The 144,179-nt window shown below is 37.5% G+C and overlaps 1 protein-coding gene across 4 annotated transcripts; it reads right to left on the bottom strand.

Annotated features, from left to right (window-relative positions):
* Nucleotides 1–47,533: 47,533 nt before the first annotated feature.
* Nucleotides 47,534–103,609, bottom strand: MAP3K7 (mitogen-activated protein kinase kinase kinase 7; the record flags this gene model as incomplete). 4 transcript variants are annotated; one of them, XM_084227903.1, is made up of 17 exons in its annotated part: nt 47,534–47,714; nt 49,680–49,795; nt 50,688–50,749; nt 55,952–56,057; nt 65,309–65,373; nt 75,010–75,090; nt 77,723–77,852; nt 78,478–78,608; nt 80,612–80,693; nt 81,970–82,100; nt 84,127–84,255; nt 85,684–85,808; nt 87,895–88,033; nt 89,023–89,068; nt 89,576–89,641; nt 91,767–91,877; nt 103,490–103,609. In XM_084227903.1, 17 exons carry the CDS (start codon nt 103,607–103,609, stop codon nt 47,534–47,536), a joined length of 1,821 nt encoding a protein of 606 aa, XP_084084029.1. The 4 variants fall into 4 exon arrangements, with proteins under 4 accessions (XP_084084029.1, XP_084084030.1, XP_084084031.1 ...); XM_084227904.1 differs by lacking the exon at nt 75,010–75,090; XM_084227905.1 differs by lacking the exon at nt 49,680–49,795 and having other exon boundaries at nt 47,682–47,714.
* Between the last annotated feature and the right edge of the window lie 40,570 nt (nt 103,610–144,179).

The following is a 144,179-nucleotide window of genomic DNA, read 5'->3' as shown; positions in this document are numbered from 1 at the left end:
GGCTGGATTAGGTCCCTATTAGAGACAGCTCTAGTATAGTATTTGCCCTTTCCTCACCTGCAGGGTTGGGTGCCAGAATCTCCAGGGTGGAACCCAGATCTGAAGTATTTCCAGGGTTCTACTGTGATGGTGCTATACAAGTGTACTCTGAGGCTTGAGAAAGGCATCTAAAGCAAACCTCTCAAGTTTTATAACATACTAAATAAGTATATGTGTGTATGTCATACATGTGAAAAGAAATACTCATTTTAATTAAAGTAGTTAGAATTATTTAATGCCGTCAAAGCTTCGGCTCATGAGAGCCTGATTAGGAAGTCAAAGTGAATGTGGATTTTTCTGATAGGTCAGCAAGGTATTCAGAAGCTTATCACAATTTTTTTTTATCAGATAAGGATATATCTGATACTGCAGTAAGTAACAGAAAATCCATGAGTCACTTAAACAAACAGAAGGGTAGTTTTCTTATAAAAGTAAGAAATTTGAAAGTAGGTAACATAGGGCTGGTGCAAGAGTTCAATGATGTCAGAAGAACTAAGATCTTTTTCTGTTCTCTTCTGACATCCTTATCACAGCTTATAAGATAATTGCTCTGGGTGTCATGTCAACATTTCAGGCAGAAGAGGACAGGATGCATGTCACTAACCATGTCTTTATGAGGAAAGACCACTGCTCATCTCTCTTTAGCCAGAGCTATGTATGTCCCCTGGCAATCTTTTGCTGCAGGGAAGTTGGGAAAGTGGCTATTTTGCTTTTCTGGTCTTCACAGTGGAGGGACAAGGAGAAAAGAGGGTTAGGAATGGCTAGTCAACACCAACTGCCATATTTTATACGTCCCTATGCCTAATCTATTAACTGCCCTGGCATCAGGGAAAGTGTCCTACATACCTCTCCAAACCAGTTTTTCTTATTAACTTTAATGTTATTATCTTTATTTAAAAAGGGACAGCAACTGCCATTTATTGACTGCTTACTGTGTGCTGGGCATTTTGTTGGCTGGCTTTTCTACCTTGCCTCCTATTCAGTCCCAAGAGCCTCTTTTCACCAGGTGAAAACACTTTGCCTATTTCATAGATAAGGAAATAGCCTCCCTCAGGCTCAGAAAGGTAAATGGCTTGCCCAGGTCTACACACAAAGTGATGGAGTTAGGGTTTGAACTTAAGTCTTAAGTTTTAATGCTCATGCTCTTCCCAGTGCAGGCACTGCCTCTCTACCTGGATAAAAAATAGCCCAGCGTGATCCACACAGGTGAAGGAGTATAGATTTTTCATGATCATTACACATTCTTTTCATAGCAGGTTCCATCTATTACCCACTTGCTGCCCCCTTACAAATCCTTGAAGTCATTCCCAAGAAAAAAACCCATCCTGATGCTGAAGACATCTCCTGAGTGATGTTTGGAACCAGGTCTTCGCAGCCAGCTCACCTGGGACCCTCCACTGGCCTGGCAGGTGGACCCCCTCCTCTGGCCTCTGGCCCCCACAGCAGGGTGCACTTGTTGGTAGCCTCTTGTTGCCATCTTTCCAGGAATTCAGCAAGGTTGCTGGGAAGCAATCTGCAGAAAGAAAGCACAATGATTGTGTTAAATCTCATGTAGAAATTGATTTTTACAGTGGCAAGGTCAAGTTTTGATTCTAGGGGAGACCAAGACTGGCTGGTGTTGTCCTGTGAAAATGAGCAGAGGGCTCCCATGGCATTTGGCATCCTTTGGGTCCAAGCCTGTGGGAGGCTGGCATGGGCAGTGGGCCCTCCTCAGGCAGATCAGGCCTTTCTTGTTGAAGTCTGTCTCCCAGGAGACGTGCCAGGGTGCAGCAGAGAAACTGACCTCTGGCAGCTCCTTAGGTGGAACTTTCTATAAAGAGAGGAGCCAGCTGGGTTTGTGAGGATTTCCTTCTGCTTCAGAAACCCCCTGAAGACATTTCCCTACTCAGTTTATAAAGCCAAGATTCTGAAGCTTTAGAGACCAACCTCTAAAGGCCTTAGGATTCTCAGAAAAAAAAAAAAAGTTTTTGAGGTTCTTGTGTGGTCCCTTGAACAGTCAGGCAAGGTGGAGGTGGAGGAAGTCTCTGAGGGATTGATTTCAAGCCACAGAAGCCCAGGTAAGCATAATAAGAACCTGTGTCTACAAGCCAGTCAGTGCTTACAATTCTCTTGAGACTCAAAGGCAAATCAGAAAACATTTTCTTGATTCTGATTCTTGCAAATACTCAGTCTTGCTTGTGACACTCAGAGCTGCTTGCTCTGAGGAGTCAGGCAATCAAAGGCCACCGAGGGACAAAGCCTCTTCTGTCTGATTAGCAGCTCCTGGTAGCCGCTGGCTCTTTGGATTGGTATAAGCCTGAATCATGACTTTCTCTCAGGTAATCCACTGGCTTATTTGTCAGGTTTGGATACCTTAGACAGTCAGGTGCCCAAAGGGGCCAGGGGATTGAGAGCCATAGGTGCACACTTACTCATTTTTGGTCGCATCAAGCGAAGGAAATTCTTTGGTTCTGTCTCTTTCTGCCTTGCCTGTGGCATATCCATCTACCAAAGAGTCCCACATATGACAGCCTCACTGTCCACTGTCTACAACACTGTGGCGAGGGGCGCGGGGTCAGAGACCTTTATACTCAAAGGTCAGCCTACAGCTTTTCGTGACCTCAAGCCAGAGATAAACTTTTGAACTCCAGAAGAGAACTTCATGATTTGGGCTAACTCTGGGGGCCTAAAGTTTCTAAATTCCTAAGTGTATTAATCATTGTGTTAATATTACTTGTCTCCTCTTCAAAGACTAATGATTCAGATAAGATTATAATCACCTGAGGAGGGTCCTGTCAGCTAGCCCTCCAGGCTCAAAATTCTCTCCAGCTCTTACAAAGCAGCAGATGACTTGGGGCTAATCAAATTTTCCATTTCTATTTCTGTCTCCCTCAGAAGGATATAACCTGAATCTCATGGCTTCTGCCTCTGTATCATCCAATATGTCGCATGTCATATTCCTTCTTCCTCTCTTAATTCTCTGTGACTTTTTTGCTCTTTCAAGGAGAAAATCCTCAGGGTAAAGATGAGAAATAGGCCCACTTGTCCTGAAAATGGGCAACCCTTCCCCAGGAGACAGGAGCAATCCTGACAGTTGGGGAGGTGATGTGTTATTTCTGAGTCAGTGTGTATTCAGCGTGTTTCTTTGTGATAACACCATCTTTGGCCTCGTATTTTGGGCAATTCAGCAGGAAATTAACAGTACAACACCTTCCCATGAACGTGGCAGGATGGGGGCACTGGTTTACCACATACCATCAATAGGTTGAGGTCACCTGCTCAACTCAGTTGGATTGGGGCTTAAAATAAAACAACAATAACAACAACAAAAATCTATACATTTATCACAGGCACTCCAGTGGCACAAACAGTTTCCTAGGGCAGATACTTTTGGAGATGTCCTTACAGCTCAAGATGATTCCCCTTTCTCTGGGAATGCCTCTCCCATCTCACCCAGAGGACCTCCAAAAGCCAAGCTTTTTTTTTATGACCTAGCTTCCTCTAGGAAGAGTTGACTGGAGCACATAGACACTTGGGCTAAGCTGGAAAAGTTAGATTTCTCTGCAGTGACTGGAAATCATTCCTCAACTCTTACTTTCTCTTTGGGGTCCACTCAGATTCATATTTAAAATTGTGTCCTGCTTGTCCCCCACCCCATGTCCCATATCTCCCAACCCCCTTAGTCTGCTCTGCTTTTCTTCACTTATGTCTCATCTAACATGCTCAATTTGATTATGCCTATAATCTCTCTCCTCCACTGGAGTGTAAGCTCCGTGAAGGCAGGCCTCTGCTTTGTTCACTGACACAGTATGAGCACCCAAACCAGTGCCTGGAACATACTGTCACCAAAAAATAGTGTTGACTAAATGAATCAGTCTGTACAGAGAAGTCAGTAAGTACAGAGAGAAGTAGAAGCAGACTGACAGAGGTAAATAGGAGAGCAAGAACTTTCTCCCTGGGTCCCAATCTCTCCTTGAGTCCAGGGTTTCTTGCCTTTGGCTTACTTAAAACCTTGTAATAAATCGCCACCTTTCCCCTTAAGCTAGTTACAAGTGGTTTCTATTACTTGCAGCAAAAGGACCTTGACGAGTTATACAAACAGACCAAAATCCTTGGCTTCCTATAGCTTGCATTCAGGTAGAAGGAGACAATTAAAAATAAGTGGAATATATGGTATATAATAAGGACTAGAGAAACTTAAATTAGGGAAGATGGAGCAAGGATTTACAGGAGGAAAGTATTAAAAGTCTGAGCAGGGCCCCCAACTTAAAATTCTCAGGAAGGTCCCCTTGAGAATGTGATGTTTAAGCCAAAGTCAGAAAAAGATGAGAAAGCAAACCAGGGCTGTCTGTGGGGAAAAGCATTCCAGGTATAGGGAACAGCAAATTGCAATGGCCCTGCGATGACCTTGAGAAAGATCTAGGAGGCAAGTCTGGTAGCAGATAAAAAAACACAGAGGAAAGGAGGAGGAGGACAGAGGGCAAATGGGCAGTAGGGAGGGGCCCTGTGGATCTTATAAGAACTTTGACTTTTACCCAGAGTAAGATGGAAAGCCACCATGGGTTTTCAGTAGTTTTGCATTTAATAACAATGCCACTGGTGTTGTAGGACATCAGTGCGGGGGTTGTGGTGGGAAGGATGGAAGCAGGAATCCCAGTGAAGAGCTGCTACAATAACCCAAAGAGTCAGTGGCTCTGGAGGGAATACAGTAAAGGTGGTGGAAAGAAGTGGCTTGACTCTGCGTTTAGAAGGCAGAGCCCTGTTTCCAACACCTAAGGCCCCAGCCCCACAACAGTGAGATGTTATCTTCTCTGGCTGTGTGAGAGCAACCGCTCATCTACTGTATCTTGATTGGCTCCCAGGCACCACAGCTAGGGCCATCCCTGTTGTGCGAACCCCACTAACCATCCCAGGTGAGGAGGCAGCCCTTCCCCACCTGGAGTCGGCTTGTGGGCTGTTTGCTGAAAGGGAAGCTTTTTACATGCTTGTGGATGTGGCCTGGGGGAAAGCGGAGTAGATATGTTAGCTCTGACTCTCCTGAGTTTTCTCGTCTGTGAAATGAGGGGTTTCACTTCTCCGATTGCTCATGCCCCTTCTATAATTCTGCAGGGTTGAGGACTGAGTGAGTCTAACACAGAACTCAGATTCAAACCAAATTCCAAACCATCGAAAGTCACAAAATAAGTAACTTGGGTGGTTCCTGGAGTGATTTATGATCTCAGCCCTTCCTCGAGCCCTCAGCTACTAGTCATGAAAATGGTCTGAGATACATTATTAACTGGAAAGAAAACAGGTCACAAAAGTAAAAGCTTAAATGTCATTTGTGTAACAAACAAAGAAATATATGATATATACCATAGTGATAGCAAGAGTTCTCTCTGGAAAATGAAGTTCGAGGTTATTTTTTTCCTGGAACTATGCTATGTTTTCCAAATCTTTTTTGGTGATTTAACACATGCATGTATACGTAAATTTATATACATTTACAATGTGTGATCTTACATTTCTTTTTCTATTTTTTTAATTAATTAATTAATTTATTTATTTTTATTTATACAAGCACTGGGTGCAGTCAGAAGCGTGGGAGGGTGAGAGAATTCACCAGAGCCAGAGCAGGGGGCAGAGCAGGCAGAAGGACCGAAGTACACTGCTGAGGGGAGCAGCGGGTGGCAGGAGAGGTCTGCGCGCCATGTGGGACCCTCCTCTGGTGGCCGGGGAGCAGCTGGGGATCCACCGGAGCTGCAAAGGCTGTGGGCAGCTTCGCAACCCAGCGCTCAACCGCTGCGCCACCGGGGAGGCCCTCTTTTTCTATTTTGATTGCTCTCTCCATCCCTCCACTATTCCCCACCCTGGCTGTCTTAGCACCTCTTCAAAGTCCAGAAACCCATTTTCTACAAAGAGCACCAGTCTTGCCTTAATACTCATACAGCAATCATCCATTCATTCCTTAAAAAATGACTCCAAGGCACCAATCTGAAGCTTCCTACTCCATGGAAATCATCTTGGCCCTGATCTGTTTGTGATACACCAGGGAACGTGTAGGTGACAAAAGGAAAGACAAGAATATTGGGAGATTTCTGTTACTTGTTTCCTGAATGAGTATCAAAAATCTTACGACAAATAAGACCTTTTGTAAAATGATGGGCCAGCTACAATTATAGAGTAGTGTTAGACCTTCTTTCCAGACTGGAAATCAGGACAAATTTCCACTGAATATACGGGTTGCCAACCTGTAACTGTTATTAAGGTATAGGGAGGCTGCATGTGTGCATGCCAGTTTCCGAGGTACTCTGCCCTTTAACTTGATACAGAAAATGCAATTAAGAGATCCTCAACTGGCCACCCAGCCTAGACAGCAAGGCTGTGGCAGGCAAGCCTCACCAGCCAAGAACAGGATGTGTGATGGGCCCCACGAGGCTGAGCAGGATGTTGACGGGGTCACTTCCTGCCCAGGAGTCAAGTCGTGAGACTCACAAGGAGTGCTAAGCTCTAGGCTGCCTCAGTCCTTTGACTCCTTCCCACAACACATTTTTTTAACATGTGCATATATTTACATGTGATGTGTCTGTGTATATTTTTTTCTTCTCCTGAATACCTCTGACTTGGACTAATGAGGTGAGAGGAAAGGCTGATGTGAACCAGAGTGTGTGAACAGTGTATTGTGAGCTGCTGGGCTCCCAGAGAAAGAAAAGGGAGCTGTGGATGACAGGCTAAAAACCAAGGAATTCTACAGTTCACTTTGGGAAAGAGATCTTAGCCATAGATGATAACCAAGGTGGACACTCATCCTGCTCCTGCTCTTTCTGCAGGCAAGGAAATTGATACCCAGAGACCTTCAAAAGGAGACCCCCCACTTTCAGACAACTGATTAGAAGGCACATTTGCCTTCGTAAGTCTGGGAGTGACAGTTCTTACTAAGAACAAACATTATTTTTCTTCTTTTGTCATAATAAGACAAAATGGTATTGAGTCCTCTGAGGCAAACTCAAATTGTTATGACTCCTTATACCTTTTCTGAACTGAAAAGTAGAGAGATCTTTTTTCTGGGGTGGGGAAAATGTGGTGGTATTGACCCTTAGGCTATGTGTGATAACTCACCTGTGGATTTTCTCCTCAAGGCCTTCTCAGTGGGCAACTCTTCTGTGCGGGGTTGTCCTCAGGTGTGTCTCTCAAACACCTTGAAGGACTGGTTTGTGGACATCATGCCGCAGAACTGAGCTTCTCAGGAGCACAGATTTACACACCTTAAACACTTGAAGATTTTCTCTATTTTTTTTTTTATGAGCTCAAGGGGTCAATAGTTCCTGTGTTAACAGCATTTAAGGGCCTCCCCGGTGGTGCAGCGGTCAAGCGCTGGGTTGTGAGGCTGCCCACAGCCTCTGTAGCATCGGTTCGATCCCTGGCTGCTCCCCGGCCACCGGGTGAGGGTCCCACATGGCGGGCAGACCTCTCCTGCCGCCCGCTGCTCCCCTCAGCAGTGTACCTTGGTCCTTCTGCCTGCTCTGCTCCCCGCTCTGGCTCTGGTGAATTCTCTCACCCTCCCACGCTTCTGACTGTACCCAGTGCTTGTATAAATAATAAAAATAAATCTTTAAAAAAAAACAGTGTTTAAAAATTAATTCATATTCAGGGAAATCTCCTTAATTTGGACTAATAACAAGGACAATCTGCCTAATTAGAAACAGAGCTGATTTAAAGGAAAAGATGAAATAAAAGTCTAAAAATCAAAACCCTAAATATGTGACAAATATAAAAATATGTTACAAAATCATGTAATCAATGTACCCAACTTCTAGTGCACATAATATTCAGCAGAATTTCATCAAAGGTACTCAACACCAATTGTTTGAAATATAAATATTCGTCTAAAATGCTCATAAAATATTGATAAAATATCTCTTTACTTTTATTAATTCAAAAGAAACCCTCAAGTTGTTACTGAGTGGTCTTTCCCTTAGATGGACCTATGAAATAGAAATATTACAAATGCCAAATCCTTCCCAAGGTGTCTGGGAAGTATTTTCTTGAGAGAACATTTGTATGATGGCCACCCGAGATGCCCTTTCTTCTCACACATGGGAAATGTGTCTTGTGTTAAAGAGAACAAAATGACAGATCCTCCTGGAAAATAAACAATAGGTGGAATTATAAAGGAAACCACACTTTTGAGCTAGCCCTTGGTGTTCATTCTCCCCTGGATGGAGAAACACCGCGGGCAATATTCTCCCGTGAGGGGTCAGATGGAACAATGGTAAATTGAAACACTTCTAATGCAAAAATAGTGCCTCCATCCTTCCATGGGCAAAGGAAGGAGCTTTGCCCTTCCTAGCCAGCTTCCCACCCCCTACCCCATGATTCTTCCTCCTCTCCACCTGCTTTCCCTTGTGACCCCTGACACCCGCTGGCTGGGAAGGAAGCAGTGAGTCTGCCTGTACACTCTCTTGATGTGAGCCAAGTACCCCTAAGAAGCCTCATCTCAGAGCTGTCCCCGTTCTCACCTTTGTCTAAAAGCGGTATGTTTTATTTGAATATTGTTTTAAAAATAGTTTGCGCTAGAAGAGATACTGGCCTTTTTAGAAAACCGCTTCAGGCATGAACCAATATATTCTGTGACTCTAAGTTCTTTGAGAAGGCAGTGTGTATCGGAAAGCCGGCAGTCAAAGCGATGGTTGCTAAGGGAACAATTGAATTGCTGACACAGAGACATATGATGTGACTGAAAACTCTTTTTTCTTCTCCTGCCACATGGAAAAGAAAGCAGATGAGTCAGAGGGAATGGTGGACAATCCTTTCTCCCTGTTAAAGCTAAAAGGCCAGAATAGCCTATTAGTTAGCCTAATGGGAACAAGCCTCTTGGTGGTGAAGGGAGAGAAAAGCTGAGAGCAGCTGGAAAGTTGGGGATAAGACCGCGAAGGCTGAGGCTGAAGCTGTGAGTCCACGAAAACTGCGAAGAAAAAAGCCACCTTCTGTGGAGACTGGTATTAGATTGTAGGTCATGACAAAGTGCAGAAGGCACTGAATCATATGTATGATTCATATGTATATATCCTTGCACACCACCTCTTATATACTTTGAATGGACTGATTCATTTAAAATATTTAAAAATGGACTGATTCATTCACTCATGTATCTCTCAAAAGCCATTTTTGAGTACCTGTTTGTTTAACACCTTCTTGGAGTTAAAATTTACATACATTAAAATTCATGCATTGTAACTACTGTTTAATGATTTTTTAAAGTAACTTTGTAGAGTTCTGCAGTCATCCTTCAATCCAGCTACAGAATATTTCTATCCTGATAAAAAAAATTCTCCTTTGTTCATAGTCAATCCTGCTCCCAGCCCCAGACAACTACTGATCTGTTTTCTATCTCTATAAGTGTGTCATTTCCAGAAATTTTATTTAAATGGAATCATATGATCTGTAGTCTTTTGTGTCTGGGTTATTTCATTTTATATGATGTTTTTGAGGTTCATCCATGTTGCACCACATATCAATAGCTCAATTTTTTAAAATATTGAATAATGTTCCATTATACAGATATGTCACATTTTGTTTATCATTCACCAGTAGATAGATGTTCGGTTTGTTTTGAGTTTAAGGTGCTTATAAATAATGAGGCTATAAACATTAATGTACAAGACTTTGTATGGACACCTAGGACCAGAATTTCTAGATTATGCAGTATGTATATGTTTAACTTTGTAAGGTACTGCCAAACTGTTTCCAAAGTGGTTTTATCATTTGACATTCCCATCAGCAACAAACGGAATCCCATTTCTCACAGCCTCTGCCTACATTTGGCAAGGTCGGTCTTGATTATGGCCATCCTACTGGGTGTATAATAATATCTCCTTGTATTTTCCAATATTATTTCCCCAGTGACTGATAGCATTGAATATCTTTTCATGGCTTAAATTCTTTTTAATTAGGATTTTTCGGGACATAATAGAATTTTGTGTGGAAAATCTGAAAACCAAAAAACTATGAATTAAGACGAATGCTTAAATATTCTCATTAGAGTTTATGGACAGTATTTCTCTTTGCAACCTATTTGCATCAGAATCACCCTGAGTATTGTTAAAAATGCAAATCCTGCTAACCTGCAGAATCCAAACTTTTAAAGGCCCCAGGGTGGTGGTTGGTTCTTTTTTGCACAGTGGAGTTTGAGACCACTGCCTCTAAGCCCAAGACATTTTGTTCTCCTGGTAACCATCTCAGAGACTGCAGGCTCAAGCCTCCCCACTCCCCTAAGGCACTAAAAAACAAGTAGTCCCCTAAGAGATCTACCTTTGCCCCCCATATCATGAATTAGATGTGAAAACCTTCAGGAAAACCATCTTTCTGACTCTAGACTTCTTAGGAAGTGGAAAAATTAGAATTGATCAGACACTACTTAACTCTTGTTTGCTGTTACTAAATAAACAATTGCAAACACCTGCTTGGGGGGGGCGGAGTGAGAATAAACTGGGAGGAGCACAATCGACAGTGGGGATGGACTGTGGGTGATTTGGTGGTGATTGTGGTGTAGCAAGAACACCTGAAGGGGGAGATACTTGAACTCTAAACACAAACAACCATGTAAACCACCAATGCTACCTAAAAAAAGAAACAACAACAAAAAGCCCCTGCTTCCGTCCTTCTTTTATAAGGTTGGCTAGAGAATGTATGTGGTGGGTTAAGAGCACTGAGTTAAAATATGAAAACAGTCTTAATTAAGCTCATGAAAACATTGGTCATTTTAGACATGAGCAACTCTGCTGTCCTATCATTCCCAGAAAGAAGATTTTAACTTTATCTTCCAGTCAAATAAAAAAGCTCATGTGTAGATGGCTTCAGCCCCTCCTTCAGGAAACAGTCTAGAGGTCCAGGGTGGATTCAAGTGTCTTAATGAAAGTCAACAGTTCTACTTCCTTGTTAATTGTGACTGACCTAAATAATTCAAAGCTCTCTTAGACTCAGAGTTCCTTATTATCACTAGTCCGTGCTTTAAGCTTTAAGTTTGTAAGCACCACTGCTATTACCCCCCAAATAAGAACAAAAATCCAAAATGCCATAAGCAGGCCAGGCTTTGGGAAGATACTTTACTTAAAGAGGAAGGTCTAGGACTCAGAGGGACAGATTCTTTGTCTAGCACGATGATGGCTGGAGAAGAAAACATTAATAAAACGAGTAAAAAGGGTTCAAGAGCTAAAAGTGGAGGTGGGGCTGCCAGCCTGGAATCTTACCACAAAACTGCTTTTCTGTTCATAAAGGAAAGGCTAAAAAGGGATCTTCCCATTTGTACTTCAAAGTAGTTTAAAATACATTAGGAAAAAATACATACCCACAACAAACCTCCCACCCAGCCCCGCTCCCACTGGCTGGTAATTCTGTCTGAATGGTCTGTGGGTGGCACCCGGGCAGCCGGTACCTCACTGAGCAGCTCTGCCTCTCCTGGGAAGGGCAGAATACGCATGTGTGACGGCAGGACCGAGCTCAGCCGCTCCCCAGGGTCTTTGTGGGATCCTCTCCCTAGACATGGCTGCTTAGAGGCATTGTGAAGGAGAATTGCTTTGTAGGAACCCAGAAGTGCAAACATTTATGGAATTACTAGGCACAAATTACTTGGCACTGCAAATTGGAACAATTAGCAAACCTTTGTGACGGAGGAATCTGAACGTGAAACAACTTGAGAATGGAATAAAAATGAACCTATTATTCTTTGACTCAATTAAGTGCGCATAATATATTCAATATGCTTTTGCCAAGCCATATATTTATCTATGCTGTTTGAGAGGGAGGGTGGGGCTATTCCTAAGCAAGACCCATTCACAGCAGCCAGCCCTGCCCCTCACCCGCCTTGGAATGAAAGGAACAAGCAGTTCCTTCAAATGGACGAGAACTATCTCAGTTGCACAATATCATGTACACAACTAAAGTGATGTCAACAACATTGAACTATTTTTTGTATTTGTATTTTTTTTTGTCAAAGATTTTTATAAAATATAGAGAAATGAACCATCTGAAATAATGCCTTGAGTAATGTGACTTTTTTCCCCCCTTTAGATAAGTCCAAATTATGGACATGCTTTCTCTGGGACTGCCCAGATGGTAAACTAGATCATTGGTTGGAAGTGAGCTTTAAAATTGGCACGCAATTAGAATTTCTGTCCTACTGAAATAAAAATATCAAGTGGCCTGTTAATAGTTTTACATTTTCAAAAGACCATGAAACCTTTTCTTGTCTTGTCTATACATATTACTTTTAAAATGTAATCTGTTTAGTTATCTTTAACTCTGGGGAGGGTGACTGCTGAGCCAGTGACTCAAAGAGCCTGAAGGGCCTGTAAAGATGACCTGGGCCTCATTCCTTCCCTGTAGGTCAGAAGACCCCTCATCCATCTACCTTGTCCAGGGCTGGCCCTAAATCACTCAGTCTTGAGTATGTGCAAAAAATGGCATTTAAGGACTGAGTCAGACTTCATGGCCTGTGCCAGCCTGAGAGCAATCATTCAACAGGATATTTTTAGTGCTATTCTCTTCTCTTCTATCATCTCTTCATCTCTGCCTCTCTCTTTGTCTCTCTCTCTCCCTCTCCTGTCTCTCTTACACACACACACAAATTTCTATCTCTTTGCATTTTTCCCTTTGAGAGTCATCTTTGCTATAATACAAAAATTCACTTTCATTCCTCAAATGAACTTTTGTGATTCTTGGAATACGCTAGCAGACAGTGTCTTGACATTTATGTTTATAAAGTTGTTCTATTTCAACTTTGGATATCTTCCACATTAGGACTCTTTAGTCGGAGGAGGGGGTAACGTTTAAATTTGAAGTAATTTAAGACTTCCTGTAAGGCTTCAAGAATAGTACAAAGAATTCCCACATACCCAGTACCCGTTCTCCAAGGGCTAACATTTTCCTACACTGGCTTTATCATTCTCTTGCTCCCCCCCACCCAGTATATATGTTTGTCTGAACCGTGTGAGAGTAAGTCATAGCGTGATGCCCCTTTACTCCTACATACTTCAGCATGTCTCTTACTATGAAAAGTATTGCATTTCAATGCTGAAAAAAAGAAAAAAGCAAATAAGCAAAAATTAAAATCCATCTGGATTCTTACTACCCAAAAATAAACATTTTGCTGTATATTCTTCCAGTTCTTTTCTATGCATATATTCAGATTTTTTTTTTTTACACAAGTGTGACATTATACATACAGTGTTGAGCCCTGCTGCTAGAGGTTATCAGCAGGATGGGCACCCTCTGCTTCTGGAGTCGGCCTGGGTTCAAGTCCCTTGTGTATTCCTCACTGTCTATATTTGTTTCCTGCTGCTGTTATAACAAATTACCACAAACTGGGTCTTAAAACAACAGAAATTTATTCTCTCATAGTTCAGGAGGCCAGAAACCAAAGTGTGGGCATAGTAGCTTCCTTCTGGAGCGCCGAGGGCCAATCTGTTCCACACTGCTCTCCTGCGTCTGGTGGCTGCCAGCTACCATGTGCACCCTCCCCTCTGTGTACACTCAGCTCCAGCCTCTGTCTCCTCATGACCACCCCCTCGCAGCTCTGAGTATCTCAGATCAACCTCTTCTTTCTCATACCAGTCAGTCATGAGTCCAAAATGATTTCATCTTGAGATCCCTAATTAATTATATCTGTCAAGACCCTATTTCCAAATAACCACAATCTGAGGTTCCGGGTAGACATGAATTTGGGGAGGACAATGTTTATCTTACTATACTAGTACCACATTCATGGGTAAGGAATTTTACCCCTCCAAGTGCAGGTTCCGTGGGATGTTTTAAGGAGTAAATGTGATAACACACATAAAGCCATCAGCAAAATACTAGGCCATAGTAAGTGTTCAATAGATGCTAACTATGGGTGAAGGCAATAATGATTATAACAACTGATTCAATCAATAACCTACTGGCAATTTAGATTTTCTCCCATCTTTGTTATTATAGATAAACTTCTAATAGGCATCTTGTGACTTTATTTATATATTTTTAAATTTTACGTATTTGTGATTATTTCGTTAGCATAAAATCCCAGGCCTGCTTCGCAAAATTCTAAGGATTTTCACTAACCAATTCTTCCCTTGGGCTGCATGGTTTTACAGCTGATGTTTGTTGTCTGTGCTGTACAGGAGTTTGGACAACCAGCTTAGGTTTCCCCAAATTACCTTTCCTGGAAACACTCTGCTAAAGGCCAGAGGATGTTGGTGCCTAGTCCCTAGTGACTTTCAGCCCGATGGGAATTCGGGGTGGCCAGGAGGAGGGTTTACAGGAGGATATGTGTCTCTGAGGGCCATCACCAGGCAGGAAGGGAAAAGTATCAAATCTGAAGCAAAGACACTGGCTTCTGCAAAGCAGATTTGAACACTCAGGTAGACGGTAAACCACAACAACCGTGGCAGGAAAACAGCCCACCACAAATAAAAGCATAGAGCTCCAGCTGACTCCTCAGTATTCTCATCTTAATAAGCAATTGCTCAGCAGTTTAGACAGCCTGGTTCAGAGTCCTCACCACACGGAGAGGAACCCGAGAGGCCATCTTTCCGGGGTAACCCTCAGGCCACAGGTGATTCCGAGCTGACTCGTCTGTCCTGCCCACGCCCTCTTCCTCCTCTTCCTAAGCACAGAGGGGAGGGGAGGTAGCAGAAAAGGAAAGGGCTACTGTAGCATCCCTGCTGCAGCCAGAGTGCCTTGGTGGCCCATTTACTTATTTTTCCACTTGCATCTTTTTTTTTTCATTTTTTTTTTCCAGCAATGAATTTTGTTTTAGTGAGATTTTTAAGGTTTTGATTTACTTTTTCCATTTGCTTATTAATTTATCCCACTGCTAGCACTTATACCCTTTTGACATTGCTCCCTCCCCCATTTCTTTTTAACATCAGTAGCCTCACTTTGTTTTTTTAGTGTCTGCTCATTTTCATATGTATCTCATTTCATCTACTGTGTAAGTGTCCAGTATTTGTCGTTATCATTCTGAGTTGCTTTATTACATATAATTCCCTCCAACTCCTTCCATTTTGTTGTAAATGGCAACATTACATCTTTCTTATATCTGAGTAGTATTCCATTGTGGACGTACCATATGTTCCTGATCCAACCCTCTATCAGTGGTCACTTAGGTTGCTTCTACATCCTAGCTATTGTAAGCAATGCTGCAATGAATGTTGTAAAACATATACTTCTTGAGTTCATGGTGTCATATTCTTTGGATAGATGCCCAAAAGTAGCATTGCTGGGTCATATGATATTTCCAATTTTAGATTTTTAAGGTAAATACACTTTACTTTCCAGATTGGCTGCACTAGGAATAAGGGTTCTTTTTTTTTTTCCGGTGGGACCCTCACCAGCAGCCTCACAGCCCAGCGCTAAACCGCTGCGCCACCAGGGGAGGCCCTAGGAGTAAGGGTTCTTATTCCGCATCCTTGTCAGCACTTGTTGGGGTCTTTTTAATATGTGCATTCTTGTAAGTGTGAGATGATAGCTTATTAGAGTTTTGACCTGCCTCTCTCTTATTAAAAGTAATGTACCTATTGGCCTTCCATGTATCTATTGGCCTTCTAGAAAACCTCCTTGGTGAATTGTCTATTCAGTGGTTTCCCATTTTAATTATGTTCTATGTTATGTCAGGATACCAGGATATTCATACAGACATACCAGAGATAAGAAAACTAAAGGGTGGTACACTAAGCCACTGGCCTTTCACAGTTTCCCCCTGGAGCAAAAACAAACCTTTAGTCAGCTTCTTTTGACCACAATTAGAACATATTATCAGTGTAAGAGACCACAGATGGTATTTTAAAACATCTTGACGATTTGGAGAGGGGTGTCAAAACAGAGACATACCAAACCCCCGCGGCCCTCTCCCGGCCCATATATTCCCAACTTTACTCCACCTCCCACACAAAACTATTTTTCTTTTGATTGGCATTCTTTTAAAAAATAATGTCTGAAATAGTTCTAAAAAGTCATGAATTTGCAGGTAAGTAGATCTATCTAAAAATCTATATTTAGCTTTAAATGGGCTTGTGAAAACTTGTTTTTATTTTGATTGTTGTGGGTTCACACCCCTGAAGTTTCGTTTTGACTTTTCGGGTTAAATGAGTTTCAAAATTAAACTCATCCAATTGTCAAATTTTCCCCCAAGTTTTCATTTAAAAAGTAGAGCCTCTTTTATTCCATAATTTTTGACTATTTTTTTCTCCAGAATTCCTCTCTTTCTTTTCCTTCTTGTAAACTGCCCCTCTTGCTCCAAAATTGTATTCCTTTGTCTCTTTTTCTTTATTCCTTGGGAAACAATGAGCAGCAACCCAGGGAATGCCCTGGGTTTAGGTGTCATGGAACTGAGCTTATATTCTTGCTCCAGGGTGATGAAGCAAATTTGATCAGATCTGAGCCCCTGTTTCTCTACTGGAATAAGATCTCTTTGTTCTTAAGGGTTCCATGACCAGAAAATCAAGTTGAAAGTGACTGTCAATTAAGGAACAATGTTCCCCTTAGTAAAAGGTGTTATTATTATAGGGAAGGCATCATCACTTACAAGTTTTTAATAAATATTTGAGACTTCAGGACGTGACCCTGGAAGTCACAAGGTGAATGCTTACTACTCCAGGAAGGTACAGCCTTAAACAGGTACTCTGCCTGGCAGAGAGGAATAAATCATTAAGCCAATCTGTGAAGAGATAATAAGATGAATGAGGTAATCACCACTCCATATTTCCTCTATTACCACGATTTATTGGGATTTCCTTTTATGTTTCTTTTAAGCCTTATGCAAAATGTTTAGTAGGCTACAACTATATTCAGCCTGTGTTCATTTTCTATTGCTGCTATAACAAATTACCATAAACTGAGTGGCTTTATGCACAACACAAATTTGTAATCTTACTGTTCTGAAGGTCAGAAGTCCAAAATCAATTTTACTCATCTAAAATCAAGGTGTCAGCAGGACTGTGTCCTCCTGAGAAGTCCAGGGGAGAATCTGTATCCTGCCTCTTCTAGCCTCTAAAGGCTGCTCATGTTCCTTTCCTGGGGGTCCTGGATCATCCTGAACTCTCATTAGAATCATTGTGATTACATGGGCCTGCCTTGATAATCCAGGATAATTTCCCCATCTTAAGATTCTTCATCACATCTGCAAAAGGCTTTCATCACATAACAAATTCACAGGTCCCAAAGATTAGGATGTGGACATCTTGGATGAGCTCATTATTCAGCCTGGCACAAGCCATGAAAAGCAAATGCGATGTGATAGAAGGCACTTCATTAATATATAGAGACTGAATAGAAGAAATATATGATGCCTATACTTCAGTTCATCAGCGCTTTATTGAACACTTACTATGAGCCTCATTCAAAAGGTGCAGAACTGTCTTGGAGAATTCAGCCTGATAGGTGGATAGACAAGCAGAAAACTGACAGGTTCAAAAGTAAACTCTGGATGTCTCGAGCCCAGGAGATCAAGGAAACTTGCATCCTTGCATATCTTCTTTTAACTATGGGTTGTTGTCATCTCTAGGAATTCTGTGAACCCATTCCTTTGGAAAATGGGATGAATTTATAGTCAGATTATCACTTTACCTCCCAGCCAACTCCCCACTCCCACTGGTACTCACCTTAAGTGCTAAGAGTCTCTACTGAGAATTACTAAAAGACTCAATGATTAAGTTTCTGTAGAACTTCCAGGTGGCTCAAAGGAGGTGTACCTCAGAAACAGAATTGTTTAAGTGGGTAGCCTGAGCCAGCCTGGGAATCTATACATCGTAACTCATTGATTTCATGTGTAAATGTGTTTCAAATCTCAAATAATCCTGATACACATGTGAGTTTTCAGAATACAACCTGTTAGCAAATTACAGACTGCCTAATTGTGCACAAGTGTCCAGAATCTGAGTATCTGTGACTCAATTCAGGAGAACTCAAGTGAGTCATATACCATATGGCTTAAGGCCCTTTCACAGAGGTCGTCTGTATTTCAGGGGGCTGTCCACATGTAAGTCTGTTAAGGCGCCAACCACCAGTCTCCTGTCTACCCAGTATCATATTTCTCCTTTCCTCCCCCACCTCTTCTCTCTCCTCTCTAGCAATCAAAAATGGAGTCCACTTTATCTAGTGGATGAACAGTCAACTTGGAGGAGAAGGTCAGTGTTGATTGAGGGCAGAGTTTCAGGGACTACAGAAGCCCTAGGGATACAGTTAGAGATATTGGCTGCTGATGGACAAGTCATGTCTACACATCAATTGCTCAAAAAACAATGACTATCAGACATTTGCAAGCTCACGTTTCCCAGAAGGACACCAGTCTCATGCAGAAATATATACTTACCTATTTTTGAAAGGTTGACAGGTTCTCCCAGTTTGAGGGGATGCCTCTGGTGTTCAAAAGTTATGAGCTAAATTGTGAACACATTGGTTCAAGTTTAGACTTGAAGGTTTTTCCTCTACAACTTCTCAGTTCCTATTAGCTGATAGCACTCCTGAGCACAAACGTTTCTGTGCTGCTGCCCTTTTGGTTGGTGGTGGATGTGGAAAAAATACAGAGTGCTAATCCCACGCACCTGCTTTCAATTCTGCCCACATGGGTTTGGAGTAGGAGGTTTGTTCTCTCCAAATTTTTCTACATAGTTTTCAAAACCTGCATTTTTTTTCCATGCTAACACATCTTTGCATGTTGGTACCTAGTTGAGCTATCTCTCTCTCTTCTGTCTCTCTCTCCCCCTCCCCCCTCCCTTCATATGCCTGCCATTTACATTCTGTGGAAATCAGCAAGTGTGAGCTAGGATGACCACTAGATGGCAGCATAGGTAGCATGTCTCGTGCTCAGGAGAACCATGTTTGAAGAACCCAAGAGTTGGGGTTCCCTTGATTTTAATCTGTAACATGTTTTAAAAAGAAAAAAAAATGAAGGATGCACTGCATAGGCTTGCCAGTCTACTTTTCTAGGGAACATCATTAAGATGTCAATTAACTTCCATTTGCTTCTTAAGAGAAACATTTGACCTATAAACAAATAGGAAGGACAGACTTAGCAATTATTTTCTAAATATAATACATGTAGTTTTCTGAAAAACTCACCACACTGTTATTTTGTTCTCATTTTGACGCAGACTCATTGCATTTGTTGGGAAATTTACTCCCAACAAATCACCACTTATGAGTCTCCAATTTCCTTTTCATGGCACTTTCTTTGTAGCTGGTCACCACTCAAGAGTGAGGGGATGAAATGCAGCCTGAGGAACTGGTTCTTGCTGCCCAATGCCAGAGAGCTGGAAGTTCTCCTTCCAGGATCCAGGGATGCTCTGTTTACTCAGAGATGACACTTAGTAGTAAAGGGTGGGGAGTCCAGTTTAGCAGACTGGTGAGAGAGTCATCACGAACAAGCATTGAAAAGAAACCTAGAGGAAGATTTTTGACTCTCGGATGTGTTTCCATGTGTGAAATAAAGATCCTTAGACTTGCACTACCTTATCTACAAAATGATTCTAAGACCTAAACAGGGTTTCTGTCGAGGGGCAAAGGAGAAGCAGGGATTGCTATTGGATCAACCGAATTTGATACAATTCACTAAGAAGCATGAGTCTAGATGAGCACAAGGGAATATCTTCACATGGGCTGTGTTGTTACTGAGCCACCCGCCGCCTCATCTGGGCTACCTAGTTCCTCCTCCACTGGCAGGAACAAAACTGATCAATGCTAAGCCTCCCTGGTCTTAGGGTTGAGCCCACCCAGCTCTTCATCTGCTGAGCCAGGCCTGCGGGGATTTCATGCTATGACTGAGGGCAATGTCAGCCCAGGCCCTCCATCTTGGCATCGCGTGCTATTTTCCCTAATGAATTCTGAAATAGAACATGGGGAGTCATTTATATACCCCCTTTCTCTGGCAGAGGTGGGTGAGACATTAGGTACCATTATAGAATGTGCTAAACACTTAGGTAGTGTGACAAATTATAGGCTTTCGATCAGAGACCTGGACTCAAAATCTAGGACTTGTGAAAATCACTTCCCTTCTCTAATCCTCAGACTCTTCAGGATGTAATGTATATTTCTTATCGTCACTGTCAGATTAAATGAGGTAATTCAGAATAACACAGTGCTTACTGTGTGTTTCTTATCGTTGTTGTCAGATTAAATGAGGTAATTTAGAGTGACACGGTGTTTACTGTGTGTTCAACATGCATTAACCAACACAATAAAATAATTGCATTTTGACCCCTGATGCTCCTTTCTAGAGGCAGGCAGGTTGGTTTGCCCCCAAAAGATGCCCTCATTTGACAGGAGAATGCCACACACCACGGTTAAGAGAAATTTGCTCCCAACAAATCACCACGTGTGAATCTCCAATTTCTTTTTCACAGCACTTACTTTGTAGTAGGTCACAACTCAAGAGTGACGGGATTGAAATGCAGCCTGAGGAACTGGTTCTTGCTGCACAATGCCAGAGACCTGGAAGTTCTACTTCCACGATCCAGGGAAGCTCTGCTTAGTCAGAGATGGCACTGAGTAATAAAGGGTGGGGAGTCCAGTTTAGCTTTTCCCTCCTTCCTCCTCAACTTAGTAGTTGGTCCTGTAGCCAGTATTTCTCCCCCGCAAAACTACACAGCTTCTGGTGGGATCAGAGAGCACAGAGAAAATTCTAGGTAACAAAACACGCTGAAACTGGTACCATGATACTGGAGCTGTGGAATGACTAATCCTGGCGTGGTTAGGAGCACCTAGTTTCTGCCGGGATAGTGATGGTTATGGCGTCCCTGGAAGGCTGTGCTTGTACTGCCACCTAGTGGCTACAAAGATGCACAACTCGATCTCCGGAGGATTCTAGATGCCACAGTCAGACCCAGCTGCGGGTTACCACCAGAAGCCAACATCTTCATCACGGAAATATTACAAGATAAATGTTTTATTCACATATTTTTTTTATTATTTACTGACTTAATTTCATCATTCCTAAAATACTGAAATGCTTGTGGGAATTAGCAACTGTGTGCTGATTCCCCATACAACTAGGAAAGTGGCTTAAACTTCCCATTTTCTCTGAGAAAATACAGGTAACAATACCCAGAGATGAGGCAGCTGTGAGGTTTGAATGTAAGACCCCTTTATAAACTGTATGGTGTGGTCCTCTTGTAACATCCTGCTCCCTCTTCACCTGGATTTGGCTTCCCTTTTCCCCATGCCCACATCTTCCCTCAGTAAAACCATTCAGCCAACCAGCACTTCCTTCAGCAGTGCTGATAACAGAAATCAAATAAAATAGAAAATTCAGAAAGATTCAGCCCAGATATGTTCATGGCTGGGAAGGTGGGGCTAACAATAAAAAAGAGGTGAGGAAGACCGAAGACCACTGCCGTTCACAGTCCCCCATTTACTAGGATAAAACTTCTTCTTCTTTTTTTTTAATGGGAAGGAACTTTAATACAATTAGGAAACAATACAGGAAAGGCAAAGAATATAGTTTCTAAATCAAGCACCCAAAGTTACCCATCCCCTCATGGGTAAAACTCCATCCAAATGGGATTGGCCCAGAGGAAGGCCCCAAAGCCTGCCACAAGTTCATAGCATCTTCCAGTGGGGACCCACAGAAAAGGGTCAGAAACAACCAGACAAGCCCGGGAGGAAAAGAGCAAAATCAACATCAAGATAAAAGTTGCCATTGTTACCTCCCCACGGGTCTCACCCATATCTGTGTTACCCAGTCCACGACCAAAAGACAAGCGCAGTTTCTTCACGTGTCTCTAAGCTCCATGCGCCTCCTCCAGGTCTCCTTCTGGCTCCATCCTGCTTCCTTCCTCAGTCTCCTCTTCAGCTTCTTCTCTCCCTGCTCAGCTCTACCCTCCCTTGGGTGGGGCAGGGAACCTGGAACCTCCCCCTTTCCTGGGGACCACCCTGTTACAATCCCCCCTTTTAATTTTTATTCCACCATATGTATGGTGGCCCAATCTCAGGGTGTAGTCTTAGGAGACAGTCTTTTTTCAGGGTTACAATGTATGTAAGAGAAGCAGCAATTAGCAGCAGCATTGTCCATGATGTCCAGTATGACAGTTTTACATTATGAAAAATAGTCCATTATCCAAGACAAAAAAAGAAAAAAAAGGATAAAACTTCTTGCAGAGGACAACACTGAAGTGTGTTGACAACAGATTGTACAATGATTTCCCACGGAGTGATGGCCCTCCTAGTGGAGACTTAGGGCTCTGCTTCTCTCCCCCAGCCTCAGTCCTGGCCGGGGCCTGGGTATTTCTGCCTATTGCACACTAATTGTCTTAAAATTCTTTTCTATTTACAATCTTACTGTCTTTATGTGGTGGATGGCAGAACCCATTTAGAGCAGGCAGGTTTGGGGGTCCTGGGATGCTCCTCATTTAGCTTGCCAACAGCACAACTATAATACTAGATCATGTATATGATAGCACATTTACAAAAATGAATATTCTAAAGGAATTAAAACAATATTATGGGCCTCCCTGGTGGCGCAGGGGTTAAGACTAAACCTATGGAGCAATCCGCAGCCACTGAAGCATGAGTTCGATTCCCTACCGGCCAGGGAGAAACCCTCATGGCTGGACAGACCTCTCCTGTCTCGCCCACTGCTCCCCCCAGCAGTGTACTTCAGTCTGTCTGCCTGTTCTGTTCCCCACTCTGTTGCTGGTGAATCCTCTCACCCCCCCATCTCTGGCCTGTACCCCAATTCTTGTATAAAAAAATAAATCTTAAAAAAAAAACAATATTATATAATATATTATCTTGCCCACCCTTTGAGAGCGTGCAGCTCTTTGGGGTTACCAGTGCTCTGGGGTGAGTCTGGTGACTTTCTCTGGCTGAGAGAGCAGTGAGTTGGGCATAGGGAGTTGTCACTCATGACTGGCATTAGATAAGAGAACTGGACAAACAAGGTGGAGCCTCTTCTCACCCCAAGTCAGCTCAGAAGAGACAGCTGAGGCTGAAGGGAGTCAAGGGTGAAGAGGAACTTGGATTCTCCTCTCCAGTCACAACTTCCTTAGGGGAGTCTCAAAATGGAGTGGCCATTCTTGATGGAGAACCCAAGGCCCAGAGGCCATGAGCTTTCTTGCCTTGTTTTACAGGATCTTCTGATTCTCCACAGAGGACTCTTGCCATGATTTGCTGATGTAGAGATAACATATCTGAGGCATCTACTTTGTGTTATTCCTGGTTCATTTATACACCTTGTATCATTGAATCCCCAAAGCAATCATTTAGGTGAACACCCCACTCTACAACAAAGCTAAGAATACAAGAGGTTGAGTAATGCCCTCAAGGCCATGTATCTAATCAGAATTAGAGCACATATATTTCATATGTCCCAAACTAATCACACAAGTTCAGAACAGTCAAGTTTTAAAGTAACAGCTACTTTTTATAGTAATGTTAATATAAAATAGCATGTATAAAATAGCATGTTTGATCTGAACAGTGCTAAAGGCTGGATGAAGATGTAACTGTTGGATTTGTTCTTCATAAAAGCACTATGAGTTGATTCCATTATTAAAAAAAGGAAACTAAAGTTCTCAGAGTTAAATAATTTATCCAGAGTTGATGATTCTTGAAAAGTGTGAAAATGTGATAAAATTGCAATCTCTACTTCCTCCAAGTGAGTTCAGCTCTGCCAATTGTGAAATGAGGATGCAGGACCATTAATGGCAGCATTCAAAGCTCATGGGAAGGTTTCTCCCACACCTGAATGTTGTCTGTATCTGGAAGGTCTTACATCCAGCCGAATTCCTTTGTCAGATTAGCAGAAGGCCAGGCAGAGCCAGGAGTCAAAGTTCAGATTCTATGTCAATCTCTCAACTTCTGTTTTCTTGCTATGAAATGGGAGGGTTGGGGATAGGGGGCTAGATGAACTACTACCTCTAATGTTTATGGTTCTATAAAATGGAAAGTGGACATTTTTGTTTTGATGGAGAAGAAGAAGAATAAAAAAAGATATTTCCACCCTTTAACTTGGAGTCAATTCTACCTCTTGCCTGGAGGAAACCCCCCCCCGCCCCCCAATAGAAAAATAATCTTCATTCCTAGAGATGCTGTGATTTCAGAATAGCAGGAATGTTCCTTGAATCATTTGCCTTAAGGCTACTAAGCCATGCTCACTTCTCTCTGTGTGGTTACACCAGGTGTTTACTCCACAGTGCACCAAGTCCTGAGACACAAAACTTAGAAGTTATAATTGAAATGATAGGTTAAAATCCTTCCTAAGAGTTAACAGTCTGCAAACACATTTTTAGATAATTTAAAAACTTAGGAAATGTTGTACATGTTCACAAGGGAATATTTACAAATATAAAAATTTAAGTCAGTTTATAAAATTCCCATGATGGTTTGTTGCCTCTAAAGCACAGCAGAGCAGTCTTGCTCATTCAACTTTAAGACTGTTCCCACCCTCACCTGCACAGCCTCCCCCTCCCCCGCAGTCTCACACAGCTTGTTTTTCTATTACATTAGTTCAATGCTGTCCCTGCTTGTCGAATGCAATGACTTATTAGTGAAGCAGAGTTCACAATTTAGTCTATCTGTTGCTGGACGGTTCTACTAGAATGCTCTTCTCGAGTATAATGAACACATATTTCCATATAATGTGTGCCAAAGACGAGCAGAGTTTAGAGGGGCTCACTAAGTCCTCACTGATAGGCAGCAGGAAGAAAAAGCAAGATTATGGAGTCTCTGCAAGTCAAAGGTTCTGGAAACGAGTTCTTGCTCTCAATGTTTTATTTTAGCAGATGCTTATGCCATACCAGCAATACACAGTAGGAACTGGCCATGCACAAACATGTAGCTTCCTTGGCCCTGTCTCCCTAGGCAGAAGGGAAGGATCCCATTATACCAAGGTCCACTTTAAAAACAAGGATTTGTCTTGCATTTAGTCTCTAGGATCTTGTGGTTTTCCACAAACCACAAATTGGATATCAGGGTGGTCTCTAGGTATTATCTACTCCTCCACCTTTCCCCTACTAAAGTTTCCCACCTTTAGAATTCATTCCTCATAAAGCTCTGCCAGTGGAAGAAGTTTAAAAGACTACCTACACGTTTTGTCCGATACAGTTGCTGCTGCCACATGTAGGTATCAAAATTTAAACTAATTAAAATTAAATTAAAAAATTTTAAAGGTTGGCTCCTCAGTTGCACTGGTCATATTTCAATGGGCTTAGTAGCCACATATGCTACCATGTATTAAGTGCAGAAGTAGAATATTTCCATCATCATATCTCTATCACTTTTCTATCAGACAGTGCTAGTAAACGAAAGTGCGGGTTTTAAAAAACAAAGAAGAGATCAAATGTTTCACCTAAGGACAGTGGCAGAACTTTGAATAAAGTCCAGTTTTCCATACTTGAAAACTGCTCCTCCTCGTTGCAGTAGAGGATATCACATTTTAAATGCCTGGGCAGTGCAGGTTTCTCAGTGGCATGATGATGACACATCATCACAGGGAGCATATAGGACCGACTAGACGAGGTCAGGGCGGGTTGAGGGGAGAACCAGGTCAGATGAGTCATAGAACATGCAGGTCCATGATGACTCAGGGCCCAGGCTGGACAGGCCAGAGGCAGGTCATATGTCATCCACATCTGTATTCCGGCTGGACCAGAGCTGGGACCTCACCAAGGGAAACGAGAGGAGCTGTGCACACCACCTGCTAGGTAGCAAGCAAAGGGACTGGGAGGAAAGATTGGAAAGCACTGACCAAGATTTTTAGTAAAAAGTAAGGTGTCCTTGGGCCAGTTTCCCCTTTGTATTGTCGTGTCGTGGCCCTCCAAATTTATATTCTACTGGAGCTGTTAACCATGGCCTTAGTCCATATGAGTCTTGGTAATGAATTTCAACCCAGTGGGAAAACATAGACCAGGTATAGATTAAAATCTTTGTTTTCATTAACTATGTAACTGAGTCATTGCAGGAGTATACCGTAGGAACTCAGAAACCTGGGTCTAATTTCCAGCATTCTGATTCTGGGCTCTTCACTTAACATCAGTACCTTCGCCTGTGAAACAGTAAGGATTCCTTGTCATGGTGATTTAGGGCATCAGATGAGGTACTTAATTCAAGACACGGCTACGCAAAGCCCAGTACAGGTGCTATTTACTTATTCTTTGTTATTGTTCCCTCATTGGCACCTCTTTCATAATAATTACGGTACTGAATTCTGGGTGGCCACTACTACAGTAGGTTTACCAGATATGTGCATTTCTCCCCCCAAGATTTATTGTATTTAAACAACTGATGGATCTACCTAATATCCTTATTTGAAGATGATGTAGTCACAGCCTATGTGGTTTTGTAAGTCGGCAAAGAATAGTTTAATGGTTCAATTAGCTCCTTGAGGAGATACATGGTGCTTGAGATATGCCAAATAAGCAGCATGCAACCTCTGTGGGGAGAAAAGAAGTCAGCCGACTTCTTGTGAAGACACAGCTTCCTGCAGAGCCAGATGTAGTTCGCATTTTCCTCTTGCTTTTTCCCAATAGCAGTGCTCAGGGGGGATAAACTTTACTTAACCTAATTAATTTTAATCACAGCTTTCAAATCTCATACTGTGAAAAGAATTACAAATTGGAATACATTAATAGAAGCCATAGTTTATGCTGCAAGCTAATCATGAAATGTGCATTTACATTTTCTGCATGAGTTTGCAATTACCATTAAAATAAAATTCTGTTATGTCCTTTTAAATTACCAAAATGTGAAGAGCAGATTGTACCAGGCCCATTTTTGTGCTAAATTACTAGAAGAACATCTAAATTTCCAAGAATTAGACGGCTTCCTCCATTTGAGTAGCAGCAAGAAATGATTTCCAGTCATCTGCTCCAAGCAATTTCTGATTTTAAATAATAATCTTTTAAGCTGATTGTGCAAATGTCTCACCTGCTTTAACAAGTACTCCTTTTGCATTTGGTATAGGGGAGACATTACATATAAATAAAATTATGTGTTTACGTTAATGTATATATACATAGGTGCTTATGTATATATGTCTCACATCTGGCCTCAGATGTGAATTTTGCTTTTGGATTCCATATAGATTTTTATTTTATGGATGTATATATGTAAGTAAATGCCACCTGGTTCCCCACAGGATCTAAGGTAGTTTAGAGGAAACACAGAGGGCATAATAAGATTTTTATAAAGAATTAGTTCCCAAATTATAACAGAATGACAAGATACCTGCAAAGTAATGACTTCTATGTGTGGAGGACTTGGCAGTTTTTTGCCTCCTTTCACACACATCACCTATGGTCAGTCTAGGCTATTTGTGGTTCAGACTGGGGTGGTGAGTCCACTAGATCTCAATACTCAAAGTGTGGTCCCTGGACATTCGCATAGCCAGGGAGCTTGTTAGAAATGCAGTCGTGAGGGCTCCCTGGTGGTGCAAGGGGTTAAGCATAGCACTGTGAAGCTATCTGCAGCTGCTACAGCACAACTTCAATCCCAGGCCGGCCAGGGAGCTACCCACATGGCTCAGCAGACCTCTCCTGGCTTGCCTGCTCCCCTCAGCAGTGTATTTCAGTCAGTCTGCCTGTTCTGTTCCCCACTCTGTCTCTGGTGAATTCTCTCACCCCGTGCACCTCTGGCCTGTACCCCAGTTCATGTATGCATAAATAAATAAATCTTTAAAAAAAAGAAAAAGAAATGCAGTCATGCACCTGAGCTCGGTAGCACAGGTGTGACTGTTTCCATTTGACTGTTTCCATTTGACAGAGTCTGAGAGAATGTGAGGAGCAGGGTGGGTGTCTCTGTAGGAAGGCTCCTGCCTGTGGAACACAACGTTGGTATTGTGAGAGCCCGATGAGAAGGAACACGGAGGCCTAAGCTGCAGCCATGTGTAAATAGCATAGTGATACCTGAATCGAAGTATCAAAGTGTCGCGGGGTGAATGCACCTCCATGATACAGAATGGGGTTTTAACAGGCTTGTCTGGTCACCTGGCTGGGCTCACTTAGAATTTGGCTTCCCAGGAAAATTTTATATCTGGTTATGTCTGAGAATGTTCCTAAAACATCTCTGGCTGATTTTCTAGGAAAGCACAGAAACAGTTTCCAGCAGCAGTGATGTAGTAATAGCAGCTAACTATGTTCTAGACACCTTGTCAGATGACAGGCCTCCCCACTGAGCTCCCTGAATTCTTTTTTCTTGGATGAATATCACATTCTACCATAATTTCTATCCAAGAGGCTTCATGAAATCAATCCATTAACCAATTTGCCTGCCTTTGCACATGCCAAGATCATGAGAGCCCTGTGGACCTTGTGTAAGGTCAGGAAGACCACAGTGCAGGTTTTCTGATCCAGCAGACCAGGTAAAGGAGTCAGAGTCCTCAGGGGTTTTGCAGGCTTTTATTGGGATTACCAGGTACATGGCAGGCAGGGATACTGGGGGGCCGGGAGGCTGGCAGGCCTCCCAGCCCCCAGCAGCTCTTCACTCTGGGCTCTCTGGCCTTCTCTCGGCTTCTGCTTCTCTTGCTTCTCTCGGCTTCTGTTCATTCTTGGCTTCTATCGGCGTCCTCAGGATGCCATCCTTAAAAGCACAGTCTCAGCCCAGGTGAATCCCATCTACCTATGCCCACATCCTATTCCAGGTGCCCGCCATCAGGCATGCATTCAGGACTGCAAGGATCCATCATCTATCCTGATGGCGGGAGGGCAGAAAAGCCTGACATTTTTCCTTACCCTACAGTCAGGAAACCCAGAACCGCCCCCTTTGTTGGGGACCACCCTGTTACACTTCTTCCACCAGGGATGAACTTCCTGCCTTCCTTTGGTTAATTTGTAGCCATCCTTTAAGTTTATTTAAAGTGTCAACTCACCCAGAGCCACCATTTTGCTCCCACAATGCTCTGTATGAAGTGACTGTGGGGTAGTATTTTCCATGGTCATCACAGAGTATCATGATATTCTGATTAAAGCTTGACCAGCAACTGGAAACACTGAGCCCAGCAGGGACTAGAACCAAGTTGCATTGGCTCATCTTTGGATCTCCAACATCTAGCAGCATGTCAGGCACATTGCAGACCCAAACGCCCCTCCCCTGCACCCCTATCCCCAATGCTTACTGGGTAAGTAAAATGGGAAAAAGCTTAGCTTGTTCTGCTGTCTTGGCATTTTGTCCTTTGAAGTTTAATCTGAATGAAATAAAATTACTGCAGACTCAAAGTGTTTTGGGAAAATTCTATAAAACCTTGTGATCCAAGTGGAAAAAAATAAATCAAAAGGAAATTAGATAGCATTTTTTTTTTTTAATTTGCAGCAGCATTTTCATTAGAGAATCTTACTGAAATTAGGAATTCCCAGGGAAATACGTGGTACCAGAGTCTCCACCCTCACCAGTTATTGCATGACCTGCTGAGCAGCCTTTGTGAAGACTGCTCAGAGGAAGCAGGGCTGTGAGACTCAGCACTTCCGCAGCACGTGTCTGGTCACCAATTAAGCCCCCACCACTCCCTGCCCTCCAGGGGAGAGCCCATAACACTGACTGGATTTAATGGCTAAGAGAAGCCCCCTGAGCACAAATGATTTGCTCAATCCCGTACAGCTGGATTCAAATCAGAATTTAGAGCTTTGGATCCCCTTTTTATGTCAGGCAGGTTGTTTTGTACCTCAGTCTTTAATCCCTTAAAAAAAAACCTTAAACATAGGACCCAAAGGCTCTTCATAAAAAGGTCATTTAAGCTGGATGAGTGCTTCCTGGACTTGGGAATGTCACAGATCAGTGAAATTTCCTAAATTAGGTTTAAGAATGACTGAGTTTAAGGTGGGGTGGGAATTGTGTGGGGACTATAACCAAGATGAAAATGCAAACATTGTGCAAAAATGAAAAATGATGTAAAAATATATATAAAATTAAAATAATAATAATAAATTTAAAAAAATGAGTTTAGAATTGTCAGCTTTTAATTGTGCGAATTAGGAATACTAAGAAAATCTATAGTCAGAAATAAAGAAAATAAATGATGTCACCAAGAAAAACCCCAAAAGGATGATATCAGAATAAAACCTATTTTAAAAAAATATTTGAGCCCTCCCTGGTGGCCTAGGGATTAAATCAGCACTATACAGCCTGAATTCTACCCCCTGCCAGGGAGCTAATCCACATGGAGCAGCAGACCTCTCCTGTCTCACCCACTCTCCTCAGCAGTGTGTTTCAGTAGATCTGCTTGTTCTGTTCCCCACTCTCTCTGGTCAATCCTCACAATCCCCCTCCCTGCCCCGCACCTCTGGCCTACACCCCAGTTCTTCTATGCAAAATAAATAAAATGTAAAAATTTTGAATACTTTCACCTTTATGAAAAACCTATCCCAAATTGAGTTTTTTTTCCCTTAAAATGGATAGACCTTTCTAACAACCTCACCAAATTGAGTAAAGTGGAAGGTTGCTGTGTGACTGCAGGATAAGGTAAAATGTATCAGGTTTTTCTGCACTCCCGCCATCAGGATAGATGAGGGAACTCTGTGATCCTGAATGCATGTCTGATGGCAGGCACCTGGAGTGGGTACACCTGGGCTAAGACTGTGCTTTTAAGGGTGGCGTCCCCAGCCCAGATAGAATGAAGACTTGCTGGGGGCTGGGAGGCCTGCCAGCCTCCCGGCCCCCCAGCACTCTTGCCTGCCATATACCTGGTGAACCCCAATAAAAACCTGCAAAACCACTGAGGACTCTGACTCTTCCTTTACCCAGTCTGCATGGAATCAGAAAACCTGCACTGTGTCCTTCCCTGGCCTTACAGTGACCTTAAAGACTGTAAAAATGACATGTATTTCTGTTCTACACTCTTGGGACACAGCTGTGAAGCTCTGAGAAAGTTCAAAGGAGCAGACCATTTAGATAGCCCACAGGTGGATATGTAACAGGGCCCTGGAAAAAGGGGAGCTTCCATGTTCCCTGCGCCACATAAGGAAGGGTGAGCTCAGCGAGGAGGGAAAGTTGAAAATGACTTGGGAGGAAAGTTGAAGAGAAGACTTGGAGGAGGCACGTAGACCAGAGAAACATGTAAAAAAAAAAAAAAAAAAAAAGCCCTGTGCTTGCTTCTTGGCTTTGGATTTGTACCAGGGTTTTTGGGGTTCATGGAGAGATAGTTGAAAGAGACAGAGACGTGGGTGAGAGACCTGTGGGGATGCTGACCATGCCTGTATCTTGACTTATATTTTGATTTTGCTCTTTTCCTCCCAGGCTTGTCTGGCCCCTTCTGCTCCTTATGCCCCTTCTGCCCCCGCATCCTACAGTTCCCACCAGTAGATGCTGTAGACTTGCGACAAGGTTTTAAGTCTCAGTGGCCCTGATTTGGGCTAGTCTATTTGGCTCGGCATTTACTTGAAAGGTGATGGGTAACTTTGGGTGTTTCATTGGGAAACTACCATCTTTTCTCTTATGGTACACTAATTCTGTTAAAATCCCTCTATTGAAGGTCTTATTCACTAAGAGTATGTTTTGTCATTATGCAGTGATAGCAGAACCTATTTAGAGCATGCAAGGTTTGGGGGTCCTGTGGTATCCCTAAGTCTACCCACTAAAGGATGTTCTGCCTGGCAGTCCATGGGAAGACCCGACATCAAATTCCAGGCATAAAGTGAAGAAGTTTCCAGATGGTTATCACTTTCAATGCTTGTGTTGAGAGGCCTCAGACACCGTGGAGGAGAGACAGCTGTCCCTATTTTGTTTAAAATTCCTGGTTCATAGGAACTCTAACTAAGCATATTTTATTTATTTGTTTTTTAAAAAGATTTATTTATTCAAGCACTGGGTACAGTCAGAAGCGCGGGAGGGTGAGAGAATTCACGAGAGCCAGAGTGGGGAACAGAACAGGCAGAGTGATGAAATACACTGCTGAGGGGAGCAGTGGGCAGCAGGAGAGGTCTGCACACCATGTGGGACCCTCACCCGGTGGCCGGGGATCGAACTGGTGCTGCAGAGGCTGCGGGCAGCTTCGCAACCCAGTGCTCAACCGCTGCACCGCCAGGGAGGCCCTAACTAAGCATGTTTTAATAGTTGCCTTTATACTATTCTTGTTTAGGTATGTTACATAAGGAATATATGTAGTGTAAGTCTTTTTGTAAAAGTAAGCAATCAAAAGCAAAATGTTGTCCATCTGTCTACCTACCCTTGCATATCTATGTATGCATGTATATTTAACAAAAAGAGAGTTAAAATTCATATAAGAACCATTTCTAATGTATTTTTTAATGTACAGTTTTGTGGCATTAATTATATTCATTGTTGTGCGACAATCACCACCATCCCTCTTTATAACTTTCCATATTCCCAAATTAAAACATTATATACATTTAACTCCCTCCATACCTTTACTTTCTGTTTCTGAATTTGACCTTAGATAGCGTAAAATGGAATCAGACAATATTTGTCCTCTTACGATTGACTTAGATCACTCAGCATGATGTGAGCTCAACCACATGATAATATGTGTCAGAATTTTCCTCTTTAAGGCTGCAATATATTCTACTGTATTTATATATCACAATTTTCTTATCCATTCATCCATTCATCACTTGGGTTGTTTCCACATTTGCGCTATTATAAATAATGTTGCCATGAACTTGGGTGCACATCTGTTTAAGTCCCTCCTTTCAATTCTGTTGACTGTATGCCCAAAGTAGAATTGCTAGATCAGATAGTCATTCTGTGGCTAATATTTGTTTTTTTGGTGGGACCCTCGCCGGCGGCCGGGAAACGAACCGGCGCTGTAGAGGCTGTGGGCAGCCTCGCAGCCCAGTGCTCAACCACTGCGCCACCAGGGGAGGCCCCTCTGTGTCTAATTTTTGAGGTGCCTCCATATTGTTTTCCATAGTGACAACATGATTTTACTTCCTACTAGCAATGCATAAGTGTTTCAATTTTTCTAGATCGTCACCAAATATTTTTTGTTTTGTTTTGATAATATCCATATCCATCATAGGTGTGAAATTATACCTCACTATGATATCTCATTTTGTTTTGTATGTCCCTAATAATTAATCATGTTGAGGACCTTTTCACCTACTTACTGGTTATTTGTATATCTTCTTTGCTAAGATAGCTATTTAAATCCTCTGTCCATTTTGGTAAGATAGCTATTTAAATCCTTTGTCCAAAAATTAATTTTTAATTGGATTACTTGTTTTTTGTATATATTCTTATATATGTGTCTCTATATATACATACATAAGATGCATATATGTGTATATATCCCCATATATATGAATGAATGAGCAAGGCAGAAGCAGAGAGTAACAGACAGTGAATGTTACTTTAGAGGTGTGTGTTAGAGGTAAGCAATAAGGAAAAGTAAGTCCTGATTGCCATTTAAATCATTGTACTGGAGGGTTACACTTGTCACCAGCATGTATCACTAATTGGATAAAGGAAAAAAATCAAAGAAATCATCAATAAAATTTCATTTTGTGTAAGTATTAACTAATATCTGATTTGGGTTTTTTTTTTCCAACAGCACAACCAAGAAAATAAAATAGTCTTTGAGCTGACCTTCCAAGCACATTTCATTGGTAAAATTTTAATGAGAAGAAAACTTCATTCATTGTTCTAGTCGCAGATCCTTGGCCTGTCTTTTTGCACTCACCACCCCTCCTTCTGGCAAGAGCTCTGACTAGGAGAAGAGCCTGTCTCTCTTTAAAGAGACTATTTGTTTCCATGGTTACTTGCCTTCTTCATCTTCAGAGTTGTAAACTGGGAAATTCTATTAAAGGCTTATCCAGGCAGTTGCTTTTGAAATGGTGTCTGATACAAGCTGTTTGCTTCATTCACCTTTGCTGCCCAGGATTCTTTTGAATTTGGTGATTCTGTTTCTCTCAAATGGAGGAAGTAAAATAAAACAATATGAAGCTGATTATAACTGGTCTGATTGGACCCTCTGTGCACTCTTGCTGGGTACTGTCTGTCTTGGGGAGCCCCTGGGTGACTGTGATTTGTGTGGCCCGGCCCACCTCTGCACTGATGCTGGGCAGCTGAGCCGACCACATGGGCATTGCTGCTTGGCGATGCCCCTTGAGGTCAGCTGGAGAAGAAATTTAAACTAGCTCTGCTGTCAAAAATGACTACAAATTGTTAATGGGTTTTAATTCTTATATATGAGATTTGATATGGGCACCTGGAGTTGATTATACCCCTGCTGTGAAAACAACTATAGTTCAAATAGGTGCAAATAAAGCAAGCAACCAAATTACCTGAGGCTGATGATTTTAATTTTTCCAGTAGCATCTATGCTTGTAAGACTGCATTTATTGACTCTTGAATAGGGGGGTTTGAGTTTTTTGAAATACATGAAATCTGTATGGTTTTTAATCTCTCTGGAGCTATAAACAAATGATATTTAAATCAGTTTATTAACATAGGAAGTTTGTTGAAAGCAACTTTTAAAAATATCAAATTGTATTGATTTGCCATTCATATACAAACCTATATAATTTCAAGAGTACAACTTGACATCTCATGAGCACGTGCTTCACTCTCCCTTCACCAGAGGGGAAAACACCTTTTCTATTCAGGGCATTTAGCTGCTTTATTCCTTTTGAAAACAACTTTCTCCTATTAGATTGAAAAAATAACATTTATTGTTTTTTCTTTTCTGAAAGCTAATTGCTGAGGAACAGCTTACCTCCAATTTTTGAAAGGCATTCTTACATAAAATATTAATATTTAAAAGTAATATTTAGATTGGGATGATGTAGGGTAAATGAAGATTGCTCAGGCTTTTGTGCCACTGGCCTCTGTGGCTGTCATCTGTGGCCTTGAATGCAGGAGGGGCTTGGGAGCATGGCTGTGGAGTACACAGTTCTGATGGTGGGCACCTGGAGTATGGTGTGGGCATGAGTAAGTGGGCACACCTAAGCTGAGAGACCGAGCATATAAGGGCAGCATCACAGAGGACACAGTGTGGCAGAGAGTGGCAGAACAGTATGAGAGGAAAAGAACACCAGATGACTCCAGGTAGCCCAGAGAGAACAAGGATTTGCCTGGGGCAGGGAGGCCTGTCAGCCTCCTGAACCCCCAAACCTCCTGCCTGCCCTGCACCTGTTTGCTTCACTACAAATGATGTAGAAAGATCATTAAAAACCTGAAAAAGCCACTGAGGGCTCCAGGACTCTACTTATCTGCCAGGATCCATCAAGAAGATGCCATGTGCCAGCTTGCCAGTACAGATGATGAAAAAGTTCTAGAGATGGTGGTGACGATTGTACAAACAACATGATATACTTAATGTTACTTAAACATATACTTAAATTAGTTAGAATAGTAAAATTTATGTTATGTATATATTACCACAGGGAAAATATTATTCAGGACTTTCCTATTGGATAAAATGAAACTTTTTGCAATTACTAAAGAAAAGTACTTTAAGCAAAATACAGTTATAGGAATCTTATGGTCCTAGCTCTACTCACCACCCCACCCCCAACCTCCAGCTTGACTGAGGTATAATTGAAAAATAAAAATTACATTTATTTTAGGAATACAGCTTGATGCTTTGAGACACATATATACTGAATGATCGCCACAATCAAGCTAATGAACATATATCCATTACCTCACAAGTTACATTTTCTTTTCTTTTTTGCTGAGAGAACTCTTAACATGTACCTTCTTGGCAAATTTCAAATGCACAATACAGTATTATTGTCAATTGTAGTCACTATGCTGTACATTAGATTCCCAGAACTTAATCAACTTATAACTGAAAGTTCATATACCCTGTGACCAGTTTCTTCCTATTTCCCTTCTTCCCCCAGACTCTGGAAACCACCATTCTGCTGTTTCTTTTAGATTCCACAGGTAAGTGAGATCATGAAGTATTTGTCTATGTCTCTTACTTTAGTAGTATAATGTCCTTTAGGTCCATAATGATTGCAAATGGCAAGATTTCTTCAAGTCTGAGTAATATTCTACTGCATATATACACACCATTCATCTGTTGATGGACTTAGACTTTTTCCCATGTTTTGGCTACTGTGACTGATGCTGCAATGAACATGGGGATGCAGATATTTCTTTGTGATTCAGTTTCCTACCTATCCGCAAAGATTTCTTTCATCCTTTAAATGATGTCCAAGAAAATTCCAAATTTTGCTTTTCTCATTGTCTTCAGTTTTGAAACTTTCCCAGGAGAAATGACAAAATACTATGTATCTCTTATCTCTGGAGATACATTTTTGTTCCCCTTGGCTCCTAATTCTTGCCCTGGAGGAGTTTGCTGTCTCACAAGAGTGATCAAAGAACACAAACCATCCTAGAGCTGCAAGTGTGATAAATCTGTTCAAGCATTTATTTAAAAGTGATAAATCTATAGCAAATGAAAAAGGTAGTAGGAGACACAAGTGGTTTTAAGAGAAAGGCAATACATAATCATTATGTATTACTTAGCTTGAAAATGAACACTAGTTACATATTCATAATAATGCAATATTGACTGATTCAGATTCACATTGTGATCTACTTATTTTGGGGTAATGGGTAGGGGAAATGGGAGAGGTATATGTAAACTAGCAAAATCTCCCATTACTATTTGAAGTCAAAATTTGGTTATATAAAATTTATAATCAAGAAATAACAGTATGCATGTATTTTTCTCAAATATAGGATAAATAGAAATGAATGGGGCAGTATCTGCCCATTTTGTAGAAGACACATTTGATCCAAAAACGATGTATTTGTGCATTACTTTAAAATTGAAACTCATATTTAAAATGTACTTTTTAAAGTAATTATTGATTATCTTGCCTTGGTGTATTCTGTCTTTGAGGCTTGTCACTTGCCTCTCTCCCTTACCCCCCAGCCTATAGGCAGGCCACCTTGGATGTGCTAAAAAATCATGACCCTTAATGAGCTGACTCAGCAGACAGAAGTGGAAGAGGCATCATTTTATTTTCTTTCAATATTTATATTTTTTATTAATTTTTAAATTTTTTACATCATTGTTCATTTTTAAACAATATTTGCTTCCCCCACCCCCTCAGGTGTAGTCCCCATAGAGTTTCCTTCACCAATGCACCCGTGACCATCACCTCAGTCCCCTGTGCTTCTCCCTCTCTCCCTCTGATCCCTCTCCCTCCTCCTCCCCTGCAGGATGTCTCTGGTTTAAAATTGTCTGTTTTTGCTTTGTTGTGTTTTGTACTGTTATTATTTTTTTTACACTGATGTCTTATTTGGTTTCCCCATATTCCTGTTATAAGTGAAGCCATCCTATATTTTTCTTTTTCCTTCTGGCTTATCTCACTGAGCATAATTCCTTCTAGCTCCATTTACGTTGCTGTGAATGGCATGAGTTTATCTTTTTTGATTGCTGAATAATATTCCATGGTGTATATATGCCACATCTTCTTGATCCAGTCATCTATTTTTGGGCATTTGGATTGTTTCCAGGTTTTACCTATTATAAATAGTGCTGCAATAAACCTAGGGGTACAGGTGTTCTTTTGAATCAATGTTTTTGTGTCCTTTGGGTAGATCCCCAGTAGTAGAATTGCTGGGTAATAATGGTAGCTCCACTTTTAGTAGACTGAGGAACCTCCAGGCAGCTTTCCATAGTGGTTGGACCAGTTTGTACTCCCACCAGCAATGTAGGAGAATACTTTTTTCACCACATCCTCGCCAACATTTGTTTTGCTTGTCTTTTTAATACATGCCATTCTCACTGGTGTAAGGTGGTATCTCAACATGGTTTTAATTTTCATTTTCCTGATGATAAGGGATGTTGAACATTTTTTCATATACCTGTTGGCCATTTGCATTTCCTCTTTGGAAAAATGTGTTTTAAGTTCTTCTGCCCATTTCTTGATGGGATTATTTATTTTGTGTTTGTTGAGTCGTGTGTGTTCTTTGTATATCTTTGTCATCAGTCCCTTATCAGCTGGATGGCGTGCAAAGATTTTTCCCCAATCAGTGGGGTGTCTCTCTGTTTTGGTTAATGTCTCTTTTGCAACATCAGCATTTTAGGGCTTGTTTTGTCCTTTTGTTAAACAGAGGCAACTTCTGTGAAGTTTTAATTAAGCACAAATTGGAATGAAGAGGGGGGAGGGATTGGGAGAAGAGATGAAAACCCTGTTCCTGGTTATAGCATGCCTTGTCATCCATTACTGCTTACATAGCAATGATCAGCCCTACTCAGCTACCACGGGGGAAATTACCATATGTAAATATGAAACTCGGGATTACAAAAGGTTCTTGAGTGTTCAGAGTGATTAGTGCTCAATTTAATCTTCAGGGATTAGTATTTATGCCAAGTTAATAACTGAAAGGATATTTTGTAAGTGACTCATTTAGTCATAGTGTACAATTATGGTTTTACACAAGTAATCACTACAATTTATAGTGATTAGAGTATTAAGTTCAATTTCCACTTATGTTTGGAGGCAGCTGTTTCTCTCAGTGTCCCTCAGGTTTAATACAACAAGACCTACAGTGGGCCATACACTGTCTCTGGGAATGCTATCCTGCCATTTTATCTGAGAGACTCTTTCCTTTGTGCTGGTCTTGCAAACACAGCCCTCCCTCACAGAGCAGCAGCAATCTGGCTCAAATCCAGGACTCTCCTTGCAATCCTAGAGAGCTTACATTGGGAACCTAACTTTTATGTTTGTTCAAAGGATATTTACTGATTCTTAAATGTAGTTAACATTTTTTTAAGATTCATTTTTATTTATTTATGCATAGAAGAACTGGGGTGTAGGCCAGAGGTACAGGCTGTGAGAGGATTCATTAAAGACAGTGGGGAGCAGAACAGGCAGATCTACTGAAATACACAGCTGAGGGGAGCAGCGGGCGAGTCAGGAGAGGTCTGCTGAGCCATGTGGATTAGCTCCCTGGCAGGCGATTGAACTCAAGCCGAAGTGGCTGGTGCTGGCTTGATAGTGCTGAGACTTAACCCCTTGTGCCACCAGGGATGCCCTGTAATTAACATTTTTTAAAGAAGAATTTGTTAACTGGAAATAAGTTCTCAATGATAGCTAGACAAAGAGTTTATCAGATAATCAAGATGAAGATTCAAAACTGGGAAGAAGGGCCTCCCGGTGGCGCAGCGGTTGAGCACTGGGTTGCAAAGCTGCCCGCAGCCTCTGCAGCGCTGGTTCGATCCCCGGCCACTGGCGAGGGTCCCACATGGCGTTCAGACCTCTCCTGCCACGCCCGCTGTTCCCCTCAGCAGTGTACTTCGTCAGTCTGCCTGTTCTGTTCCCCGCTCTGGCTCTGGTGAATCCTCTCACCCTCTTGCGCTTCTGACTGTACCCAGTGCTTGTATAAATAAATAAATAAATAGATCTAAAAAAATAAATAAATGATAAAAACAAAACAAAACAAAACTGGGAAGTAGTCTGATAGATTTTACTCTGTGAGAGCTGTTCCAATAAATACAAGTTTGGATTAGTTTATATAGGTAGGAAGTGAGTCACTGACATTAAAATTTTAATTATTCTTGATTGGGGTGTGAGTACCAGCAAGGCACAGAGGAGTTTCTCTATCAATCTGGGAGACCAGTAAGGGAGGATCCTGGAGATCTCAGTGGCTTTTTCAGGCTTTCAATGATCTTTCTAGGCTCTCTGGCATTCTCATGGTCTCTCAGGCTGGTCTCTACTGCACTCTGCCTCTTGGTTCTCTGCTGCCCCCCATCATGTGCCCAGTCTCTCAGCTCAGATGCACCACACACCTGTCTGGTGACCATGGGTGTGTGATCATTTATGCTAATGGAGGGAGGTGGGGAAAATCCTGATAACTTCCATTTACCCTACAGGTGTGAGAGGCTGGGAGTGTGGGGAGCCTTCTAGTTCTCAATAGTCCTGACCTAAAGATATGCTGATGCTAGAAGAAGCTACCACAGGATTTCATAGCTTTCCTTTTAAAGAATGTACCATAGAGTTGTAAAAGCTGGATCTTGGATCTTCTTTGTCCAGCTTCTTGGTCATCAGTGGGGTGAAAAGACTGGTTTTACTTACAGGCATCAGATTTTGCACAGCTGTTTCAGATTTCATGTTTACACAGATGGCCTTGCTCTCCTGTCTGCCAGAGCAGGGAGCGATCATTTCCCAAACTATTTAATAGCATAGTCACATTAACATTATTACTGTACATGAGAGGACTTAGAGAATCGTTTCTAAAAGGAGGAATCAACAGATACATACTCAGTTCTATTTCCCCCTCCCCCAATATTTTGATTCATTCTTATCAATACCTGAAGTATCTAACAGAAGAAAAGAATTAGCTCTAGTGGAGAACAGGAAGAGAACATTAGCAATACAGAGAGATTATAAGCATTGAGAATTGGATCAGGCCATCCTGTGTTTATCCTATGAGGAGAATAGGGTCAGTTCTGACTCTCAAGAAAATCTCTCAAGAGAAAGGCAGTTTTCAGTCAGGACTAGCACTGGTTTGTTTCCCAGGTGTTTGTTATTTCTTCACACAACTACCTCTGATTTTCAGGCTCCAGAGCAAAGCCATTTGATGACTGCAGCGCCTTCTCTACATGCAGGAGCAATTTGATGAATGCTTATGTAAGAGAAAGCAAAATGTACTTGTTACCATTACATCAATAGTTGGCAAGTCTACCTTGGAATTACAAATAACAAAAACCAGAGATCGTCATGTCAGTGAATAGCCTGACCTTGTCCCCATTACTGTGCTGCTTTTTTTTTTTCCTTTTTCCTTCTTTTCTTTGTATAAAAAAGCACTAAAAAGATGGCTATTCACCAAGGAAAAATTAAAGGAATACATTGTGTTCTTGAAATCACAGAGGACAGTCTTATGAGATGAGATGTCATGTTTTAATGGATAATAAAATTCCCCATTCCTAACAGCCAGCAGAATAAGAGAATTGAGAACAAAGGTGGTATAAAGGAAACCTTTTAATACTTCCAAGTCCCATTTGGGCATTTTAAGTGTAAAATAACATGTCCCCCCAGTCCCCAAAAACTATACATGGTGTGTGAGTGGGGGCACAGCAGTCTTCCTGAAACACAGCCTGCTTAAATACTCTGCATTGCAGACCAACCACCTCCGCATTTGTCATTGACAGGTTGTTATTTAAGGGGAATGGCAGATTGTTCAGATCCTAAATGAAGTTCTAAGGAACAGTTACAGCAACGTTTAAACATTTCAGGCAACAAAATGCGTAGGTACTAGCTTGTTTAGGCAAGGAAGAAAAATAAATGCACATTTCCTGTATTTTTCCCATTTAAACCTATCCAAAGAGTAAGCAATTTCTGTTGATTTTAAGAGTCATTTAAGTTAGCAACAAGTAGTTTTAACCGAGATAGTGGCATGGCTATATTGAAAAAAAGTAGATTTGCCTGATGTCTAAGTGTGCAAAATAAGCCTAGTTTGCTATAAAACTAAGATATCTCTATAGTATTTTCTCTGGTCTTTTGTCATGTCCCCAAGTGGTTGACAGGCCTGAAAGTAGCACAACAGGAAACTCCCTTTTAATGAGTAAGGTTAGGGGCCTCCGTGGTGGTACAGGGGTTAAAGACAGTGCTATCAAAACTTACAGGGTACAGAGATTTATGATTCATATGTATGTGCTTGTAGAAGTATCCCACAAAGCTGCTAGTTGCAATTTGTTTTCTTTTAAATGGCTATAAACTAATTCATTATGCTGTGTTCTTGTGTTTTCACTTCTACCTATCCTTCCTCAAATGTTAGTGTCTTTGTTGTAGTATTTACAGACTGGTAATCCTAAGAGTTCAGATTATCTAAAAACAAGGCCTACATCAAGGTTGGTTCATTATATATGTGCCTATAATTGCATTTTATGAAGTCCTGTTTGTCTGATACAACTACTTTTAAAGATATTATAGTTAAAAAGTTATTTCCACAAGGATATAATTTTTTCGAACCAAGAAATTTATATTCTTGTTACATAATCTTTTAGAAAATGTAGAAAATACAAATCCTTATGAACTTAAAACCAGTTTTTCCAGTTCAACACAAACCCACTCCCAACACCACCGAATTTCTGATAGAAATTACAAAAAACAAATAATCTATACGTATAATACACACAGCAACATAAGAAACTTATTGTAGTTTTCTCATTTAGAAAAATGTTCACATTAAGGTCATTTCACCAGGCTTGTAGCTTTCTACTTTTCCTCTAAGATGAGGTACACGACAAAAATGTTCACTACCACCCCTACTTTTCAACATAGTTTTGGAAGTCCCAGTCAGAGATATTAAACAAGAAATAAAAGGAATTCAAATTGGGAAAGAAGAAAAACTATCATTATTAGCAGATGACATGGTAGTATACAGAAAGCCTTAAGGATGTCACTAAAAACCTATTAGAAGTCATCAGTACATCAAAGTGGTAGGTTTACATTTCTATATATAAACAATGAACTAGAGAGAAATCAAGTAAACAAACCCATTTACCATTACACCAAAAAGAATTAAATTCCCAATAATAAAACTCAGCAAAGGAGATTAAAATACTTATACACCAAAATAGCATTTGCTCAGTTATTTCTGGTGTTTTCAAAGCAATTATTCTGCTATCATAAGGCATGTATAAGATAAAACTGACCACTAAATTAGAGGATAAAGAATGTATTTCAGTTCTTAGAAATATAAAAGCATCATGAAACTCAGATGAATAGCCATATTTTAGAAAAGTTTCACTGAAAAAATTGACGACAGGTCATTTAAATAGCAGCTTCATTTTGGTGGCACCTAATAGCAGGGAGCATGAAAAATTCTGAAAGCAGTGACAAGTCACTGATGGAAAAGGTGCACAGGTCCTGGCCATAAACAGTGTACCTGCTACAGCAATCTCACTTCTACAAGCACTGCCTTACCAGGTTGAACCATGGACAACATCTTATGAAACACCATGTTAAATATTTTTGAAGATGTCTACTATAATTATATTATTTCGCATATTATTCTGTGGTGTAATACTCAATCTGATCTTGTATTTTTGAACAAGCAAAAAGCAACTTAATCTAAAAAGAAATGAAAAACAGAAAGCTTGATTTTGCAAATTATTCTAATTAACTGTATTTGCCAAAAACTACACAGGCTTATTAATAAGTAACTTGTCATGTCCATTCACATTTCTAACACCAAAAGTCTTACAGATAAAAATATACTTAAACAAACAAGGGATTTTGTAAAAACAAAATTAAATGCTTCAGATGATAACACTGCACAATCAAGCAGGCCATACTGAACACATCTACAGCTTCTGAAAACCTGTTTTCCCTAGAGAGGGACACAAAAGGTTTTCAAGTATCACTGATAATGGTTTAATTAAAATTTCCTAAGGAATTAAAAGACCTAGTCCAGAGGGGAAAAAAGCTTAAAAAGAAAAGTACATATTGTTTAATATCCTTTATGTGAAAGTCTAGAAAACAAACACTAATCTACACTGTTAGACAAAAGATCAGTGTCTGAGCCTGGAATGAAGGGAGGGGTGAGTATAAAAGCCTCAGAAAATGTTGGAGGGGGATGAAATGTTCACTGTCTTGGCTGTTGGAAGGTTTCACACATGAATACCTAAGTCTAAACTCAAACTGTATACTTTAAATGGTGCACATTATTATATAAAATTGTACTCCAATCAAAAACAAAGAAGACCTTTCCCAAAGCAAAAATGAACAAAAAGAACACACAAAAAAACCAAAATGGAAAATAAAAAGCCCTCAGGTTAGGCCTCAGTTTCCTGGAGAGTGAACAAGTCATTTTACTAGACCAAGACTTAACTATATCATTATTTCTATTTTTGGAATGTCTTTCAGGTGAAGAGGGTGGAAGAATGAAGACACCTAATCTATTGTATAAATGAATGTGAAAACCGAAGGACCTTGGGACTCAGTGAATATTGTAACGACTGTGTGACAAGGCAGTTTAGTACACAGATTAGTATGTAAGGTACATGGTACTTCATTGCTGTGCACTCCATGGTGGTGACAAAGCCCCTGTGCCTGCAAGCTTGAAGAAACCCCATGTTCCCCTTTCTTTGCCATTCAGTTAAAAAAATTTTCATAGCTGTTCTTCAGATCACAGGCATGAGATCCCATTTAAAAAAGGTGATGCAAAAGCAAGCTCAGGGACAAGATTTAACCTTTAGGAGTCTATTTTCCCACATGAGAAATGGGCATACCAGGTAACTTCCATGTGACTGAAATGGACATGTGACTTGGTATCAGTTACAGCAGTTTAGTTTAAAATGGGTGTTCAATAAATATTTGTTTAAGAAGTGAGTCAATGGAGGGATTCACTATGATAGAGAGTTTCTAAGAAAGTTTGTGTGTCTAAGTGTACATTGGGTGGGTTGATAAAGGAATGAATTACTTAATGTAACTTATAGATACTATAAAAAATCATTTTCTATTGAGAGAACATGTATACCATGTTCTATTTCATACAAATTGGGATTCACTGAAGAGCACTCATTTAACAAAAAACTGGAGATGCCGTGTTATATAGCTGTGTTAGATGATGTGTTATATGGCTGTTATATATGTGTTTGGACGAGTCACCCACTCATCCAAAAATCATGATCATGTTACAGTAGTGTCACCTCATGTAAGAATACTACCTTTAAGTTTCTATTGCATTTTGTGTACGGTAAATAGTTCTGGAGAACACCTTATAAATAATTTCTTGATTTAAATCACCATTTTTATGAACAAGTTTAGAATAACAATCTAAATTTTATTACAAACAAAAATAAATCTAAAAAGCTTCCTTCAGTTATACAGTATGCATAAAGATTTCTGCATTACATCATTTTACATAAAATATTCTGAATGACAGAGTAGAACTACCATTTGAAAGAGAGGAGCTGACTGCTTAAAACCACATACACTTACAGAAAAAGTTTCACAGGGAAGGCCCTGTGATCTCTGGCTACAGGCAGGAGGAAAACTAGGAACATAAGAGAAACTTGAAGAAAAAGAGACATTCAATACTTTGTAATACTTCAGCAAAAATAGTCAAACATTTGTAAACAGCTTTTAAACAAATCTCTTCAATATACTGTGTTGCTATTAGGTTAATATTCTTATTTTTTATTTGATTCAAAAAAGCTATTTTTAATGCTGAGGGTATTTTTCTCTAGATTAGATAAAAGCTTTGTTTTCTTTCCCTGGAGGCAAGAATAAAATGCAATGAGGGTTTTTTCAGGGATTGTATGTGAATTTCTTAGACAGGGGCTTTTTTACCAACTTGCTTGTGTGTTTGCTATTTCCACTAAACAAGAGAGGGTTAGAATAAATGGCAAAGGCAAAATGAATACAAAAAAATATGGCTCCTTGATAACATCTCTCTTTGAAGGTTTGATTGGTGAGGACACTGAAGACGCTGTTTGTGAATTTTGCTCATCCTTGCTATCCTATTCTATCATCAAGGATAATCAGGATTTTAAAAGCATGAGCTTGGTCAAGCAACTGTTTGAATACTAAGTAAGGCTGAACTGCACTCAATGTTCAGGACACTAGTATTGAAAATTTGAAGGAACTTAGTGTAAACAAACAAGCAACTGGTCAGCAGCCTTTTCTTTGCATTTGGTACCGTGAAACTCTTTTCTTCTATCTAACTCTTCAGATATTTTTATGACATGATTGCATGTAATAAAAACAATAATTTCTCTAAAGTATATAATGACATAGTAAAAATACATTAATGACTAGAAATAAAATCTAAAACCTATAATGCTAAATCCTAATGGAAAAGTCAAGCTGTAGCATCCACGCTTGGCTATCTCATGCTGAGATAATTAGGAAAGTATCTAACCACTGACTAGGTCCCTTTTGATGGAGTGCCAGGTTTACTGACAAGCAATGCCACGAATGAGTTAATAAGCGCTTTGTTAATCTGCAGATACTTTCTGTGTCAATTTTATTTTACTATTAATACATTGAACCAAACATCATTTTCAGCTATGAAATCAATTTGCTTGGGAATAACTCTCCCTTTTTTTAAATGAAGTGATAAGGACATTTTTAATAAAAGATTTTAAAGAAGCTAAAAATGACACAGTTTAGTACAAACTGTTCTTTACCTTTATTGCTTGTATACACAGAAATACATTATAAACTCTGGGAGGAGGAGGAAAAAATAATGGAAGAAAATTACTTGCTTTAGCATTTTTAAGAATAGTTTTGATAACTTCTTAGATCAACTAATCTGAAATAAAGCAAAACTACAATATAGTCATGATATAATTCTAATAATCATAGCAATTACACTTTCATTTTTAATTTCCTTTTCACAAAACATTGCTATAAAAATGAGGTTGATGACATCTTTATTTAAAAGATGCCTTGTACTGGTATCAAAATTGATTTAATACCAACTGAAAAAATAGAGCTTATATATAGTCTATTACTTCAATGAAATTTTATTTTACTTTTATTTTCAAAGTTGGTAGCAAAGTTACTGTTAACAATATAAATTTTCTCTTTGTAAGTGTTGAAATTCCCTTAAAAGTGTTGAAAGGCAGCAGGCATCTAGGGCTTGCAAGGAAAAACAATTATTCTAATATCAATAAATAGGATACTTGATGAATTTATATTTACTTTTTAAATTTCCTTATTAACTTTTCCTGATGTGCTGGGTTTTTTATAGATTTTTTTGTATCATAAAAAGATCTCTAAGTCTTTTTGCCAGGATAATTATTTCTATATTCCATTCTTTCTTTTCAGGTTTTCAAATACAGGATAAAACAATTCAATAATCACTGCAGGAAGGAATGATCATTTAAACTGGATCAAGTTCATTTACCTTTTAATTTCATTTAAGAGATATTAATATTAGAGTCATAAAAGCTTTACAGTTTCAACACACATACACACAATCACAGAATTAAAAATCTTTATACCTTAAAAAAAAGTTTTCATTTTGTTCATTGTATCATAGTCAAATTTTAATCAATGAAGTATGCTTTTATTAAATACAGCAGCCACCACTTACCTTTAAATATTTTATGGATGGAACCAAGTTCAGTACTGATCCAAGGATGCTGGCATCAAAGCCCTCACTCTGAATTATTCCTACAAGTTCTGCAATTCTATAATGTACCACCAATTATTCTAGATTTATAATACCCTGTCTTTACTTGGTATATATCTTTTGGGGAAAAAATTAGGTTTTTTGAGATGAGATACAAGAACAAAATCATACTTGAGGTTCTACCTCAAAAACAGGCAATGTTTGCACATAGCAGCGAGTTTGATACCCCCTGTTCTTGTTAGGCTAGCCTTCACACAATAAGCATGCATATATAGCCATAGTTCACTGCATCTGATTTGAAGTTGAAAACTGCTGCTTATTCAAGTCACAGATGCTCCCATGTTATACAAGGAGACAGTTGAATTGCATATCCATGATGAGGAAAGGAAAATAAATGATGAAACAAATGCAGCAAAAGAAATGATGAAACAAATGCAGCAAATATAGGCAGTTGGCATTCAGAACACGCCAAAAAGCTAACACGCATGAATTGTCATTATAAGGGTGTTTCTTCCTTTAAAAAAAAAAAAAAAGTCTGCATATTTTAAAATTTATCAGTCCCAGAGAATCATGAAGTGCCTTGTCGTTTTTGTTGCTGACTTCTGATGACCTCTAGTTGCTTTTTGCATTGCTGGTAGTAAGTAGAAAGGCTTTTGTTTTCATCTAAAAGCTTTTTATGTTCCTGTACCAGACGAGATGTATTTTGCTGGTCCTTTTCATCCTGGTCCAGTTCTGCAACTAGTTCTTGTCTAAAAACAAACACCACACAACAAAATATTAAACAGGATGGAAGAATTCATAACTTATTAGTTGATGATGAAAATAATTATAACTTTATACTGGGTTTGTCATTAGGCATTGTATGTATGTTACTAAAATATAATTATGGGGTGGAATGGACACTATGATCCATTTCTCTGTTATAATCATAGAAATAGCATAATCCTTTTAATAAGTAACTGAACTAATAAAAATAGATAAAGTGGCATAATAAAAGTTTCAGAAAATTTTATTTAGTATCCCTTTTGTGTAGGAAGGGAGAGAAAGGTTGGCAGAGGAAGACTGTCTACAGGAAAATAATATGAAGTTTTATCATTCATATTCTTCTATATTCATGTATGCATATTCAAACTCTGAAGTCATAATCCCATTTACACTGCAAAAGTGTAGCTAACAGAACACTGCAAGCTAATTAAAATAGAAGGTGACTTAAATCTCTTTCCTATCTTAAGATAGTGAGAACAATACAAAGCACAACTTTTGAAATCACTAACTTTTCTTAAGTCCCTTTTATTTGGGGATAGTCAGTATAAGTTCGTAAAGTGAGGCTACTAGGTATAACTGAATCATAAAAAAGCCCTTGAAATAATTTCCCAGTAATATTTCTACTTTAAAGTATTTGAAGTTCATTAATGTCACAGCTTTTACTTCTTTTCCAAATTCACTGTATAGGAAGAAATATAGGTTAACTATGTGAAATAAGAGTCTAAAAAGTATATATAAGATGCCAGTAGATCCATAATTAGTTCTAAGATTTGCAGGCTCAGATATTTAGTTTTCTATCTAAGATACCGAGATGAATTCATTTAACTCACTATATCAGTAAACTGTGATAAAACTAGACAGTCTCACCACAATCCCTTTTGAAGTACACAAAGAAAACTTTGCACAAATTACTCAGAAAACAAGAATTTTCACTTTTTTAGATTAAAATTGAGAGGGAATCATATTACTGTGACCATTCATTGCTGCTGTATTTTGTCCTACAACACTTCATTTTAGTTACCACTACAAATCAGCTTCATAGGTATAGAATTTCATGAGGGCCATGCTTAAGAAAACTGAAGTATTTTATTTTTTAAACAATCACAAATAAAGGAGTATGGAAATTGGCCTATATTTATTTAAAAGGGAGGAAGGCAATCTCTGAAAGTCTCAGAAAAACATGTATGAGACTAAAACTCTCCAGACAAACATGCATAGCTAGGGAAAAAAGCCTTTTAATAAGTAATTATAACTTTCTAAATATACATCTAGAAGAATATATCTAGAAAAATGTTTCTAAGATAAAGCACAACTGAATATCAGTAAATCAAATTATTTTACCTATGTCCAGGGAAATAAATCTTTTTTTTTTAAAAAAAGATTTATTTATTTATGCATTCAAGAACTGGGGTACAGGCCAGAGATGTGGGAGGTGAGAGGATTCACCAGACAGAGTGGGGAGCAGAACAGGCAGATGTACTGAAATACACTGCTGAGGAGAGCGACGGGTGAGCCAGGGGAGGTCTGCTGCGGCATGTGGGTAGCTCCTTAGCCAGCCGGGGATCGAACTCGTGCTGCAGAGGCTGTGGATTGCTTCATAGAGCAGTGCTTAACCCCTTGCGCCACCAGGGAGGCCCCGGGAAATAAATCTTTATAAGAGTAAATCTAAACAACTTTAACTTTAAAATTATGAGAACATAAGACACATGTTTATACTGGTTTAATTTCCTTACTACTTACATGATACAGTCAAGAGTTGAGTTTTGTATGAAAAATAGCCAAAGGAAGCTTAAAACATAAACAGGAACATATATAAAATCTTCAAGTTAGAAAGATGTTTAATTTTAAAAACTACAATGTTTTCATGTCATCAAACTATATTGTACCTACATGTTTGAAACTCAAAATACTAAGGTATTTTCATTTTTTATTTATAAAAAATAACTTACTTTCTCTGTAATAACAATGCAATTTCTGTTTGAACTTTCATATACTCTTGTGCCATTTTACAATGCTGTTCAAATACTGCCATAGATTCTTTGGAGTTTGGGCACGGTGCAAGAGGCTGAAATAAATTAGGAATGTTAAAACATAATTAAGTCAAATCTTAATATCTAGCTGAGAGTTACAATAGAGACTGTGATATATTTTTAGAGCACTAAAGCAATGATCTTTTATAAATAAGGGCTAAAATCACACCCTAGAAAATCTTAGTTCCTTTTGTCAGTTAACTCAGAACTGAAAAGTGCATTTACTGTTTAACACTTGTTGTTAGAGCGTACCATGACCAGAGTGCTCTACATTCTAGGTTGCCAAATTATAAAACAAATAAGGGACCAGGAGAAAGACTAATTATAATAAAGTAAAAATCAAAATCAACAAGCAACTATAAACCAGAGACACAATATAGGTGGGGGAAAAGGAAGTAGGATCAAAACAAGGGGGGTGGGAATTGTCTGGGGACTATAACCAAGATGAAAATGCATACATTGTGCAAAAATGAAAAATGATGTAAAAAAAATACATAAAATTAAATTAAAAAAGGAAAAATAATCAACAGATGTTTACATAATAGCTATCATACTCATGAGAGTCTGAAGTGTACTACTTACACCTTTAGCATATGAACACGACAATGTATCAAAAAATCTATTTAAGTAGCAACAAACTTATAAGAGTTTTACTGTATTAAAATTAAACAACAAAACTGCTATTCTTGCAGTCTTGAACAAATATATGGGGGTATTTTAAGACCACTGCTGGAACAAGAGCACATGATTTTGATAATTTGAAATTTGATTAGCTTAACTGCAAGAATCATTTATTTTAAAGCATTAAGGTGAATTAAAAGCATAAATAAATAATTATACAATGGCAAACAGGAAACAATCATCAGCTTTAAAGGTAAAATCTTAAAAAGAAAACATACACAGTGACTGAGAAAAGTACTCTTTTACCTGTAGTTGGTGATCCAGTGTAAGATAAGCCATTGGGATAGAGTTATCTGATCCATTGGTATCTGGAATTAAAGCATTTATTTTATTTATTTTTGTCATAAATAATTAGAAACAAAAGGGATGAAAGCATGCATGAAATATTGTTTTTATTCCTAAAGCAAGTAACACAAGAAATAAAAACAGTGCTACTGGTAACGAAGAGCCTATTCTTGAATTCTAAAGGTCAACAGAGGACGTTCACTCATGAAATACATTAAAACACATTCACATTCTCAGACTTACAGTTTAAGTTCACTATAAGTTGAATAGAATACAATAGATTAAGGCTACTAAAACCTTGCTTAATTATAAATACAGAGTGAAATGGAACCTTCATATTTTATTTTTTTTAAACATTTGTGCTTTATTTATTTATTTTAATTTATACAAGCACTGGGTACAGCCAGAAGCGCGGGAGAGTGAGAGAATTCACCAGAGCCACAGCGGGGAGCAGAGCAGGCAGAAGGACCGAAGTACACTGCTGAGGGGAGCAGCGGGTGGCAGGAGAGGTCTGCGCGCCATGCGGGACCCTCCTCCGGTGGCCGGGGAGCAGCCGGGGATTGAACCAGTGCTGCAGAGGCTGCGGGCAGCTTCGCAACCCAGTGCTCAACTGCTGCGCCACTGGGGAGGCCCGGAACCTTCATATTTTAAATTCATTCCTAACTGAACCTAATTAATCAAACTCAACTTTCTCTCTTCAATCATAGTCAAGTTTTGCTTTAAGGTGTGTCAACTCTGGCAACCTGAGTATCCCTTATCAGGAAAAGAAGGAAAACAAGTGACACAATGTCTGCCAGTGGAATCAGCTTTGATTTACATGGATTCTAATGAGATCTCCCTCCCTCCCATCCCACTTCTCCCAGTAGGAGAATCGCTGCAGAACAGATGCTATTGATAGGAGTATATTACAAATATGAACAGTATGAAAACTGTGGCTCAATGTTACACCAAAAACAGTTTAATGGGTTAATTTAACAACCATTGTCATTGTATATTCAATTTTATCAAACTATTAGACCACAAAGTTTTTGTTTGTATTTCAAGCGGTAAAACTGCTGTAACAACCTGCAAGAGGAATATGAGACGAGCTCTTCCCAACATGACCTTTATGTAAACAGTTCTAAGAGCAAGCAGGATGGACTGTGAAGTACTAGGGACTTTTCTATTTCAAAACAGATGCTTTCCCAGTTTTAGTGGGGGAATAAATGAGTTAATAAACAAGTGAACTAGTAGTTTTTCTCTAAGTAATAACTTTTTGAAAGAATAGTGTGAATAAGGTCAGCATGACAGCAGGGCATTATATCTGATCCAATAAAATCTAAGACAGCTTGATGGTTCAGTAACCTCCTAATTTACTGCTGATTGATATACTATTTTTTTAAAGCCATTGAGCATTACTTGCAAGTAACTCCAAAAGCTAAGCTAAATTAGACCAAGTGAAACAATGCAAATAAGGAACATCATGCATATGGTAAGCACTCATACATGGTGGTAGTGACTATATTATCATCACTGGCATTGAATGGAGAGTGAAGAAGGAAGGGCAATTTAAAATAGTCTAGTTTTGGGCCTCCCCGGTGGCGCAGCGGTTGAGCGCTGGGTTGCGAAGCTGCCCGCGGCCTCTGCGGCGCCGGTTCGATCCCCGGCTGCTCCCCGGCCACCAGAGGAGGGTCCCACATGCACGCAGACCTCTCCTGCTGCCCGCTGCTCCCCTCAGCAGTGTACTTGGGTCCTTCTGCCTGCTCTGCTCCCTGCTCTGGCTCTGGTGAATTCTCTCACCCTCCCGTGCTTCTGACTGTACCCAGTGCATGTATAAACAAAACAAACAAACAAACAAACAAATAAATAAAAGCATGCCTCTATTAAAAAAAAAATAGTCTAGTTTACATTTTAGATTGAAAAAGTAGTGTCTTAAATATTAAGACTGCAACAGAGAAAGAGTACTGTCTAGTAGAGCCTTGTTTACCTCCCAATTTTTTTAAAATTTTTTTTAAAGAGGCATGTATTTTTATTTATTTATTTATTTGTTTGTTCATTTATACATGCACTGTTTACAGTGAGAAGCGCGGAGGGTAAGAGAACTCGCCAGAGCCAGAGTGGGGAGCAGAGCAGGCAGAAGGACCGAAGTACACTGCTGAGGGGAGAAGCGGGCAGCAGAAGAGGTCTGCGACCATGTGGGACCCTCCTCCTGTGGCCGGGGATCGAACCGGCCCCGCAGAGGCCGCGGGCAGCTTCGCAACCCAGCGCTCAACCACTGCACCACCAGGGAGGCCCTACCCCCAAATCTTATGCTAACATAAATGTATCTCTGAAATGGTTAAAGAAGAAATACACTTAATTTGTTATTTCTCTGACCAACCACCTCCCTACTCTCAAAAGTAGTTTCAAACTATGCTCCCACAGAACACTGCTTCTACCAAACCAACACTGATTAAAAATGATTTCCCCCTGACCGCACTAAAAAAATTAAGTTTTTTCAATTTTACATTTCCACTCATACTTATTTATTCTTTCTTAAATATTGGATACTTGATATAGCTTATTAAGATATACCCCACATTTGATGGTATGTAGTTTAGAATTAAATATCACAATGTTTCACTTATCCTGGGAGTAGAAAGAAAAGCTCAAGGATTACACTATTCAAACTATTAAAACCCTTCATGGGTGGGGAAATTAAGGTCCTTTATTGAATTTCATCTTTTCTTTCAAACTAAGACATGAGATTTCACCTTCTCACTTACATGTAAGCTGAAATTTAATTTTAAATGTCTAACAGCAATGATTGGCCATAAGACAGCAAGATTATACTGTGAAAGTTTGCTTTCTAATTAATGGCTGGTTAAATTGAACATCTTCTCCTGAATGCTGAGACTTATATTGGTTTGGTTAAATTAAGTGAAAAATATTTTCTCGGCCCTCAAACACAATCCTATAACTGTCAAACACAATCCTATAACTTAATGTTATAATCCTATAACATTAAGTATAATGTTACCTACCTATGGAATGCTATCTTCTCCTTATTGCTTCATGACTAAAGAACAATTGCACTATTTTACAAAAAAAGTAACAGGCTATGCCAAGTCTTATCTAATTGATTTCTCTGTTTACTATTAAACACTAGGCTTGTACTAAAATTTTATTATATAGCACGAGGAGTATATTTTTAGTGTGTCAGGTCAGTATTATGACAAATCAGATTGAAAGTGATGGGCCATGTCTTATATTTACTTTCACCTTTGCGAAGTACTAAGCAAAGTGGAAATCTCACTGAGTTCAGTTTTTCCCCTTTTGCTGCTCCCTCTACTGGGTCTAAGTATCTCTCTCACTAGTTGCTTTGGTATATATGTCTTTCTTTAACCCCACTATACTATAAACAGAAACCTAAGAGTACTTATTATATGCTATCATTATAAAATCATATGCTCTTTACTATTCTAAAGACAAGACACAGAAACCTCTCTGATTTTAAATTAAAAAGAAAATATAGTTAGAGTGTTTTAACTTATATATGCACTTCTAATTTTTTTTCCTGGGTCAATGGGCATTCAAAGGAAAAGGCTTTACTTATCTTTATTAATTCCATTAATTTATTCTATTAGCATATCAATACTTTTCTTAGAAATAGCGCAAAGCTGAACTTCATTAATTACAGACTTCACCAGAGTCTCCACTTCTAAAATTGTATTAAAAATTACTTAAAAAATAACCATACATTTATAATATATTTGAAGGCAAAGACAAAATTCAGTTGGATATTGCACCTGGGTCTAAGTATTACTTTTAGCTATTGGTATTTTGTATTATTTTAGGTTCCAGAAAAGAAAAAAAATGAGACAGGCTGTGGAAGGGTGGGAGAACAACTGAAGTAGAAACCCAGCAGCTAAGTAAGAGGGACTTCAGAGAATTTTGATATTACCCTCATGAATTCATACTCTGCCACGTTACTGGCATGTCAAGATTAGTCTAGGCTGAGGTCAAGAGATTGTAATTTATTGTTGAGTACCAAGTTGAACACCAGAGATTTGGGCAAGTGCTAATATTGGGGAGTACTTCTCCACTAAAGAGTTTATGAACTAAAAAGAATTGGTATCACCTGAACATTAATGATCAAATCTGCCAAAAGCCTTTCTGTAGTGTCTACTTCTGATGAGGACTGCATAAATATTGTGCAGTGCTCAATGTTCTGGACAATTTGAGGCTAGGCTGTGCTAGGGGTGAAACCTAGGATGTTTTGCCACCACTAAATTTAAACTTACTAAAGCTAGAGAGCACACCCCTGGCTAAACATAGAGCTATCTAACATCACACAGAGGAGAACTACCCAGTTAATTTTTTAAATTATGAAATTGACTAAACCATGCCAATACCTATAAATACTTACAAGAAGTATTTTAACTTGTAAAGACAGAAAGCTGACTTTTTAATTTCCATTTAATTCACTATTAATAACATAGCTGATCTTATGTAAAATACCAAAAGGTTTAATTTTCCAGTCTGAGAGATCATCTTTCCCTCTCTGACATAGTAACATATAAATAATTTTTAGAGAAGTATAGTGCTGACTATTTATTAAAGTATTCTCTTAATGCTAAGGAAAAGTTAATTTCACTATGGCACATAATTTCTTACTTACCTATTATGAAACTATTCAACCACTATCTTCAGATAGACTTTTAATATTAATATTTTAAAACCAGTCACTATTTAAATCAAAAAGTTTTAATAACTCTGAACAGGCTTTTAAGGTCTATTTAACAGAATATTTATGTAATTGAAACAAAATCTCCTTGCTCGTTAAAAATCATTCACAAGGTCAATAGTGAGAAATTTTTCTCTCACATCTTATGTTTTTAAAACAGAAGACTAAGATTTTTTTTAAACACTTCGTTGCCTATAATTATTTAAAAGATAATGGTTTTAATATAATCATTCCACAGGATGGATCATAATAGGAAAATAATAGACTCAGGTCTCAAGAATATTGTATCTTCCTATCTGGAAAATCTCCAAAACAAACCATCTTCAAAATACATGTTTAATATCTGGAGGGGAAAATGCAAAGAGCAATGAGGTTCCCCCCAGTACTCAAAAAGACATTTTCAGTTTACTGCTACATTTAAATTACTATGAGAATCTAAGCTACAGTAGCAAGCCGTCTTTGTAAAGATCAATAACACAAAATGATGCCTTCGACTTCATAATTATAAGATGAAGGTAACCTGTGGAATCATCAGGGGTCCACGGATGACTTCGAGCTGGTTTTTCTGAGGTTGGTCCTGAGGTAGTGATCATTCTGATACTAGGACTGGAGGACCTACTGCTCACCTGTAGGAAGAAGTGAAAGAAGGGACAAATTGTGATTTTGATTTTAAAAATAGAACCAGGTATTTCCACCATAAGGCAAAAGATAGACTTACATCTCTATCTATAGCACTCCCAAAACACTTTTGCAGAAAAACAAATCTGAGAATATTAGATGTTATATATTTTAAAGTTTATATGCACTCATATATGATACCTCTAAAAGTGAAGAACTTGCAAGAAAGAGAATTGATCTAAGATCAGAAATAAAACGCAAATAGGAGTCTAGCATAAGTTTAAGTTGCTAGTTCTGGAAATTTTAATAAAACACCAATGGTCCAGAACTTTTGTTTTGACTGCCTGGCACACTCAGAGAAACAGGTATAAAGTCTTAAACCTCTGTAGGATGGAGAAACCCCAGCTTAAAGCAAAAACTCAAGAAAGGCTTCCATAGGGAAAGAGTAAACTACGAAGAAAAGCCTACCCTACAAAAGCAGAGAGAGGGCCTCCCTGGTGGCCTACAAGTTAAGTCTCAGTGCTAACAATACTACCACCTGAGTTCGATCCCTGGTCAGGGAGCCAACCCACATACGGCAAGACAGACTCTCCTGTCTCGCCCGCTGCTCCGCTTAGCAGTGTATTTCAGTAAGCCCGCCTGTTCTGCTCTCCACTGTCTCTGGTGTATACTCTCATCCCTTGTACCTCTGGCCAACACCCCAGTTCTTCTATGCAAAAATAAATCCATCTAAAAAGAATAAAAAATAAACAAAGGTAGTAGAAGAAAAACTACTAGCCAACCTGACTTATGAAAAAAGATGCAAGTTAAAAGTCCTAAAAATTATATTAACAAATGGAATGTGGTAGCATAAAAGAAAATAATTTAAAGAGTTGAAGTTACCCTACAAATACAGAGGTCACTTAATATCAGAAATTACTATTAGAAATTCTAGTAATCCAGGGCCTCCCTGGTGGCGCAGGGGTTAAGACGCAACCTATGGAGCAATCTGCAGCCACAGCAGCACGAGTTCGATTCCCGGCTGGCCAGGGAGAAACCCACATGGTAGGACAGACCTCTCCTGTCTCGCCTACTGCTCCCCTCAGCAGTGTACTTTGGTCTGTCTGCCTGTTCTGTTCCCCGCTCTGTCACTGGTGAATCCTCTCACCCCCTGCATCTCTGGCCTGTAGCCCAATTCTTGTATAAAAATAAATCTTTAAAAAAAAAAACCCAGAAATTCTAGTAATCCAAATTCATCCCAACAGTTTATAAAAGGAAAATCTCGAGATGCCTAATAAGCATTCAACAAAATCCAGTATTCACTTATGAAAAATTTCCTCAACTTAAATTCCATTTAATAGAATTTCTCAACCAGATAAAGGATATTTATTAGAAGTCTAGAAATGGGAGTACACTACAACATGGTATTGGGGGTGGATGGGAGGATTAAAGGGAAACCACAGGTGACAAATACATAGGGAGACTCACAGGAATTGATAATGTTTCGTATAAGTTTGATGGTGGGTTCATGAGTGCTCATCTTATTGGTAGTTTCATAACTTACTACATATATTCTTTTTTTTTTTTAAAAAGATTTATTTATTTATGCATACAACAGCTGGGGTACAGGCCAGAGGCGCGAGAGGGTGAGAGGACTCACCAGAGACAGAGTGGGGAACAGAACAGGCAGACTGACAAAACACACTGCTGAGGGGAGCAGCGGGCGTGACATGAGAGGTCTGCAGCGCCACGTGGCACCCTCGCTGGCTGGCTGGGATCGAACTGGCACTGCAGAAGCTGCGGACAGCTTCACAGTGAGGCGCTCAACCACCTGCGCCACCAGGGGAGGCCCCAATATATTCTTATCTAGTATTAATACTTCATATATTAAAAGCTCTCAAAGGACATATAAATTAAATGGATTTCTTAAAGCATCTCTTTCTTGAAGTGTTACAGAATACCCAACAGGAGACAAAAAAAGATACTGAGTCATATAAAGGAAAACATAAAAAGCATATCAACTGATAAAGACTCTTATGTCCAGTTTCAATATGTAAACACAGAAACACTGAAATTCAAGACTGCATCAAGTAAAATAAGAGGCAATATAGTGGTAGAAAAGTACTCTTGACTAGAATCATTATACATGAGTTCTAATTATGATGTACCCAATGTCTCATTTAGGGCACTTCAAGTAGTATTTATTTTCTTTATCTGGAAAGGATGTGAAGTTGGGTTATAGATGTGATAGAGAACTTTTCTTTTAAGCCTTGAAAACTAAAGGTATTGAAGACACTAAATATCAATTTCTGAGAGATAAAATTATAAAATAATCTTGAAAAGAAAAACTGACAGGCTATTACTTTCATTCTGGGTACTTATTGAAATTGCTTCAGAAATTCCCAAGAGCTGGTCTCTATCATAAGCAAGTTTTAGTGCCATATCAGACTGGCCTTCCAAAACTTTAGTTCATTCATGCCACACTGACACAGATGTTCCATGTATTGTGATGCTCATCTCATTCTGTTTTTTTCCTTGCCAATTTCTTTTCATCTTTAAGGGACCAGCTCAGGTTCCCTTCAACATCACATGATTATTTCTGCCACATGTCTGGTTCTTTGTGCACAAAGCTAGATCCTGTGCTGAGGACAAGGAGGGCCCAGCAGTGTGCGAACACAAAATGTTCACTTGTCAGTTGTTATTGGATCAACTCTGAAATTCTCACCCTGGCATTCATGACCCTCCATCAGCAGGTTTACCTTACCTATCCAGATGGTCTTTCCTCTGACAATACTATAATGATCTTGTTTCACTTCCTGCTTTAATCCTGACATCCTATACTCTCAAAGATGTTGTGCGAAGAGCATGTATGAAACTGAACTACATAAAACTGTCATTTTTGTAGATCTAAAAACTGTCAAATAGCAGCAAATTCATAGAGTTTAGTTTAATGCTATGGGGACCTGATTTTAAATCTCAGTTCTGCTATTTATAGCTATGTGAACTTGAACAGATAACCTGGCCACTCTGAGGCGTAGGCTCCTTATTTATCAAATGTGGATGTAAAGAAGAAATAGTGAAGAAGTCAGGCTTTGGACACAAAACAATGCAGAGTGTGAGCCTTTGGTCTGCCATTTATTCAGTGAAGGTTTAGGTATGTTATTTAATCTCTAGATGTGGTAGTAAAATGAGGACAGTAGTACCTGCTTCATCAGGTTGTAAAAGTCACATGAAATAATGTACATGAAGTGGCTTGATATAATAAAAATGCTCACTAATTGGCAGATAATTATGTTGTAAATATAAGCGGCAAATAAACACAAAGGTTTTTTTTCTCATTTGAATTTCAACTATATTTATATTCTGTTTCTACATAAACTTTAAGTTGAACCTGAAGTGCTTCACATCACTCTCAAATTTTGTGATTCCTCAAAAGCACTATAATCTCATCATGCAATTTTATATTATAATCCACAGGACTTAGGAAATTGCTGAATCTACAATAACCAAATAATAAATACTTATTGAGTAAAATGACCACATAAACAGCTGGTATTCAGACATAAGACTGGTGACTATATTATTTACCAGTGATATATATTAAAAAAAAAAAAAGAATAAATATATAAACCAAAGAGACTTAGTAATGAAATATAAAACTCATACTTTTTAGGATGCTGTTACCCTTGATAAAGCAAGTACGGCTATTTTGCCATTATTTCCAAGTCTTTTTAATCTTCTTTGACTGAAAGTAAGTCTTAATGACTTAAGTGTACAATTATTTGACCATACTTATAATTTCTATTGTCAATAAAGAGTAATTTTTCCTTGAGGTACTGGCAAAGGAGAGTTTTTGTCAGTCTAATTTTAATATTCTTTTTTAATATTCTTTTAAAAGAAAAAATAAATGCGTGTGATATGTGAATGACTCAATATCAGTCATGAGAAATTAAATAAGACAGAGTACAAGTAAAAAAAAATTAGGTTTATGAATATGAAACATAAGAATGGATTTTGTATATTTTAAAAATATGCCACGGTCATTGTAAAATAAGTCTATTTGGACGTAGTATTATAGTATTAAGTTTAAATCTTTTCGAATTGAATTCTTTGCTACTTATTTCTTTTCACCTTCTACTTTCCAAGAAAATCTTAGAAAGTACCTCATGTCTACACTCACTTGTTCTACTTAAGGTTTTCAATAACTATAAAACCAGGAAATAAGGCTACGAAGGTCAAGTTTCAAAACTGCTTTCTGTAAAGCTATAAGAAAGGCTTTGAGTTAAATTTGTATCTGTAAATTAACTAAGTCTTTATATTTCAAGGAATGGGTATTTCAGTGAATAATATGTTAACATGTTTGCATAAATAAACAAAAATTTAAAAATAAGTCACAACTGTATTTTTTTGAATACCTAAGAACACAAGGCATAAAAAGCCAGTAATATGTGACAATGAAAAAAATAAGCTAAACTAGTTTGTGGATTAAGTTTATGTTGCTGTTTGCAACCTGCAATGCAAGTTTTATTTTATAATAGCCATTTTTTAAAAAAACATTACTGGTAAATCCCTGATGGTCATTCCAACTTTTAGACACAATTACCTTCCTTCTCACATAATCTGTAATGTTTAAGAGATATAAAGAAACTTGATTTAGCACAATGATTGGAAATAAAAGTGGTTACAAGAGTACACAAATGCCACATAGTAGTTTAAGTAGCAAAAGAAATACTAAGCCGAATTTAAACCACATGGGTAAACCACCAGTAAGTATGACCCCAAATTGGACTTTGACTAGAACTTTATCTCTATATTTATAATAACAGATTGGGAGTTATTTTACAGACAAAAATAAAGCTTTGCTTTATATGTCTCACCTGAAAGACTTTTCATACTTATGAAAATATTTTCATAATTTACGGCCCGTGCTGCCTTTTAGACTGACATTTAAAAGCTATTTAAAACCTTCAGAAATCTTCTTAGTTGCTAAAATTACACAAGGACAAAACACAGAGATTAAATGTTGATTTATACGATATTCTTGCTGAAATAACATTCGAATAACAAATACTAAAAAGAAGTGGGTATCAGTTGACAATGTGGATTTACAAGTGCATATTATCCATTATCAAAGTCACAGATAATTGTCGTTTTTATATGACTGTGTTTTGAAAAATATTCTTTCTAATTCAAAGGTATAGGCTCAGTCCAATCCTGAGTTCACTATAGTTCACTATAAGGAAAGTTTACAATTTAGTATTCTTAGATGTTCTTTAAGTTGTTGAACAGAAAGGTTTACAATGAATGAGCAATTATTTGAAATGAATGTAAGCTTCTGACTTAGAATTTTAAAAGATAATAACTTACACTAATGGAGATGTAGACTGAGGATAGAAAGAATTAGATAATTGATTATCCCTTAATAAATAACAACAATGTATGATATAGCACATCTTAATACCTGATAAAAGGCCTTTAAAGACAAATACTTTCTGTGATTCCTGAGAGAAATTTTACTTATGATACAGAAAGAATACAACATCAAAGGATTTTAGTTTTTCCCAAGTACTATTTTCACTTTATTTCTGGATAGTAATACACTACTATTAAAGTAAGGAATGATAAAGAGCCTTGGAAGTCACAATTTGGAGAGGTTGGCACACAACAAGCATTAATCAGCTACTATGTATCTGGTACTTTCTCACATATTATAAGAACCAAGAGGTGGGAAGTTATGGTCCCCATTGGCAGAAAAGGTTGCGAAAGCGCAGGGAAATCAAGGTGCTTACCCAGAGTCAAATAAATGACTAGTGAAAGAAGATTTTAAAGTTCAAATAGAAATATAAAATGTCTAGTTTTTTAAATAATTATAATTACATCATCTGTGATGTTCATTGACTGCAGCCCTCTTTGGGAGAAATCTTGAAAACATCTATTTTGAATACAATTTATTAAGGGCAATGTTGGCATATTTCATAATGCGTAATCTTAGTGAAACATAGAAAGACTCATTAGATGTCTAAAAAACAAATTTGTGCAGTTATCTATAGAAATTTATTATCAAGATGGGTTAGTTTTGCTTAATTATGAGACACAACTAAAACTTCACCATTAAAAACTAAATGATTAATGATGATGGAAGCTATCAGAAGCCAAAATGCTTAAAACTGATTATGTCTAGGGTTGCCTTAGCAAGCATTACATTCAGTCTTATATACCAGGTGGAAACATAAGAGTTTGTGTGCTTTAGAAAAAGATCTGGATGCAAAATGTGGCTGTAATTATTAATCTAGCATGAGGGAAATAAGAGACTTAGGTGATTTTCTCAATTCCTCAGTTAATCCACCTGTAAAATGACAATAAAAAAGCACCTAATTTATAGCATTATTAAATAATATATATTAAAGGCCTACCTCGGACAAAGTAGGTGCACAATAAATAAATGGCAACAGTTAGTGCTGTAATTCTCTATAATGATTTGGGTCTAAGTCTGAGCTGCCCAAATAAGTTCCTTGGGGATAAATGGGTCATCTTGGTAGTGTCAATGCCCCCGAAGTTAAAGACTACCATGAATATACCGATGGTAGAATGAGCTAGATTATTTATTTGCTGTAGTGAAGCAGAATGCTCACCATGAAGGAGTGTAGAGTGTCTCTGTTTAAGAGGGCTTCAGAAAGAGACTAAAGGAGTTGGGCTTTTGTTGTCTATTGGTGTTAAGAAAAACTATTATATCCAGCTTCTAACAAAACTGATGGCTCAGTGTCAGCAGGAACTGCCATTTTATTTCCAAAATATTTAGTAGGTCAGATCCATTATAAGATCCATTAATAAACTTCTTGAATAAATTTAAAACCTGAACTTAAAAGCAAGTTATGTTATAAAGATGTGATTTTTTTACACATATACTTACACAATTGTTAAATAAGAAGCTTTCTTTGTTCACTATTCCTCTCAACAGCAATGGCAGTATTGAAAACCAACCCATTTAATTTTAGCTTACCCATAGAATTTAAGTGATTTTATTAAGGTCAGTGTCAAATCAAGAACCAAAATACAAGTTCAGGTCAGTTCACTTTCCCTATGAAATGTTAAGTTTGATTAGTAAGTTTGTCTCTTCCTCTTATGATTATACTGGGTGAGCAAATGTGTTTCTGATCTTTTATCAATTTTTGTGGAGAAAACAAAATATTCAGGGGTTATATGTTTAATAATTGCTTAGCCGGATTTTAAAAAGAACATCTTCAATTTTGAAATTCCATGTTATGAATACTTTTTTCCTTCAAATAACGAATATTATTTTCATGAATAATTAGAAATATTTAATGGTATTTCATCACAAAATTTTCAGGGGAAAGTGTTTTCATAGTCCATAAGAATTACAGTTTGCCATTCTCACCCCAAATTATGTTAGGCATTTTAAGCTTGTAATAGTTAAGAAAGTGAAAGAGTGGATCAATTTTTAAAAAACTGGCTATAATATGGCTATATATTACCTTTTGCAGAGCAGGTTTTACTGCCATTACAAACACTTTCTTACTCCAAATCTTTTTTAGTCCATGACAATCCATACAAAGGACTCTCCCAAAACCACAGTAATCCTCAATTCCAGTATTTTACTATCTGAAGGTGTTGTAATGAAAAGGGTAACAATTATAATGTCAAGTAACATAAAACTTGTGAAGAAATAAGCAAGGCTTGGTATGGTGAGGTCAGTCCTGAATTATATCAACGCCTTTATTCTAGAGTACTCACACTAGCAGATGGTCCTGAATTGTCTTAGAGCAAGCTTCTCATTCCTAGTCAAAGGCAGAACACTTGGCTAGAATTTCTCATAACTGGAATATCAATGGCAATAATAAAGAACATTAAAAAGGCTGAGCTCATCGAGCCTCTAAGGAATCAAAGCAAATACCAGACATCAAACTATATTATTAAATGCCCTGATTAAAACTTTTTTAAGTATTTAAGGGGGAGAAGATGGAAAACGTCATTCAAAAGTTCTGGGGTCTCACAAAAGTAGATATATTGAAAAACTGCTATTTAATGAGTGAAAGATTCAGGGTCACTTAAAAATAAAATTTATGATAGTATGTGTGTATTTTATGTGTATGTGTACATAAGTGTGTCTGAATATATGTATAGGCACTGTGAGAAATAAAAATATTTCAGGATATACATGAAGATCGAGGATATTTATCAGTTAAATATCTCAAGTGGTTTTCGTTAGTTAAGTTAGTTAAATTGATAGCTTATAAGGGGCTTTCAAATTTTATTAATGATTATAAAGAATCTCCTTCATAAATTAAAGCATGTTATAAAAATGAAATGAAAAAATATCTTTCTAGGATGGAAAATACAAATACATTTTACATAAATTAAATCACATTTTTATAATATGTATTCCTATAATTTTACGTGAATATGGACCATCATATGGATTTTTATTTCAGATGCATGCTGTATATGTAAATTCAGCACATCTGAAAACAAATCAACAGTACACCTCATAATGAGCTCTCATTCATTTTAAGAAATGATACCATTTATGTGTGCCAAGTTTATTAAACTGAGTAACAGAAAAAAATAACAATGATTAAACTACCTTTATATACTTGCTTGATTGGTTAAAACTCTGTTCTCATAAGTAACAGCTCATATTATGGCATGTCTGGATTAACTATAAAGAAGCAGTGATAAAGAGAGATAATGGGAGTTAACAAGAGCACCCAGAAATATAAAGATGAAGAATGAAAGCCTTAACAACCAGGACAGAAGACTTTCTAGAGCTTATTCAACTGCATAGTAAATATTATCTTAAGGCTATTTTACAAAAATATAAATCCAGTGGATATGACAATTTAAAATGATGATAAGAATACTTTAGGTATGTCACTGCCTTATGTGATCTCAGAGGAGTAACATCTTAGTGGGGAAATATTTATTCCCTTTATTAGTAAAGTGGAAACAATACTAATGATGCACTTTAGAGGATAGTGGCAATGCCAAATTGTGAAGTCACAAAATTGAATTCTTCTTTTAATAAAAACCACATATCATATATGGAACACTTGAATTAATCAACCTACTTTCATAAATTATTCTTTAAGCTAATGATGACATCTATGCATTTTTCTATGTATTTAATTTCAAGTATCAATAAACTTTTCCATCGTAATTTTAGGTCAACTCATAATTTGCAGAGTATATATATTATAGTTAATTCTTGATCTCTGCCCATTAATATTCTTCAAAGACAGAGAACTCAAATGTTAAGTCTTACCTGACCAGGTTCTGTTCCAGTAACAGTCAAGTCTTGGATGGATCTACGTCTTGGCTGTCCGTTGCCTTTAAAAAAATAAAAAAGTAAACTACTGAAATCTATTCAAATAGATAATAAAGGTGTAACTGCTATAGCAGGAAGCTGGAATTTGTTGCTCCTTGGATCTACACAAAATGTGGGAGAAATAATAAGTTATTAGAGAGAGGAGAGAGGAGAGAAGAGGAAGGGGGGGGAGAGAGAGAGAGAGAGAGAGGGAAAAAGAAAAGATGTAAGTAAGGACAGGAAGAGAAACAGCTGCAGCGTTTTAAGTCAAAAGTTGCTGGCCTACAACAAAATATGTCCTAATACAATAACCACTCCTACCACACAAATAGCTGCTGTACTCTCTTCCACCATCTTCTGTCATGTATTTAAATAGATGAATGCTTGGGGGCTGGGGCTGATGACGGCATCTATTTCAAGGGCCTTACGTTACAGTTTCTACAGCAAGATAGCTAGCAGGTTATGAGACATGACTGGCTTTACCAACAGCAGTACCTTTCTCTTTTCAGTGTCTAAAAGGATGCTTCGGCTCAAAATTTAATAAACCAAGTCACACAACTTTAGTCTCATTAGTCTTTATCAGAATCTATTAATTTATTATTTGTGAACTCTTAATTTCCTACTAGATATGAATGTTTCTCATTCTGATATCAAATACATATATGCTTGTTGAAATAGACTATAATGGTAACCCTGTCTTAGGAATTTCTATGTTAATAATTTAATTAAAAAAGTAGTTTGTGAAAGAATTCTATAAATGTAAGTTCAGCAAAAGAGAATGAATTAAGCAACAGCTTCACTCAGCACCTTTATTTGGGAATAAGGCTGTTTATACACTATCTTCTAAGACAAGAGATCAGCTGTCTAAAAGGAAACACCAAAATACTATGAGCAACAGCTGACACAATACTCAAAATTCTTTGGACTTTGAAAGCTGTATTATGTAATTTCTCAATTAGTGGGGAGCCCTCAGAACATGCACTCTTAATAATTGTGGACCGATAGATGAAATTCATTCTTAAAATTTTGTATTTCCATAATCCTGAGTAACTTATTTCAGACAATCAGCAATTTCATTTAGTGTCTTAATCCTTATGAGCCCATTATTTTTGAACATAAGCTACACAGACCTTACAGAAGAAGAATGTTTAATGTAATACGTGCAGTGTATATAGGAACTCAAATTTACAACTACCTTTGGGAGTTTATGTCATTACTCTTTCCCATTTTTAGCTATGTTTTAGATAGAATAGCAGGCATAATCTTAATTTAAATTTTAGTTTATTCCACGTTTCAACTTCCCATTACAAGTTAACATAGCAGTAAATTCCACATTTACTGAATCAGACACACTAAGGTGCTTTTGTGTATACTTTTATCTGTTTCCTGAGGACAAAAACTCCCACCACCATAACTAACAAGCAATTTGAGGCACAATTCATTCCACACAATCATTCTAAAATTAGCTTAGATGAGACAGTCTTGTAAAAGTGTTTGGAATTCTCTTTTCAGATTAGCAACATTTGTGAAATCTGGGGAACCACCCAGCACATGTGTCTAAAAGTCATTACATCATCATTGCAGTAACAACAAAAACAAACTCAAATCTAGGTGGGGGTAGAGGAAAGGAGAGTAAAACTTTTTAGGAAGAAGAGAGAACAGTTAACAAATGCCATAAAATGAGGAGAAATCTTCAAGCTACAGCATGAGTTAAGTCAAGCAATATTAAGCAATGCATTTTAATTAGCACAACCATGGCAGAAACCATCTGGCAAATAGTTCAGACAAAGCAAAAAAGGATTGCAATCAACAAATACTTGTTGCTCCAATATTAAGTTTTAAGTCATAATCTACAAATATGAATGTAAAAATTAAACTCCTATTCTTGTAAATGAAAATTACTAGTATGTTCTCATAAACTGATAGTGATTCTGACTTTTTTTGCAATTAAATACTAATTTAGAAACACTAAGTGAGTTTCTAATTTACATTTTTCATAGTTGTTTGATATGTACATACCTATATTACACATGGTAGCATGAATGAAAAAAAGCATGCATGAGGAGCAATGTGATGTCAACAGATGCCTGATCAAGGAATCTGAAACCTGCAAATTAGGTCCTGAGTATTTCATTCTGTAGTAAAATCTGGAACTTTCAAGACTTATAAAGAGAACTGATATTTTTCAGAAAAGTTTTCTAACCAACAAAAGGAATATACCACATTTCCAGTTCATTTTACTCTTTCCCCACACAAAAAAAGAATGTTTGAAAACAGTAGCTTAGAGGTGAATTCAGTTGTTTTTACAATAATGTCACAGAGACAGAATCTACCTTCTCAAAAAAATTGTTCTTTCAAGTACAACCGATTTCCTGAGCTGGTATTTGAATATCATCACACTTCAGAGACTGCTGGCTTCAGTCCCAGACTCTTAGGGTTTTTCTTATCAGTTTAAGTAAGCTCAGAGTTGTTTTTCTTTTTTTTTCTGCCTTAACTACTCTTATTTTTCCAAATGCCCTGAAGACTCTCTTTACATATAATAATTAACATTGCATTTTCCTACACACATCTCTTAATCAAAATGTTGGAAATTTTGAGATTCCTAAATTTTGAACACTAAAAATATGGGATATAGTTTTCTTCAAGTATAAACCACATGAAATAAAAGCATGTATAGCACTATACACTGCAATATTTTCTACTACTTCACAGTAAAGCGAATACATAACTTTTAAATATATATTCTCATTTAGGCTGCCACAAATTTCATCAAATTCTGGTTCACTCCTTAGATATTTCAAGGTGGGTTCCCCACCCACATCAAAGGAAAGCAATTATTTTTGAATTTTGCTTTTTAATAAACCAGTTTTATTAGAGTTCACCTGTTTAGACTGAAAAAGTGATCTTGGTAGACTATTATATGGTGGGAAGAGAATACCAAAATATTCACTGTGAGGTAATATGAGCTTCTGTATTGAATTAGCCACAAATACAGAATTTTAGTGAAAGTGAAGGTGAGTATGTGACAGAAGCAGGTACAGGACCAGGATTTAGGCCCCAATCAAAGGTTAAGAAATGCTAAAAAAGCCTACCTATAAAATTATTTGTGTAAGGTAGGAACTTGCCAGATCTAGAAAGGTTCAATCCTCTCCATCTTACTCTCTTCGTATTGGGGCCACCCTTTTTTTTTTTGGCGGTGGGGGGAGGATGTTATACTAATAATTTGTGCATTTAAAGGAATGTTTATTAACATAAGTCTCTACTGGTTCACAGCCTTAGAAAAGTTACATTCTCATCTTGATGGAAAAAGCAAAATAGTACCCATGTGTACCCACCATGTGTCACTGAAGTATCTCAGCCTCCAGCTGTCCAACATTCTAATTAACACTCATCACCTCCCTAACCCCATCTGTTTGCCAATTACATTTGAAACTCCTGAAGGTGGACAACACTAGTTAGATACTACCTAATAACCCATTGCTTTCTGTTTAATATGTTTGGGCCTTTCCATAGTCTACTTATCCTACTTATTTACTTAACTATCAATATGCAGTAGAGCTAGATGTCCTTGACTGATATTAAAAGTGAATATTAATTAAATTTTTCTCCATTAAAAGATAAAAATCTTTCAGCTGAAATTATAAGGGCACCTAAAGTTTTCTTTCCGCTTTAAGGATATTACAAACAGTAAGTATCAAATTCAGAATTAAATTCTTCATGGAACACGGCAAAAATATTTTAAATATTTCAGTAAGACCAAAGGAATGTATATTCAATCTTTATCATTTCTTTAAAAATAGTACATGTGGGGCCTCCCCGGTGGCGCAGAGGTTGAGCGCTGGGTTGCGAAACTGCCTGCAGCCTCTGCAGCCGGTTCGATCCCCGGCTGCTCCCCGGCCACGGGAGGAGGGTCCCACATGGTGAGCAGACCTCTCCTGCCGCCCGCTGCTCCCCTCAGCAGTGTACTTCGGTTCTTCTGCCTGCTCTGCTCCCCGCTCTGGCTCTGGTGAATTCTCTCACCCTCCCGCGCTTCTGACTGTACCCAGTGCATGTATAAACCAACCAACCAAACAAACAAATAACAAATAAATAAATAAATAAGACATGCCTCTAGAAAATTAAAAAAAAAAAAATAAATAAAAATAGTACATGTGACAGAAAATCCTTTTTGGTCAAAGCATTTGCAGGGTAAGGTAAAAAGTATCAGGCTTTTCTGCCCTCCCATTAGGACAGATGATGGAACCCTGTGGTCCTGAATGCATGCCTGATGGTGGGCACCTGGAGTAGGGTGTGGGCATAGTTAGATGGCATTCACCTGGGCTAAGACTGGGCTTATAAGGGCAGTGTCACGGGGACGCCAGCAGAAGCCGAGACAGAAGTAGAACAAGCAGAAGCCGAAAGAAGAGAAGCAGAGAGAACTGAGAACACAGAGTGAGGATTTGCTGGGGGCTGGGAGGACTGCCAGCCTCCTGGCCCCCCAGCACCCCTGCCTGCTGTGTACCTGGTAAATCCCAATAAAAGCCTGCAAAAGCCACTGAGGGCTACAGGACTCCTCCTTTACCTGGTCTGCTTTACCTGGCTTTTAGGATCAGAAAACCTGTTCAGTTGCCTGTCCTAACCTTACAGCATTCTAGCACTTCAAAATGTTATGCCATATTATTTTAGGCTTAGAAGTAACAAAAGGCATACTGAAGCACCACTTATAAAGTTCTCATATAGAAGCACATTAAGGCAGTGCTCATCTACAGAACAGATGATTGAATTTTCAAGTGTTTAAAATAAACTTAAGCATTATGATTTGGTCTGAATTTAAAAATATAGAAGTACTGATAAAGCTAAATATAAATATTCTATAAAACTTTCCAATTTAGCCTATTTTTAAAAATAAAATTTATAATTACAATAGTCATAATATCAGTATTTGGAAAAAGTTGCTTTTGTAAATCACATTTTGGAAGTTTATTTCATTTTTACAGTGATAATCTGGTATAAATTATGTACAAGCAATTTTATATTAGAAAAGGAGGAATTCAGAAGACTAATGTTTCAATTAAATCTCCTACAGGTGGTATGTATATTACAGTACTTTATTCCCAGTGGATTTCAAAATGCATTATAATCACAGTTGATTTTCTTAAGTGCTGTAACTACTCATTCAAGGAGTCCCAGAATAGGACTGCTGATCTTTCTTGATAACCTATGCTACAGTAATGAAGAAAATTTGCATCTTACCTACTCAGTCCCTTCCTCTATGTTTTATGGCTATTGTTCCTATTCTGTAACTTTTGGGCCTTTTACCTGTTCATCTTTGACATTTAAATTTTTTAAGGAAAAGCAAAAGTTAGGCATTCTTCTATAACAGGTTATTGTAGAATGCATTATATAGTGCCACAATTCATAATTACTATTATATTTGAATATCTGAACTAAAGATGGTGGAAAAACAGACCACTGAAATCTTGGATAATAAAAATTAAACACAGGAAAGTCAAGAAAACCCATCATGAAAGAACCAAATAAAAAAAGATCTATGTTCTTACTAAAGCATTAGAGGGACAAAATGAGAATAACTTAAAAGCAATCCAATAATCTGCCACCAATTCTTTTTTCTTAAGCAACATAATTTAAAATGACTGGGAAGGAAGGAGATAAAGTAAGACTGAGCTTTTAAAACATCAATTTTTATAAAAAAATATAAAAAAAGCCTACTTTCCTCAAAGTTCACTTATTGCCTTATAATTTTCAATAAAAAAAGATTAACAAAATCTTGGGTCAAATTGCTTAAATCATGGGCAAGAAACTAAAATACACACACACACACACACACACACACACCTATATATATATATAAATAGATATATATCTTATCTGGTAATAAGGAGCCAGATTGATCTACAGCTAGCTCACTCTTTAAGGGCAAGTGAACAGGGAACGTAGACAAGAGGGTTGCCCACACCAAAATGTGCCAATAATTCTTCAGAGCCAGGGTAAATGTAGAAGAGATGTAAGAAATTGTACAGTTTGATCTACGGGAAGGCCTGAGGTGTTAAAGGTCCATTTTTGCTTGACTCAATTCATATAATGGATGAATATTATTAGTCATAGGTTGCTAGCTCTTTCTTATTTGAATGATGGCATAGTAAATCATAATGCTGAATTCAGAGCAAACATAAAACAAGATTTGAATTTGTCTACCTAAGACTAGATGTATTTAAAAAAGACTAGATGTATTTAAAAAAATTCTTTACAGTAATTTTATAGTAATAGTGTCTGTATTTAAAATTTTTCAAACTTGGTATGTTTTTTAAAAGATGCATGAAGCAACAAAATTTAGAAAAGATACATCTGTACATGTAAAATTTTTGTGATGGGCCTCCCTGGTGGCGCAAGGGGTTAAGCACCGCACTATGGGCAATCCGCAGCCACTGCAGCACGAGTTCGATCCCTGGCTGGCCAGAGAGCAACCCACATGGCGCAGCAGACCTCTCCTGTTGTACCTGCTGCTTCCCTCAACAGTGTACTTCGGTCAATCTGCCTGTTCTGTTCCCCACTCTGTCTCTGGTGAATCCTCTCACCCTCTGCATCTCTGGCCTGTACCCCAGCTCTTGTATGCATAAATAAACAAATCTTTAAAAAAAATAAAATTTTTGTGATGATTAAAGGAATGCTTTTATTAAAAGAGGCAGTTCATTTCCAAGAAGTACGTCAGGCCCAGTACCCTGCAAGTAGCCAAAGGAGAGTATTACCGAAACTACTTTACTGAAAGTAAAGCTATGTGTCAAAAATCACTTACAAGTGAAAACTGATGCTAATTAGTACCCAAACAGTATTAATAAGTATCTGTAATAACACAGAGCTTGTGGGAAGTCTATTTTGAGGAAAAAAAATTCTAGAGGGTGTTAAGAAATTTGTGGAATTAAATACCATCCTTTATAATTAAAGTGGCTCAAGACATCTGAGATATTCTTAGAAATATTTATTTCAAAAATATGATCTAGGAACACATATTCAGTTTTTATGTCCAACTGTTTCACTTCCAGTGCTTGCATTCTTTTAAAAGAAAGTGAAATTGATGTTTTGATATCTGGGAAAAAGCCAAAAATGATTAATTAAATGTATGTCAATACTATTTCCAATACAGTACAGTATTTTGTACAGTATTTATTGTTCTGTCATTTAAGGACAGAATTAAGGTTTCCTGATTTCATATGTTTTAATGTTGTAAAAGAGGTCTCCTGGCAGAAATGTTCTCCTAACTGGGACACTGAAGAGAAATATGGCAGAATTACTCTCTCATCCCTGACTCAAACTGAACTGTACAAAATGGATGTGATTTGAGTCAGTCTAAGATCCAGGCTGGGTGTCTTGCTGTGTGACTCTGGGAAAACCATTCAATATCAGATCTAAATTCTTCATCTGTAGAATGGCTATAATTTTATTTGATAACCTAATTACAAAATTATTAGGAAGCTCAATAAAGATGATGCATTTTTAAACTACTTACAGCCCACAAAGAGCACCTAACCAGGGCTTCTCGCTTGATGCTGTTAACATTTTGTGCTGGGTAATTCTTGATTGTGGTACATTTTAGGAGAGTTAGCAGCACCCTGGCTTATGCCTATTATATAGTAGTAGCACCTGCCAGTTATGACAACCAAAAGTTTCCAAATGTCTCCAGGGGCACAAATTGTGACCCTGGTTCAGAACCATGAAGACTGTCCTTTTCTCTCCCTCATTATCCTGTACTGGCTATATACCTTCTGTGTGTATGCAGATGCTATGTGTATATATGCACTTGTGCATGTTTGTTCTCAATGCTCACTCATTAGACCAGGATTGATTATACTACTTTGGGTAAACTGGGACAAAAGGGACATTGATATGGTGAAGTTTAGATAAAACTGGATTTTAGTGGAATTTAATTTACTATATACACATGATTTTCACTGTCGCACAACTGAAACTTATATAATGTCACTGCAATTAAAAAAAAACAAAAAAGAATATACTGTCATTTGCTTAAATTTTCTTGATTCCTTCAAATATTTAAGATAATCACGCTCAGCAGTATATACGTTAAATATTACCACTTCCCCAATAAGGGTATTATTCCTTTGAACATAATATCTTTCAGCACAGAAGTAAAAAATACTAAATCCTTTATTAACTTCAAAAGTTGCCCACAGCTCAATAAATGAAATTACTATGTGAGAGCTGGGCTAACTCTATTCTCTGAACAGCCACTGTAACAATGTTATGAACTACTTTGCTAACATAATAAAAATGCTGCAAAATAAATTGAGTTTGTATAGCTAAAATAATGGTCCCTAAGAATTGCATAATTTATATATTTGTGTCCTACTTCTGAGTTACTGGAGTTCAATAATGGGTTGTTCATTGATTTAAAAAGCATTTATTAAACACTATTATGTGAAGCATTTAGTCAGACACTGCTGATAACAACTGGTAATAAGAAAACTATGGTCACCACCTTCAGAATTTTCAGTTTACTAGAGGAGAAAAGAACAACTAGGTATTCAACTACAATAGAGTACTATGCTAAAATCACAATCACTGGCTGAGTACACAGTGCTAAAGAACTGAGTCAAATCACACCCATGAATGGGTGTAGGAAAAACTATGGTGATGGATCACGGGTGCTATGGTGGTGGGAGAACTATGGGGACTACACCCGAGAGGAGACGTCAAATAATGTCTACTACGTTTCCAAGAGGAGAAGTCAAATAATGTCCAAAAATTAACAATGATGTAAGAAGAAAAAAGTACTTCACCTATAAATAAACTAAAAAAAGTGTATTTTTCATATCAAATTTCTTTAGGGAAAAGGTTGGGGGAAATCTAAAGAAGAGGGGTAAATATACAATCATTTTGATAATGATATATCTCTAATCCCAGATGTCATATTCACCTTTTATTCAAAAATGGTGATTTATATTCATCTGTGAAATGATCACTATATGAAATAAAAGCAATTTACCAGGTTGAGACAATTAAGTACCATGTGTGAATTAGGTATAAAAATTGCAATTTGCAAAAAAAACTCTGCTGATATTACACAAGAATCAGAATTGACCACGATTCTGTGGCAAGATACCCTGCAAGACAGCACATCTCATTTAGTTTTATTTTGTTTCTATTTTAGAGGTTAAGACAAAACGGTATTTAGCAACTGTTTTCTCAATTTCCTATTTCACTTGCTACCAACAGAAAGAGGTTGGGATAGAAAGCCTAGAAGAAGCCCACAAAAGTAGTAACAAAAGAAGGAAAGGAGCCAAGGATAACAAATATTTTTAAATTGTTTCCTCTTTCTGCTGGTTGGAAAAAAAGTCTGCGTTCAGCTCACCTACTCATTTAAAAGATGAGAGGAAGTTGGTAGAATTCTGGGCTGGTATTCTTCCTTCTGTGAAAAGGTTTACACTGCCTTCTATTATACTCTCACCATTGGAGATTGGAGGCATCATGTCAAACCCGCTTCAGTGTAGACAAATGTATAGTTTTCAATATGTCTCCCTACTTACTGCATGCAAGGTATCTATTTTCATGTCCTACAAAAATTGGAGCAAGAAGCATTTTATAAGTACCAGGGATCATTATTCCGGTTCCACAGCTATTAGACCAACTCAGGTGGTCTATGATACCTGATATGACGATCTCAGGGACATCCAGAATGTTGCCAAATGAAGCGGTTTTACGGTGACCCCGTTTAGGCTTGGAATAGGCTGCAAAAATACATATATACAGTATACATGCAAACAACCACAAATAGGAACACAGAAAACGATTAACTACAAAAACAGAATAATATTCAAATAGTTATGTTAATAACACTTCATGCAGGATGACATGCAGAACTATCTCTAACTTTTCATCCATGCTTAGAAGAGGCATGATTAAGGAGCAAACAACTACCAATATAGATGTTTCACATACTGGCTTTAATTAGCAGAAAAAAAATTTGGACAAAGACACACAAAGCTGCAGGGTAATGAAGAAGCTAAATTTCAAACATGTTTATAGAAAATCTACCTAAATGAAACCACTGATAGGCGATGAGGATGGGTCGGACGACAGTGGGAAGGAAGAAAGGCGTTAACAAGAAATAAGTTGCCATATACCTTTTAATTACACAAACATATGAATATATATGTTCAAGTTACTTGTTCCTTGAAGTGTGCTATACATTGAAGTTCAGTGATTAAATAATTACTGAATCAAAGTACGAAATGTCTATGTTTTTATAAATATTTATACCTACTTCTAATAGACTATTAACTGTAGCTTCCAAAGTTTAGGGTACAGTTCCATTCAACATAAATAGTATTGAACAGATGGAGTACAAGGACCTTTCAAAGTAAACTAAAAATCTGAGTTCACTAAGTGTACTAAAAATCTGAATCATGTAAAATTCAGGGGATGCTCAACAGCGTCTGTAATATACTTAGGCAGAAAAATGATAGTGGAATTGATATGTATGTGGTTATCTTTAATTTTGGAAATAACCACTTCCATAAAGTAGTAGTCAGTCCTTTACTAGCAAGCTGTATTAGCAAAGATATAAAATTATAATAATACTTTTCTGTTTTAGGGGAACAGTTAGTATTTGGCAGAACTATTTTCAATAATATCCCCGAAGTGGAAAAGGTTCCCCAAAGTGTGAGGGGATGTTCCTGTATACATAGCTCATTAGACACTAGACTAAAAAAGTCCTCACTCAACAGAAACACTTGTGACTCATGGACACCAGAAAATTTGTCAGTGGCTGGTGACCTTCATTTAACTCTTTAATTTCTAAAGATGCACCTGTGTGGCAGAAGACTGCTAGTCCCCAGTCAGATCTAGTCTTTTCTTCCTTCTTAACAACAGGGTTCTGACTTAGGACAGCAAGGTTCCCACATTAGAGACTGCAGGATTTTTCTGTCCCAGAACCACAATCTGACCATCATACTACGGCCAAAGACATTTATGTGGGCGTTCTCAGGAGGGAATTCTGGGGAAGAGCTTTCCTTGAAAGAACTTGGGCATATGCCTTTTTGTGCTTCCTCTAATTTTTCCTTCCGGCTGCCTAGATAGTGGATATGACAATCAAAACTCTAAGAGTCATTTTGGAGCACAAGTAACCTTGAGGATAAAAGCTATATAATAGGGATTGTGACACCAAGTAAAAGGAGTTCAACTGCTTAATCATCATGGAGCATACCTCCAAATTTGTTTACATGTGAATAAGTTTATGTGCTATACACAAGGCTATTTTGATATTCTGCCATATCTAACTGATTCTAATGCTAACTGATAAAAATCAGTGATCATGATTAATTAAAGACAAGTATAGTATAAAGTCCTCTGGATAGTTCCCTCTGAAAAAAGCTCCATACAAAATGAAAATATTCTACTTAGGAAAAAAATGACCCAAAACCAAAACCAAAAACAACCAAAATAAACCCTAAAAGACTTGGTTAGCTAAGTTAAAAAAATACATATGCAAATACACATGTATACACATATATAGTTAAAAGACTAAAGGTAAATACACAAAAATGTTAAGTGTTTATCTCTGAATTGGGCAATTATGGAAGATTTTTTTTGTTTGGTTGTTTACATTCCCACCTTTTCCACATAGAAACATACTTAGTTTTATAATCAGCTCCCCTCCACCTCTGGGGCAGTCAGAAAGAGAACAAATTAAACCAGCATTACTAAAATCAAACCTGGTTAGAAAAAGAGACTGTCAGTTTCCTCATGTAACAAGCTCATGTAATGGCTTTTGTACTGATCAGTTCTTCCATAATTAATCATTCAAGAACTGACAAAATGGAATTTAAATGCCAGCTTTTCCAAGATTGAATAAAATGACCATGATCTTTTATTTTACAATTAAATGAATTAGCCACAGCAAATTTAGCTACTTTTGCCACTAGAAGGAGGAATAGACAGTAAGGCCAATTCATATTTAGATCTGGAGTGTACTTTTTTGTTAACTTCAAAACAAAATAATTGCTATCATTTGAGTTCAGCACAAGGTTCTAGTAGAATCACCCAAAATCCTCCAAAACATTCTGGTTTTGCCAAATTTCAATTTCTCAATTAGATTTGCAGCTCAAGCCTGAGCTGAAAGAATTACATTTGATAAAGTCTATAATTAGGAAGGCATATTTTATGAAACGAATAATTTTATAAGTCATACCTTCCTTACTTGGAATTTGAGATGTATAAATTACTGCTAGAAGCTTAAAAAGTATATTTTAAGTCTACTACCTTCTTTAAAAAAATTGAGAAACAAACCCGTGACATTCCTACTCCTGAAAAACTGTCACTACCATTCCCCTCCTTCTTACCCTTTTAGTTCCTTTTTACCTGTGGTTGCAGCAATCCTGGCTTCTATTTCAGACATGTCAGCACTCATTCTTTTGCCCTCGGAGGTTGGGGGCAAGCTCTCTATGCTGCTCCCACGGGAAGCTCCCAAGCTTAAACGTCCAGATTCACTCTGTTAAAATTACAGGTTAATTTGAATTACTGAAGCACTTTAGATTAAAAATCCTCAGCAGCCTAGAAGGAGGAAAACACTAAATGGGATTCTTAAAGATTTTGCTCTGCTCTAAAAGAAGAGGGCAAAGGAAGCTGCAGGGTAAGAGGGAGAAAGCTGCAGATACTGGCCTTTAGGAAAGGGCATTCACTGGAACCAGAAGTTAAGTGCCCCAATTATTAGTTAATCTAAATGCCTCAGGTTAGATGAATAAAATCCTGAAAATATTTTAAATGAATAATAATAAGAAATATAATAAATTAAACAACATGAAATGACAGATTTAGGACAAGTCCTTTAAGTAAAAAATATTCATTTTACATTTTAATTATCAACCATTAAAGTTAGGAATCATCATAGGGAGGAAATCAAGGAATTGGCAAAGGTAACAATCATTAGAACAGAAAATAATTTGGCAATAAATGGTAGGATAATCTCACTCTGTGTCTCCTATTTTTAAGTTCATCTGTCTGCTTCAGGAACAAGATTTAAGATTTATATAATGCAAGATGAAAATCACTTTCAGTTAGTATATTATGTCTACTGGTAAGGTACCATATGATTCTTTCTTAATAACAAAACAAACCTGCTGCTTTGCCTGATTTTTCAACAATTTTGATTCCAAGCGTTTAATAGTATCATTTGTGGCAGGAACTTGCTCCATATTAGTGTCACTTTTGTTACTGGTATTTGTAGAAGCGATGTCCATGAACGAGCCTAGGAAAACAGAAATATTTGACTATAGGCTGGAAATAACATAAATGCTTCATTCAATAATATGCAACTTAAATTCTTTTTTAAAGTAGAATAAGATTTTTAGATATAAAATCAGATTTTTCTAGTTAATAAGAACACCAAAATCAACCAATTTTAAATGAAATTTTAGCAGAGCACAAAAAAGGAACTAAAATGCCTAAATAGTCTTCTAATAGTCAAAGATGACTTTAAGGTTCTTTGAGTGAGTAGAATGGAGAGGCTATGTAGGAAAGACCAGAGGAGTGAGCATGAAGGGTACACCAGGAGTTCAATTTGGAAAATAGATTTGAGTTCCTCCTAGCAATCAAGCAGGTATAATAATCTTCCCTTACTTGCAGTTTCAGTTACATACAATCAACCACAGTTGAAAGTATTATGTACAATAAAATTTTTTGAAAAAGGCTATATTTATATAACTTGCATATACTGTAGTATATTATTATAATTGCTCTACTTCACTAATTAATGTTACTAATCCCTTACTGTGCCTAATTTGCAACTCTTATGTTTGGTATGAATGTACAAGAAAAACTATCTGTATCCACTGGGGAGTCCAGGGATATATAATCCCAGATAAGTGGGGACACTACTGAGGTTGGATATATGAGTATGGAAGTCAGCTCTGGGATAGAGCATAACCTCAGCAAATTGATGGTATAAAATGCCACTACATTGGATAAGATTACCAAGCATTGAGTGTAGGTAAGTGAAGAGGCCAAACGATTTTGAGTTCCAGGCACTCTTATATTTAGAGGCTGGAGTGAGGATGAAAAACCATCAAAGGAAACCACTGAAACAGTTTCCAGAGACATGAGATGAAACTCAGACTTGTATGGTTTCCTGGAGACCAACTCAAAAAAGTGCTTAAGAAGGACAGAGTAATGAATTAATTGTGTCAAATGCTGAGAGTCAAAACAAATAAGAACTGAATACCATTCATTCAGATTCAGTAATATGGAGATAACTGGTGAGCTTGACAAGAGCAATTCTGGAGTAGTAGTATAATGAGAGTGAATGGAATGGAAGCTAGAAGCTAGAGAACACAAATACAGCTATATACACTCTGGGAATGATCGCAGTAGAAAGGTTGAAACTGATGACACAGAAACAAAGGGAAGAAATGGTGGCAAAGTGGAAGGAGGAAGGAAGGAGGACCGTACAGAAGTTAGGGTCAGTGAGAAGATGGAAGGATGAGGCAACAAGGAGAGGGTTTAGCAGTTGAAGTAAATAATGGAATTTTAGAGAAGTTCACTTTAGAATTCAGAGCAACTCAAAAAAATTTCAGTAAAATTGGAGCTATCTTGCTAAGTAGTATCAGCTTAAAAAATTATTTTTAATGTGGGGGTAATAGGCTAGGAAAAATAAAATTTAAATATGGGATAAATATGTGTATGTCTGCCTATATAACATTTACTTCTTAATGAAATGCTTAAAATGCCATATATTTTGAAAATTACTTTTTCTAAATTAGGGAATTATTTCTGCTTTCTTTTTTGATGACCACAATTTATGGATACCACTACTACTTCATATATTAGAAATTGAAGAAGTTTAAATCAAAACACACTTTCTTAAATAGGATTCTCTGTAGAAAAACTAAAATCTAGGCTATTCATGATGAGAATTATGTGGTTATACCTACTTACAATTTCTTGTGCTTTTTCAGTAGTATCTACATAAAAACTATTTTTTAAATAAAGAATGACATTCACTCTTAAAATATCCAATTTTAAAATCTATAACTACGCAAAAATTCCAAGACTTGGAAATCTGTCCTCAGTAGCTTTTTAATCTGGATACCTTCATGACAAATGACGCACCTGGAAACTCAAATTGTAGTCAATCAATATGAAATTAAAATGTAAATGAGGACATCATTCATTGCTTCTTGATTATAATTTCATGGGAATAGAGACAAAAAAAAAAAAAAATCAGGCTATCAGTTTTCCAAACTATCCACTTACCTGTACTGGTGGCAGAGTTGCTCTGTCCTTCATCTGAATACTGATAAGGGTAGTGTAATGGCTCATCTGCTCCTGGAAAGTACTATATATAAAAAAGTAAATCACAATTTAAAATTTCTTTAACACAAATGAAATCCTTCTAAACTAATTTTAGGGAGTGTATTTGAACTATTTCCTTGTTGCAGAATTTGAATGTAGCAAAGAGGCTGCTTTATTTTCCCTAAGGTATACTAAATTTGTAAATACCTAATTTTTTTCACTAAGATGACAAGAGTGCAATCTTTTGAATTTCAACTGTGTTCAGTGCCATGTATCTACTTAAGTGTCTATTTCACACAGAACCTAGATAGTCATGAAGAAAACAGCAAATATTTCCCTAGAGGAACATAGGAAATAACAATTTATACATCTCATGTATAATAGACTACCAAGATTAAGTTTTCTTATGAACATACATTTATGCTCTAAGATTCTTTATATAACTGGTGCCCAAATACAATGGTAAACCTTAATCAGATTAGTTCAAGCTAGCTTGCTAAATTGTTGTCAGTATGAATAATCTAAATCTTTGGCTATTTGGGAAGTCATTTATTCTCTATTTAAGGAGACTAAAAATCTTTTCCAGTAGGCAAATTGTTCTAAAACTCAGGAAATTTCACTAGTACACAGACTTCTTAAAATCAAAGTATTACTTGAAACATTTTGTCTCTATAATAGAAAAACAAGAGTCCTAAAATTTATCAAATCATTCTAAAAGTGACTTAGAGGCTATGAAATTTTGATAATTTAAAAAGGGTCTTCTAAACTCAAAAATTCCATAAATCCTATAAGTTTAACTTTTAAATGGCAAATAAAAAGCTGAAAATATGCAAGAAAAATGATAAAGGTAAAAATCACTTAAATAAAGGTGTCTGAGACTACGACTTCTCTATTGTCCTGCATAAATGACTGCTTGATGAAGATCTGTACTAAAGAAAAATTATGATTCAGTTTAGTAAATTTTAGAGTCATAAAATATCTAAGTTCTATAAAACAGAGTTCATCTAATTTAGCTTCTCTCACATTGGAGATGAGGCAACAAGCCCAAAAACAAACACAACTGTCCACTAAGTTAAGCAGGAGGAAAATGCAAATCCAGAAACCTTATCTGGCCATTTTTTTCTACTATAAAGGACAAGACTTTTCAAAATCGAGTTTCCTCCTCTGACTATATGAGTAATAAACACCCATCCTAACTTAGAAAATACAGAAAAATATAAAGCAGAAAATAGTAATAATGTCCCCTTTAAGTGAAAACCTAATTAAAAATCTTTATCAAGTTCCTTTAAACCCAAAACCCCTCAAATAAAGGATTATACCCGCATCAAGTGAGTCATTATTTTCACAATTTCCTCCATTGAAGGGCGCTGAGAAGGATCTTTAGACCAGCAACGAGTCATCAGACTTTCAATGGGCTTAGGTAAATTTTTGATGAGTGGTGGTCGAGTACCTATAATTAAAAATTAGAGGGGGGAAAGAATGATGTAATTTTTTAAATGTATCTCCAAAGCAGTATTTATTTTACAGATGGTGTAATTTAAGATCTTTTGGGAGTAATGATAAAAGTTTTTGTCTTTTATCTTTTATCACTTTTTTTGTCTTTTTAGGTTAATATCTATTCTATGTATCTTTTCATAAAGGGGAAGCTATGCTTTTTAAAAAGCTAAATTACAATTTTATATACATTACGGTAACAAGACTGAATTAATGACATTTCATTTCTTATAAGCATTCTTTTTTAACAATACTGGCTCAGTGTGGTTTTTAATGAAGAAAAATAAAATGGTGATTTGAGGAAATCTTCCTTGAATTCTATACTTCAGATTCTTTAAAAAATTTCAAGTAAGTTTGAAACATCATTTTCCATATTTAAAGGGTGGTCCACTATGGTATTTTACTTACGGCCCTCCAAATGAGAGGCAGATATTTTGGCTCCTGTGAATAAATCATTCACAAGCGGAGAACAGCTAACTTGTGTATAATTACTGAGATTGTAATATTAATAGTAAAGTCCCTAATTTAAAAAAGGCCTCAAAAATAATGAGATCTTTGTAAGTTAGTTCTTTTATTCCTTACTTCAATGATATTCAATTATTTACTGACAACTGATAGATATAGAAGAACTGTCTTGATCACTTCTCTAGCATTCTATCTAATGATATTAAAGAAAGTATTATAAAAGTTTTACAGGTAACTGGTAAAACCAGTTAAGAATATTCAGAGGATAGTGCTGTTTAAGAAGTCTATGAATGACCGAAATAGTCAGGCACATACTTTTTATATTATTTGTGCAACAATGCATCAAAATGCCATGAATCAGAATGATTATAATCAAGTGAAAGAAGTTAAATAACAGAGTGATTTTGAAAGTTAGGAAGGTAAACAGTTTATTTTCTTAAAGAAAACTGACATAACTTGACTAATGAAGATGATGTATCCTAAATCATGTGTGGTTAGAAACATAAAGGCACAGAGATATAAAGGCACAGGAGAGATACAAAGACACTGAATATGTAAATTAATATAACTTAAAAATATGGTTATTGGGGTCCTCCCAGGTGGCGCAATGGGTTAAGCACCACACTAAGAGGCAATCCGCAGCCTCTGCAGCAGGAGTTCGAGCCCAGACCGGCCAGGGAGCTACCCACATGGCGCAGCAGACATTTCCTGTCTCTCCCGCTGCTCCCCTCAGCAGTGTATTTCAGTCAGCCTGCCTGTTCTGCTCCCCACTCTGTCTCTGGTGCATCCTCTCATCCCCCCAACCCTGCATCTCTGGCCTGTACCCCAGCTCTTGTATGCATAAATAAATAAATCTTTTTTAAAAATATAGTTATTGAAGTCAGAAAGATCAACGATTTGAATCCCTTCTTCATCACTTACAAACACTGCAACATTGCGCAAGTTACTTAACCTCTCCAGGTGTAATTTCTAAGACTCTAAGGTGAGGCAATAATAGGGCTCATCTCATAAGGATGAGTAAGAAGATAAAAAGAATGCCTGTGTGAAATACTTTAGTTTTGCCTTTATGAAAAGCTTAAATAACAATTGTTACTATTCTTTGCTTTATCTCCTTGGTGAGACCCTTGCTTCCTCAGGAGAAAAAGGCAACAATTCTCTAATTTTCTTAACATTGTGAAGAGTCTATATATTTAAATTTTTTATTTTCTTCACAGAGCCCAGTCTGATGCTTCTTTATTTCCTGGAGAGACCCTAACTAGGTAGATGGCTCTGGTGATCTACTAATCAACATGGCTAGCAGATCTCCCCAGGTTCATGTGGAGGTTAGGAAGGATCATAATCAGCCCTGAACCTCCTGATTTTGGTGGTGGGGGAGTGGAAGCTGATAGGAGCTAAGTATTCTTGTAACAGAGATGTGTACATTTTAATATTAGGGAATAAATGGGCTCCTTGGTGATGGTGGTGGTGGTGGTGGTAAATCACCTTAATATATTAAAGAAAAATTTCTTTTCACTAACCATTATGAACAGCCCACATGATACGGAAAGCTGGGCCACCAATCTCATCAAATGGTTTCCGACGTGTTATCACTTCCCAAAGGATGATACCCCAGCTGAAGACATCACATTTTTCACTGTAATTGCTACCTAGAAAAAAAGAGCACAATTTCAAGACTTTTTTCCTACGTGACTTATAGAAACAACTCTATCTGTAAGAATGACTATGGTACAAAAACAAGAGGCTGTCACATGTAGAGTTGAGATATTATTTCTAAAGTAATTTAAGTCTCTGGAACAAATATAATTTTATGTGGTTTTTAATGCATTAAACAATTCTAGAAGTGGACTGTTCTTTAACTCTTCAAGAGACAGAAGTTTTGTTTAGACTTACTTTCCAGGGACAGAATATGAATATATTTGTACATTCTTTTTTATTTATTTTAAGATAGAAATGAACTTTATTGTAAACAAAAGGGCAGCTCTGTTAAGGAAACTTTAAAAGGAAAAAAGGAACATTTGCACAGGCACAAATGGGCAGCTCTTAAGGGGCAAGAAGTGGTCTTTTGACAGGGGCAGAATTAAAGAGATACCTGCCATTAAGAGGTATCTAGACACAGGGGAGCAGTCTTAGGATAAGATCAGCCCATTTATACTCCTTTTATGTAATTTTCTAATGTTAATTTATTTCCTCTCATTCTTTTGATAGTACTACTCTACTGAAAAAGCAAAAGAAAGCTTTTTGAGTTAAGATTTTTTTTTCAACATCTGGTGAGAAAATTCTTAATTTATAAGCTTAAATGTACAATCAGTGTACACTTAGCAGTGCTCCGATGTAGCTTTAAAATCTAATTTGGGCTACAGGTACTGACATATCAATAACAAAGAAATTTACATAGCCTAAATATCTGAGCTTTGTTGCTATAAACAATTAACAGTAAATTTTATTTCTGGGTTCTTTTATAAAAACAAGTATTTTTTTCCAAACTATTGAAGTACTATGTCACTTTAACTCACAGAAAGTAATATGTATTTAATACATATCACTGATTTACCAACACTGAACTCACTATAACACATATATAAATGAAGATTATCTAGGTCAGGTATTTTCTCCATAAGGCAATTGTAACTTTCTAGAGAGTACTTTAACACAACTCTTGGAAGTCAAATGAATAAACAGTGAAATCACCAACAAAAACCACAAAAGTATAAGAAATGTGGCAATAAAGGCATGGCAGTATGAGAGATGACTTCATAAATGATTACCAATAATTATAAAAGCACCAAGAATTGATTTTGGGTCACAAATAGATAATTGCAATTATGGAATCTAAGAATAATGAAGACTGACTATATATCTTAAATTTGCACAGAAGATGCTAGCCAATTTAAATCTTCTATGAGTTTTAGATCTAAGCCTGCATTTATTTAATACTCCTTAAACTTTAGTATCTATCTTCCAATTATGTACTATGCAGAAATAAAACTCATGCAAATAAAGCAAAGCTAAAAACTCATACTAGATTTACATAGAGTAAGGCCAATGATTAATCACATCATGCTTTTGCCATTTACCTTCAAAAACTTCAGGTGCCATCCAAGCAGCACTCCCCTTGTTATTGGTCATGTGTGTCTGAATGTCACAGGCTGTACCAAAATCACAGATTTTTAAAACTGTCCCTCCTGCAACAAGCAGCAAGCTGTTAAAAAAAAAAAAAAAATCAAAGATTAGAAGACCAGTATTTGGCTCTACAATAAAAGACATTCTGTCATAAAGGACATTCAAGGAAACAGGGTTAAACAAAATGTTACCATTCAATTTCTGTGAAATGTTACCTGGTCACTGTGACAGCTAAATAGTTCAGAGAAAAATGTGCAAAAACAAAAAAACAAAAAACAAAAAACCTAACCACCTAGTATCTCCCTTAAGGAAACTGCTAGACCTACATTTGATGTTGCCCTCTCTATTTTACAATCTTTCCTGGTTATACTTCTCTTTGTGCTAAAATAAAAAATGGGTTTAAAAAATTTCCAGGTGGTCAACATTAGAGTATCCTGAAATGACAGGGGATAGAAATCAATTCCTTTATAGACTACTTGTCCCCTGTATTTAATCTACCAATGCTTTTCAAGCTGTCAATAAAATCTGTATCATAAAATTAAGATCACAGATGTAGAAACCTCCAGAAATCAATTTAGCAGATTATGACAGCAATTAATGAAATAGAAATCATTAAAGTATATCATAACTAGTAAGATAAAATTTTGTTGCATAAAAGTTTCCTTTCAGTTCTATACACAAAAATGTACATATATGCACACTAGATTGTGAAGTATTTCTTACTGTGGAAACTGCTTTAAAAGTTTGCAAGCCTCTTCACAACCTTATAGTGAACAGAAATGAGTCTTTAGTTTGGCCTAATGTTATAATTGCTAGGCTAGTTAGCTGGTCACTATCTCTACTTCCTCCCGCTCTGTGCACACAACAGTATTATACATTTCATAGCCTCTGTGCACTCAGATATAACCGCCTAGCCAAATGAAAAGTGTCTGGGAAGTCATTACTTCACTTTCAAGTCTGCCCCATAAAAATTTCTTTTTTCCATCCCTGTATATACATCTTAATGTAAAAGAAAAGGGACACTTTCAGGAGTTGCTTTGATTGTGCATGATGCTTGCCTGCATCCTTTAATCATTAATTTGTTGTGGTATAAGAGCTATGATTTTCATGAGTTTGCTCTGATAATTTAACTGTGGTAATACACAGGGGAAAAGGAAGACTCACTCTCCAAAACCAGAATAAAAGGCTAAATAATTTCTTCACCACTCAAGATAGAAAGGTTAGACAATATAATCAAAGTGTTAAGAATCTGTGTCTTAAACACTATTTGACCAGGGACCTGGGGCAAGAAGTTAGCTTAAATCTGGGAGTAGAAATAAGATACACTAGTGAGAACAGAGATTCCAAGAGCTGAAACCTATGGAGAATGTATCAGGTTAGCCAAGAGTGACAAGTTATATCCAAAAGGGATACTTGACTGCTTTAAATCAGTATCAAGAGAATGGAATAGCTAAAGACTGATATGGGGGCAGGGGAGAGAGGAAGAGGAGAGAGCATATGGGGACTTTTTACTCTGTCACAGGTGGACAAAGAAGAAAAAAAATTAGAAAGGGGACACACACCACATATGTGTATGTGTTTGCGTATGTTTTAAATGAATATCTATAAAAACAAAACACCCATATTTAGTCATTATTGAGGGAATTCTGAAATTCTTTCAAAGGCCCTAGATTCTCAATATGGAGATATTCAGAATATTTTCAATTTTTACCCAGAAGCCAGACATACCCTTTGCCTTCTTCTGAAAGAACAAATAATAACCACTCTAAACTCTTGGAGAATTTCTACTATTTGTGGATATTGTGAGTTGTTAAAGACACAGCAGGGAACAATACAGGCTTTTCTCTGCTGTCATGGAGCCAACTGCCTAGGGCAAATAATAGATAGTGCAGGCACAAAATAAGATTTATAGGCTAATAGATTCTAGAAATATGCTAATATGAGGTAGGCGTTATTAAAACAAAATGTAATTAAAATAAAAATCTCACTAATGACAACATTCTAATCTGGAAACTTAGATAATGACTAAATGATACAGATGAGTAAAAATAAACACTCATGAGTAAGCTGAAAGGAAACAAGAAACTCATGTGCAACAATCGAACTGAATTAGGGAGCTGGTGTGGGGCAGCAAGAGAGAGACATGTCACATTATTAGAACTCACTTTGGTGGTTTCAGATCTCTGTGAATTAGAGCTTTGGGCTGCATACTGTGAAGATAAGCCACGCCTTGGGAACACTGTAAACACCAACTCATTGCGTGGGCAGCAGTGTAATGTGGCAATGGTTCAGCACCATGCAGCACTGCAAAAGAAAGGCACAAACTAAAAAGAACTTTATTGCATATAAAAAAAGATACAAGGTGAATGCAACACATCAGAACACATGACTGGGTATTTGTCTACACATGCTCCTATCAATTCTACTTTTAATTCTTTTCTAAATAAAAAGATGAAAATATTTAATAATTTTAAATAGAAAGCTACCACATATGTACTTAACATTCAATAATAGTATGAAATGTTACATCCATTCATGTAAAATGAATGTATATTGATACAAATTTTCAATCAAAACAGTTTTGCACATTACAATATAAATTATAAGTAATGTCATGGCAAACCATTGTAAGAAAAATACTGAGAAACAGTAAACAAGGAAACAAAATAATGTGTGTTTATAATTAAGTTCTCAATAACAGCTAAAACCTAAAACAAGAGTTTTAGCTACCACTAGCAATGATGAACAATTAGGCAGTAAATGAACTGGTACAACAAAAGAATACACAAATGGTTGGTGAAAGAGTTCTGTTCTATAAAGGTAACTAAATGTTACATGACTTTCTTTCATTGCTATAATAAAATATTTCATGGAGTGAGTTTTCACAATTTCTTAAAAAGAAAGCAAATAAAGTAAGTGAAATGGAAGTATGATTAAAGAGTTTTGAAACGAGGAGGTTCAAAGCTAAGAGTGGGCAAAATTAAAAAAAACTTAACAGTCTGAAGATATTTAAAAATATATTTAAAAAAGCAAATTTTACTTTAGCTATATGCTTTTAACGTTATGAAAAGTACATCAATTTAAAAGATTGATATACTTAGACTTCTAAATTTTACATATAAATGTTATAGCATCTTATCATTTTTAATCTTAAGCTGATTTCTTTCTTTAATTACCTCCTTTTGGGACTCTGAGGATATAGAGTGAGGAACATTAAGTAACTTATAGTTTATAGTTAAAAGCTTTTTAATTATTTTACTCTACTAGCTAACGACAGGTCTAATGACACTCACCATTATATAAAGAGCCCCCTTCAGCATATTCCATCACAAGACACACCTAAAAGAAACATATGACAGAATAATTAATCACAGAGCGATAAAATCTTAAGGGATTTGGAAAAGAACTTGTTCATCCTTTGATTTTATAAATGCTTTAAAAATCATTCTTTTGGTCCCCACTATGTGAATGGCACTAAAGGAAAAAAAAGGTATCTATGATCTACAACCTTGTCATCCAGCAATCCACTATCTAAGAGTAACTCCTCTTGGAGTGGAGACACATATAAAAACATGATCACAAATTCTCTGAGGGCTTTCTTTAGTGCTAATGAGTACATATTGCCATAGGAAGTGAGAGTGATCAAAAAGTCTTATAAAAAAATGAGGTTACTAGAAAAGACCACCTAAGACAATATAATATGTTGCTAAGACTAGAAAGAAATTAAATATATAAAGTACAATGGTTTTTATTCAGAAATATGATAACAGATCAATACTTTATAAACCACACATCTGCCTTGTTATTCCTTATAGACTGGGGACAATGAAAAAGTGGCAAACTTACTGGATTCAAGCAGGCTCCATATAGCTTTACAATGTTAGGATGGTTCACACGGGATAACTGCCGAAGCTGTAACAAATTAAGGTCTCTTTTAAAATGCGTTAACTTTTAAGGAAATGATTTCACATCATTATTAAAATCTCTGGTTGTACAAATCATTAATTTGATCATTCAACAATAACTATTTACTATGTAGCAGGCACTGTGGTCATAAGTATCTCCCCAGAACAGCCCAGAATCCCTGCCCCAAAGTTTTTGTAGTTTAGTTGTGGGATAGATGTGTAAACAAATAATTAAAACAATAAGCAAAGTGCTATTACAGGAGTTATGAACAAGGCATGATAAGACAAATAAGAAGAAATTAACTTTGCCAAAAATGTTAGGACACCATTCTAGAGATGGCACTGAGCTGAGCTTTCTAAGCTAGAAGGAAACCATGTCACTGCAGTCATCAGCATCTTTATAGTTACAGTTGAACAGTCTATCTACACTAAGCCAGGCCCTGGTGGGCACTTTAAGATACTGTATAACTCTCACAACTCTGCAAGGTTAAGTATTATCATTTCTACTTTAAAGATGTGGGACCTTTAAGATAAGGTTCAGAGAAAGAGAAATGAGCTGCTAAGTACACTATTGCTAGAAAGTAGTACAGTCAGGATCTGAACTTTGCTCTATCTGACTAAAAATATGCATTCTTTCTACATATTTCTGCTGCACCATCTCTCATCTCTGAATTAATTTCTTCCTATCCACTCTCACTGCCACTACATAATTCTAATCTAATCTAGTGTGGCAATTACTGTGGTCTCCTAGCTGGTCTCTCTACAACTAGTTTTAATCTTTCCTGATCCAGTGATTCATAGTGAGGCCAGTAAAGGTTTTGGCTGCACTCATTTCCTTTGTGCTACACCTAAAACTTGTTATTATATGCTATTAGAAAGCCTATCTCTCTATAGTTAATATTGTTAATATTTGTGGCCCTAACAGAGAAATTAATATCACTTTATTACATATAGTCTATATTTCATCTTGTTAAGTATATGTATAACCTTAATTTTCTCCCTCCAAACTACTATTATCTTTTTAACTCTTGATTCCTGGTAGTTGACACAATACTTTTACTTCGTTTTATGAAATTGCCAATACAACAGATCAATAATGTCATATAAACTATAAACAAAAATCATGAATAAAAAAACAAGGTTAAGGTCAGACTTCTGGGACATCAAACCATTCATGAGTAATTCTAAACTCATTCAAGTAATTACAAAAATCTACTTCATCATATCACAACTCAATTTTCATTTCTCCATGTCATGCATTTTAAAATATGAAATACATTCTGAAATTAAGATTAAGTAAAAACATAGATGTAAATTCAGAAGACATATACAAAAAAAGCATTAAGTCTAGAAAATTAGAAATAAATCTGAAAATACAATTTCATTAAATTCTCCACAATCTGTAAGAGAACAGAGTTCAAAATTTCCATGCTAAATGAGAAAAACCAAATCTGAAGTTATTTTCCTTTGAAATCATCTCATTTAAATTTCTAAAAATATTCAGTTAAATATGAAAGCATAAAACTTCCCTTCTTAATTTTAGATAATGGGAGATAATACTACTTCTTTTCTATTTTAAAATTTAAATTCTATGCCTTGAAATAGATCTGAATTACTATGAATGAAACAGTATTTTAATTCACAGATGAATTCATTTTACCCTAATTTTTAATCAGAATTAAAAGTATGAATGAAAAAATGTTCTAGAGCATTACCTTTGTTTCAACCAAATCGCTGATGCTCAACTATAGAGAAGTGACAATTTAAAAAAAATTTTTTTTTTTTAAATTTTTGCATAGAAGAACTAAGATGTGGGCCAGAGGTACGGGGGGAGAGAAGGGTAACAGGATGCACCAGAGACAGAGAGGGGAGCAGAACAGGTGTATTGACTGAAATATACTGCTAAGGGAAGCAGTGGGCAAGACAGGAGATGTCTGCTACGGCCATATGTGGGTTAGCTCCAGGGCCCGAGATCAAGCTCAGGCAGTAGCAGTGATAGCACTAAGACTCAACCCTAGGATCCCAAGGAGGCCTGAGAAATGACAATTTTAAGAAATGTTTTTTTCCCATAATATTAAATTCTGAATATCTTAGATGAAGAACTACACAACATAAATGATATATGAACTTACCTCTACAATAAAAGCTTTCCTCTCAGATTCACTTTCTATTTGTTTAATAGCAACATCTTTTGCTCTCCATTTAGCTTTGCAAACAACTCCAAAGGCCCCTCTTCCAACTACCTGAATTAAAAAAAAAAACAAAAACACAAAAATCAGGAACAAGTAGATCCAGACCAACATGTAACAAGGAAGTCAATCAAAGTCTTTTACTAAAATTTTAGAAATCATCACTATCCGGAGTTGCCACTGAGCAAGTTAAGAGTTTTCATTAAAATTGAGAGATAATGAAATATACTTTTCTCTATTTTTGAATGTTTCTATCTAGACATCGCTTCTTTTTCAAGTAAATTCAAAGACAACAAAATGAGTCTTGGAGGCAGAAAAAAGATTGAAACAAGCAAGATGAACGAGAAGACAAAAAATGTTTTGGAAAAACAAAAATAAAAAGCAGGAACATCTAATAAATGCTGTAAGCTATCCTGTTTGTGAAAGTGAGTACAAGCTGTTGGATAAGAGGTACTGGTAGACTTGCTTGGTGCAGGGTTGCCACAAAACTTCAATTTGTAAAAAACACAGTATCAGTTAAGTGCAATAAAAATGAGGTATGTCTGTAATTTACTAAGGGTAGGGAGGGGAGGGGAAAGGGTAAAAATAAAGATGACAGACTGGTCACTGTGAAGGATAGACTAAACATGCTATTACCTATACAATGGAATATTACTCATCAGGAGAAAGAAACAAACTACTGACACATGCTGTAACATGGGTAACCCCCCACACTATCTAAGTGAAAAAAGCCAGACACAGATATCACATTATGTTTGATTCTGTTTATATTAAATACCCAGAAAAAACAAACCTATAGAGATAGAAAAATAAGTAACTGGTAACCTGGAACTGAGAGTAGAAACTGGAATTAACTGTAAATGGGTAGGAGGGAGCCTACCAAAATGGTGTTTAGAAATTGGTTTTTAGTGATAGATGCACAACTAGGTAAATTTTTTTAAAAAGATTTATTTTTTATTTATTTATACATACAAGAGCTGGTGTGTAGGCGAGAGGTGGGGTGGGGGTGGTGAGTGGATTCACCAGAAACAGAGTGGGGAGCAGAATAGGTGGATCTACTGAAATACAATGCTGAGGGGAGCAGCGGGTGAGACAGGAGAGATCTGCTGCGCCATGTGGGTTAGCTCCTGGCTGGGGATTGAAATTGTGCTGCAGTGGCTGCAGATAGCTGAGACTTAACCCCTGTGCCACCAGGGAGGCTCCTAGGTAAATTTTTAAAGACCACTGTATACTTCAGATGGGTGAATTTTAGGATATGTAAAATATATCTCATTAAAATTATGTTTAAAAAGTTATAAAGACTGGTCACATGTTATTATTGAAGCTAAGTGATAGGTACCTCATGGTTTTATTGCATTCTCAGGTTATTTCTCTACTTTGTAAATGCTTGAAATTTATCATAAAAACAAAACAAAAACAAAGAATAGCTTTTGATGCTTGTTAAAATACAATCACTAGAGGGCATCCCCTGGTGGCGTAGTGGTTGAGCGCTGGGCTGCGAGGCTGCCCGCGGCATCAGCAGCGCTGGTTCCATCCCCGGTCACCGTTGAGGGTCCCACATGGCACAACAGACCTCTCCTGTCTTGCCTGCTGCTCCCCTCAGCAGTATATTAAAAAAAAAAAAAAATACAATCACTAGATTTTATCATTGAAAAGGACCTTATAGTCATCTACTCCAATCTTTCAACTTCCAATGGCTGTAAGCACTTTGCGTCAATGTTTTTCCCTGCAGGAAAAAAACTCTACCATCTATACAGTTTTATTATGTATATCATGTTTGCTATGTAGTAGGCACTAAGATAAATGCTTTACATATCTTACTTATACAACCTAGGAGACAGGTACAATACCATCCTCACCTAGTTTTATTTTTATTTATTTATTTTTTTAATAGAGGCATGTTTTTCTTTATTTATTTGTTTGCTTGTTTGTTTTGTTTATACATGCACTGGGTACAGTCAGAAGCGCAGGAGGGTGAGAGAATTCACCAGAGCCAGAGCGAGGGGCAGAGCAGGCAGAAGGACCGAAGTACACTGCTGAGGGGAGCAGCGGGCGGCAGGAGAGGTCTGCGCGCCATGTGGGACCCTCCTCCGGTGGCCGGGGAGCAGCCGGGGATTGAACCGGCACCGCAGAGGCCGCGGGCAGCTTCGCAACCCAGCGCTCTACCGCTGCGCCACCGGGGAGGCCCCTCACCTAGTTTTAAAGTAAACTGACTTGCTCAAGGCTAGTCGTGGGGGGGGCAGTTTGATGTCAGGCAGTATACCACCACAATGTTAGGGATTCTCTTTTGTATAAATATAAAGCCTTTCATGTATCAGACAGTTGCAGTTACATCTTCCCTTGGAGGAGAAGTCTCCATTTTAACAAACTTTACATAAACAAATTCCTGGGTGCACAACTCTTTTATATTAAATTGGTTATAGCTAGCCAGGGTGCTCAAATAATTTATCATCTTATCAAGACTCTCCAGAATGAGGAGAGTCTTGGTCATACATAAACTGGGAGGGATGACCACTTAGAAGTCGACACAGCTCAAATTCTACTTCGCACATTATGCAAAGCAGTATTAACATTTGTTAAGTGGCTCAAGGTATTAAGCCACCCAAATGGTTAGCATTAGTAGAATGCTTACCATGTGCCAGGCATTAGTGTGTGTTTTTCATGCATTAACAGATTTAATCTTCCTCCATTTTACACGTAAGTAAACCAAATCACAAGGTTGCAACCTGCCCAAGATCACATAATAGGTATTCAGAGAAGCCAGGATTTAAGGGCTAGAGTATGTAATGACCAACACACTGTATATTCAGAGTCTGTATGTTACTGGCTCAGAGGAGGCTGAGTTGCTTCCAGGCAGAAACAGGTGAACATCTCTGGTAGTTGGTCTTTCTTTTAGTGACTTTTCCTCTTATCCTTCCTAGTTATGGGTGCCCAGGGTTGTCCTACTGTTTAAATTATAACTCTCCTCCACCACTCTCATAAAAAGAGAAAGGAACCAACATCTCATTTGCATTTATCATCCAGTTGTTTCATCATGAACGAGGTACGGGCTAACTCCAGCACCAGCAGAATGGAAAGAGCGCACGGAGGCTCTGGAACTCAAAGGACTTGAGTGAATATAGAGTCTGTCTAATTATGTAGCTATTATAATTAGGCAAATTACTGTCTTTGACCAGGCAGATGCTTACATTTTTTTCCATTGAATAGCTATAAGGGTTCTTAAGTCAAAATCAGGCATTTCTTTCTTTCTTTCTTTTTTTTTAAATTTCATTTTTTCTTTTTTTAAAAAAATATTTATTTATTTATTTTTTATACAAGCACTGGGTACAGTCAGAAGCACTGGAGGGTGAGAGAATTCACCAGAGCCAGAGAGGGTAGCAGAGCAGGCAGAAGGACCGAAGTACACTGCTGAGGGGAGCAGTGGGCGGCAGGAGAGGTCTGTGCGCCATGTGGGACCCTCCTCCATGTGGGAGCCACCAAAGATTGAACCAGCGCTGCAGAGGCTGCGGGCAGCTTCATAACCCAGCACTTGACCTCTGCGCCACCAGGGAGGCCCTAGGCATTTCTTTAAACATTACAAAAGCACAGCATGTGCCTGGAGTTTGGATTGAATCTGATAAGAAGTACTTACTACTCACTTCTCTTACAATAAACCATGATGAATAGCAAACAGGTCCCAAAACAAATTTCAACTTTATGGTAATTTTTGGCTAAGAAGGTATGGATGGAGACCAGCCAACCTATTAGTATTACTATGAAATAATGATTATAAGCTAATCTAGTATATTCTTCAAATACATCAAAGCAACTGCTTCACTTTCCTACTGTGAGGAAAAACCATGCAGGGATGCCAACCACTACGTATATTTGTGGATCATGCACTGTCACAAAAACTGTGCTAGGTGTGCTTGACTAACTGTGATACGCAAGTGCCACCTAGTGATGAGATGGTGCTGACTCAGGGTTTTTGACTTAGTCATAGGAACAAATAGTGGGCAAATAAGGATGCAATAAACTCTCCCTTTTGCTTGAGAAAGCAATTTTTGGGAACATTCTGAAATACAAAATAGGCATATTCATGTAAGATGAGAACCCATGATGTGAAGAAACTTCCGCTTATGTTAGGATTACAGATATTTTGTATGTATGGTAAGACAACAGATCTAAAGTGCTAATAAAGTCCAAAATACTCAAGGTTATACACATACACTAAAATACAGGCTACAAACAATTGCTATGCCTTTGAAAGAGTGAGGTTACAAGCACAGATACTAATTTTTTTTTCTTTAAAAAATAACTTACCATTTTTTCCAATGGCATAAATGCAGAGATAATACAAGTGAAAAGAAAAAGAAAAATATGAAGAACTGACTCTTGCCTTTATGGGATGAAAGAGAGGTGGAGAAGAAATTCAAGATAAAACAACAGTACTTGAACAATTTTTAAAAAGCGTTTTCACTGAGAGTCAAATATGAGAGTCTAGAATGGAAAAGAATCACCCCCTGCTTCCAGAATATGTGTAAGGATTAGAGGGCAGAAAGAACTCATATTTCCCACTTCTCGCTGGGATCCTCAGAAGGAGGGAGTGTTATAGAATATGCTTTCCCAACATGGGAAGCTATAATGAGTAAAAATAATGGTAAGGAAGACAGAGAGGGAGGCTCTACTCAAGTTCCCTCAGTCATAAAAGAATATAAAAATGATATAGAAAAACTCTTCTCAAGAGAAAAGCAAGGAAACTTAAAATTAAAGAGTCTTCTGACCGCAGGAAGGAGGATGTTGTAGGACAGAATACTCTAACCTATATCAGAGGCTGGGCTGGTACATAGCTCATATACAGGAAGCTAAATGCATAGCTCAGCTGAGTTTCAGAGGATCAATGAAAGTCAAAGAGGAAGGCCTAGTCAGCAGGCCTATACCTTGCTTAGTCAACAGGGAGATGTGGGTAATGACTCCTGCTTTCAAGGAGTGAAAATGAGGCTTATGCTAAGAGAATGATGAGACTTCTTATGTTTTTGTCTTAAACCAGTATTTCTTGAAAGTCTACTATATTCAGGTACTGTTTGGGATGCCAGAAATGTAAGCAAGATAAAGGGCTTGGTTATGTATTTTCTAGAGAAGCGGCAGGGAAGGAGAAAGGACAACCAATATACATACAGTAAGAAAAAATATCAGATCAAAAAAACTGCCATGTAGAAAATGAAAAACAGGATATGGTAAGAGTGGTAGAAACGTCAGAGGGACAGTATGGGAAGGCCATCTCCGAAGACTAACCTGATATCTGAATGACATGGGGAACCAATCAAAGAAACAATTAATGTATGGGCTCGAAGGGAAAAAAACCCTCCATTTCCCTAATCAACAACATCTGAACCCCACCTATAAGCTAGGTGCTATCGTAGGCAATCAAGACAGAGTTAAACATACCAAGCCCAAATCCCTTGCTCTTGCTGATTATTTTCTTGTGGAGGGAGACAAAGAGGAAACAAGATACAGAAGAAAAGCGACTAGATTTTAAAAATGCTAAGTGTGCGAAGAAGAGGAGCATAATTATGCATGCATATATATGAGCATACACTCCAATTTTAAACAGGGTAGTTAGTCCTGCAAGGCTTCATTGAGAAAGATAACATTTTGGTGATGACCTAGAGAAATACTTAGAACTCTTGGTGTGGGCAGTACACAGTGACAGAACAGAAGAGTGATGCAAGAAAAGGCTGGAGAGACAGAGACTGGATCCTGAATGGCCTTCTGCACCATAAGTAGTTTGAGTTTTAGTTTAAGTACAACGAGAAGCAATTGGAAGAATTTAAAGATGAAAGATGTGATATGATTTACATAAAAAAAAAAATCATTCCAGGGCCTTCCCTGGTGGCGTAGGCGGTTGAGCGCAGCGCTGTGAAGCTGTCCGCAGCCTTTGCAGCGCCGGTTTGATCCCGGCCGGCGAGGGTCCCACATGGCGCAGCAGCCCTCTCCTGTCTCGCCCGCTGCTCCTCTCAGCGGTGTATTTCGTCAGTCTGCCTGTTCTGTTCCCAGCTCTGTCTCTGGTGAATCCTCTCACCCTCCCGCGTCTCTGGTCTGTACCGTGGATCTTTTATAAATAAATAAATAAATCTTAAAAAAAAAAAAAATCATTCTAGGGCCTCCCTGGTGGCGCAAAGGGTTAAGATGCAACCTATGAAGCTATCCACAGCCACTGCAGCACGAGTTTGATGTCCGGCCAGGGAACTACCCACGTGGTGCAGCAGACCTCTCCTGTCTCACCTGCTGTTCCCCTCAGCAGTGTGTTTCCTCAGTCTGCCTGTTCTGTTCCCACTCTGTCTCTGGTGAATCCTCTCACCCCCCACACTCTGAACTGTACCCCAGTTCTTGTATGCATAAATAATCTTTAAAAACAAAACAAAGCAAAATCACTCTAGCTTTTATATGAAAACAAAAGCTAGGGAAGATGGAGGACACAGATAGATCAGGAGGCTTTTACAGAGGCCCAGGTAGGAAAGAATAGCTGTGAGGACAGGTTGATGGTATTGCAGAAAAAGGCAGATCTGGGATGTTCTACAGAAGAGTTAAAAGAGCTTGCTGGTGGTCTACATGCTGGCAAGATGGGTGGGGAGGAAAAGAGATGAACCAAGGGTAAAGTCTAGATTGGAAAACAGTTTAATAAAGGAGAAGAAAGAATGGAGCAAGCAGAGTTAAAAAAAAAAAATCACAGGATTCTCTTTTAGTTACACTAAGTTCAAGATGCCTATTAGTTATTTGAGTGGAGGTACCAAGAATGTGGAGACGTGACCTAGGATGAGTCAGGCAGAAGATAAAAACTTGTAAGAGTCATTAGCATTTAGTTGGGATTTCCAGTCATCAGGTGGATAAGATCAGGAAGAAATAATATGTTGATACTGGGTTTCCATAAATTAATTTTGAAGCCTGTCAACATTTAGAACACAAACAGAAGGAACCAGCAAATCTGAGAAAGAACTGTCAATAAGGTAGCAGCTAAACCAGAAGAGTGTCACAAGAAGCCAAGAAAAGAGTTTCAACAGAAACTCATTTGTAAAAGCAGCAAAAGCTTCACATCAGTGGTTCTCAAACTGTGGTCTGTGGGTCAGAAACATCACCTTGAAATTTTTGAGAACTGTAAATTCTCAGGTTCTAACTCAGAATTTCTAAGTCTGACCATACGGTCCAGCAATGTTTTAATAAGCCTTCAAATGGTTTAGCTGAGGAAGTCAGAGACCATAAAGCCCAACCCTGCTATTAACACTAATGGAGGCTTTTCAGAGCTCTGAGACACCATCTTGGGCGGGAAGAAGGAAAAAAGAAAATTCTTGTGTGCAACCCAATGTTTCTCTTGGCACATGGTTGGTCAGTCGAAAGAAGTGACATCAATGGCAATGGAAACACACTGACAACTGAGGTAAACAACGAAAAACCTAATATTCAAATTACAAAGTGCTGAAAGGAAACCACTTTTTACTTACAACAAATTTCTAATTTAAGTTCACAAACAAATATGCTTTCTGGATTGCATTCATGTCTGAATAGTTCAATTTTTTTGGAGGCATTATCAATCATTAACAATTGTTTTGAAAGACTGCTTCCCCTCAAGATCAGTTTTCACCAAGAATGTAAAAATGGGCACACATTCAAATTATAAGTATCTCCCCCCTCACAAACATCTGTCCAAAATGGCAAACCTAGAAATAAATATTTCAGATATTTTTCTCAATCCCTGATTTGTAAAAATAGAAGAACAAAGGAATGCAGAGAGGACTTTGGTTTTAAAAGGGAAGTCAATTTGGAAATACTGTTTTCTAAATTTATGTATGTTTTCTAATTCAAAATGTTCTCAGATAAATGCTATTAAGATATGTAATTCCCCCCCCCCCCAATGGTTTAGTCCTCTTGTTTTGGGTCCACAATTTTAGTCTTACATAGTAAAGCAGATTTCAATTTTTTTTAAAGATTTATTTATTCATGCATACAAGAACTGGGGTATAGGCCTGAAGTATGTGGTGTGAGAGGATTCACCAGAGACAGAGTGGGGAGCAGAACAGGTGGATCTACTGAAATACACTGCTGAGGGGAGCAGTGGGCAAGAGAGAAGAGGTCTGCTGTGCCACGTGGGTTACCTCTGTGGTTGGGGATTGAACTCATGACAGAGTGGCTGGTGGTAGCTTGATAGTGTTGAGACTTTAAGCCCTGTACCACGAGGGAGGCCCTCAATTTAATTTCTTAATAAAAGAGGTAACAAAAGTATAAGAGAAATAATGTAAAGAATATCTCCATACACTTTAGCATTGAAACAAAACTCAAAACCAGAATTAGTTGTGTTTTACAGAAAGCAATTCCTTTATAAAGGAAATTTTTTCATCTGTCAGATGATTTCTTTACCCACTGGACCATTAAAAAAAAAAAAAAATAGAACACTTTACCTAAACAGAAAAGGATGTATGCCCTTGTGCTCTTAATTTACTATAAAATAATTCTTGTCCCCAATTCATGTTATTTTTAGTTCAATGACTGTAGTCAGTTTTGTTTGGCCCTCCTCCGTGGACTATGTGAATGGACCTTGGCTATGCTGCCATTACTCTGGCTAGAATTTGGAACATGACAGAACAAGCATAGATCTTACATTTATTAGTTAGGACTTGGAGCCTCCAACTATTTCAGAACTTCTATATCTATTAATAAACTGTGGCAGAGTGGAACTGCCATCTGCTGACAAAACAGACTTGATAACATAAAAGCAAAGCTTTGATTATTCAAACTTTTGAAAGAAATTTTTCATAGTCTTAAATTCTGCGGGAAGAGATCTGATCCATTTAACAGTTCTTTCAAATAAATGCTTGTGTTATCTCTTAAGCTAGACACACACAAAACAGAAATTATCACTGCAGCTTCACTGTAATAACCATGCTAGATTTCTACTGACTACTAATTTCACAATGAAGAATTTATGAATAATTTTGGATATTCATAATTAAATACTGGCTAACAAATGTATGGGCTCAGCTTATTCAGACCTGTGTAAGTTAGGTTTTTCTCTGTATCAACTGCCCATATGTTTAGAATCTAAACCCACAAAATATGCATTACTACCATTCTATTTCTCCCTTGAAAACAAAAACTTTGTGTGCTTGTGTAATGATGATTAAATTCTGTATTGACTGCCTGTGCCCTGTTCATATGCTATACTTGTGGTCAACACTGTGTCTCTCTTTTAAAAAGTACATGTCAAAGAGTGACTTTTTAGCAATTTAGTTAAGGTTCACCAGTAATTGGTATATAGCATCTGATCTTTTACAACAACTTTATCCCTGCTAAACAAAAATATTTGCTGGTACAATTAAGTCTAATGGAATCAAGATTTGGAAAGAGAATCAAAGTTGATTTCTAATGTAAATGCTGCCTTAGCCAAATCACATAACTCACTTAAACCTCTGGTTTTATCATACATAAATAAGAGAACCAAATTGGACACCAAATTCTCATAATTATGTTATGATGACTTCAGTTATGTGCTAAAAAAAAGTTATATAAAACCTTCTAGGTACTAGGTACTGGAGTTACAAGTGTGAATAAGGAACCTTACATTTTACTGGGAGATATACAATTTCAGTGACTGGCAAGTGCCATGAAAGATAACAGAAGTGACAAGATCAAAGCTGCTCAGGGAAAGCTTCTCTAAGGAAGTGACATTTGAGGTGGTACCTGAATGGGAGGAAGAAGCCAGAAACGTGAAGTTCTGGAGAAGAGCACTGCAGGTAGAGGAACAACTACAAAGATAATGCATTTTAGTGTCATTTCCAATCTATGATTCTTGCTTTATTCAATTTAGTTTAAAATAACCAAAGAAAGCATGAACCATCTAAACTTAAAGATGTGTACAAAGAGAAAAACCTAATCAGAAATTAAATGGCTTCAGGGGAAGAACAGCAAAACAACAAATGTCTCCTTAGTAACTTTCATTTTCCAAGCAAAAATGTAAAGACTTTTAGATAGTGGTGTATGAAAACTAAGATTGTAAGCATGAAATGATGTAAGTCTCTGAAAGCATTTGGTAGACAATGAAGTACAAGTTATTATTATATAACAATTTGTAGTCTACAAGCATAGCAGTTCTCCAGAGTAGACGTAAATGCTTATTTAAAAACCGCAATTCTTTTATACTGACTCACTGAAGTTTTATTCTTAAAAAAGAAAGAATGTAATCCATGAAAGTTAGACCAACTATCCACTTCTGAAAAAGGAATTTATCATAGAAACACATACACAGACACATCCACACATCCCCTTTTTCAAAATACTGGTCCTTCTTTTAGCCATGTGACCTTAAAGCAGGTCACTGCTCCAGTTTGAACTCAGTTTCCTTGTAATATGTGCCAGATGTCATGTTGGGTGTTTTGCATATAACACCTATTGGATCTGTTATACAGATAAAATGAAAAATTATTATCCTTATTTTATAGTTACAGAAACCAAACCTGAAAGGTGGTAGGAAATTTGCTTCAAATTACACAGTAAGTGGCACAATTGAGACTGAACCTTCCTTTAACTCTACAGGTTTCATTCTTCACACTTATACTACTTGTAAAATGAAGTTCTCAGTTATCTCTAAGATTACTTTATGCAGTAAAATATATATATATATATATATAGGATTCAGTAACCCATTATACTTCCAAAACATGCAAAAAGAAAAGTTTGTTTGTTCAATGATAATTATCTCACTGCTTTCTGCTTGCCACTACTTAAAAATAATTTTGGATTTTAAAGTAGCGATAACTCGGAGTCTAACATACAGAATTAAAGGTTCTTTATCACATATGTAATGCAAAATGCATAATAAATCAAAAGTATGACAAAGGTAAGATACTATTTTCAATCAGCTTTAACACTTTCTAAAATGTGTCGTTAAAGATACCACGCAATTTTATTTTTTTACATTTTATGGTACTTAGAGTCACCTCCTCTGTAAATCTTAAAAGACTCAATGCATTAAAGGCACTTTACTATCTTACTCTAAAATTATATTCTAGTTGTCATCAATATCATTAGCTTTTTTCGAATACGCTACTTCAGACATCTTTTCATTGTACACAAGCCTGGATTACAAATGGTGAAATTCATCTAAATTAGTCCGACTGAAGACATAACATTTATTCTAAGTACTGCTCTGTGGAATCGGCCAAGCTGAGAATCAGTACTCAGGGAAACACTTTATTAGACATGATTATGTATCAATTTGTCAAGTATTTATTGATCGCCTACTATGTGCCAGGTACGGGGCTCCAACTTAATACAAACTTCGACCCTTATGAACACATCATCTTTGAGAAACGAAACTCCAAAACGGCCACGGTCTTTGATGAATTTACTACTCACAGCTTGAGAACTGGTGGACAACAGTTCCATCAATTCATCCTCCTACTTGAGGTGACCCAAATCCAGGCACCGGACTATTAAATCCAAACTCAAAAGTGCAGAAGCTAGGAAAACAGAGCTACCGCGTAGTACCTGAGAGCGACAAGTCCCTACTCCACCCGGTCCCGGTGGAACTGGGGGGACTCCCGGGTGGGCCCCGCGGATGAGGGGCCGGAGAGTCGACTTAAAAGTCGGGATCAGGCAGAGACTGGACAGCCCAGGGCCGGCACGACTTCGCTCACCTCTTCCACCTCGATCTCCTTGTAGTCGATCTCTTCGAAGTTGAGGACCTGGGTGGGGGCTTCGATCATCTCACCCGCGGAAGACGAGGAAGAGGAGGAGGCGGCGGAGGCTGTAGACATGATCCCTCGCGGAGCCCGGGGGGCTCGGGGATCCTGCCACCCGGACGCCCCGGGGGAGACCCGCGCCCACCAGCCTCCGGGCCGACCTTCAGCCTGGAGCCACGGCGACTCGCGACGGGAACAGGAGCAGCCGCCACGGCGGAGTCCCGGCCCCGGCTCTGCTGCGTTTTCCGCCGCCGGGCCCGGCCCACAACACTTCCGGTTCCGGCCTGAAATCGGAAACAGGAGGTGGGCCGAGAGCTCATGGGAGGGGAGGGGACAATTTTTGTGACTAAGACGGAAAGGACGGACAGATCGGGGTGGGGCGGGGGAAGGTGAGAGGCTAACTTGGACCTGTAGGACAAAGCAGGCCTGCAGGCCCCACGTACTATCGCGAGACCTGATTCGTGACGTAATGAAGATGCGCCAACGGAAGTGGCGCGGAGCTAGAGAGATTATCAGTGTGGTTGGTGGTTTAGGACCAGCGGGAAAGATGAAAAGTACGGTTTCTCCTCTGTTTGGTAAACTGTGTCGTGGCCGCGGTCCCTTCCGTTCACAGACCTGCAGATGGAAGGAGTAGTGTTGGAATGAGTTTTTGTGACGAAGCTTGTTTTTCACTTTCAGCCCTAAACTATGCCGAACGATTTGTTTAAGAAGCCTTGGAAAATATGTTACTCTCAGTGAGGCATTTCGGAGGAAGTAATTGCTACTGTTATTTGAGCCAGTCTCTGACGCTGTGAGAGAGTCTAAAGAAAATAATATGGAGCGAGTCAGCGCGTGTAACCTGAATAGCACTTTGTAGTCTGAATGCTCAGGAACGGAAGTTACTATTTTGATGTTACCTTACAGGTTAGGTAAGGTAGGTATTTATCATTTGGCATACTGTGGCGTGTTCTTATGTTAGTATATATCGAGTATGGAGTGTTGTGCTAGATACTTTACATTTATAGTCGAGTGACTAGGTACAGTCTTGAAAGCTACTTTTTGTTGTCCTTTTCAGAACATGAGAAAATAGAGATATTAAAGCAATTACAATCCTCAAGCTAGTACTGCTTAGTTCACGACAGCACTAAGGCGGATAGTATTGCCTATGCTGTGCTGTAAACACAACTTTTTAAATTTTATAACTGCTGCTATATTTTACTTAGTTTGACCTGAAGCCTGGCATAGAAAATTGGATTTAGAGATGAAGATTTTAAGACTGAAGAAGGAACTCTGCAAATGTCAAAATTCAAAAAAGATCGAGAAGAAACAGTTTAAAAGAGAAAGTCAGAGGAATGGTGTTCCACTTTTCACTGGAGGAGAGCTTTCCAATTAAGGAATATCCGATCAAGTAAATAACTGCAGAAATAGTTAAATCACATTTGTGATTGCATATAGGTCTTTGGATTTGGTAGTCAAGAAGTTATTATGAACTCCTGGATTCTGTCATTTAAACATTTGTAATTCTAGTAGCACTGGATAGGTCAGTGAACTGATGAAGAAATTACTTTTCATTGTACTCTTCTGATGTATTTATCCAGTCTTGACTGCATACACTTTTTATTTGATGACTCCTAGTCTCTCCCAATACTCAGGTTTTCCCTGCCCTTGAACCTATTGGACTCCTCTGTTTAGATATAACATAAACATTTCAACTTGAAGTTTCAAAAAGCAAGTTTGAACCACTCATATGTCCAAGTGAGGACTTAGGGCTTTATTTGCACATGTACAATGATGCTTAGTGTGCTAATAACCAAACAAGCAGATTAAGTAAGTGGGAAAACTATTTTTGCCTATCTGTCTTTTACTTGAATTCCCAAGATAGGGTGGTCTCCTTTTAACCTCGTACTATCTTGCTGCAGATTAAAACCTGATTTTAACAACTCTGCTTAATAAAGTGTATGCTAGTTGAGTCCCAGGTTGGGACTCAAATATTACATCTTCTGAATGAATGAATAGCTTTTACCAGTCTTCTCTTTCCCTGGAGAGAAAGATCTGTTATCTGTACCTTCAGTTTATAACTAGAATCTTGTTGACGAGGACTAATCACTGCCATGATGCTGTTATCCTGCTTGATTTTCCTCCTTAAGGTTTTGTTATGAAAAATATCAAAATACAGAAAAGCTAAAAAAAAAAATACAGTGAACACTTGTATACCTCCCATCAAGATACTACATTAACAGTTTATTATACTTGCTATATCATATATACACTTGTCTCTCCACCCATATATGCATATTTCTGTCTTTTTTTTTTTTTTAAGGATGACAGTCTTTTTTTTTTTTTTTTTTAAGATTTATTTATTTTTACAAGCACTGGGGTACAGGCCAGAGGCACAGGAGGGTGATAGAATTCACAAGAGACAGAGTGGGGAGCAGAACAGGCAGAAGGACCGAAATACACTGTTGAAGGGAGCAGCGTGATAGACAGGAGAGTTCTGCTGCGCCATGTGGGAATCTCCCTGGCCTGCCGGGAATCGAACTGGCACTGCAGAGGCTACAGACAGCTTCACAATTGCGCTCAACCTGATGTGCCACTGGGGAGGCCCACATCTGTCTTTTTTGATGGATGTATTTCAAAGTCTGTTTCCTACATGATTTTGAACATCTACCCCAATACATCTGCTTATGTGTTTTATTCACTGATTTGGACTTACAGCAGTGGTACTACTCTAAGATCAGTTCTCTTGTTTACTAACAGACCACTAGATTTTTTTATTTGTCCTTACCGTTTCACTAGGTTCTGACAATGAAGTCCCAGTGGTGTTCATGCCTAAAGAGTGCTGCATTGCCATCCACGTTTCCCATTCTATGATTTGATTATATGAGCTGGTACTTTCCCATTTTTCATTTAAACTGATTCAAGTTGTATTTTTGTCCCTTGCAATCAGAGTCCTAGGTAATAGAGTTTGAACCAAGAGACATGAGGGAAGAAAGCTGAATGCATGTTCTCAAATTTGACTTCACATTCTTTAACTTGCATGAGTTTAGCATGATAAACTTCAACTTAACTTCAATAATAATTAGCAACTTTCATTGTGTCTCCACAAATTTCTAGAGATACGTATCAAGCTCTTTAAGTGGTCTCACCAGAGGATTAGGGCCAAGAGTTTAAAAATACATTTCTCACTACCTCTACATGTTCTAAATCGGATTTTCACCTTATCTAGCTTAGTTTGGATATGAGTGCACCTGTTTCCATGCAGAGATTGCAGAAACAGACAAGAATTCCACTTTAATGTTCTGTTGCTTTGGCATGTATGATGCTTCAGATACAGAGTTCCATACTTTTATCAGTTTATATAAATTTTGTTACAAGTACATGGAGCTCAGCATAAAATAATTTAAGCAATAAGGGGGAGTTACTGGCCTAATTTAGAATGTCAAGAGCTATAATAGGCTTCAGTCTCATTTAATTAAACTAAGATAGCATCAATAATTAAATTTCATTATTTCCTTTTACTTTTGTGTTATTTGCTATTCTAGAATGATACTTCTCAATCTTTTCCCCCACATATATTATTGCCTCTCTGAGGAGATTTTTAAGTCTTCTTCTTAATGCTCCTCAATGTTTAATATCACAGAAATACTATTTCTGTGTACTTTATGCATATTTATATTTTATACATAAAAATTGTTCTTAATTGTCCCCCTTGAAGATGGTCTCACCCCATTAAGAATGCATGCTTTAGAATTTTTATTTTTCATATGATGTATCACACTGTTCTACAACAGAGAGGAGCAATCTCCTGGTAGTTATCTCAAAAGAGCAGGAAACTTGCTTTTTCAAAAGCCCTTGACAATTCCCCTGAGTGAGGAATGGGGGATGGGAGATCTGAGGTTGCAAATATGTCTTATTAATATAAGTCTGGGATTCATGGAAGCAAGGACTTTGAGGAGAGCTACTAATCAGAAGGAAAAGTTGAAAAAGGCCCAAAGGAGAGGCAAAGCAGGATATGCAACCAATGAATATTTGTTATTCATATATCTAGTCAGGTTGATCTCTGTACCTAGAAAAGTGTTTTCTGCTGCCTGTCCCACAACCAGACTAGGTCAACCCAATCAAATAATTATAGGAAGTTTAGAAGTAGTTTTCTGCTGTATTGAATTCAAAACTGCAATATGGACAGGATAGCTAGCCCCTTAGCAATTCAGTGACACTTCTGGAGAACAGCCAATCAATGCATTTCTTTGGTATTTGATTATCTGGTCCTTTGCTGTCCATGGAGCTGCTGGAAATGTTTTGTGTTCCAGATGCCCACAATGTGACTGGTAAGAGTGGCCATGTGAAGGTGGAGTAGAGACTTCTGGTAGGTACAACTATAAGACATTCTTGAACACCACATGTAGCTGACATATCGGCATCTATGAGTCGTTCGTCTTTGTGATTTTATTACAATTTTGAATGGTTGGAGAAATGTTTAAGCATTTCTTTAATTTCCTTGTGTGAAGAAAGTTTCTCTGATGATGAATATTAAAAATTTGAGGAGATCATCCTTAAGTGTTGATCAGCAATTGATTGTGGGCATTTTGAGTATTAAACTTTAAAAACATTTATGAAAGGAGCCTTATTAAACATTAAAAAAAACTAATACAAATTCAGTGCTTAGTATCACCTATAACACTGAATTTATTTTTCAAAACTATTATATTAAGTCCAAAATAGCTATCTCTATATCCTTTCCTTTTCATCCCAGAGTATCTTAACATTATCATTTTTACATGTATCATGACAGAAAAGTTTGTGAAGCATCAAGTTAGGAAGATGTAGTCAAAGCAAGAAGTAGCAGTGGTTTAAACAATACAGATAATGGTTATAGGGGTAGAGTTAAGGGAACAGATTTAAGAAATATTGAAGAAATGGAATTGGTGGGATTAGTGTTCAGCAATGGGGGAAGGACATCGAGGAAAGGACAATGTAGTGAACTATGAACTTTGAAAGGGCGATGTAAAGAATGATTCCCAGATTTCTCACTTAGGCTAGGAATGGTGCCATTTATAGAATCAGGGTAGACTGGGACAAGGTTGTGGGGAAAGAATAAAGAAATCAGTTTTAGACATGTTGAGCTAGAAGTATGGGGAGACTTCCAAGTATAATTATCAAATAGGCAGTTAATCTTAGACAAAAAGAAGGAGCTAGAAAAATAGATAATGGTCTGCTGATGACAAGTTATAGAGATGCATGAGATCACATGGGGAAGGTAGGTAAAATGAGAAAGAATAGGACTTAAGACAGAATCTTTTTTTTTTTTTAAGATTTATTTACTTATTTATACAAGCATTGGGTACAGTCAGAAGTGCGGGAGGGTGAGAGAATTCGCCAGAGCAGAGAGCAGAACAGGCAGATTGATGAAGTACACTGCTGAGGGGAGCAGCGGGCGGCAGGAGAGGTCTGAGCGCCATGTGGGACCCTCACCTGGTGGCTGGGAATTGAACTGGCACTGCAGATGCTGCAGGCAGCTTTGCAACCCAGCGCTCAACTGCTGCGCCACTGGGGAAGCCCAAGACAGACTCTTAAAGAATAAAATGTTTAAGGTATGGGTAGATATGGAGTTGCTGACAGGAATTTGTGAAGAACTAGAAATTACGATGTTGTGGGCATCCAAGTGAATTGCAACATTGAAGACTTCTGAGAAATTACTCATGAGAAAAATTCAACAATGTCCATTGGAGTTGGGTCTTGTCTCCTGAGGGCTGGCTAAGCAGTATCTCTGGGGGTTGTGGTTATGAATAAGCTCAAATGGGTAAGTTGGGAGGTCTACTTGTGAGTGTGTAAGGTTCTTTGTTTTATAGAATCAAATAGGAAAGGGGAATAGATCAGGAGCTGAAGGCTATGGCTTTACTGATAACCACTTTCTAGTGAAGGTACTATTATCAGGTAGGAGGATGGAATATATTTTCCTTTAATCATTTTCTTGTCTGAATTTAGATCTTGAAAATATTTAGATCTAATGTGTGTGAGCTTCCATTTGTCTTCTTGTCCTGGGACCCACAAATATTAGAAATCCTGCTTTTTTACACATTAGATTTTTATTCCTGTGAACTAGTGATTTACAGATATTTGTTCCAAATTTGTTCCCAAATTGTATTTTAATTTCCCACAACTGTCTCTATCTTACCATTTAACTCTCACTCAGTCATCACTCTAGATACAGTGATAGTAGCCTCACTCCAGCTTCCCATCCCTTTACTTTCTATCATAGTTTCCCCCACTGTTTGAATGTAGAAAGTTCCTATTTGAGATGATTTGTTAGGTTATTTTTTAGGTCTGGGAATGATCAAAAAATTCCATTTAAATCAATGAATGGTAGTAGTGTTATCAGGCCCTCCAAATAACCTGCCAGATCATACCAATAGAAATGTTCTACTTTCAGGGGGAAAGCTATGTTCAGTTTTCCTTCATTTCTGACCCTTTACCTATGTGACATTATTTCATTTAATTTGTTTATTTTTGGTACTCCCACTTCCTCCCCAGCCCTGTCCATTGGATGTTCCACTGGTGGCAGGTGTGGTAAATGTCATGTGCATCACCATATCAGAATTTAGAACATTACCTGATATGCAGTAGATACTTCATACTTTTCTAAAAAGAAATGAGTATAGTTCTAAGTAAATGTTGTTTCATTTATTTCAGGTACAAGGCATGGGTTAATGAAATATTTCCTATAATATCATAGAGGGAAGATTTAATGATAGCTATACTAGTAATATAACAGTTATTTATCATGGAGATTTTAAAAGTGTTTTAAAGTTTTGAAAGTACTTTATTCTCCTGGTCAATTTAAATCACCTTTTAAAATTACTAATTTTTAGGATAATTCTCTTTCTAGATTTTGCAAGGATGAAATTTAGTCACTGTTTTTCCCAAATATTACTGTTTAATCCATTTGAATTGTTTGGTTATTGAAATTTAATAGTAAGGTGTTACTGTGTCACTAATGATTGCTTTCAGAAATAACGGATAATTTAATAAAAATCAAGTAATTAGATTTTTATTTTCTGAGGTTCTGAGACAAGCTTAAACATGATATACTTTAGCATCAGTGTTTAAAAGCAGAAACTTAATCAGATAAGGGCCTCCCTGGTGGCTCAGGGGTTGAGCGCTGGGTTGCGAAGCTGCCCGCAGCCTGTGCAGCGCGGGTTCGATCCCCGGCTGCTCCCCGGCCACAAGAGGGTCCCACATGGCACACAGACCTCTCCTGCCGCCCGCTGCTCCCCTCAGCAGTGTACTTCGGTCCTTCTGCCTGCTCTGCTCCCGGCTCTGACTCTGGTGAATTCTCTCACCCTCCCGCACTTCTGACTGTACCCAGTGCTTAAATAAATAAATAAATAAATAAATAAATAAATAAATAAATCTTTTTTTTAAAAAAAAGGAAACTTAATCAGATAAGAACATACTTCAGAAATAAAAGTAATCTTCATAGAAATAGTGCTCTTCACTGCAAAAATGCATTCATTAAATTTTAGTTTTATTTCACAGACTAATATATCAAATCACTGTTCTTAGATGCTCTTTCTCAAAAGAAATTCCAGAAGCAATTTGGCTTCATTTACGGGAATAAATAAGGGTGTCTCATTTCGCACAGCCTCAGGGAATCACAAATTAAAACTTTCCACTAAAATGGATGCCATCTACTATTCATTATTTCAACAAACAAACCACTCCACTCTGCTGAAGTTGCAATCAGAGTAAGGGATCTATAGTGCTTGAAACCTGCAAGGCTGAGAGGGCCTACTTTGCATTCTTATTCCTAAGCAGCCCATTTCACATCTTCCTCTGAGTTCCCCAGCACCCCACAGAGCTACTCTCAGAGGCGCAAAGCTCCATTAAGTAAATAGAAGCTCCATATTTAGAAGCCATCTCTGGGAATTCAAAGTGCTCTGAGAGGGAAATTGCTACTATCAAGATTAAGGTATTAATGAAAAGTTCTGTTAAATTTCTGTTGGGATGCTAATTAATCTTCTAAAAATTGTTAATCAATTCAATTATGTAACACAGTTAAACTTTAACATAAGGTACAGGGAAAGTAACCGGGTCTTTCAATTATGCCCAGAGGCATTCAGAAAGTTAAGGGAAATAATCTAAACGGAAAATCATTTTCAAACAGTGTTTTAGTTTAATGTTCAATACTCACTCATTCTATCACATTTGATAAGTTTGGGAAATCAATATTTTGTGCTCAGATAATTATAGAAATGTTACAAGTATTAGAAGACATTCAGAAAGTGGAATTATAATAGAATCTTCTATCTGAAGTGCAGAAGACAATTTTAGCACAGATGCTTAAATCCATGCTAATAACTTTACCTTAAATTATTAAATTAAAAAATCATCTGATAAATTTTTAATGTTTGAAGCCTACCTAACCATGATGTCACTAGTGAGCTAGATGAGTTATATGAGCTATTCTTTAATTCAGTATCAAAATGTTTGTGGTAGCAGGGTTTTGAATTTTGTCAATTTTGTTAAACGTTACAACATCAATCCATCTCTAAATTTCTGAATCTCAATGTTTTAAACATTTTATAAAATGTCAATTCATCTCTAAATGTTTATAAAATCTTAATGTATATACAAGTATATAGTACAGTGCCTAGAAAATGTGCAGTTAAAAAGTGCTGACCTGAACAAAATAACTAAAGGGATAGAAATAAATGACATATGTGACAAAAAGACTTAGTTTAGAGATCAGTGAGTGAGTATTACTTCTGGAGATTCTGATCCAGTAGGTCTCAAATATGACTGGGCCAGCTTTAGTTTCTATTTCACAATCTGGTTGTAGTTGAGGACCCTAAGGTCACATACAGACCGTAACATGTTTTTATTTTATTTTTTAAAGATTTATTTATATAAGAACTGGAGTACAGGTCAGAGGCATGGAAGAGTGAGAGAATTCAGCAGAGACAGAGTGGGGAGCAGAAGAGGCAGATGGACCAAAGACACTGCTGAGGGGAGAATAGGGTGAGGCAGGAGAGGTCTGCCGCACCATGTGGGTTTCACCCTGGCTGGCCAGGAATCGAACCCCTGCTGCAGAGGCTGTGGACAGCTTCACTGCGCGGTGCTCAAACTGCTGTGCCACTGGGGAGGCCCAGTAACATATTTTAACATATTTTAATAAATTTTGATATTTCAATTTGAATAACAACATTATTGATAATCTTGCACCCATTTTCCTATTGTTTACAAGAAGAAAGTGGGTATTGTGATCCTGTTCTGATTTGTAATAAATCTCTTTTGAATCAAGTTGAAGACCGTTTCCACTAGGATCCATGGGAAAATGTAGCTTAGTGAGAACACCTGGATCTTGGCTGTAATTGTTAGTATAGAAAATCAGTGAACTCAGTTTTAGTGGTGCACTCAAAGGATGATAAAGTATTTGATTTCTGCATGCCCAAATCATATGAACTAAAAGGACCATATGAACTAAAAGGCCGATACTGTAAACTAGTCCTGAGTGAGGGGCTGACGAGGGGGAGCCTAGTTAAGAAGGTGACAGTTACAATGCAGTAGATCAACAAAGAGGCTTAAAAGGGATAGTGTATTTAAAGATATTGGTGCAGTTGTGATGAACTCATTTAGTGTGCTATGAAATCATTGTATCAGGGGCCTCCCTGGTGGCACAAGGGGTTAAATCTCAGCACTATGAAGCCATCTACAGCACAAGTTCGATTCCTGGCCAGTGGCGCAGCATATCCCTCCTGTTTCGACCACTGCTTCCCTCAGATCTAGAAGAAAATGATTGTATGTCCAAGATTTTTTTGGCCCTAGATTTTTAATTGACTATACATTTCTGTTTATATTAGGGAATTTTAAGAGTTTAATCTTTTATTTTTATTCTTTTTCTTTGTGACTAAAAACACAGTGTGTGACTATCTCCTGCCCCCCAAAAAAAGTCCTTCATTGAAGGTATTACCTGTTAGCTAGATTGTCAAAAGTGAACTTTAAAAAAAGTTAAAGTTAGCGCTCAGTGAAGTAGGTTGCCATGGCTATATCGTGTTCTGGTGTATCTGTTCTTGGAGAGCTCAATCCTAAGACACTTATTCACTCCTTCATCAAACAGCAGTGATTTCCTGAGAGTGTAGATGGTAGTGCCCTTAAAGGTTATTTAACCTGGTGTTAAAAATAAAAGTTATATTTTATTTTCATATCCTCTCTTTTTACTTTATATTTTCTTCCATGTACATACCAAGTGCTATTAGTTGCTTGGTGTAGCAAATGCTATCAGTGACCCCACCCATCTTACTATTTTCCCACTTGCCAGCTTCACTTCCAAGGTGAGTAGCTACATCTTTATTGGAGGGCTAACGTTGGGTTGCCAAAACCCACTTTGTCCACATGCTTGAACAGCCTGAAAGTATGGGGGAAGTAATGCCCCTAGGTACGGGTCCTTAACCCATTGATCTATACGTAGGCTCTTCACCCAGTTCTCTGTGGCAATAATTCCAGTGCCTCCCGATGGTGTCCCCTGGGGATGGCTTAACAACACTCAGTATTGACTGTCTTTTGTTTATTACCTTTCTATTCCCTATCAGGGTCAGTTTCAAGTGAGCCATATATAATTATTATCTAAGGATTTGCTTCTAAGGGAAAACACAACTTAGAATTTGGCATACTTCAGATAATTCAGAAGAATCTTAATTGTAGCAATCCAAGTCTGTTATATACAGATAGTGGGTAGGAATTTTGTTTCTTTATTAGACTTGAAAACTTTGTGCTCCTGGGTATGTTTGATTGTAGATTCATTCACATAAATGCTGTATTGAATTAACTGGTTTCATCTTGAGATCTCCAAATGATCTACCAAAGTGTTCTCTTTAAATAATGGAAATAACTGGGTGGAATGATTATGTATGTCATTCTTCACTTGAACAAAGCTTATTGAATATCTACTATGTGACAGGCATTAATCTAGACTTTAGAGACATAGCAATGAATAAACACTAATGATTACTTAGTCTTAATTATCTGCCATCATAGAAGCTTGAAGTTGAGCTTATTTTGTTTCCGGCCATATTTGCATGGTGTTCTTGCAAATGTATGCTGTTCTTGAAAATTTTAGTAGTTGTTAATAGGAAGTTGTTGTTTTACTCTATGAGCTTAATTCTGTTCCCTTGTAACTTGCATTGCAAGACTCAGAGTTGTAATACATTTTCCTTATGATGCTCTTTTATACTGATTTGCAGCTTACTGACTTAGCGTATCACTATGTCTACTTAATTCCTTTCTCCTCTTTAGTTTTAGTCATTTTTTCTTTAAAGAATGACTTCATTATTATAGAATTTCATTTTAAGATTCACTTTATTTATTTATTTAAAAAGATTTATTTATGCATACAAGAACTGGGGTACCAGCCACAGGTGTGGGGGAATGAGAGGATTCACCAGAGGCAGAATGGGGAACAGAACAGGTGGCTCGACTGAAATACATTGCTGAGGGGAGCAGCGGGCAAGTTAGGAGAGGTCTGCTGCACCATGTGGGTAGCTTCCTGGCCAGGGATTGAACTCATGCTGCAGTCGCTGCGGATAGCTTTATAGGTTGCGTCTTAACCCCTTGCGACACCAGGAAGGCCCAAGATTCACTTTATTACTCTAATAAAGAGATTAACATTTCTCAACTTTCTCATATTTGGTTCATTAGTCTTTCCACTTTTTTAAAAAATTCTTTAAGTATAAAAATGCTCAAAACTCAAAACATTTTTAATTGGACAAATAAGTCATCTAAAACCACAAATAATTCTTAATGCTATGCAGAACAGTATATATCAGTGTGAATAAGTACCCATTTAGCTTTTCACATTATAGCAATTTTCAGCTTAATTTGAAAATATATTAAGTTAAAACTTTCTTAGAAGTGCATAAAATTCTTATGCATGGTCACTGCCTTCCTGTCACATGTCATGTTAACATTTATAAATTAGAAGCCATGGTCTTTTTCATGTGCGTGCATTGATTAAAATGTTCACCTGTAATTTGTCACCACCTGAACCTTGAGGAAACACGACAGGGCATTTATGTGTATAAAATCTGTTATTTCAAGTTTTGGACACACATGTTCCTTATTTTGAGAACATGATTTCTTATTTGTCATTCTCTGCCTTTATTATTCTTTGTACAAAGAAATGATTTTTTTAAAAAAATTATTTATTTATGCATACAAGAATGGAATACAGGCCAGAGGTGCAGGCGGTGAGAGGATTCACCAGAGACAGAGTGGGGAACAGAACAGGTGGCTCGACTGAAATACACTGCTGAGGGGAGCAGTGGGCGAGTCAGGAGAGGTCTGCTGCGCCATGTGGGTTTCTCCCTGGCCGGGGTTCGAACTCGTGCTGCAGTGGCAGCCATTAGCTTCATAGGTTGCGTCTTAACCCCTTGGGCCACCAGGGAGGCCCAAAGAAATGATTCTTAACACTCTGTAGTTGACTTTTTATTTGTCTACATGGCAGTCATACTCCCTTTTTCTGGTTGTTTGCATCTTGGTTTTCTTTTGAGAATGACCGCTCTATGTACTTGGTTTTCAGATGAGGTTGACTTCTCCTCCTTTCATTGATGGAAACATCATCTTGGCCATAGTTATTTGTTCAAGAGTGGATGTGTAAATCAGGATGGACTAATCAAAGACAGTAGACTTTGACTAGAACTATGGGAAAGAAGTATTCTGTTTCTGCTTTGGTTGCTTGACTGGTAGTCTACAGACCTAGAGTTATTATTAGTACCTGTCTTTCTCACCATTTGGGAAGAGCTTGCTTGAAAACAGTTCTATAAAAACAGTTTTGGAGAATGAATGGAGAGAGACAGAAGACTAATGATAATATCTTGAGCATCTGGGTTCCAGTGGTATCTGGAGATCCACCCCAAACTCTTAATTATGTCAACCATTAAGTTCTAACTGCGCTACCAACTCTTTCCTGCCACCCCTTTAAAGTTCATTTTTTGGGGGCTTGCAACTTCCTAGTATGCTGAAGCCATTGTTCCCTCTTTTTGGGATCAAAGAATTTTGATCAAGACTCTTCTGGTGAAAACACTAAATAAATAGACTTACGTTTTCAAAGCCTTTTGACTTTTGAGATATGTGCTAGAGAGTTAAGCTTTTCTTTGCTGTGAAGCACTAAGTGTCTATGGTGTTAAGCCATACTTAGATACTTCAAGTAGAACAGAGCCACTGTAACTCTGAGTGTGACCTAAATCTACCATCATAAAGAATGTCTATTTTTTTTTCAGAGATACACTGTTTATTCAACAAACCTTTACCAAGCTCCTGATATTTTAAGCATAGATCAGTGAACAATACAGATGAAATTTCCTGGCTTCTTAGAATAGACATTCTTACATTATTTTAGACAATTTGCTACCCAGAGCTGGACCATTTTGGGGCAGGTGGCACTAAAGAAGATTTCATTCCTCTACTTAAAACCCTTCAATGATTTCCCATAGTACTTAAATAAAATCCAAAGACCTTACTAGGATTACATGGATCTCACCCATGTTTACTTGTCTGAAATCGTATCCAAGGACTTACCCCTTTTCACATGCTGCTCCAAACCAGCTTTCTTCCTTTCCCACTGATACTACTCTGTCTCACAAAGTTTTACATTATTTCCCCTCTGTCTTGATTATCTTTTCCTCCTAACATTTGACATGGTTGCAGCTTAAATGATACTTTGAGGTTCTTTAATATTCTACTTAAGGGTCTTATTTTTTCATCATATTTATAATAAATTTAATATGTATATATGTTTATATGCATTTTTTGGGTGTTTCTTTACTGCTATTTCCACCATTGTGAGCTCTGTGAAGTAAGAGACTATATTTATCTTGTTCACCACTGAGTTACTCAGTGCCTGGCATAGTGCCTTGCACATTGTAGGGATTTAAATATATTTGTTATATTACCATGTGGCTTGACCTCAGGTTTTTAGATATAACTTATATTATCTCAACCCTTTTTTGAAACTTATGCCCTCCAAGCCAAGCACTCTTTCTAGCCCTCTCCTTTGTTGTCTGTCCTGGGTGTCATTTTGGTACAGCAGTCATCATCTATTTATGTGATAGGCTGGGTCATGGTCCCAAAGTGGGAGAGTGACCACAGAAACCACAGGTTTCTGATGAGATAACAGGAACCAAAACAGAAACTTCACCCTTAAAACTAGAGCCTCCCAGAGCTGGAATTGAAAGAGATAGAGGGGGATCCCAGAAGCCCATTGGCCATCATGGGGCACTGATTCCTAAGCCTAGCTGGGCAGAAAAGGCTCAGGCAGCATCATGGAAAACACTGATAACACTGGGAACATGGCAAGTGTGTCAGCTTCTGAGTTTGTTTGAAGTACAATTTGTGTGTAACAGAGGTGGTTATATAGTGGAGAACTGTGTCTGTTTATATACTGACTCTCTCACACTGAGAATGGCTAGATAACCAGGTAAAGATTGACCCTCCAGGAGAGACAATCATTGGAACCTGAGGTGTTGCGTGTTGCGTGTTGCTGGGGGATCAGAGGCACGGGACATGAGATGAACTGATGTGTTATTTTTGCCAATACCCATCCCATTCCGGTTCTCTTTTGGTTTTAGATGGGGTGTAAACAGATCTAATCTTAACCTACTCCTGGCCTTTTGAGACTTTAAACCTTCTAAATCTGAGAGGTTAATTTTTCTCTGCAAATTTTATGTTTTCAAACATACAGCAAAATTGAAGAAATTTAACTAGGAATATTCACATATTCACCACCTCTATTATGTCGGTAACATTTTACTTTGTTTTTTTTCCCCCACATATATTTAACCATTTATCCAGCCACTACATCTTAATGCACCTTAATTTTTGATGCATTAGTTATGAAAGTAAACTGTAAACATTGGTACATTTTCCCTTAAATACTTCAGTATTCATGTTATTAGCCAGAGTTCAATACTTTTTACATGTTTTTCTTTTGAGGTAAATTTTACATATAATAAATGCATAAATCTCTTATTATACAATTTGCTGAGATACAATAAATGAACACATTTATATAATAAAAGACATGTTGAGATTTAAAACATTACTATTGTTATTACTATCATCCCAATAAATTCCTTCATGCCCTTTCCCAGCCATTTCCTATACCAACCACCAAAAGCCAGGACTGCTTTGCTTTTATTCCCTTCGCAGGGAAGGGAAGTTTCATTGTTTCAAGACATTGATTTATACCAGTTGTTGTCATTAATTAGCCTTCAACCTTATGTAGTTATCTGTTCTTATCATGATTCAAATAGAACTCTGCTTCTAAAATTCAAAGTCAATCAAAAACTTGAATGAATTTGGCACAGCATAGTCTCAGTTTTATAGTGACTACCCTGTTAGGGCCCAGTATTATGCTGTCTAACTCGCATTTCCTCAGAGTGTACCATGTACAGAATAAAAATAGGCTTAAGAGTCTCAGGTCATACTAACAGAAACAAGACAGTATGTCTTAGATTATCATCCTCTCACCCCTAGTCTGAGGTCATTTTGGTCTGTTCTTATCAGTGCTTCCAGGAAGTCTCTGTGCATATCTCATACAAGCTTGCTAACACAGCCATGATCATCCATTTATGTTGACACTAGCTTGTCATGTTTTTTTATGTCAAACTGGAACCCCTAAAGTCTCTATTAACTTAAAATATGAATTATTTCTCAGGAGAGTCTCTTACAAAGGTCTCTTACAGGAGGTCTCTTATAAGAAAACCTTTGGTAAGCAAGTCTCACTCCATTATATTCAGATATGTCTGAATTTTCTGTGGGTTCACAGCTCAGCTTAGTCTTGGTATCTATTGCTACTATCACAGATGACATCCTTGAAAACTAAATTATTGATAAGCACCACATCTTTTTTTCTAGCCTTTACTCCTTCAATACAATGGAAAACATTTTATCTTTTATGTTGGCTTTTAGTTTTCATATTTGACATGCCCAAACTACCTTCTATAAACTGAGTTTGAACTCTTCTGTATCATTTAATCAGCAATGATTTTGAAACAGTACAGGGCTGGCCTTGCTGCCAACCAAAAATTTAGCTTACCTATATTCTTGGCTTTATCTAAGCAATAGTAAATATTTCAGTATCCTATTATCTTTTATCTTGTATGAAGAATGGATTCACAGTAGAAAAATGAAAGGCTTAGTAAGAAATAATGGTCCAATTTCTTAATAAATTTTGGACAAAGACTAAAATTATTAAATATACTGAAAGCAGTGACTTTTCAATCTCAGACTAAGGTTCATGGGTCTTAATTGGCTTGTATCTATGTTGAGGTATTCTTTAAGAAAAGGTAGAACATAAGTTGCAGCTTTAGTTATATACCATCAAATATTGAGTCTAAAAGGTAGAAGTACAGTGAGAGACAAATGTTTCAGAGCTCTTTAAGAAAATCCAATGTTGGGCCTCCCTGGTGGAGCAGGCGGTTGAGCGCAGCGCTGTGAAGCTGTGCAGCTTCTGCAGCGCAATTTTGATCCTGGCCGGCTGGGGAGATGCCCAGATGGCGCGGCAGACCTCTCCTGTCTCACTAGCTGCTCCCCTCAGCAGTGTATTTCAGGCAGTCTGCCTGTTCTCTTCCCTGCTCTGTCTCTGGTGAATCCTCTCACCCTCCCCCACATCTGGCCTGTACCCCAGTTCTTGTATGCATAAATTAAATAAATCTTTAAAAAAATCCAATGTTAAAATATTATAATTTTCCTGTTACCATTTGTCACAACTTATAAGGACAAACATGCATTGTGACTGTCTAGTGTAGGTTTATTCAAGTACACTCTTAATTGCTAGAAGAACCTAGCAAAATGACTAAAAGTTAGATGGGTTCAATAAATGTACTGGATGAATTGATGAATTTGACTATTCCTGTGAAAATGTTAGGTTGAAAGATATGCACATTTAAAATACCGATAGGCATAATGAAATTGTTTTCAAAAAAGCATAAATACCATTCTTGAGGTACTGGAAAATGTAGAGGATATAGTTTATTGTGTTCTTGTTAAAAAATTAATATGCAGCTGTACTTTATATATGGGTCTATTATATTTAAAATATTCAAGTAGGAAAGTACTTAGAAATTAAGTTTTAAAATTTTGAAAATGCTGTTTATAGGCTGATAGGGTCTTTAGTCTGAAGTATCATAAAGTCTAAAACTTAGGTGTGTAGATGTTGGCCAGGTGAAGAGTGTAGGAAATGTGTATTAGAGGGAAGAGCAGTTGCAAATACTTGGTATAAAATATAATAAAAATCCAAATATTCAACAATAGAGATGAGATTCAATTATATATGTCCATGCCTTGGATTACATGGAGTAGAATGAAGAACTGGAATTCTGTTTTCATTTCAGGGAATGAGGTGATTCTTGTAGGTATTGACTCAGAAAGATGTTTTTATTATATAATTGAGGGAGAAAGCACAGTTGATATCATTCTGTTTTCTTGAAACAAACAACACACACACACACACACACACACACACACACACACACACACATGCAGATCTATTCTCTGCCCAAGGAGAAAGTGTCTGGGAGGGTACAAACTAAAATGTTAATAACTATGTTATTCCTGGGAAGTGAGTAGACTGGGGTTATGATTCAGAGATTTTTGATGTAATATATTTTTGTTTTAAACTTTTATAGCCAAGCTTTTATAGCCAACCTAAATACATTTTGAAATGAACTATTTTTTTTTTAAGATAAACAAAAATGTGATCTATAGAACCATGGTGAACTGCTTTAAAAGTGCATTTGTTAATAAACACATAGAGAGCATCAGGGCATCTCTTAATGGCAAGACTCTACTACACTTATACAAAACAAGTTAGTTTAAAGTAATGATTTTTTAAGCTATGGAGGCTAGGCAGAATTCGTATATGTGAAAACGATGAAAGCAGAATTGCTGGGTGGAAGCTGGGACTGAGGGGGCCTCTCTCAGTGTTCCCCTCCCCTTATAATCTTTTGACAACCCCTAGGGCTCTGCTGAACACAGTTTGAAATACACTGGTCTCTTCCTGGGATGCTTTTGATTTAGTCCTTCCTGAAGGTCAGAGGGATATACCAGTTCTGTGATTTTAAAGCACAAAGAATAAAGAATGCCTACAGGTAACCCCGGAATTCTCTCTTGCCTTACAGAAAACACATTTAGAGCAGGAAACACTGGTGTCATGTAAGATATTTCAGATGTAGAACAGTTTTTATTTTGCATTTCTTGGTTTTGTAGTCTTATAATCTTAAAATCCAAGCTTTATGATCTATGCCTGCTTTATATCCTCAAAGTGACAGCAACAATTTTGTTAAACTAGCAAATACAGCATCTTCAAATACCCGTCTGCCCTGTCAATCTTAGCTGTAAAAGAATAAAAACTTTAAAAGAATAAAAAATTACTTTGTATCTATTTGAGAATATGCTTTTCCAGGTCCAAGCAACTAAACAAAAAAATGCATTTTTAAAAAGCATAAATAGTATTTACTGTTGAAGTTAAAACTGATTTTTAAAAGAATCACTTTTAGGATGTGTACATAATTTTGTATGTGCTGTTTCACGCCTACCATTTGATTTCTGGGGTTATTTGTTGTAGTATTAGCGCAATTTCTTAGTGCCTTATATTGTTATATTTAACTTGTTAATAAAACTTAAAAGTTATTTTGATGTAAGCAGGCTAATGTGTTTTAAAAAATAGAGAAGTTATATTATCACAGTGTATTCTTATTGATCTAAGTTTTTGTCCTGTGTCTCAAATGGCTTTATTTATTTTACTTAATATTTGTGTGTGTGTGCGCGCCTGACTATGGTGGAGAGAAATGAAACAACCATAATAGAGAAGGTGAAAAGAATGTCTTCCCCACAAGGTGGTACTGTGGTTCTTTTACTCTTTCAAACATCTATGCATAGCATTAGTATTTCTTTACTGTCTTCCTTCCCCCATCCTTTTACAGGTGATCTTCAACTAGATTCTAATAAAAATGAGAAATAATTTCAAAGAAAACTTGATACTTTTAGGTTTTAGGTAACTGGCAAGCATCTAAAAATTCCCAATCTAGCCTTCTTTAAATGAGTTTTTTTCCCCTTAGCTTTTTGCTTCTTTAAAAATTTTTCTGTACAAACTTATAGCTTATGGTATTTTTAATACCATATATACTGTGATAGTGTGTGTAGTAGTTTTATTGTTGTAAAGAAATGACATTATCAGGCATCTTTAATATTGCAATAAATGAGCATAAATGCAGCTCATTCTGTTTAGGCAATTTAATTTTCTCTTTTTTATACAACTCTATAATTAAGAACTTGTTTTCAATCTCCGTTCTATTGGTAAAAATTACAAAGGGTGTTTAAAAAAAGCATTTGAGTAGATTTTACGCTATTTCTTTTTGTACTGTACTTCAGCTTGTTTGGAGATTAAAAAAATATTTTCCTATATGAGTACTGAACATCGTTTATAAGTTAGTTTTTCTCTGTAGTAAGAACTCAAGCCAAGTAATTGGAAGTCTGGGTTCCGGTTTCAGCTTCCCAGTTCAGCGCTCTGATTGCTTGCCGGTATTTGCAGAGCTCTTGTATAGATTTCTGGGCCTCGCATTGGGGACACAGTGACAAAGAAGCCACCGCGGTCTCTCCTCTCAGCGCAGCGATGGTCTCGCGGGTCCCGCATAACAGAAATGTAATGATTGGAAGTGGGACGAGGGAACATGTGTCTTGAGATCGCGTTAACACAAACTGAGTACTTCCTTGATTGTCCAGTTACTTGGGGTGACCGGGTGAGGGGACCGATGGAGATTAGGGAGGCTTGCTTGGGGACCCCAAAGTCTGGGCAGTAGAAACAAATATGACGAAATTGTTGGTTACAATAATCAATATGTAGGGAAAGGGAAAACAAAAAAACAAAATAGAAACAGAGAAAAAGATTGTGCGAGGCACTGGAAGGGAAACCGCTGCATCAATCGACTGCGAAAGTCAGAGAAGAGACAAGGCAGAAAATAGAAAAGAGGAGGAAGAAGCGAAACCGAACCAACCCCGGGCAGGGTGCTAAGATCTGGAGGTTGGGCATCCGTCCTCCCGTTCTATCCCACGGGGAGCCCGAGGAGACCTTCTTCGGTCCCGCTTAGCCTGTGGGGCAGCATCGACCTTAAGTTAGGGCACTGCTCAGGTCGCGAGCTAAGATTCTCAGCTTCTCCACCCGGATCCCGGCTTTGGCAGAACCGCGCCGGGCGCAGGGGGACCGGCGCCCAGCGCCGAAGGAGCGCAGCCTGGGGCCGGCTGGGAGCCGCCGCGTCTGCCACGCGCGGTGGAAACGGCTGGGAGCTGAGCGGTCATTAGCCCCCCAGTCAAGAGCGCTTTTCACAGGCGCGACTTGGGGACTTCTCCCGGCGTCTGCTCCCCAACCGGAGTCTGGGCCGAGGAGCGTGGGCCAACCAGGGACTGGGCTTTCTGCAAGGGGAGAGGCGCTTCATCCCTCCGTTCCCCGCTGCTCCCTGGATCTTCCCGGGTCGCACTCAGGTCCCACAGCCACAGCTCATCGGGGTGTCCCCAACCGGGGGCCCGCACCTCCAGCCCCGCCCGGGCCCACCGAGGGCTGCGGGGGGTTGCACCGGTGGGTGCCTGGCGCGGAAGTCGTTTTCAGCTCCAGGACTCAAGCTCTGAGGTGGAGCGACCCTGTCTATGAGACCATACTCAGACAGGAGGCGGCTGGGGTTATTTTCTAACCACGATGACTTAAATGAATATACACAAATACACAAGACAGTGCACCTCAGAAGGAGAAACGAAACGACCACAAGGAAGATTAATGCCCTAACAGCCTATATTGTAAATCGATGCAGTTTCATATTATGAACACCCTATTCGATGAATAGCTCCTGCCAATCCTTAGTGATTATTCAATGATTATTAATTGACGAGACACCTTTCACCTGAAAATGGCTTGTCTGCATTGTCTTTCTTCCAGAGAACTGCGAATTAAAGTTTCTTTGTTAGGGAGAACAAAGAAGACTCCAAATTATTTTAAGGAGGCTTTAGCATTTGACTTGGCAAACCGTTTTTTTTTTTTGCTGAAGATCAACCTTCGCTCTTTGACTCGCCCCCTCTCTGTCACAACCTCAACCCAGAGTTGCCTTTGCAGAAAGGCTAACGCTCCTGGCAGTTTAGGGGCCCCCTCTTTTGGAGATGAACACTAGAGTTAAGAGGAAATTCAGAAGCCTCCTAATACAACCTTTTACTTTCACATCAGAAGTAAATGAGGCCCAGAGCTGTTCAGATCATCTTGCAAGCTTGTTGCAAGCTTGTTCCAAGCTTGGGACCAGAGGGCAGGTCCCCAACCTGGTGCTCTGCGGTGTGTTAGAGTGGAGACTGGACTGCGCCCAGTGTCTCCACAGGCTCTGCACCTTAGCTCATTCTCCTTCTTGGGAGCCCAGTTAAACTCCCTTCTTGGAAGTTTGTCAAGAGGCAATGTCTTCTTCCCTTTCATTTTAAAAATTATTTTCTTTTGCTGTCAGATTCATTCTGACATAGATCAGGGGTGGAAAAGTGTGTGGTATAGAATAGAGTCATTAGTAAATCCATCTCGTTTTTTGTTTCATTTGACAGCAACACATTAAATTAATCCCTGTCCAAAAGAATCACATTAAGGGAGCTGTCAATGCTAATCCCCAGCTCATTGTTGCTACCTAGCTCAGGGTTGACTTTAATAGGTCGCTCTGACATTTGTTTCTTCAGAGGCACATCGGTGACTTCATCCAGACCCAAATCTATTCTCATCAAAAAGTAGAGGCCCAGGCAAAATTTCACAAATCCTGAATTCTCTGGGCTTCTAGTTTGGAGCTTAGACTCTTCTTGGAAATGTTGATTCATATTTACACCTTTAGCTGAGTAAAGGTGCTTATAAGAATTAAAAAAAAAAATAAGCTAGAATCCTCCTGGAAAACAAATAGATGATTTTAAAAAATTAGAAACAGTGTGATGCTGTTGTTCGTATACTTGTCATTAGCAACCTGTATAGGTTGTTGTTCATACACCTGGTTGCATACATAGCAGATTTAAGATAGGAAAAAATTAGGAAAAAAATGGTTACAAGAAGAATAAATTACATAGACTAATTAAAAGGGGAGAAGCCTCAAGGATGAGAAAATCTGGAGAAATACGAGTCAAAGATCTATTGAAAGAATGGAGAAAAAAGAATTTACAAGCAAGGAAGAATAAAATCTAAGCAGTAATTGGATAGAATTTAGGCAGCACAGAAACTAGGGAGAACTATTACAATAATATTAAAACATTCCTTTAAGCAACATTTAGAAACTATGATTATAGAATGTTTTCTTTGAATATCATTTCTGTTTCTCTCTCCCCTTTCTTCTCTAAATCCCCCCCCACATTGATATGGATTTTGCAGCTTTGTGCTTATGACATTTATGGATTCCAGATCTGACAATCATATATTACCCTTTGTCTGGGCGGCTAAGAGAAAGCAGAGGATTAATCCAATCTTAAATCATTTAATGTTCTTAAAATATGCTTCCCACCTGGTTATTCTTACATAGATGTTTGGCAAGGTTTAGAAGATGAAATGAGCATCTATTGTTTAACAAACTTACGCTGAGTGATAAGCGTACAGATTTGGTATATCCATGCATACCAGAAAGGAAGTATGTATCTTCTATTTTCACTGATTGAACCATACTTTATTCATATTACAAAGTGTATTGTAAATCTTTTTGTCAAGTGAAAACTCACATTTTCCTCAATTCCTCTTCCCCCAAGTACTCAAAATCTGTATTTTCAAGTAAACATGTTACAGTTGTACCTCTTACTCTCAGGGTCTTAGTTATTTCAATTTTACTTTTGTTTTAGTTTTCATCTTTTTCTGCTCCCTTTATCTGAAAGGAGTTATTTCCGGACATAATGAATTTAAGGTTACTTTTATACATCCCCTGTGAAATACAACTTCACTGAGATATCTACTGAAGGCAATTTCATGTATTTAAATGATTGAACAACTAAGGTTCATCCTGAGAAAATGGGCCAGGGTTTTGCTGGTCCAAACAGTAAGATTGCAAAGGATCAGTAAGAAAAGAACCATGCATGCATTTAGGAATCTCCAGACAAAATGCCAGAAGCATGAGGAATAAGAACTTAGGTTCATATTGCTTCAGTGGAATAAGGCCTAGTTGACATTTTAGAAATTGGTGGGTTAGAGCAGACATGAATGGAATACTAAAACCCAGGGATTTCAGAGCTTAATGATACCTTGTACTCAGCATAATGTCTGTATAGAGCAGGCACTAGTAAATAATCTTTACATAAATAATGAGTGTGCCTGTAACATATGCATGGGGGATGGCATGAAAACAGACAGAAAACAAGAAGGAAGGCCAGAGGAGGTGGTAGAGTTGGACATTGTTAGTTGCAGAGTGGGTATTGTTGGTGTTCTTGTTGGGTTGCAATGGCTGAGGAACCTGTGGGAATTAAGGCAGGGGGTAAAGCCAGCAGGCAATAATGCAGCAGATATTTGAGGACTTATCCTCCAGAAATGTATCCATGAGTAGTGCTCACTGTTCAAACTCCCATAAGAGCTTTGCCTCTGAGGACTATGTATTTCAAAGGAAAAATGTCTTCAAATTTAGATAATTCACTATTGTAATGATGTTGTATCAAGAAATGACTTTCAATATACCTCATTCCACATTAGTCTCCTGTGGTTCTGTCTGGTGTTTTCTTCATCCTGTAGAATAGAGCTTTGATGAACCACTATTGTCCTATCACCTCTCTGACCTTGTGACTGGCATCTCACTTTTAATTTTTTAAAAAGGTTTTTTTTTTTTTAAGTTATAATGGGAGAAAAAGGGACAGGTAGAGGTAAAAGGTTACCTCATTTTCCTTTCTTTTATACACTTAGACTTTTATAAAAACACAAACATCCATCCACCCATCCATCCATCCATACATCCATCCATTCATCCACTCATCCCAAGTCAGAGACTGAGTTTTAGATTCTACTTTCCTAGACAATTGTCAAAGGAGTTGGTGTAGCTGTCTGTGAAAAACAAGGCCTCTGAGAGGATGGTGAAGATTTGGACATTGCAGGCCATGTCATGACTTGAACTGGGTGGGTTGAAACAAGGGAAGAGGAAGGCAGCTCTGGGACTTTACCCTCCCTTCAACTCTTCTTGCTTCCTATTGCTTCTGAACACAGGCTCTGTCTAGGACAGCGGAGAGCAGAGTGAGAGGGTAGATACCACTCAGGTTTGTTTCTAAGTGTTGATAATTTTTTGTGAGTTCTTGATGGCTTCTCATTACTGACCTGTGGCATATTTCTGTGATAGTATTTTCTGGGTTAGTGGGCAACGTTGTGGAATAGAAAGACTTAAGAGGGTCAAAAAGAGGTATATGAACTTACATGTTTTTCGCTTAAATCTATTGCTTCTAAGCATTTGGAATATACTACAACTGGCAACTACAACCCACTTTTGAACTTAAATGGTATCTGTGTAATTTAGGTAGAAAGCCCCTGGGCAGGCATGGTACCTTTTTTCTGTGCCTGCCAGGGTATCAAGCACATCGAAGGCATTTAACAAATAATGATAATAATTTAAAGCAATGGGAACTTTGGGTGTACAGGGAGATAAGAAACTGAAAAACTGGGGCCCACTAATAATTAATAATGTCTCAGGAGGTGGTCTCACTGTTTTTGGACTTTAAATCCCCTTGTTCAATTTCTTGCTGGAGTGAATTCCACGCAAAAAAGAATAATCTTTAATTTGATACTTAGTCACTTCAGTGTCCTGTGCTGAGCTGGCTAAGATTGCATAGTCTTATGAAAATATATGCATTCATAATCAGCCAGATAATGTTGCTCCCTGGGGCTTCTAAATGTAAAAGCAAAAGATCATATATTCAGATATGTGGCTTCAAAGTCAGGATCATCTGAGAAGTTCGCATTTCTCATTTTTTACTTTTTATTCTTGGAATTGAAAGGAAAACAACACCGTGAAAACTTCTAATTAAATACAAATACATAATGAAACAAGACCCAGCATCTGCAAGATTTGGCCTCACCAGGAATGAATTCTTGTCCTTTATGTGATAGGCTGAAGTGACACACATTTTAATAAAATGATGGGATAACTAGAGCATGTCTTTGATTAAGATTTGATTACCAATTATTTGACTACCCTCTGTGCTCACCTCCTGGAGATTTGGAGCCTGCCTTTGTTTATTGGGATTAAAGTATTCAGAGACCATATAAAATACTCCCCCAAGGAAAAATTCGAAAGATGACCAAGTGTATCTTTTGTGCCCATATCTTATCCCAGTGTGTTCTTTTGTCTATATCTGGTACACCCCTTAGCATCTGCTTTGGGTTTGATTTAGACTTTTCCTTCTCTTCCTCGTATAAAAGCTTGAGATTCTTCACTTTTCTGAGCTGACTCTACTCCATTTTAGATAATTCTGAGGTGTTCATTTCTACCCCATTCCTTTCCCTTTTAGACTCTTTCTTTGCCTTCCCCTTTTGTGGTTAAACCAAGCCTCCCCCTTTTCTAAATGTTCTTGAATTCTGTTCTCCATGGTCTTACGTTGGCACTGTACCATCCCTTGTATGAATTACTGCAATAGTTTCTTAAATAGTGTATTCAGTTTGGTCTTTTTTTAATACAACCTTCACCCTGATGTTAGAGATTTTCTTTTCTGTTTTTTGTTTCTCTTCTGGTTACAGTTTTTTGACATTCTACTTCTTTTGGATAAAAGTCATATTCCAGGAGGACATACAAAGTCAATCTGGTCTCTGGTTATCTTCCCAGCATCATCAATTGCTTCTTGGTCATGAATCTTTATATATGGCCATGTACCTCTTTATACATACATTTATTTTTATTTTTATTTTATTTTTTTTAAGGTTTTTTAAAAAATATTTTATTTTATTTATACAAGAGCTGGGGTACAGGCCAGATGTGCAGGAAGGTGAGAGGATTCACCAGAGACAGAGCAGGGAACAGAACAGTCAGACTGACGAAGCGCACTGCTGAGGGGAGCAGCAGGCGAGGCAGGAGAGGTCTGCCGCTCCATGTGGGATTCTCGTCGGCTGGCCAGGATCGAACCCGCGCTTTAAAGGCTTTGGACAGCTTCACGGTGAGGCGCTCAACTGCCTGCGCCACCAGGGAGGCCCCATACATTTTTTAATATGGACTTAATTTGCTCTGCCACTACCTTTGAATGTGATAATCTGTCTGCTTGGATTGCATTTCCCCCTATGTTTCTCTGGAAGATGGATGCCTTTCTTTCAAGGATCATCTTGAAATTTTCTTACTGTATTGGAGATGGCAGTAACTTTATTCTAATTCCCAACACTTCCTTGTAAGAGAAAGTACTCTTGTACTAGGCCAGGATTAAGTTGGATTCTGTTTCCAAGGAATTGATATTTGGAGTGCAGGGGTAAGGAGAATTAGTCGGCTATGGGTGTTTGGTGAGTAAAGTCTTAGGTTTAAAGGGTTGGTGTGGTCTTGTGTGCAAGCCAAGAAAGCTGATCTATAGGAAAAGGTAGGAAAATGGGGCAGATTGCAAGAAAAGGCATATATAAGAGTTATGGTAAGTGAGAAGCAGTGGGGAACTGTCTTAGTTTCATTGGCTTATTAATTCCTGTTAGAAGAGTTCCTCTTGAGATTGCAATTGCATTTTAGACACTCTTAACTCTTTATGATATCTTATTTAACTTGCTCAATTGAGTTTCTGTTTCTTGTCATTGAACAATTCTTTATTAAGATTCAACTAGTACATGCAATAAAATGATTGTACATGTGACTATCTTCTCCATCAGACAGTAAACTCCCTGAGGATAGGGACACTCTTTTATTTATCTTGAGATTTCTAGCAATTAGTCTAGCTGTAAGTTTGACTGAATGAAAACTAACCTCATTTTTTTAAATGCCTTTCCTAACAAAGAGTTTATGTAATTGCAAAGTTGGTGTTGCTATCGCAGTGGATGATAAAGTGTTAGATCTTCCAGAAACATATTTGTATTTTAATAAGGTCTTTCTGGAATCAATCCTTTGAGGTACAGCAAAAAGAATAAAAGTGGGAATTTATCAGTAATGCATTTCATGGGGAGGTATTTTGTGAACCTTTCAATACTTCTGAAATGATAACATTCCTGTGTCTAGGACCATGGGGTATAGGACCAGCAGCAGGCGGAACTACCTGAGGGGTAGAAGGACTCCTTCTCTGCAGGGACATATCAAGTGGGTACTAAGACTGGGGCTTTCCTGCCCATACTGCATTTGCTTCTTTCCAAACAGTTTTATATAAGCACAGATCATTCAGCATACACAGAAATATCTGTCGTTGTGAAACCAGTCAAAACACTGAGTTACTTGAGGTGTTATCACTGTGGAAAAGTTCACATCACGAATCAGTGTATTGTTCTTTAAATATTGTTGTCTCTAATAATACACTGTCTTGTACACTTTCTGTGTTGGTATACCAATTGAATGACACTTAACCTATTAAATAAATACTTCTTTTCTATGGCATGAATTAAAGAGGATGTTGTCGTATTATAGTTGAGACCTTACTATAGGGAAATCAAATGGTACTAATCATTCAAATTAACTAGAGATGAATGTTTCCCCTTTCCCAGTTTTACCTTCTAAGATTTTTAGGTCATTTAGTTATTGATCTCCTCTATTAATTGTAAGACGTTCCTTTTCACTCTCATTTCTTTTCTTTTTTAGACTATTATTAAGCCTTCCCCTTTTGTGGTTATATCAAGACTCCCCCTTTTTTGGTTGATTAAATCAGAGCAGTGAAACTATCATTTCTCAAGCTTCCATCCTCATTAGCTGGCATTTCTGTTAGGGCAGATTCCTTTGAGAACATTCGCCTTCACCGGACCAAAACCTGTTTAAGGCAAGGCTTCTTCTAGACAAACCTTTAAATGGGGAATGCATCCTTCGTAAAACTATTTCTGGTCAATGGACCAGGCAGTAAAGGCTAGTTTTATTTGAGGACTTAATAAATTCTACTTGTGGTTTAAGGTGATGTTCCTTTTAACATTAAATGCAATTATAATAGGGTAGAGGTGCAGCATAGGCATGTTGCCGGATAAACACATAAACTTACGGATGCTTAACAGATTCTGTGCTGATTCCCCCATTGTGAAAATGTTGTTCAGTTCTAATAGAACGTATATGCATTATCCTCCAGAGACTCTAAGAACATAAATGGAGGTTAAACAGCTGGACAGTATGCCTATGTTTTAAAATATAGCTAGAAATCAAAGTTAGAAAGCAAAAAGACCTCTTTAGCTTCAAAGGTAGCCAATTAAGTTGCAAACACTATTGATAACAGTTGCTGTATTCAGAGCCTTATTATATAAAACACCATGCTGTCTTGAAACTGAAGAGGTTGTCCTGCAGTTGTCTCTATAATCCATAATTGAAAGAATCATAAATGTAATAATTATTTCCCTTTATGATTGCTTTCACAATTCCTTATTCTCTGCAGGGTCCTTGTTTTTTTCCTTTCCGCTCATTGCAACAATCAAGCAATTATAGTGTGATTCATATTTAAGATTAAATTTTGCATGTCTACTGAGGTATTTAAAAATCTCTATTTTTCATAATTGTAAACTATGTTTATAAAATCAATCAACTTTTTAAGTAAGTAATATTGATTGCAATATGTGCTTTGTAAGTAATATCTGTTTGGCCTAAATTTACAAGTTTTATCAATCAGTGACTTGTAATAAAGCAGTGTGATTAATTTAAAGACAGGTATAACTAGTATAATATTCAAATTGGAAAAACTACTCTGTGTGATGGAAAAAAGATAAGAAATAAAAATAATTCTCATGTGGTGTATTTTAATCTAATCTTAAAAAAATTCTGCCATCCTCCAGAAGCTATTTCTGGCTTTAAGTACTTTAAAATGTTAGTAATGAACTAAATGAAGATGTTATTACTTCTCAGATTTAATATTGTCATTCTGTAGATATCATGCAGTGACAGAAGACCCTTATAAATCTATTTTTTTCTGTATGTAAGAAAGTTCAGTTAATGTATGCTTAGTAGCTGTTGCTCACTGGACTTAGATTGGAGACTGACCACCTTTGTTTTTTTTTTTTTTTTTTTTTGGAATCCTGATTTAATGGCTAAGTGTAAGGATGGGGAAGATACTTTCTTTTTTCTTGGCTGCCTTCCACTCCACCTCACATTTAGTGGAGGGAAGAAGGAGTGAAAGGAACCAGTCTGGAGAGAGGAAGAACTGAGGAGAGTAAGGGCAAATTCCAGAGAGGTTCTCATGCATAGTGAATAAGTCAAACAAAAGTAGCTCACCACATGTAAGTTCAAACCCTTTTTATTTGAAAATAAAAATGCCATCAAATTATGTCATCTTAACCAAAACTAACAGCACTTTGTACTATTTTAGACTTTATTTACATAGCATTGAAATATTTCTTTACATTTATAACCTATAAATTTTAATAAAAACTTGTATTTTACATGATCTCAGAGGACATCTAATTCATTCTCATAATTATACAGGATAACAACTGAGTACTCTTTAATTAAAGCGATCACCTACTTTACTGTCCAAATCTGGACACTGAGAATAAAAAGGGATGCTATTAATAATTATTGCAGGACAATAAGTATAGACTAGGAAACTAGGATTTATGAGCCCTTGATTATAAAAAGCAAAAATGAAGATTGCCAGATGGTTGACTCTCTAAAATTAATTTAATTCCTTTTTTAGTGTTTTGCCATTTTAGTGAGGAAATAAACTGGCCATTCTAATAATTGCTAGCATTTTTTGATCACTTACATGCCAGGCATTTTCTGAGCATTTCATTTGTAGAAACATAATTAGTCATCACAGTAAATCTGAAGTTGCTACTCTCCTTCATATAAAATTGATAAGCTAACTGAGGGCTAGGGTGGTTAAATTATTTGTCTAAACTCATAAAGCTAGTTGGTAAAAGAACTGGGATTCAAACTCAAGCACTTTGGACCCAGAGTCTGTGTCTTAACCACCATCTTATTATCTTGTGCCTCTAGCATTGATAGTTGTGCAGGCAAGTCTTGAATGGCAGTAATATTTGAAGGGCTAAATAGACCTCAGAAGTTTTTGGTCCTAGGGGCCATAAAGACTTGGACACTTAGGTAGGAGATTGTGAAGTTGGTGCTTAGAAATGGATACAAAATATACGGTATCGTAAATCATAAATTAATGAAATAGACTGCAGTTATGGATGACCTTCAGTGTGCTTACTAAGGTATGGGTCTTCCATTTGGTTTCAAGGAAGCAGGGATACTAAGCATGTGGTGAGACTGCTGTAAGCAGTGGGGTAAAAGAAGCATCCGAGATGAGGAGTAAAGGGAGGGAATGGAGGTTCATAACCATTCATTTCACCTACATATGAACTATATACACAACCATGTCTTCAGTTTTTATTGGTATAGGGAAAGACTTACTGTTACTTTTAGGAAATGCAAGGATGAAAGGGAGCTGGTTGGAATAGGGACTGGAATAGGGATGGTTTTCTAGTCAATGCAGTGAGACTCCTTGGTATATCCTACAAACTTAGCTATCACTAAACTTTTGGAGACCTCACCAAGGTTCTACCAGGATGAGACTGTGCTGAGAAATCACAGAGGAACCATTGAACTGATTGTTCCTGGATTTCAAGTTTCCAGTAAGGTGGGAAATTATGAGATATAAAACTTGGAGAAATATACGGTCAATTCTAATATGAGTTGTGTTGGTATTTTAGGCAGGTTTTTTTTTTTATCCTTATGAAGAAGATATTTCTAGTTCCAATTATTTATCATTATATTGATTTGGGTGCAAACAGATTTATTACATATATCTTTAAACTCTGACATATATCAAAGTTTTTCTTTAATCATATGAGAACATATTCATTCACTTATTACTGATAATTTGCTCATCTGGGTCTCAATTATTTGTATTCATTAAACTGGCGAACTGAATCTTTATTTAGTGTTGATCAATCTTAATGAGGAACCTTTTATTGAATAGTGGTACTGTGGGCAGAAAATAATTTTAGTCTTTAAAGTACAGAGGTAGAAACATATGACAGGAAGCAAAAGGGCTCCCTGGTGGCGCAGGCAGTTGAGCGCAGCGCTGTGAAGCTGTCCGCAGCCTCTGCAGTGCTGGTTCGATCCCCGCAGGCCTTGGAGCAACCCACATGGCTAGCAGACCTCTCCTGTCTTGCTGGCTGCTCCCCTCAGCAGTGTATTTCATCAGTCTGTCTGTTTTGCTCCCTGCTTTGTCTCTGGTGAATCCTCTTACCCTCCTGCGCATCTGGCCTGTACCCTGGCTCTTGTATAAACAAAATATATCTTAAAAAAAAAAAGCAAAACAAAACACAAAAAGATAGACAATTTATTCAAAAACAACATAAATAAGTACAGAGACCATAAGAGTTATTTATGTTAATTTTCAGTGCTAATAGTTTAAAAGTACATTTATCAAATATTTTTTTCTGTCCTAATCTGTTTGCATAACTATGAAATATTTTTGCAAAATGGTCAAGTATAATGTAAAATTCTAAAAGAAAAAAATTATCTTAAAAAATGAAATAACATCTTATAATTTTAGGTCATATTTAAAAACATGAAATACTTTTTGTTTTTACTAGTGAAAGAAACCCTTCAGTTTTAAACTAGAAGGGACACCAGAGGTTATCTAATTCAGTCTCCTCATAGGGTGAGCAACCAGCAATCAGCATCTTACATGCTTTGCTCAAATTCCTTGGAAGCACAAACAGAACTAGAATCCTGTCCTGAAGGACAGGAAATACATATAATACAGAATGTATTCTAGAAAGCTAGTGCTGAAAAATAAAGGCAGAAATCTAATTCAGGAAAATGTATTTTTTGCTAACAAAATCACACAGTCCTGTGATATACATGAAGCACTAGCCAAAATCAAACTTCACAAATAATTCTAAATTCTAATTTTGCTTCTGTCACTGTCTTTGTGCAGTATTGGGAAGGTCACTTCACGTCAATGGCAGATACCCTATGTATATAGTAGGGAAAACAACGTTTTTATTCTCTGAGGTAGGGACAAGGCTGTGTCCTTTTTTATTTTAATGTATCAACAATTGGAAGAGATTTGAAAATTCCTTGTATGGATATACTATTACATTTTGAAAAGACACCTATAATCTAAAGTACTAACAATATTAGTTAAACAAGGCAGAAATTCTTTAAGCATAACAGTCTCTGTTTATGCCTTTGATTTAAATCTACTCTGCTAGATAGACAGAATTAAAAATACACACATGTATAATATATGTATATGTTTATATATGTATGTAAAATATACATAATATATGTATATATTGTATAATATGTGTATATGTATATATGTATAATATATGACCAAATTCTTGTTAGACATAAATTGTTGTAAAACTACAATAATTTTTCTGAACTTAGAAAGTCAAGTTAGATCATTCAAGCTATTTCTCCCTGAATTCATGTTTTAGCTCAATGAACTATTGCTACAGGTTACATTAGCTGGGTAATTACTGAGTCTTCATTACTTTCTGATATTACAGCAAAGTCAAAAATAAGAGAGCATGAACACTGAGGATAAACTAAACAAATAGCTTAGCTGTTAATCTTGTGTACATATATTTATATATTTTAGAGTTTGAAGGTAGACTTTCATTTCAGCTTAGAGAAATAAAAATGAATGAAGACCCCAAATAATCTATTTTGGAATAATAGCTTTCTTAAACACTTACATTGTAATATTAGGCATACCCCCAACCCAACCTATATTTCAACATCAGTGCAAGATTTAATTATAGACATCATTAAAATATTTGATGCTTTTTTAAAAATAGGAACTAACATTTAAGTCTACTTGACAAAGATCTGTTTGCTGCACCTCATTTGCATTGCCTATTGTACAGAATAAATAAAATACTTTTTTATTTATTAATGATATATCCATTTTAATCTTGAAGGCATAGGTCCAAGTCAAAGATATATCTTTTAAGCAGAAATGTTCCTTGCTGCTAATATGTTGGCACTTGTTTTATGGTTCTGATTTTTAACCATTAGAGGGCACATTAGTTCAAGAAAATTAAACTAAAAGTACAGCAGCAAGATGGAAATAGGCTTAGAAGTGGCAGGCAGAAAAATTTATGTATTTAACTATGCTTATTTTCACTCACTTCATTGTCATTTGCAATAATTTATCAGATTTTTTTTAATCTGAAAAGAATTCACGTATATATAGTTTCATGTAAGAAATAACTCTTCACTTTTTATTGCCAGCTACTACTCCTAGGAGAATGGGGTTGGCCTAGTTGAATTTGACGAGGTTGACTATTATGTGACCAAGGAGGACATAATAAATCATGGCATTTAAAAGAACATCCTGAGTTCAAAGGTATGTACGATTAGGTTATTATGAAGTAAGTAAATGCCAGTCCCTAGTCTTGTAGTTAATAAAAAAAAGGTGCCTAAGTGTGAATGAATGCAGCTCAGCAACTATGCTTCACCACAAGTATTTATAACCTTTAAAATTTGGTACAAATTATAGAGAGAACAATAGACGGCCCCAGAGTGAACACAAGGCTTTATTTCACTAGAAAGCCTTGACGGAGGTCATAAACTGCAATAGGGCAGGCTGTTCAAGTGGCTTATGAATGACTGCCGAGTCTCAGAATGAGTTCATTTGTTTTCAATCTATGGCAAACTGTTATTATTTTTAATGTTCAGTGTTTTGCTGAAAAGGTTGCAGGTTTTTAATCTGTAAAGGTTGAAATAGATACTAGCTAGTATTTAACAATAATGCTTTTATGAAGTTCAGTTGAAGGAAAACTTTAAATAATTAATGCATTAATTTATATAATAAAATTAATCAAGCACTTACATACAATTTTCAAGTTCTGGGCTGACTGTTAGGGAATAAAGACAGATTAATATATTGTCTCAGCCTGAAAATACAATTTTTTTTATTGCCTTGTGATTTACATAGAAATAAATCATCAACTAACTACACAATAACTTTATATATTAGTGGGGGAACAAAAAAGCGATTTATCAAACCTATTACAAAATATATTTTACACTATATTTTCTAGGGAACTCAGTGGTTAGGTAAAGTCATTAGTATATACAATCTACAGTTTAAGGCTGCAGAACTGCTCTGGTAATATTTTTTTCCTAGAGTTAATTATACAATAAATTGTAGTAATTAGTAGCATAAAACAAGGTAATAATGTAATTAAAACCAAAATATTTACTTGCTATAGAAGATACTTTTATGCATCTTAATTCTGCTCCTTGCAAGCTAATAATACTCTATAGGAATTTCTGTGTGGCTTTTACATCTGGTGGTTGTGGAATTAGCATGTACAAAGAGAGCTCAGAATTATGCTTTAATTATGATTTGAATGATGATTTGAGTCTGAGCATGAGTTGTCAACAGAATTGTGAGCTGGGGGAAAAAGAGATAAGGACTGTTAGTGGGATAAAAAGTATATTTGTAGTCACTTACTTTAAAGTGCCTTTTGTTTTAAAAGAAGTAATTAATGTTAGGAATTAATTGGTTCAGATTCTTGATTTTAAAGTTATCACTTGGTTGCTGAGATGAAGCCTTTTCAAAATTACTACACGATATGCAGTGACAGGAACATTTCAGTTGAAAGGTAGAAAACATAATTGAAAAGCTAGCTTTTGAGTGCCTGCTTATCACCCTAATTGATAGCAGATGAGCCCGAGGAACTAAATGCTGTAGTCCAATAAAAAATGTAGTTAGCTGAATTTCACATTATGATGCATGGTTTTTCTAAGAGCTAAACGTTATTGCTGATATTTTGATACAATGTAGGCTTTAAGTAGAGCCTGATCAGTATGCATTAACTATTATAAAGCTACCATTAAGTCAAAATGATATGCAAAAAAAAAAAAAAAGGGATCTAGGTATAGTATCTAAAACCCTTTTAATGTTTGGATAACCAAATTAGATATTCATAGAATTTATAAAGTACAGCCTTAATGAATGATGTTTTAGATGTACACTTATTGACAATAGAAAGAACATTATAGAACAGACCATACAGTATGAGGCCCACTAGTATAATATAAAACAATGTATTTAAGAATGGAAAAAATTAGAAAGGACATTCCAAATGTTAATAGTGGTCATCTTAAGCAGTGAACTTATGGGAAATTTTCTTTTTGTTAGGCATGTCTCTATTTTCCTCGTTTTTCTTCCGCAAATTTATTTAATTTTATCATAAAAACAATATATAAGTATTCTAATCTGCCTGCTATTTAGTAGGAAAATCTTCACGTGACTTATGAATACAATTGTGTATTCTTACTATGATCCTAATATATATTTACAATTCCTATTTATTAATTTGTCCTCTATATTTGTATTAACATATTTATTATAACAGGTATTCAAATTTCAGCAAAATACAGCATAGAAAATACCTAATTTGGGGCCTCTTCTGGTGGCGCAGCGGTTGAGCGCTGAGCTGCGAGGCTGCCCGCAGCCTCTTCAGCGCTGGTTTGTTCCCCGGCCGCCGGCGAGGGTCCCACAAAAAAAAAAAAAAAAAAAAAGAAAATACCTATTTTGTCTCATATAAATAAGAAGATACTGTAAATTCAGAAATAGAAAAAAAGGACAATTGAGCAATGACTCTGAGTTTTAGTTTTGTGGACATAGGAGAAATGAATGTTTAGGATAGAGTAAAGGAATTATGTACAGGATGTGACCTGGGTCTACTAGAAGAACAAAAGAAAGGAAGTAGATCTAAATCATACTATATTTTGAGTCCGCACACAGAGAGGAATATGATAGAACTATTGGTAGTAATTGGATAATCACTTTATGACAGAAGGTATTACTTTTCCTTTAAAGAAGTATGGGTTAACTAGCACCCTGGCTGCTTTTTTCTATAAGATTGTTTCCCTTTGAGTAAGGAGAAAACATGGTCCAGATGATCTGCTTAAGGAGAGTTTATTTTCTTATTTCTGTTTAAAAGAGTTGCCTTTGGCAGGTATATTTTCAGGATACTGTAACTCAGACATCACATAAATGTAAGTATACAAAAATCTAACTAGAGGGGGGGTTGGAATGAAGGATAAGGAGGAATTTTTACTGATAGGGAGAGCAAAAATGATCTCTAAACTACAAACATCTAAACAAACCACACACACACACACACACACACACACACTATGGCACATTAAGACATCTCTACTCTAGGTCAAACATGATCAAGGTGTAAAAGGAAAAGGTTGCTTTGCTAGCTGGAATTAATGGCTAATCACAAGGCAAGCATTTATTAAGTAGTTGCAAGTAATAGTCAAAGTTTAAGGGGGGGTGTTAAGTTTCTGGGGAGCCTGGTATTAAAATTCTTTCTCCCCTTTCTGGTTAAACGAGATACTTTAGCCAGTGTTTTATTTTTTGTGCATCATAGGTTATTTTCATTCTGACATGTGGAAAACATCTTTTAACTACTAATGAATAATCAATTTTCTATTACAATTTTATTAACATCAAGTGGTTAATCAGTCTCACAATTTTATTTAGAATGTTGGCCCAAATATCAGCTGTAATTTTTTTCAGCCCTAATGAAAATTTGTAAACCAACCATGTTTTAAATTGGTCCTTTAACCAATGAACTGATTTTCTTGAGAGAGAAAGCTTAGAAAATTTTCTAATTAGTGCTAAGACCTGATTTTCTGTGGCTCACTGCTTCATGTATTCTACTTCTTCAAATTATGCTGTAGGAAATGTCTTCAGAGGTTGGTGTTTTCTATTGATCTCTACAATTGTTCTCAGTAATTTAGAAGTTAACTGTGCAGTGATTTTTCAAGAATGCGATGGAGCCTTGCATCAGCACACACTCCTCTCCATCCAGCCAGGGGCCAGAGACCCTTGTAGCATCACTTCGCCTCCAAGCTTTAGCGTGGGACCTAAGGACTCTGACTGTCAGTTCATTTCCTCTGTGTAACTCTGCTGTTCTTTCAGCCTGCAGTTCACGCCTTAAATTTAGCCTTTTCCCTTATAAGCTGAGAAGGGATTTGTGTAGTATGAGCTTACCTGAGAAACTAAAGATCATTAATTAGAAAGGTGCTTCAGGGTAACAGCAAATTTTTCATTGGAAAGTTTTCAAATCTAAGAAAGTAATTAATTTCTCTGTGGAAGAGGATCACATTTTTCTCTACTGATGTCCTTCTCTATTGCAATTGAACAGTTTAGGGCACAAGAGAGGGAATTCAAGTCCTCTCTTATTAACCCTCACAGTTTGGCTCCCTCTTTTCTGTCTGTTTTCTTTCCTCTTCCTTATTGTCACTAATGGTGACTTTTAGGGGTCTTGGGGGGACATTTTATTTTTGTGAAGAAAAGTTGAATATGTTTGAGGGCTTAACACAAGTTATTTTTCTTAATATGTGTACATTGTCAGGAGGAATTTTTAAAAATAAAAAGATTCTGTTTATTGAAAGGAAAATGACCAATTAGGAAAACTAGTCGCAGTAAAGATGATAAAGATTTGTTAAGAGGAAATGACAAATTAGGAAAAATAGCTACAATAAATTAATAAATTTGCCATTATGTATATCCATATATAAAATGTAAGAGCACTTAAAAGCTTACAAAAATAATAAAACTAAGGTTCAAATAAAAATAAGGGGAAAGAACATAATAGACATTTCAAGAAAGAAATAGAAGCATTAAAAGTCCATTATTATTAATAATTGAAGAAATTAATAGTGAAACAAGATATATCAGAACTCTATAATCTAATATCAAATTGCCCGAAGTTTGATCAGTGTGAAGCCCTTCAAATTGGATGGTATTTTTTTTTTTGAACATGCTTTTCTCATTTTTTGGAATGCTTTCTTTTGACATAAAAAGAGATTTAAGGCTGATCTTGAACTTTTCCCACCCCAGATCTGGAATTAGCATTTCTGCAAGGAGGTCTTATTCCTATTAGTCAGGAATGGTAGTTTGAAACAGGTGAGATGTTAAGATGCTCATTGCCCTGATACCTCTTAATTTTAATCCAGACTCACAGAGTTCTTTGTTTGCTTTTGTCCATTTAATATGTGCATATCTTGTCTGCAGAGAGAACTCTGGCTTCTGGCAACATCCACACATTTACTCATCTGCTTATCCCGTCAATGCACATAAGACAGTTCAATGCACTATACCTTTACTACTCTAATGATTCCTAGATCTAGATTTGTTTGCAATTTTTTTTATGTTTATTTATTTATTTATTTGTTTGTTTGTTTGTTTTGTTCATAATGCACTGGGTACAGTCAGAAGCGCGGGAGGGCGAGAGAATTCACCAGAGCCAGAGCGGGGAGCAGAGCAGGCAGAAGGACCGAAGGACACTGCTGAGGGGAGCAGCGGGCGGCAGGAGAGGTCTGCGCGCCATGTGGGACCCTCCTCCGGTGGCCGGGGAGCAGCCGGGGATCGAACCGGCGTCGCAGAGGCTGCAGGCAGCTTCACAACCCAGCGCTCAACCGCTGCGCCACCGGGGAGGCCCTGTTTGCAATTTTTTTACTCTCTTGTTGATGTTCAAAAGTAACTTTGGTTATTAATTCTTTATTTCTCTCATATTGTGCTTATTTATTTAAAATACAGTTTGGATAACTTGTTTTTGTTTGCATTTAATTTTATGGTTTTCCTTCAGCTTTGTTTATTTTTTGATTATATAGAATATTAATATACTTTCAGATGTATCCAAAAAAGTATGCTTGAGTATGCATAATCCCTCCTCTATCCCTTTCATCCCATTACCCCTACCTCTTTGTGAGTAACCAATTTCATTGTTCTGTCTTTTCTGTTGTTCTCCCCAGGATATATTTTTATCCCCAAGCATATTCTTGTATGTTTCCTACTTTCCTTCTTTCTTAGACAAAGATACTGTATATACATTTTTACAGTGTATTGCTTTGTACAATGTATTACATTGTACAAATCATTAAATAGAAGTTCATATCTATTATCATACTGTTTTTTTACTGTTGCATAATACTTTATGGTGTGCTTATACCATAGTTAATTTATTCAATCTCTTATGTTTGGGCTCTTAAATTTTGCAATTGCAAATAATGTGACAATGAATAATCCCATTGTTGGAGGTGTAACTTCTGGGTAAAAATTGGATTACTGGATTAAAAGGTAAATGTGTTTGCAGTTTTATGAGATGTTAAATTATTTTCCATAAGGATTGTTTCATTTTGCATTCCCACAATTATTGTATGAGAGTGTTTTTCTCCCCTAACTTCATGAACAGAGTATATTGTTAAGCTTTGAAATTTTTGCCAATTTAATGAATGAAAAATTATTATTGCTTATTAATTTTATATATTCCTATCTTTTTTAAAAGATTTATTTATTTATGCATACAAGAGCTGGGGTACAGGCCAGAGGTGTGTGTGGGGGGTGAGAGGATTCACCAGAGACAGAGTGGGGAACGGAACAGGCAGATTGACCAAAGTACACTGCTGAGGGGAGCAGGCAAGTCAGGAGAGGTCTGCTGCGCCATGTTGGTTGCTCCCTGGCTGGCCGAGAATTGAACTCATGCTGCAGTGGCTGCGGATAGCTTAATACGTTGCATCTTGACCCTTGCGCCACCAGGGAGGCCCCCTATATACCTATCTTGATGAATTCTTTAATTTTTGAGGTACTTTTATAAATTTTTTTAGGAGTTTCTAAGTATATTAAAATGTCTTCTGTGAGTTTTGTGTCTGTCTGGAAGGAACTTATACACACATCTGCTCTCCTGGCTTTTGTGATTGCCCTCAGAAAATGCACCTGTTGATCTTCTAGCTCCATTGGCTAGTGAGGCTTCGATTCACAGATCCTACAGGACTATAGCAAGCAAACAAACAATTACTAACTGGTGGTTCCCTGCTCCTCTAACCAATCCCCCCCAGTGGATCATCACAGAAGGTACAAACAGAAATGTTCATCTTTCAGTTTTCTTTTACTGAAATAGGCCTAACTGCACAGTTTATAAGCTGCCAACTTCCCATTGGCCTGCATCTAGGCCTCCCCTTTGGGCATTGACAGGTCTTGACACAGACCCAACTAATGGTAGCCACTATGAGCAAAGAAGGTGGCGTGACAATCACAAAAGTTTTAGAGACAACCAAGAGGTAGGGCTAGACTACCTATTATTCAACTGTTAGTTGAATAATTGACTGTATTGTCTAATGCACAGAAACCAACATAGAAATATGGACTTCAAACAAAAGCAGTCAGTTATTTTAACAACAAAATATGCTTATTTAGAAATAGAGCCTCCCTGGTGGCGCAAGTAGTTAAGCACAGCACTGTGAAGCTGTCCGCAGCTTCTGCAGCTCGAGTTTGATCCCAGGCTGGCCAGGGAGCTATCCACATGGTACAGCAGACCTCTCCTGTCTCACCTGCTGCTCCCCTCAGCAGTGTATTTCAGTCAGTCTATCTGTTCTGTTCCCCTGTCTCTGCTGAATCCCTCACCCCCACACCTGTGGCATGTACCCCAGTTTTTGTATGCATAAATAAATAAATGTTTTAAAATATGTTTATTTAGAAATAAACAATAGAAAAGGGTATATTGGAAGATGCATGTATCATGGCAAGA

Source organism: Talpa europaea (assembly GCF_964194135.1).
Source record: "Talpa europaea genome assembly, chromosome: 2".
In the NCBI taxonomy this organism is placed as follows: domain Eukaryota; kingdom Metazoa; phylum Chordata; class Mammalia; order Eulipotyphla; family Talpidae; genus Talpa; species Talpa europaea.
The sequence above is the reverse complement of the archived record's forward strand: the minus strand, read 5'-3'. Positions and strand labels throughout refer to the sequence as shown.